The sequence below is a fragment of the Centroberyx affinis genome, unplaced genomic scaffold (genome assembly GCF_046629955.1).
Source record: "Centroberyx affinis isolate AG114_WGS23_722 - 3 ecotype Tasmania unplaced genomic scaffold, CSIRO-AGI_Caff_v1 ptg003672l_1, whole genome shotgun sequence".
NCBI classification, from domain to species: domain Eukaryota; kingdom Metazoa; phylum Chordata; class Actinopteri; order Beryciformes; family Berycidae; genus Centroberyx; species Centroberyx affinis.
This window is the reverse complement of record NW_027281572.1, coordinates 95,702-239,880: the sequence shown is the minus strand read 5'-3', so window position 1 is coordinate 239,880 and position 144,179 is coordinate 95,702. Positions and strand designations below refer to the sequence as shown.

At 41.8% G+C, this 144,179-nt stretch overlaps 6 protein-coding genes and 1 pseudogene across 6 annotated transcripts; 4 read left to right on the top strand and 3 right to left on the bottom strand.

The window, feature by feature from the left end:
* Positions 1 to 23,526: 23,526 nt before the first annotated feature.
* LOC139661958 (tyrosine-protein kinase FRK-like) lies at positions 23,527 to 36,712 on the bottom strand. The gene is made up of 8 exons (XM_071540546.1): positions 36,092 to 36,712; positions 33,131 to 33,252; positions 30,845 to 31,008; positions 30,035 to 30,203; positions 29,403 to 29,558; positions 27,598 to 27,779; positions 26,469 to 26,634; positions 23,527 to 25,768 (listed from the first exon to the last, which is right to left on the bottom strand). The coding sequence occupies exons 1-8, from the start codon at positions 36,469 to 36,471 to the stop codon at positions 25,560 to 25,562; spliced, it is 1,548 nt and encodes a 515-aa protein (XP_071396647.1). The 5' UTR covers positions 36,472 to 36,712; the 3' UTR covers positions 23,527 to 25,559.
* A 1,308-nt stretch (positions 36,713 to 38,020) lies between these two features.
* nt5dc1 (5'-nucleotidase domain containing 1) lies at positions 38,021 to 85,293 on the top strand. Its single transcript, XM_071540548.1, has 12 exons — positions 38,021 to 38,116; positions 38,941 to 39,032; positions 39,540 to 39,611; positions 39,757 to 39,866; positions 40,057 to 40,136; positions 40,234 to 40,315; positions 66,895 to 67,069; positions 69,451 to 69,548; positions 74,372 to 74,493; positions 79,831 to 80,004; positions 82,182 to 82,350; positions 83,929 to 85,293. The coding sequence occupies exons 1-12, from the start codon at positions 38,024 to 38,026 to the stop codon at positions 84,039 to 84,041; spliced, it is 1,380 nt and encodes a 459-aa protein (XP_071396649.1). The 5' UTR covers positions 38,021 to 38,023; the 3' UTR covers positions 84,042 to 85,293.
* Positions 40,426 to 47,461, bottom strand: LOC139661954 (collagen alpha-1(X) chain-like). Its single transcript, XM_071540544.1, has 3 exons — positions 47,305 to 47,461; positions 46,579 to 46,711; positions 40,426 to 42,930 (listed from the first exon to the last, which is right to left on the bottom strand). The coding sequence occupies exons 2-3, from the start codon at positions 46,694 to 46,696 to the stop codon at positions 41,075 to 41,077; spliced, it is 1,974 nt and encodes a 657-aa protein (XP_071396645.1). The 5' UTR covers positions 46,697 to 46,711; positions 47,305 to 47,461; the 3' UTR covers positions 40,426 to 41,074.
* A 1,933-nt stretch (positions 85,294 to 87,226) lies between the features above and the next one.
* Positions 87,227 to 104,573, top strand: dse (dermatan sulfate epimerase). Its single transcript, XM_071540543.1, has 6 exons — positions 87,227 to 87,379; positions 89,284 to 89,746; positions 93,445 to 93,698; positions 99,270 to 99,509; positions 100,978 to 101,185; positions 101,663 to 104,573. Exons 2-6 carry the CDS (start codon positions 89,328 to 89,330, stop codon positions 103,407 to 103,409), a joined length of 2,868 nt encoding a protein of 955 aa, XP_071396644.1. The 5' UTR covers positions 87,227 to 87,379; positions 89,284 to 89,327; the 3' UTR covers positions 103,410 to 104,573.
* Positions 104,574 to 105,990: 1,417 nt separating this feature from the next.
* LOC139661957 (NADH dehydrogenase [ubiquinone] 1 alpha subcomplex assembly factor 4-like) lies at positions 105,991 to 110,076 on the top strand (annotated as a pseudogene).
* A 5,071-nt stretch (positions 110,077 to 115,147) lies between these two features.
* Positions 115,148 to 116,380, top strand: LOC139661960 (probable G-protein coupled receptor 63). Its single transcript, XM_071540549.1, has one exon. It carries the CDS (start codon positions 115,148 to 115,150, stop codon positions 116,378 to 116,380), a length of 1,233 nt encoding a protein of 410 aa, XP_071396650.1.
* Positions 116,381 to 125,130: 8,750 nt separating this feature from the next.
* Positions 125,131 to 133,266, bottom strand: ufl1 (UFM1-specific ligase 1). The gene is made up of 19 exons (XM_071540545.1): positions 133,079 to 133,266; positions 132,729 to 132,874; positions 131,986 to 132,014; positions 131,685 to 131,782; positions 131,457 to 131,571; positions 131,088 to 131,218; positions 130,930 to 130,988; positions 130,283 to 130,429; positions 130,022 to 130,197; positions 129,649 to 129,828; positions 129,409 to 129,535; positions 129,049 to 129,171; positions 128,711 to 128,831; positions 128,442 to 128,608; positions 128,203 to 128,333; positions 127,888 to 127,968; positions 127,675 to 127,760; positions 127,053 to 127,233; positions 125,131 to 125,652 (listed from the first exon to the last, which is right to left on the bottom strand). Exons 1-19 carry the CDS (start codon positions 133,153 to 133,155, stop codon positions 125,434 to 125,436), a joined length of 2,394 nt encoding a protein of 797 aa, XP_071396646.1. The 5' UTR covers positions 133,156 to 133,266; the 3' UTR covers positions 125,131 to 125,433.
* Positions 133,267 to 144,179: the final 10,913 nt, after the last annotated feature.

Sequence of the window (144,179 nt, the reverse complement as noted above, 5' to 3'; positions counted from 1 at the left end):
TTTGCAAGTTTGCGAGTTTGCTAGTTAGCTAACTTGCACTCTGAAAAACTGTGGTTCTTTGGCTCCGCCCATTGAGGTTTAACTCAACCAATGAGATTATTTCTGCCTCCAGAGCAGCTCTGCGTCCGAGAAATGTTTGTATAACTAAAACTCCTAAATGTGCCCAATAAAAATGTTACTAAAGGCTGGAATATTTCTATAATAGGTAGAGATTCTCTAGTGCAGGTGACTGTGGGTCAGTTGTGCTGCTGAATAAATAACCCCAAACACTAACCCTGCATCATTTCTTATATTGCAGTTGTAATGCAACAATTGGTATATGTGAATCATCTGCAGTGTTGTTAGAATATGGCTATTGTGATAGAGTGAACTATATTTTGCCTTGACCTGTTTTCTTTTCTAGATGAAGCAACCCATTGTTTGGAGTTCCCCAGTGAAGTAATGTGGATGTTGTTGTCACTGGCTCCCTGCACACCGTGACAACAGTGAAAATAGAGTCGGTTGATTCTCCACCTTGCTAAGCCTCCTATTCAACCTCAGAGAATGAGAAAAGATGTTGAGGGAAAAAAACGGTGTTGCAGCCAGATTCTCTCGTCTCTCAGAGAGGCTCCACTCGACCGAGATTCCCCCAAAATACCTTCTCGACCTCTTTCCCGCCCGCCCTCGCTCCTTCCCATCTTTTCCTCTGCCTACTTTTTCGCCATCTGTCTGCTTTGCTCCTGGCCAGCGTTCTCCACTTGACTCCTCCACCTGTTTATCAATCCTCTGCTCTCCAGATCCTGGGCTGCTGAGAGCGAGTAGCTCAAGGTGTTTACGAACCGGGAAGCTGATCTATCTGTAACACAGTGAACCCTAGAGTCTGTAGTGTCTGCACAGCCCATAGTTTATTAATGCAGACGCAGCAAACTAGAAGAATGGAGCTTTATCGTTGTAGCAGAGCTTTGCTGTTGTTGTTTTGTTGTTATTCTTCTTGACTTTTTAATAATTTGTACTTCAAAGATGTTTGAGTTTTTCTGCCAGGTTTTGATTTGCTTGATGTTAAGTAGTTGAGTTATCAGGCTTATTCCCTCACCCTGGGACTTGGGAAATGCTTACAGGAAAAACACATGCACTCACTCACGTCTTTTTGTTGTATTACAAGGTAAAAACTTGCAGAGGTCAAAAAGGTTTGCAGAAACCTCTTTTCTTTTACATGGGTTTGATTCATTGCACAATAGACAAGGACACAGTTGGGTGCAAATTAGTATTCATTCTAAACAGCTAATGTGAGAAATGTGAAAAATATCTGACGGGCTGAAGTGGTATTTGTAATAAAAAATATTTATCCTGCAGGGATATTGTATTGTAACAGAGGGAAATTTAATTTGCCTGGAATGAAATTCAATCCAAAGCCCATTCGAGGCATTTAATCTTGTCATTGTGAAATCCAGCTATATAAAATCAATTAAAGCAACGAAACAGGAATGTCAGCTGTTGCAGGTTCCAGCTTTATTATAACGATACACGTTTAGGATATGTGGATGAAGAATCACTGTTCGTTCCATCTAATGCCTCACATGAAGTAATGCAGTCTATGCGCAAGTTTTGTGTGTACCTTCAATTTGTATTCATTCAAATAGCTCATGATCCTTCAGTGTAATACTTTCCCCCCGAAACTTTCATCATGAGAGAACAAATATTTGTAACCAGCAGAGGGGGCGGTGTGGTGAGGTGATTTACTGATGTCAGGGTGCAGAGACGACACTGAATGTAATCAGAAGACAGGGGGGAATTTATCTTCTGTCTTCTATTGTTACCGTCTCCGCATGAATTGGACAAACCAGACAATCCAGACACACTCCATTTTCCACTTTTCCACTTAAAAACCGCAGGGATTTTCCAGGACCCACACGCTAGAATTCTCTGTTAATGTAATACTAAACATCGCAATCATAATCCATAAACATAAGCCGCTGACCATAAGCGACGGGTTAGTACGCCACACCACTGGAAAGCAAAGGTTTACTGTTGATTTAACACACCTGTACATCCTGTGGCATTTATTATTTATGCAGAGCACAATCATTGCTTGCCAAGAAGCAATCTCTTGAGTATTATTAAATTGGCCCCAGGTAGCATGGCATATTTATTTCCTCGCGGGGTGTGAAGGCTGTCACAGGTAGGGGCTGTTTAGGTTATGATTTAGAGGCATTCCCAGCCACTTGTCACTGACAGCGCTGCGTTGTGTGGCGTTCACTTTGACTGTCTGAAAAGCACCGGCCACTAAAGGACAAACACAATGAACCAAAGCGTTTGGCAGAGAAAACAGTCGGACTTCCCGGTCCATTTGCCGGGGATGGACACCGGCGCTAAAGCAACCTTGACCTTTTCTGTGACATACTCTAATTTGGCCTGAAAGGTAATTGGACAGATGATGGATGTCTTGCTCTTTTATTATGTTGATTCATCCACTGGATCTTAAACTGTCTGTCAAGGTATCTTTTTATAACGCTCCATCATGGGCACTTTGAATGGTAACGATCGTCTTAAATGGCTTTAATCGATGCCTGGAGGAAATAAATTATTGTGAGAGAAGCTATTGAGGTCATATTGTTGGAGACGTTTCTCTGCACTTGCACCTGTGATCAGCATCAAACGAAATTTGGCCTGTCACTGAAACGTGCCCCCATGGATCTCTAAGTCTACTCTCGCAGGAGCTCAAGTTAGTTTACACCATCAAAACAACACCTGAAAATAAAAATGTATGAATCAGGTCTTTCATTTGGTAACAGCACATCTTTAGGTGTGACTCTTTGGCCCCAACTCCGACCACAGTAATCCTGCGTACAGCTAAAAGCGTCCTGCATTCAATTTCCCATACAGTGATGGGCTCAGCAGCCTAGAGTGGTGATACAACCCCAGAAACTCAATAACAGATGACGGTGTCCAGTTTCCAGTAGTGTGGAAAATGAAGGCTGCCCATGGAAGTGAGAAAAATCCGCTGGCTGTTCCCCTGAGCGTGGGGCGAGTCGGGCCGGGAGGACGCTGCCCGCCGGCGCCTGATAGCCACCGCCGCATTAGCATAGCGACAGGTTCCACAGCGGCTCCGCCTCTCTGTCTCCCCGCTCTGTCTATCTGTCGGTTTGGTTTTTTTTCTGTCTGTCTCTGCCCCCGCCTGCCCTCTGGGAGAGAAGGTGGACGCCTCGCCAAGGTTGGACGGGAGGAGATGGAGCCGGCGGACGTGACCCCTCTACTCTCCCGGGGCGCGACGTTTCTCAACACTGGGGAGGCATCGCAGGAATTTTGAAAGGGAAAATGTCGCCGAGACGCATCGCCCTGCCAGCTGCTATGATGGAGAGTGGGAGCCATGTCTGGGCTAGCAGGCCCTGTTGCCCTCTTTGTGTAAATGAGCTGAATTTATTTCTCTCTGTGACCGACTTACATGTCATGTGGAAGATGGACAGGCATGTGACCCCCCCGGTGCATAAACTCTCCGAAGAGGAAGGAAGGGCAATGTCAGCAAAGAGGAGGGAGAGCAATGTCAAGGGCAACAGCTCTCCTTCATCTTGTCTAGCAGAGTTCAGACACATTATTCAAATTTTTATCCATGATATGCCCGGTAAGACCGAACTGCCCTTCTTGCATGGCGGGCTCAAAGACTTCAAAGAGGATAAATAGGTGGCAGTGTAAGTGTAAGTACAGTGAAACCCATTTACAACTATAGCCACACCGATGAACTCATATGGCTCTCCCTCCCTGACGTTTAACTCATCTGCACATACAGACCAAATGGACTTGGCAGATAGAAGGAATTAATTGTGCATGGAGAATCCCCATCATGGTGCAAGCATGGCCGGTTATGTTCTTTTTTGTCGGCATGGAGTACATGGGCAAAAAAAAAACTAGAATGAGACTGCTTTGTCACGTCTGGGCTGTTTCATAATCAGGCGACAATGAAGCGGACGGGGACAGTTCTCTGTTCTCCGTAGCGGTGGATACGCTCTCCACCCATCTGCCACTTCCAGTTGTCATGTAACACTGCAGTACCTCCCATTAGGTTCCCATGTGTCCATCAAACCAAAATTTGAAGGCAGGGAACCTTGCTTACACCCCCCCAGATGCCTAATTACAGGGGTTTCCATTAACATATGGCACTGTCAGGATTAATTTTTCCCACCTCCACTCTCCACATGCATTAAATTATCGTGTTTTCGCCTGCTCGCAACGGCCATGTTTCATCTTGAACACTGTTTCTGCCCGTGTTCGTGACACAGAGGAGGAGGAGAAGCACCTGTCCTCTCAGCTAGGTCTCTGAGGTCAGATATGGAGGCTGGATGGTCGGTCAGTCATCCAGTAGCTGACACTTACAAGATCTAGCTGCACTCTGGAAGAATGAAAGAACTATTACACACTCCCTACCTCCTTACTTTAGAAAGAGACTAGTACCTGCAGAGATTATATTAGATTGTATATAAAAAAATGTTGTTGTTTTTTTCAATACATGAGTTCAAAAATACATTTGTAAGGCACTGTGAAATTGAACGCAAGGGCTTGAAATTGAATGTGATAATTATTGAATTTTGCTTTTAAATGAATACTTCACCCAAAAATGAAAATTCAGTCATTATCTACTCACCCCCATACCGATGGAAAGTCGGGTGAAGTTTCCTAGTCCACAACAGTCCTGGAGCTTCACAGCAAAACAGCGTTTCAGCATTATCCTAAACAACCGAAGTTGCTGGGGACTTGTTTTAAAAACGTTAAAAAAAACAACCGAAAAAAAACATAAAATGGCTCCATACAGCTCGTCCGGCGTAATCCAAGTCTCCGGAAGCCCCTAGATCCCAAGTTGACTTGAAAAGACGTCATTTACACCCTCTTTTTTAGCCGAAATCTTCACTATAGCCGCTGAGCTCAAAGCCGCATTCATGTTAGCACGCACCCCGTCTGAAGTGGGTGCACGAGCTCGAAGGTGTGTACATGCGCTACTAGACGAGATCGACGAGAACTTGCGATTTCTGCATACCTCCGTGTTTACACTGCTACCCAGAAGCTAGAGTCACACACAACAGATAGAGCTCTGCTCACATACAGTGACTCGCTTACCGTTTACTTTTCAAACTTTCAAACAAAGAAGAAAATGTCCGATGACTTCGATATAGAAGAGGAACATCATTTCTTTGCTGAGCCTTATTTGTTTGAGCCAGAATATACAGACAAGGAACTCAGACAGATGGACGAAGCAGCCAGAACAGCAGCTCAACCAGACCCACAGCCAGCAGCGGACTACAGAGAGAGAGCATTGGGAACCTGGTGGTGTAGTTGTAGGAAATGTAAACCAATGCCAACAGAAGAAGAGAGCCTTTGCTGCATTCAATGGGATTTGTTCATGCCACCGATAGAGGATCTTGATATCTCATGGACTAGGTATTTTGCTACATTGCACCATACGTTTTTATATTATTATATAGTCTGGAAGTGGTTCAATATGGTAAATGGACTGCATTTATATAGCGCTTTTCTAGTCTACCGACCACTCAAAGCGCTTTACAACAATTCACACACACATTCATACACCGATGGCGGCAAGCTACCATGCAGGGTGCTGGCGCAACCACCGGGAGAAATTTGGGGTTCAGTATCTTGCCCAAGGACACTTCGACATGCGGACAGGAGGCCCGCTCTACCTCCTGAGCCACAGCCGCCCTCTATACTAGTGAACCCGCTATACTAGTGAACTTCGAGCTCGTGCACCCACTTCAGACGGGGTGCGCGCTAACGTGAACGCGGCTTTGAGCTCAGCGTCTACAGTGAAGATTTCGGCTAAAAAAAGGGTGTAAATGACGTCTTTTCAAGTCAACTTGGGATCTCGGGGCTTCCGGAGACTTGGATTACGCCGGACAAACTGTATGGAGCCATTTTATGTTTTTTTTTGGTTGCTTTTTTTACGTTTTAAAATGAGTCCCCAGCAACTTCGGTTGTTTAGGAGAATGCTGCAACGCTGTTTTGCTGTGAAGCTCCAGGACTGTTTGGACTAAGAAACTTTCATTTTTGGGTGAACTATTCCTTTAAATTATAATTTCAAATTCATTTTTTCTATTCAGATTGAGCTTTCAATGTGCTCTAAATGGTGCAGACCACCATATTAACATCTACTCCATGTCAAAATGGTTGCCTGCATGGCATTATGTTCAGTATACAGGTCTTCTATTCATTCAGCTGAAATATGCTGGAAACTCTACTCTCAAAAATGTTGTTAAAGACAATGAATGGAATAAAAGTTCTGCTGTAAATTCACATATTCGAACAGCTTCATTCAAAAAGGATATCCACCATTTTGAAAATAAATGTTATTGGATAACAATTGACCTTTGTTCACAAAATGGAAACCTTTTTGGGGATGTAATCGTACTTACTCTAGAACTATTGAGTAATACATTTCAGGCAAAAATCTGATTTCAAAACAGATATAAGCCTGTTGTAATGTGTTTTGGGATGAAACCCTCCATTTATTGAAGGACTTTATCTCATTTTGCACTTGGAAGACTTTTTAGTCCTTACAGAACCTGGGAAACTTTGGTACAGTAAGATTCTCGCTTCAGGAGACAAAATAGAATAGAGCAATATCACTTTGATCTATCATTTAATGCCATCGGGGCTCTGCTTTTGATCAGGCTGTTGTCCTCAGCTTGGTTAGAAATACGCTCCACTATTCCTGTCAAGAGTATTGAGCGTTGCAACAAGTGTTGTTATAATCCTGAGTGAGTAAGAGAGCGTGTGGGGAAAAGAGAAAGAGAGAGAGATAAGTTTGAATAAAATAACAAAGGGAGAGTGAGAGAAAGAAAGAAAGAAAGAAAGAAAGAAAGAAAGAAAATGTAGGCGACCTCAGATAACTTGGGGGCCCAGCGATGATCGACATGCCAGTTGTGTTTTTTGTGTTCAAATGATAAATTGAATGGGATACTTCCCTTTCTGCACTGTCAATTTTCTCTTATACTATCTTACAAAAATGTTTTAATTAACACCACTGTGAGTAACTCACTCTGCCAGCAATTTTTGAGCATATGAAAAATCCCCCTGGCATTTGCATTAGATTATGAAGAAGTGAAGTCAGCAGGCCTTATCGACCCTATAGGACTGTGCCAAATGGACCATCAGTAGCAGTGACTCTCGGAGACTCGAGCCTGCTCATTGTCCGCACAAGCTTCCTTCTAAAAAATAATGCACACCTCAGCTGGCCGACTAATGAGAGAGCACTTTGACTAGCATGGCCAGCGGAGATGAGCAGAGCAGGGCCTGGGACAGCAGGAGCGGCTAGCTGAAGGCTTCATATTAGCCTCTCTAGCCAAAGGCGGTTGTCTCGCTATTGTGATCCTGCAGCTAAGTGTCTGTGTGGGGCAAATCCCAGGCGGTGCCTCTACCTCCTGTTGCTGCACAAGGATGCAATATAGACCGGCTTCTCTCCCTCTCTCTCTCTCTCTCTCTCTCTTTCTCGCTCTCTCATTCTTTCTATATTTCTCTCAATTGAATTCAGTATGGTGTATTGGCATGAATATTGCATAAACAACACTTCCAAAGCGCCTAAATATTCTCATTTGGATCTCGTTCTCGCTCACTGTTTCCGTCTCCCTCTCTCTCTCTCTCCCTCTCTCCCTGTCCCCTCTCTCTTTCTCTCTCTCTCTCTCTCTCTCTCCCTCTCTCTCTCTCTCTCTGAGATGCCAGCCCCCCCCCAGGCTAGTGGCACTAACTGCAGGGCGGCTGGTGCCACTTGGGCAATCTCATTCCTCAGGCAATCAACACTTGACCAGATGGACGTGAGGAGTGGCACTCTGCTCCATCACTACAGATTGGATTCATAATGCTCCATGGCAAAGGGTTGAATTAAGGAAAGCATTGCCACCCTGACGTGACATTTCACTTGATTACTGCATTCATTGTATCCAGCATATCATACAGTTCCTCTACACTTTTCTGGATGTGATTTTTTGTTTTCCATGAGAAATACAATTCCGTGACAACATCTTGTGCTGTTTGTGACCATTAGTCTTACTGCCATAAAAAAAAGACAAAGGTGGAAAGAGGTTAGCTTGCCGGCACTTTCTTTGTAATTCACCGCTGTGAAATTATTGAGTAAATAAGAATACCTTGCAGGCAATCTGCATTCCACTCTTCGAGTAATGAATCATACCCTGAAAGACTGTCTTTTTTTTATTGTCAATAGCCTTTGAGATATGACTATGGGGTGTGAGAATGTTATTTATTCCTGTGGTATTGTCAGTGTTTCTCCCCTCCACCGATCTCCGGCTGAATGGGGCTTGTAAGAAAAGCTTTTTCAGGCAGAACAAAGCAGGGCATTAATCATTCAGAAACGGCTCGCGCTGTCCTCGGGGATCCACCGGGGCTCAATGCAAAATCTGTTAAAAGAAATAGTTTTGGAGACTCTGCCAAAGGTCAAGTAGATGGATTAAGTGATAAAAGTCTGATGAGATAGAAGTCAACCACACAAAGCAATATACCTGGGGTGGAAGCCTTGTCTCCTCGCGACCTTTTCCGAATCCCTCAAGAGGACTGGCACCCAAATGAGCGCAATCCGGTGTGACCTCACCAAGTATCCTGCGACTCCTGGCTTATCGGTGGCAAACTAGATAATCTCTTCGGTCAGTTGATAAGACTTTTGATTCGGCGAGTGTGTTCGAGAGTGTCTAGGAATAACAATCTTCCTCGCGGCCTCCTTCGTCCCACTTCTCTGAAGGACGGCACAGGGCCGCAGGTAGGGTGGAGGAACATTGTGCTCTGAAGATCTCGGGGTGCCTCTTAGCGCCGCGATGAAGGGCCCTTAAAACGCTCCCTCCATCAAGAGCACTCAACGCAGACTCATGGAGTCACCAATTAGAGCAAATCTTTACGTGATGGAACCTTTTTTGGTGTAAGTGGTTCGCGCTACTCCAAAATATGGCACAAAATGTTCACCGCGTTCTCAGGGGTCGAGACAAAATGTCATCCTTTTGTTCGCGCTGAGGAGACAGCACCATTAGCCCGCCAAAGACTCCGAATTTAGGAGAGTTTAGGAGTGTGAGTAACCGCGTGAGGAGAAAGAAGTATGTAAAGTCACAAAAGACATTGACCCTTTCAACAATATTGTGTCAAACCAGTTGATAAGGAAAACAAGGCTGCATCTTTTTTGGTCGTGATCCTCAGAGGGATAGGCAAATTCTCTTTCAGCTTATTATCATTCAAGTGTGTCATTGATGACAGTGGATTATCTATTCATCACCTTAAAGGTAAAAGCAACCCTTAAACACCTTAATACTGTTCAAAAAACAGCTATTGCCATTTCTGGGCCAATTTTTGTGTTTGGTTGTGTATTTTTCTTATTCTATAACTGGCCATAACTGGGATAACTGATCAAATGTAGATGATATGATGTCATGTTGAGATATTTCCGTGGAGTTTGATTGCATACATTTCTAAAAACATTAATAGTAAACATCAGGTTTTGTTGTTTTGCACCGAGAAAGGGAGAAATGGATGGAGAAATCCATCGCAGAAGGGGTAGAGAGACCAATTTCTCCACCGACAGTAGTCTCAATAGACCAGAATGCAATGCAGCCACAAGACATGTTGCGTTTTGACTAAGGGACGCATGACTCACCTTTTCCCGATTGGAAAAACTCTCACTCTGCCATCTCTCCACCTACATGCGTAACCCACAGGAAAAAAAGTAAATGACAACACTTCATCACAGTATAATACCTGGAATGCAATGAACATCATAAATTGATGATTTCCAACAATGTAAGATTATCCAAGGATGGATTTTTTTTTTTTTTTTACAGTAATGGGCACCAAGAATGGATCTAAATGTCATTACTGTATCTACAATTAGTTTTGAAGAGGATGGGAGAAGCAACTGGGGCTCGCAGTTACACAGGTAATCTCCATATAGCAAGATGGCTGACTGGTTTTATGATGTCCAAAGGGTTTTTGAGGTTGAATAATCTACAATCTGGGGTTAGACTGGGTATTTTATGCCATAACCATCTGCAATAGAAGCACAAAGATCCTAGAGAGTTCATACACAGTATAGTATAAGGATATATAGCATCGATGTGATTCAGGTCTCGTTTATAAAAGTTCCACAACCCCTGTGAATTTTACTTTTTCTGGTCCTTCTGTCTCCATCTCTGACTATAACAGCATAACAGTGATTTGAATTCTGCACAACACTCCCGGACTCATTTCAGTGTGTGTGGGTGTGCGCGTGTCTGTGTGTGTGTGTGTGTGTGTGTGTGTGTGTGTGTGTGTGTGTCTGTGTCTGTGTCTGTGTGTGTCTGTGTGTGTGTGTATGTGTGTGCGTGGGCGCAGACGTGTGCGCGTTCTCTCCCTCAGCGTCTCCGGTTCCCCGACTCTTGTCTGCTAATGAATACTGGTGGAATGAGGAACTCTAATGGAATTACACTTTAATGATGTTTGCTGTTTTTACGACGGTAATTAATTAGATCAGCGCAGTCTCCTTCTCCCCAAAATCTTCCCACACGGAAAGCATAAGCACCGAACAGCGGCGTCCATGGCCCCCCTGCACATCATAAACAGCGGTAATGGCGTACTCCCTGAACAAGCCTCTCACCCTAAATGAAGGCAAAGCAGAGCGTTTCACTGCAGACCCAACATGGTTTTACCACTTAGACTCCCACTCCTTCAGCCCTGATCAGGGATTCTCCACTGCAACAGTATGGATGTTCATAGACCAATTACCTGATGTCTATATATGCATATTAATTTGAATGTCTATTAACCGCTCCAGTACTTGAGATCTAGCCTGCTTAGTGCCTCCAAAAGCTCCTCTTGAGTATGAGGACGGCACACAAATCTGAATTCAAATGAGCTCGTGCTTATAGCTTTGTGCAACTGCAAAAACCTCATATATCCACCACCTCCCACATAAACACACATGCAAATGTGCTAAGTTTTGGGACTGCCCCCACCCACTGAAAATGTTTTATGAAATATGAAAAAAATTGCATGCATATGAATGGGAAAAGCAACCAGTTGTCTTCCAATCCCTGGGATGCTTGTTTCCGATTCCTGTTTACTTACAGTGAAGAGACAGAGAAAAAAAGAGAGAGAGAGAGAGAGAGGAAGAGAGAGACAGACAAACAGAGAAAGAGAAAGAGAGAGACAGAAAGAGAGAGAGAGACAGAGAAAGACAGAGAGAGAGAGAGAGATGGCATGGCATGGCAAGGAGATGACATGCAACACGGTTCATGAGTCGAAGTCGAACATCCACCAATGGTACAGCAGGCCTACATGCTATTGGTTCAGCACCTTAGTACATAGTATCAGCCTGGATAATCACTAATATTATAAGGCTAAAGGAGATATGAGAATGGACTTACAATAGCCTCGCTGTCATATGGGAGGCATCAACTCTTTTCACTTAGACTCCTGTTTTTATCTGTGTTAGCCTTTGTCCTCTTTCACTGCACTTTCAAAAAATGCTTTCTAGATAAATTTGACTCGACTTGATTTGATTGGTAGGCTGATCAGATATCACAGAATAAATGTGATAAAAGGATTTGAAGTCTGCCTTGAGAGCTTTATCTGCATTATTTGATATAGTGGCTTTCTTGGCACCGAAACAGATACCAACTGCAGCCGTCCATACAGCGTGAATATATATGCATATTGATTCACGGTCTCCTGTTTTCAATTTGCATTTACAATGCAGCCGTCAAGTAGATGGTCACCCCGGAAAGTGAAATATCTGGCCCTTGTTCACGCAATTGACATTGCAAGCGCTGCGCCAAGGGAAGTGGAAACAAACATTGCAAATGAGTCAGTCACATGGCAAAAACGACCTTGCTTTATGACTTAAGTGCTTCCCGCCTTCTCCTGTCTGATCTGCCAATTCGATCTATCAATCTAATGATGTGGCAAAGGGCCAGGCCAATCAAGCTCAATTACTTTTGCTCTCATTTGTGACTGACAATGAAGCGGCATCATCCCAGCTACCGCTAGTTTAGGACTGGACAAGCTCGAGTGTCAGGATGTCAGACAACTGGAGATACAACAGTTGGGAAGATAAACATTTTCATTTTCTGCATTTAGCCGACACCTTTATCCAGAGCAACTCGCTGAGCTCACTGCAGCCCTTCCTGAGCGAACAGGCAGGGGTTCAGTGTCTTGGTCAAGGACAAATCAACAGGACATATGGGTGTTGATGGACACACACTTGTGACCTCTGACCTTTCAGTTATGGACTGGTCTCTCTAACCACTACGCCACTCTGCTGCCCCAAAAGTAGTTTCATGCTACAGAAATAAACAATCTTTAAAGAGGCAATAAGTATGATTGTTACTGCCTCATAGAACAAATAACAATATTATACAGTATCTGCGGGGGGTTGATTTGGCTGTTGATCATTACCAAAGACTCAATGATTACAGCTGATTTGGAAAAAACACTTCAGAATTTCAAGACCATGCCAGTTCCTCTTGATTACTTTACTGTAACAAAATGAATTATGGCACACTCCTGAAAACCTAGATCCATCCAATGCTGTATCACGGGTTCCCCTCTATCATATCATTTCCCCATATAAATAATTGATGTTTCTTGAGGACTGCTGCCACTTGTCCACTTTCCAAATTATAAGCCATGAGGTAAGGGCTGCTGTCTAATAAAGCTGAAGCGCCTGACAGAATACCAGGGGCCGGATTCACAAAACCTTCTTAAGAAAAGAAATCTTCTCAAGTGCCACTTTTTCCTTAACTTTAGTCTTAAGAAAAAAGAAAATAGGAAAAAATGCTATTCTCAAAAACAGTTCTAATATATTTTCTTAACTTTCTTCTTGTGTGTCTTCCTAAGAAAAAACTTATGAATAAATGGTATTCTTGAAATGAAAGTTCTTAAATTTGTTCTTGATTTTTTTCTTAACTTTAAGACAGCCCTTCACCTGTCTTAAAATTCCTACAGTGAAAAGGTAAGCCTCTAATATCATATATTTAAACACATTTTAGACAAGTAGGTTATAGTTCAAAGTCTTCATAGGTTCATTTATTGTAAAGCTTTATTTGGTGTAGGGCCAGGTGTCTCATGTTTATTGAAAATAAGATAGCAAATTTTACAGTTAACAACAGCAACCAATGTTTAAATCTTTTCATATACTTCATCAGTTGTAGTTGACCTAAATAGGTTTTTACCCAATTGTTTTGTCAATGGAAGCACTTTGGGTTGCCTCCTAGCCTTCTCTCCTAGCCTCCTAGCCTTGTCTCCCAGCCTCAATGGCAGTAAGCCTAAAGTGTATTAACCATAATTAATTCAGGCCCTATTTTGAGAAGTAGGAAAATGAAAGATATATCGTAAGAAATGAGACTGTTACTAAGAAAATATTGAGGAATTGCACTTAAGAGCCTTCTTAAGAACTCCCTAAATTTTCCTCTTATGTAATTTCTTAAGATCTATCTTAAGAACACACTGGTGAATCCGGCCCCAGGTTTTCTTCTTCTATGGATTCAGTTCCATGGTGTTATTCCGTCTTTGATAACTCTTTCGGAAGACGTTTCTATATTGTGCACATTGTGAATACATTGTTTTCTTGCTTTTATTTGCAACCAAGGTTTCTGATGGATTTTTTTTTATATACAGCCACCAAAGGGCTAATCTGACTGACTGGTCACCTTGATTATTTAATGCTCTCACTCTTTATGCAACACCTAACGCTCCCTCTGATATCTTTATTCTTCTACTTTCATCCTCTTCTTCCCCTTTCTCTTTAATCATCCCCTCTCTTTTGTTCTTCTTCCGTTGTCCCTGGACGATGGCCTCATTAGTTTCTGGTGACCCTCCTAATTTGTGTTTGGCTGCTGCAGAGAGCACCCTAAGGCCCCCATCAGCTGGCCAGATCATTAGGGGGAGGCTCCTGCCTTCCTGCCTGCACACATCAAAACATCTCCGCCTCTGTCCTTGAGGAAGGCAAGACAAAGGGAGCATAAGGTTCGATAAATATTGCATTGCACTGTAGGCCTACCTTGAAACAGAGACACACTGAGTTCAGATCTCCAGTGGGGAATAACAGATCTCAGTACTTTGTAAATTGCACTTCAGAAACTGGGAACGTGAATGATTTTGGTCTAATTTGTTGAGCTGTAAAATGTTTGGCTGTATATTATGTAGGCTTCTAGTGTACTGCAATATTCAGCTTTAAAATTTAAATCCGCAAGATTCTTGTTTTCTTTCTGATTAGCACTTTCTTTCTTCTTCTAAACAAATCACTGTTGTAAATGTAAAACGCATCTGTGCGCCAGAGGATTTTTTCCCAGGAAAGACCTAGGCTACCTGACATGGTGTGTAAAACAGCAGATGTAATAAATGTAGATGTTTTCATTAACTGGCTATAGGTTAAATCAGTGGTTCTCAAAGTGGGGTCCGGGGACCCCCAGGGGTCCTTGAGGGGGTTCCAGGGGGTCCCTAGCAAAAAGGGGAATAATTTATTTTCACTATAATTCCATCCATAAGTAACACAATGACAGAATGTATGACTATTTTGGTCTTGGGTTTCATACACTTTCTGTAATAAAACATCTGAAAGCAAAAATCTTATCAGATGGGGGACCCTGGGACAAAATCTTATCAAATGGGGGTCCGTGGTCTAATTTGTGTCAGTTTAGGGGTCCTTGACGTGAAAAAGTTTGAGAACCAGTGGGGTAAATCACCATTGTGTTATATTAATCAGCAATAGACAGAAACAAAACGTAAATTTCTTTATTTGAAAATGTCACGGATCAGTCACAGACACAGAGATGTTTTGTTTTGTAGCTGGGCGATGTCTTCATTACAGTTTTGTCATGCCTCTGCCTCCCCGCCCTGCCCTGGCTGAACATCGGCCACATTTCTGGAGGGGGTCAGAAATGATTTCATGCTTCTTTTGGCTAAGCCCCTGTTCCATCAATTATTTGAAATACATCAAGCTAAGCCTCTTCCAATAGGCAAAAAAAAAAGAAACCCTGTTGAAATGTTTAAGCGGTTGTAACAAAAATAAATGAACTTCATTAAAAATGGAAATCTTGCAGAGGATTAGTAAGGGAGGGCTGGTTGACGCCTGTGGGACTTCTCTATGAAAACGCTGCTCAGGATCAACACACAAAATGGTGTCAATGCTGTTAATTGCCCCCAAGTCCCTGTCCCACAGCGTGGCTCTCAGTCGCCTCTCAGCTCCGTCCCACTAATCTGCACACAGTGTTAATCAATGCCACTGTGATTTGCGATTTCTATAACAAGGCAAACTCCGTAACTATGTTTGCAAAGAGGATTTAACATTCCCTCCGTTGCTTAATTCACTGGGTGGAGGTCTGGCGATGCATATTTACTTTAGCTTTAGAGTAGCAGTTCTTAAATCTTGTCAGCAATGGACCTAAATTAAGTGAATCAAGTGTTGTTTTGGGACAAAGGTGAATGAAAATATACTCTTGTCAAGTTGGGACCCAGGAGAAACAGACCTGTAGCCCACTTTAGGTCCCATAATTTGAGATTTCCCTCAGAAAATATCTATCTATCTATCTATCTATCTATCTATCTATCCCTTTTTTCTCTGTCACATAAGCTCTCATACACACACACACACACACACACACAAACAGAATTTAATCTAACAATTCCTTTCAAGGCGATGTAATTTATCAATCGATGTAGGGGATTTCCAATGAACTCTGTTTTGCACACAGCCTCTCCGGGGCCGTAACATTTTCCCAGCATTCTCCCGGTCGTTTCGAAAAATAACTGCCCCGGCACCACGAGTTTCGGGCTCTCATCATGTGCTCCTGCTAAGTAATGCGGGCCAAAGGAGAACAGATGTGCGTGTCACCACATTATCAGGCTGGAGAAAAGGCATGACGAGGCCACTTGTCTGAAAGGAAACCGCTGCAATTTTCAGAAAGTCAAATGATTCATCTGAGCCGGGCGAGCCATTTGTCTGTGTCAGAGTTTATGCGATGCTCCCAAACACTTTGCCTAGCCCCCCAACTTTCCTGTCTCCCATCCTTGAAAGCCAAATCAATCAAGCTTCCCCATGCAGGAAAGTGCCGAAATAAAGAGACAATGAAGTGGAATGAGGAAAAGCAGGATTGATAGCATTAAGAGGATTTAGGACAGGTTGTGAGGAATTTTTCCGGGCTGCAGTTTTGGGGTGGAGTGCACACTCCAGTCCACAATGCTGAATAGGAGGTATGCAGATAAATGAAGTCAAAGCAATGTAATGTATATTCAGGCCCTGGGAAGCAGTAGCTACCGCTGATCTGATGGATGATTGCCTATCTTCATTTCTAAGAGCTAGAGAGACAAAGGTCCACTGCATAATGTAATCGATCATTTAGTTTCTCTGCTTCCAGGACGAGGCAGGATCTCAGAGGTGAAGCAAAAAGCCCTGACAAACACAGAATAGAGATTGCTGAATGATTTTTTTTATTTTTTATATATATATATATATATATAATCGTGAAGATTACTTGAACTGTCTTGTCCAATCTATTCATATGTGGACGGAGACATACAAGATGGGTTGTTGTCATAAACAGGCTTTCATCTTGGCATATATCTTACTCAGAAGGAACAAGGCTGCAATATTTGATTTGATTTCATCTTTGATCAGGACCTCCACTGGTATCCCTGCATGATACAAAAAAAAAAAAATCCACTGCTTATGACAAACAGACTGTGTTGGTTTATTAAAATTTACAATAGCAGATGATCTGAAAAAAAAAAAAATAACAGGTCTTTTTTAAAGCGGCTGGGCAGGCATCCACTCCCGCCTCTGACAATGTCATGTTCTGCTCATTCAAGCAAAGGAAAAATGAGAGGACATCCAAGTTGAAGGGCACTCTCCTTTTATTCAAAGTGAGAAAGGCCTGTAGCAGATTAGAAAATCCGAGTGCTTTCTTGGCCAGCTTTGCCAATGGTCATGGCAGTCCTTGAACACCATTTGATAGACTTGGACATCTGGGCCAATGTCAGAGAGTACTTGGCAAGGCGGATATTTTATTGTCCAGAGGTGAAAAGGGACATTTCTGGCTGTTGTTCAGGCATTTAATTTCTAGGAGAAACACAAGCATCTGTTGTCAAGTTCATTTTTCAAATTGGTAGAAGCTGATTAGCACTTTATAGAGTTCTAGTGCAGTTAAACCTCTCAGGGATGCTCTGTCGGAGTTTGAGATTCTGCCCAAGAGGTTCTTCAGTGTTTTGTTTCATCAGTCTGATCAATTGCTTTGATGCCTATCGGGAAGGAGTGGGAAATTGGACTTTGAAGTACTAGGGAGCGGGTAAGAAACAGAATTATTTCACATCCATGTCTGAACTTTGGAAAATTTGGGGTTTTAACAACACAAACCTCGGCTACAGTACGTTTGTCTCTATCTTTGTACTAATGGACCTTTATCTGCAGGACTTTTGCCTTTGATCTCATCCAGTTAGCAGCAGACTGCTCCTCAACATGAGTCTCTGACAAAATGGGTGAACCATATGGTGACACAGTGGGATTCTGGGTAATTTAGCCCCCTTCACAACTACTGCTCTGTGTGCAAATGAAGCCTGACAGGAGAGGTGAAGAAACTGGGCTGCGCTCAAACTCTTGTTGTTACTCTAATACGCCCATCAGTGACGAACACTATGGCCCCCAACAAAGCAAACGGAGCCCTGCGGCACTCTGGACATCTGTAAACACATTAAGCATGCCTCTCATTACCGCATGCTACAAGTGAATCACATTAAAGGTTAAATGTGTAATATTTCTGCTTTACTGAAGCATAATATGACTAGTAAATATCAGCAGAGGTTACCGAACAGTAGTGAGTGAAACAAAGTGAACAGACGGTGCACGTGCTGCGGAGATTTCTGCATTCAAAAACACAGGAGCGGGCCGAGGCTGGTGTTTTTGTTGTTGTTTGAAGGCCTTCCTACCACACCAAGGTCCATTCAAAATTTGTTTTTGCCTTACTTATTGGCAAAATATATATAAAATAATATAATTTGACACTTTATTACTAATCGGTAGGGTGTTCTGGTAAATTCGGCATGTATATAATCCTCCAAACAGCTTGAATTTTAACGGACCGGCCGTTTATGCGCCAGGGAAGTTGTGTTACTTCACACTCAAAATAGCGACTCCTTACCTTCGATATGTTCCAAAAATCCACAGACGACAGGAATCACGGTAATGTCAGGATCCTGATCACAACACGTGTCCATCGAACAAAAAAATGCACTAATTCGGTAAAACATGAACGTTAATTGTTGTTGATTATGACAGAAGTCCAACCTGCCCGCCATGCTGATGATGGACTCACTCTGCGGAGGGAAGAGTGTTGTTGTCATGACAACGCTGAACGATAAGAGGCCAGCATTGGACCAGAAATTACAGACAGACCGTTTAAGATCAAAACTTTTCCATTCCACACATGGTATTGTTTGGCGATTAATGCTCACAACTACTCATTAGTGTCCCAACAATGGAGAACAAGCAAAGCAATGAGTAGAGACAAGACAGATGACCTCTCAGGAGACTTTGATCCTCCAAGCCCCCGGTCTGTTGGGGTACGGCAGCCTGTGGATGGAGCAGGTGGCCATTGTCACACACTGAGGTAACAGCTTAACTCGGGCCCGGGCGAGTGTCACCGGGTCTGGACAAATTACACTCCGCAGCTCAACCCCAATGTCACCGGCCCCATTTAACCAGAATGTCATCCGGAGACATTTTCCCCAAGATGAATCCTATTTTCAAATTCTATTTTCATAAATCTTTAATGACGCGAAGTATTAAATGGGGTAATATAGTTCCAATTAACATGCATAGATTTTAATCTTTAATTGGGGATGTGAGTGAAAGGAACGGATGCTCTAAATGTTTAAATAGAGCGGGATTCTGGGAGGGGTAGGAATTGTGAAAAATCAAATTAGACTTTGGGCTTATTACTTCTATATCTACATTTGTCAATCAAAGCATGACTCTTTAAGAACTTTGCTGAGCGTGGCAGCTCCATTGTGTTCTGTGTGTCACTGCCACTAAGATGGCACAAGGGGACTGTGTAATGCAGTGTTAATCAAAGTATGATTGAGACATACATGCAGTACATCTTCCATTTAACGGAGGCTCCAGACAGGCTCCAGTCCTCAACTTCAAAACACAGATGCATAGCAGGGACCCGGTTTTTCATTTGCACCCTTTGATCATATTGCCTGTTCTCCTGTGTGCATCCTTGATTTAATTCCAGATGCTCATTTACCCTATGTGAGTAAAGATGATTTAAGAAGGTGTGACTGTCCTTGCCAGTCACCAGGCTGCCCCGCGTCGCTGTAGCACGCTACAGGCCCTGTCCTGTTCTGTGGTGATGACTTTGCCTTAACAAAAAGCAACACCTGCTCTGGCCAATTCTGGCCCCCTACAGAGTCGAGATAATTAAATGTAGAGCCTCTAATGTCAGGTCAGGGCCACTGTGGCTTTGCTAATGAAGGCCAGGATTCTACTAGCAAGGGTCCTCTCCCTTTTCCACGATCATCTAGCAGCCACCGCGGCGAGGCATTTATCGCCGCCGCCGATCGATGCGTGATGAAGACGTGATGGTTCAGGCCTGGAAAAAAAAGGGGCTCAGGACTCCAGGTAAGGGTCATCCGTCTCTGGGAGGATGCTCCCACACTGGCCCCTCTCCCCGGGCCATTAGGGTTGGAGGGATCAATGCGAGCAGCCTGGGAGGAGTCCATCCATCATGTCACCCACACAGCCGCGCGTTCCTACCCCACCGGAGCTGGCTTCCTGAACCCGGCCTGACCCCGCACCGCAAATATAATTACAGTCTGCCTCTGCCTCCTTACGCTAAATCGACTCTAAGGACATCCTCATCTCCCACCCAGCAGGGTTCCTCACATGTTCACAGGTTGCCTACACAAGGAGAAGTCTAACCGGTGAAGGAGAATTGAACCTTGAAATGTTCTGCATAGTTTGAGGTTCTTCGTCTTCAACACTCAATATGTAATACGCCAATTATTCTTCCTAGAGATGATGTAAATAACTTTTTTGCAAACTTTTTCCTTCAAATTGATAGAAATAATGCAATTTAAATGATCTAACAGCTTTGTTTGCTTTGATTAATTGTCCTCAAGCCTGTTATGAGAGAGTCGGCGGTATAAGCCGCTCAGAGTCATCTCCAGCTCGATCAAATAAGCCATACTGTATCTGCTCAAGTAAACCAGATTAGGTATCGACCCACACATTTGCTGAGTACACATTCGGCGGGAGGGCTGCTGATGGTGAAGCATGATTGGTTCATCATATCCACTGTATGTCAACACCGCCTCTGACTTGTACCGGAATGGATAAGATGAGATGAGACAGGATAAGAGAACGCAAGATGGACATCTATATCAGACTGCAGTTTCAAGAAGGAAAGCTTTAACAATACATACATATTATCGATATATGCACACACCCTTTCTGTCTGTTACTGGACTGTCACTTTTCTGAAAGTGCATTAGAGGCAAGAGCTTCTGTAGATGCTTATTACTTTACAAAAGACTCGTCCACTTCCATCGCTTTTAAGATACAACACTTGTTCTCAAACGCACATTTTGCTCTCTGACTGGGCCCGACACATTTATGTCTCTAAGAAATAGCCTTCCCCCTGCCTTTTTCTCGCTGATAAGGAAAGGCCAGGCTTTTGATTGTTTCTCTTCCCTAGGCGCTTGCCTCTGACGCACAGTGGCATTCACACATAAGATTTTAAGTGACTGATTGATCTCCAGAAAAAAAACAAAAAAAAAAACAGCCAGAGTGTGATTTCAAAGACGATCATGTGGGCTGACTACAGCGCTTGAAGCAGTCAAACAAATAGTCTGCTAGCAAAGGTTTGGTTCAGGACTCAGCGATTGCGATCTTTACATGCCAATCATATTCTGTTTGAGAGTGAAGCAGCATAGGTCTAATTGGGCTGGTAGATAATTTGAATTCAAACAGTGACATCAGGGCGAGGGACACTGCTAAATATCAACCAACTAACCTGCAACTGCTTGATTTAGTCAATGGATGTTCCCATCAGACCAAAATTTACCAGTCATTAGCCACATCTAAGAGACATTTCACTGTTGATCATTATTATTTATTTTATTCTATTTTATTTTTATTATTATTATTATTTTATTGTTATTGTTATTGCTTGTATTATCTTTTATTGTTTATCTTTCATTATCTTAACTACCCATCTTTTATTGTTATCTTATTCAATTAACTTTTGGGGGGTTTTTTTGGTTGTTTTGGTGTGCATTAGTCTCTAAATCCATTTTTAACATCCTATGTTTTGTCAATCACTTGTAAAGCACTTTGAATTGCATTTGATTTGTTTGAAAGGTGCTATATAAAGTTTGATTGATTGATTGATTGAATACATGATAACAAGAGAGGCATTGGGAATTAGCTCTTCACTGTATGTAAATTTCATAGCAATTTTCATTTATACTGTTTGTACTATTGTTCCTTTCAAAAGCCACCCGACAAAACAATTGATTTGCCATGTCGATAACCCCGAATCACCATGAAAGAGGATCTCAACTTCAATACAGTTTTATTGTCTCTCAAATGGCTTTTGTGATAGAGAGGCGTCATAACGCTGACGCAGGACGTGTAAGTCATGCAGTTTGAATTAAAATGTGTATTGAACAGTGCTCCAAATGTGCTCCGCATTCTCTCTGTACCGGGATTTTGTCACAGTCAATCATAGATGCCTGCTAGACAGGAGAGAGAGGAGGAGAAGCACATCCTCAGTCTCCGCGTGTCTCTATGAATGAGGGAATTAACTCTGCACACATAAATATGTTGGCTGGAAAAGGAATTACCCATCCCATTCTAGGCAGCCCATCTTTTTTTTTTTTTTCCAAATCCCCTTTCTCTATGCAAACAAGAGCAATTCATTTGAATAATTCTCACTAAACCTGTCTCATTCACTTGTTTTCCCTTTGAGAAGCAATCACCCGTTGTCTGCTTGTAATTTATGACCACAGGCAAATCTGCTGTGGTTTTACAGGGATGCATTAGAAAACACTCTTGTTATTGTGAAGCATTATGGTAAATGGGGAAAAATACACTTTTTAATGGAAAAAGACAGGTGCTTTCCAAGGTGGATCCTCAGCCTTATGCTTTTCTGAGACACTAAAAAAGAAGATTGATTATTTTGCAGTGCCACTTATGCGTGATGATTCATTATCCAAATTATGCAAATAGTTTATCAGTGGGAAATGTTTTTAAAAAGCTTGTGAATATTCAAGTGGAGTGTCTCCTTTGAATTAAGATACATCAAGAAATGTTCTCATGCTTGTAGTGCTGAAGCCCTCTAAATAACTCTTGATCATTAAGTTATCGAGTCTACTGTATTGGATTTGGTTGGCCTTGCGAGGGCAGATGCATTAGTGGAGCATAATAAATATGGGTGAAAAATACCTCAAATTGCAGCACAGTTCTGTTTTGCATCCCAGCGAGGAATGATTTTAAAAGGCTTTTAGAACAATATCCTGCATTTTCACATTAGAAAACGTTGCTCTGTGCAGTATGCATCATTGGCCCCCCTCTCCTCAACCAGAAAACTTCCAGAAATACAAATTGGATGAGTCTGGACATGACATGCTTGAGTGCTATTGGACAAACACTTGAGCCCACAGGATGCTTGCGGAGGAACAAGAAAACAGACTTACTTTCTCTTCCACACAGGCCCTTTTTACTGGAAGACGGGAAGATAAGTAACACCCCATATGGACGGTTCTTAATGTAACTCAAGTCGTGTGTCTGGAGGGGATTGCGGCAATTCTCTGCAGAACATACAGTCTTAATTTAGCCAACTAAACTGTGAAGCATATCCCCTCGAATATGCATCTAGCAGGGAACGGATCTCAGGGATAAAGGAGAAGAACGGCACAAAAAGTTTCAGACTCAACACAGTATGAACGCCTATAGCGCTTTTCTCCTTGTTCATTATTTAATGAACTGCTTCCCCTTCTACTCTTAATCAAATAAAAAACACTCTGATTCTACAAAATGCTACTTATTCCTATTGAATGTTTAGCTGATGAAGACTGTGATATACGGTTGGTTTGACTACTGTTGACAAAATGCACTTATTGTAAATCGCTTTGGACAAAAGCGTCTGCAAAATGACAATCTAATGTAATGTAATGTATGTAAAGGCTCACATACAGTATTGAGACTGGATTCACATATTTTATCTGCATCTGAAGAACACAGTATATGCCCGGCATGCCCCAAAACAGACCTATAATCTCCTCCAATTTAATAAAAACTCAAGACACAGGGACAGAAGTGTCGACTGTAAGACAGCGGGTGATTGTCTGTTTACAGACTGAGCTCTAACTGAAAGATATTGGCCGAGATATTCATGAGAAATATCCGTGAGGTCACTTGGGTCATTGTGGCAATAACAGCTTCCTGCCACCCGCTCTCATTTCATTCTGCTCACACCCATCCGTGACAGAGATGATTAAAGGAATACATATGAGCGGGGATTTGAGCGCGGACACTAGAAGCAGCCGTTCAACAATTACAATTACGCTGGCACAAAAGGTTGAGGGTAAAACCGTCATAGATGGCTGGCTTGAGTTTAGGTAAGATTAACTGAATTTTCTGCCTTCCAACTGATTTCAGGAGGAGGGAGGGAGGACATAGGCGGATGAGTGTAAGCAGGAGAGTGTCAGCACCACTGTGTGGCCGGTTTGGGAAGTTACATTTAGGGTCGCCTTGCTAAAATAAAAAAAATAGAGTCCAATGAGTAATACAGGGTAATGTTTTGGTCAGAAATATATACACTACCAGTCAAAAGTTTGGTTTTACCATTTTCCACATTTTAGAATAATTGTAAAGACATCAAAACTATCAAATAACACAAATGGAATTATGAAAGTGACAAATCAAAACTATCTTATATTTTAGATTCTTTAAAGGAGCCGCCCTCTGCCTTGATGGAAAGGCAAAGGCTTTGGAAAGAAATTCATACATGGGCATCAACTTCACTATTTATATTTGTCTAAGAAACAAATTTTAAGCATGTAAGCATAAGCCTTTAGATCAGAATGGCTTCAAGAGAAAGAAAAACATGGCACATTCAAGCGGGTGTGTCCAAACTTTTGACTGGTAGTGTCAATTCAGCTCAAAATCAATAATTACAACAAAACCATACTAAATAGAATACATTTAATCATCTATGTGCATAAAGGATAATATTCAATTCATGTTAAAAATATGATTATATGAACACATCCAGATTCCAAATAATGGAGGTTACAATGTACACTTCATAAGATTTTGTTCATGACACTAAAAACATTACACAAAACGATCAGAGCTGATAAGCCACCGGGTTCAACCGACTCGGGTTACTGTTGCTGCATTCATGTAGCATCTCAGATTAGGTGTGATGTCTTCTTTTAACGTCATAATTACCGATGAAGGCCAACAGGATCTCAGACCAGCACTGCGGCTTTAAGAGGCCCAAAAAAAATGGAGGGATCTGGGTCAAAACATCATTCAGTCATCGAGCCGTCACAGGTGGCACAGGAGTAGGGCGATCAAACAAAATGCGCTCAATCCATCACTCAACCCACATAAGGCCACTGCGGTTTGTTAAAGCTTCCTTTTCGGATGGATGATTCCACTTCCTGTTGCACCATGTCTGCACCCCACTGTGACAGCAGGTAGAGGTGAATGCACAGTAGATTCAGGTGTAGCGTTACAGTGCAGAAACATCTACTGTATGCTCCAATTTCGTTGGAAAGCGTAATCAGGAATGTGCTGAGGTGGTAGCGCCCACCACTCACTCTCCCCTGTTTCTCTCTCTCTCTCTCTCTCTCTCTCTCGCTCTCTCACACACACACACGGTCAGAGTTTCTCAGACAGCGGATAAGCCAAACAGATTGAGCTTGTAAGTGAACATGACTCATGCTCATCCTCCGCAGGTAACTCCCGATAAAAGCTCGACGTCTAACCAGTGGAAAGAATGTCTGCTATGCGGAGTGCGTGCAGAACCGGTTCATCTGGACGGACAGATAGCAGCTTTCCGGCTCATCAGAGAGCAAGCTGTCCTCCGCGGGGGCCTCCTGCCTAGTCAAGTGCGCTTAACGAGTTCGGCTGGAGAGACGGAGTCGCGTCGCTGTCCGCGTCGCCCGCATGAAAGTGCATTCGCTTGGCAAACAAAGCGACAACACGGAGTGTCACAACCAACTGTTTGTTGCTGTAGTAAAACCTTCCCTGCTGCATGTTTGCCTCTCTAAAAACAACAAAGCAACAGTTACACACACAGTGATAATATTCTCCTATCACAAAGTAGATGAAATTCTAACAAATAGATCCTTCACTTGACCACAATTTGATCAGCAAGTTCAAATTAAGTTAAAATCAGCTACTTTATGCTGCATAAACACAGAACTCATATTCATTCAACTTGTATTCATCTTTCACATCAACTGATTTTGTTTCGGTGCTGTAATTGTAGCATAGAGAGTTTTTTTTTTCCTAAATGTCATGCCATGGTCAGTGTGCTGCGTTAATAACGGTTGGCGTCGTCGTAGGAGGTCACATCCAGGTCAAAGAAGTCCTCTAGCTTCCACTGCAGGGTCTCAAACGTGGGCCTTTCCTGCTCGTTCTCCTTCCAGCAGTCCATCATGATCTCATACATGACTTTGGGGCAGTGGGGGGGGCAGGACATCCTGTAGCCCGCGGGAACTCTCTGGACCACCTGCATGTTAGTCATGGCTGGAAGAAACAAAGCAACATGATGTGATACGGATCCGAGAAGAAACACTTTTTTTTTTGTATTTAAACATTTGCCTAGTAGGCTCTGAAACCTCCATTTGACAGGAAGTATTTTAGTCTTAAACATAAACTAGAATATGATGTGATTATGTTATGTACACAATCCCTGCATCGCCTTCCTGCTATGCAAACTCAAGCAGTTCAATATGCAAACCACTTCTATTTGGTAGCCAAATCACAGTTTTTGATTGTAGTTTGAATCCCCTTCCTACTGAAAACCTTCCTCACTTGTATGGTAACAAAACAGAGCTTTCTCTCCTCTTTTGTTAAATCATGAATACATCATTCCACTTTCATTACGCCTCAATAATAACAATAATACACTTTATTTGTATAGCACCTTTCTTAACAGTGTTACAAAGTGCTTCACAAAGCAAGTACAAAATACAGCAGTAAAACAGAATAAAATAACACAAAAAAGGATCAGAGAACACGATAAAAGTAAAATATAAGGAAAAAGATATAAAAGAGGACATAAAATCAACAGTAAAACCTTCAGGCTTTGACAAAGGCTTTGTTATATGAAAGAAGGTTTTAAGAATACATTTAAAAGACGCCACAGAATTTGCTTGCCTCAAGGTTGCGAGTTTCATTTTCAAATGATTTAGCACAAAGTTGATGAACTGTAAAAAGGTCTTACCTGGGTACGGCATCTGGCCAAAGGTCATGATCTCATACAGCAGAATGCCGAAGGACCAAACGTCAGATTTGATGGTGAACTTGTTGTTGTCGATGGCCTCGGGAGCCGTCCATTTCACAGGGAATTTGGTTCCCTCTTTGGCTTCGTACACATTCTCACTCTCCATCTAAAACCAAGCCAGGCAGAGAATATGGATTTCTACTTGGACGGGATCCCAGTAACACTCTGCTCCAACACTCAGTTCAGTGGCAATCAGCTTTAGTGTAAAGATCTGTACTCTCCCAACATGGCTATAAGCAGGAGAACATTGTGTGTGTGTGCACGTGTGTGTGTGTGTGTGTGTGTGTGTGTGTGTGATGGGGGGAGGGTAGGGGGGTTACAGCATCACTATAGCCAACACAAAACATGTAATATGTCCTTTTTAATCAACTTACTCCAAGGAGTACTGGTAGGAGTTTCACCTGTGTGTTCCAGTATTTATTCAGTTTGTATGGTGCATGCTAATGTCTGAGCACACTGTGTATAATTAATTTAGTGGATGATACAAGCTAGCTTTGCATCATCTCAAAAAGCACCTTGGGGTACTAAACACTTGTGTGTGTTGAGTGTCAACTTACCATCATGTTGTTGCACGATGGTAAGTTGATTAAAAAGCTCATTTGCCAAAAAGTGTGTATTCTTTTAATGATTCATTTTAGTGAACCGTGACGGAGACATCCTCTCCATCCCTCTTGGTACACTACCAGTCAAAAGTTTGGACACACCTGATTGAATGTTCTATGTTTTTCATTCTCTTAAAGCAATTTTGATCTAAAGGCTTATGCTTAAATGTTTGAAATTTGTTTCTCAGACAAATATAAATAGTGAAGTTGATGCCTATGTATGAATTTCTTTCCAAAGCCTTTTGCCTTTCCATCAAGGCAAAGGGCGGCTACTTTAAAGAATCTAAAATATAAGATAGTTCTGATTTGTTTAACACTTTTTTGGTCACTGCATAATTCCATTTGTGTTCTTTCATAGTTTTGAAGTCTTTACTATTATTCAAAAATGTGAAAGAAGAATGCGTGTGTCCAAACTGTTGACTGGTAGTGTATATTTGTGCACTGGCCGTTAAGAGTGAGAAACCCACCATGAAGACCCTGGCAAGGCCGAAGTCCGCCACCTTGCAGATGTTGTTCTCCCCCACCAGCACGTTTCTGGCTGCCAGGTCTCTGTGGATGTAGTTCTGTAGCTCCAGGAAGGCCATGCCTGACGCCACCTGGGCCGCCATCTCAATCTGGTCGGAGATACGCAGCTCGGCGCCCTTGTCCTCTGTAATAAAGCGGAGAGCAACACAATAAGTCAAGGTCCGAGATATGGTAAATGGCAGGGTAAGAAGTTCATTTTCATTTCAGAGGGGTGTTTTTTTGCCCTTTTGATCTGGTTTTTAGGGTAATTTTGGTGCTTTTCGGGGGCAATTTTATTGATCTATGAAATAATAAATTTGCATTGTGTATAGGCAAGTAATTTGTGCCACTAAGATTTGTTTTAACTTCTTTCCCACTGCTGGAAACTGACGACAGGCCTTACAGAGGAGGATAGTGCAGTTTTTCCCTCTTTGACCCCAACCAGTCCATCTCCCACCCATAGATTGTTGAGTTTTTTTTACGATATTGCATGTTGGGGACAGTAGTCACATTCACGCATGAAAATTTGACTCAATGAATAAGGATAGAAATGCAAAAAAGGTAGTCCTTATTTATCAGGGACATTTTTTTTGCCCCCTCATTTTTAATTTCACAGGCATTTTATGAACTTTCAAAAGGAATTTTTGCCCCGGGCTCCCTGTCAATTTCTGACCCTGGCATATGCTGCATTTTCCTTCTGTGCAGTAACAACGAATAAGCCTGAGCGAGAGAGAAAGTGAGGGAGAAATAGCCAGGCAACTGTGTGACTTTGAGCCTAGACTTTTGTCCTGGCCATGAGATGTTATGCTACAGTAGGAGGGCATGTGGTGAATTATGGGGAGATACTGTCTCAGACATCAATTCCACATGACCGCTCCTCAGAGTGACCATCAGTCTGACTGGAAATGACACTGCATCTTTCCCACTACGGCACAGCATCTCTCTCTCTAGGAGGTGAACTCGAGAGACGTTACAGCAATAAACAAGGTCAGATATTGAGAAAATTGAATATCTGGAGTCAAAACATTATCGCCAGTGTTTCTACTATGGAGAATGTCAGCCCGGGGCATTGAGGCATTCCTGTGCTCTTTATGGTTTTACAAACATTGAAAAATCATATTACCGCACCTTACTGGTTTTCTTCTGTCAACCATTACGTTCATGGGGCTTGAATGTGAATACATACACTCCATACCACAACTGCAAACAGATTTCCTCATAAGTTTCCAAACCACACATGCGGGAACACACACACACACACACACACCAACACAGGATGACTCAGATGGCTAATCTGTTGTGAATGAAAGCAATTGCGATTGTTCTCTTCCTCAATGTGGTTTCAACCTTTCATGCCATGCTAGCTGGAGGCGAAGAGATAAAAGTAGCTTAATGAGAGCAAATCTCCTCCTCTCTTTACGTCAGCGGAGAACGAGCAAATTCTCGACCCTGGCAGATCAGTAAGATCTCTATCTGTCTCAGACTTTCATCTCCTATGCTTCTTTAAACATTTATTAAAGCAGAATTATTAAACTAAACGTCTGAAAGAAAGCAAGACCGTAGAGCCCCACTTTGTCCGTGATCCCGTCTAACCATTACGGCACCAAAGTGTAAAAAGTTAAAGATAAACTTGAGCACTTTATCTCGACCCATGCCACAGTTGGTGAGAGTGTTTTCAAAGAACAATGGCAGCAAACGGACTCTGATCCCGTCATAAAGCAGCAGGGACTAACAGGCACTTCTGCAGATCAAAGCGGGTTGCTCTTACTCTGGAGATACTCCAGCAGGCTGCCGTTCATCAGCTCTGTGATGATGTAGATGGGCTCCTCCATGGTGCAGACGGCGTACAGCTGGATCAGCTTCGGGTGCCGCAGCTTCTTCATCATCTGGGCCTCCCTGAGGAAGTCCTGAGGATCCATGGTACCTGGGGAGAGAGGCAGTAAGAGTTAGAATCAGGAGTGTGACTTCAAGTGATAATCTGCGAGATTCTTGTTTTTATTTTTTTATTTTGGTGACATCTTTGGTGCTAAACGCTCATTGTTGTGGTGTTTCTGCACTGCACTTCCCAGATTATCACCTGTCAAACAAACAATGGCCACAATACTGTGACGTCTTTTATCTTGGATTTTCTGTTGATGCAGTTTGAGTTTCTGTAGGTGGCGCTCTTTTCTATGGTTGGGGTTCAAAAGCATTTTATCAAATCTGAATCCACTATCGAATCCAAATCATTTCAAATCCCTTCATCCAACATTTCTACATAATTTGTTGGGGGAAAAAAATGACAAAGAAATTTTCACAAAAACACAACGCTTGTTAACTTTTACATGATGCTGCGTTGATAAATGCTCATTCATCACACCTGTGTTGACAGGACCGTGCCACACACATATTGCATCTCACCAGGTTTGAGGGTCTTCACTGCCACTGAGGTGGTTTCGTTCCACAGGCCCTCGTACACTTCTCCAAACTGACCGGCCCCCAGCTTCTTCAGCAGCCGGATGGAGTTCCGGTCGATCTCCCAGTGGTCGGCCGTGTTGTAGGACAGACCGTGAGTCTGAGGGGCCTCGATCTGAAGAGCCGGGAACATCATCCATTAGTGAACAACGCAAAACATCCTCTCTATATGCATTCAAAAACTACTGAAGTGACAGAATAACATTATATAATTAAGTAATAGTGATCATCAAAACTATATCCATTTTGTTCATGTAGATTTATCTCTGACATTTCTTTGAAACTGTGATTGATGTATATTTTGGGTAACACTTTAGATTAGGGAACACATATTAGCTATTAACTATGGGCTTTCCTCAATAGTTTAATAATTTCTCTCAATAATAAGTGCTACTAGCACCTTATAAGCCCCATACTGAGCAAAGCAGACTAAAAGCCTAATTCATGTGCAACAGCTTCCTTACTGTCTGCTATAAACACTAATTAGGATGCCATTGAGGGAAAACCCAGTTTATGGGCTATACTTGCAGAATATAATAGTGCAGAATAAGGTGCTAATAAGTGGTTTGTAATGACTAATAATGAACCAAAACACGACTAATATGCATGTTAATAAGCAACTTATTAATCGTTAATATGTGTTCCCTAATCTAAAGTGTTACCCTATTTTGCTACAGACAATGGGAAAAGGCAACAATGAAACAAAAAATAATAATCACAGGATCAAACAAATTAAACATAAACATCATATATTACCTTTTTGCATGGTTCACCCAGACGTACACACAGGCCGTCCTCCTGTCTGGAATAATGCTCCACTAGCTCCCCCAGTGTTTCAAAGGTTTTGGTCCTCGACACAAAATAGTGGCCATTGTCCAGTTTTTTCAGTTTGTAATGCTTCACCTTCCCCCTGTCCAGCACTGAAAGATAAGGAAACATCCAGAGTTACACTTGAGACTGAAGAATCCTAGAATGATAACATACAGTAAGTTGAGATGATCCATTTCCTCACAGGACAGTAATGTTATCAATCACAGCCTATATGGCATGGTCTTGCATGTCCAGCAAAATGAAAATGGACACAGACACACACAGTCTTGAAATCCTAAATCTGCAAGAACTACAGTAGAGAAAACCCACAATCTCCCAGGTCTTTTGTATCAAGCAGCAGTATCGAGTTTTCTTCCTTTCATCCCTGTAGTCCAGGCATTTTACCCAAAAATGTGGGTCAAACTCTCACAAATTGCAACAAAAACAAACTCAATGGATTTTGTGTCCTCAATATGTTCTGAATGAGAGAAAGTCCTAAGGAATTGTATGAAGGGAAGGTTTTGAAAATCACCTAAATATGATCCTACCAAACCAAACCATGCCCATTTTGAACTCTAACTACTCTTTCATACTTTAAGCTAGAAACTCCATTCAAACTTTAAACGGGTCACCACTTTTAGTACTTTATTACTCTTCATTCAGCTTTTTGATACCTTTTGTACTTTTTGAGAAATCGCATGTCAGTGACCGTACAAGCCTACATTGTTGTGCATGCTAGATTTGACCATGCTGTTATTTTTCTCCTCTCATAGACTTACATTGTAAAAAAAAGGCTAAAAAGGCGTTTTGGTAGGATCATATTTAGGTGATTTTCAAAACTTTCCCTTCATACAATTCCTTAGGACTTTCTTTCTCTCATTCAGAACATATTGAGGACACAAAATCCATTGAGTGTGTTTTTGTTGCAATTTGTGGGAGGTCAAGTTACATTATTACTGGACTACTGAGCCTTAAGAGTAATTCATAATTAATATGCTCTGGTCTATAAATACTTACATCATATAAACAGTGAATCAGGTATACATGTATGGTTGATACATACATACATACAGTACTATGTAAAAGTCTTAGGCATATGTCAAAGAAATCCATAAAGCAAAGATGCTTTCAAAACTAATGAAATGAAAAGTTTCTGAATATCAAAAATTTACAATAAACAGCAGTCTACTGACACACTAATGCAGAAAACAAATAAACATCTAAGACTTCTAAGAAATTTATATAAAAAAATCTAGGGTGCCTAAGACTTTTGCACAGTACTGTACCTGATACTGTACACACACTCAGTGATTGAACCTGGGTATGAAATAGGGCAGAGCGATAATTCAATATCCGTAATAGATTGTCTTTCAGTGGAATAATATCGTGATGATATGGTGATTTTGGGATATTAGTGACACACAATTCTGCTGTCTAAACTGATGATAACAAGCACATTTTATTTAAAAACTCTGACAAAATGAGGTATGGTAGGAATATTATTTGAAAATGTCAGTTTTGTTTGACATTACACCTAAAATTACCATTCGGTTCAATGGGCTGAACATTAATTTGATTATTTAACATGTGATATATATCAATATCAAAATAATTCTTATGATTGTTGTGATATTGATTTCAACCATATCGCCTAGCCCTAGTGTGAAATCAACCGGTTTTAATGAATGAAGTTGAACATGAAAAAAATGCTGATGGAAAGAGCGAGGGCAAAATGACAGGATAGATTAAAGAGATAAAAGTTATCACATTGTTTTTTTTATGGGAGCAGAGGTCATTGTTTGTTTAACTTGATGGCCTTGAACCATCAATCACTTCAGTCGACTGAGTGGAAAGAGTGACTCGCTCTGAGCTAAGCAGGGATTGTGCAGGAATGAGGAAATGTGTGTTTTGTGTATCCAGTTCCAGCTCCATATCAGGAACTTGGCACAGAAATACATGGATGACAGGATGCTTAGTAACAGGAGTATACTGTGGAAACAATATTGATCAAGCGGCATAATGCTGTAGTAGCGCTGTAATTTGTTGGCAGTCTGATATGGTTCTTGAATTATCGCCTTATCGAGTGGTGGGCATTAATGGAGCAAACGGTGCAAGTCATTCCCTGATTGTAGTTGTATGTCGTTATTATTCTGCTATATGAAAGGTATAAAGTCCACTTGACTGAGTGCATTGGTTTCAGAGGAGAACATTTTAAAGATCCAGCAAGTTTACCTGAGAGGGAGAGCTCTCCTTTCTGACTTTCACAGTTCCTGATGAGGAAGGCGCCATGCTTGTTCCCTCCAGCCAACAAGAGCTTCTCTGCATCAAGTCTCTTGGTGTCGGCAAAGTACCATCTGGAAATCACAATGGAAGAAAAAGACGCATAGCTGGTCAGCCATATGGTCATCTCAGACTATTACAGGTGCCTGATGAAGAGGTTCAGGATTTGCAAACAGTTTCCCTCCACTGTTTAGGTTTCTGAGAAATTATCCTCCTGTTAGCAGTTCGCTGTTTCCGTGTGAAAACAATTAAACTAAATTTTTTGGTGATTTTCATATTTTCACTTCAATTGAAGGATTATTTGCTCTTCTATGGGATGAGAAAATTCTACAACCCCTTGGGCTCATGAAAACCTCTCAGACCCAATGGGATAAACTCAAAAATGCACAAAAACAAGGCTGTTTTGTGAATCGTTAGTGAAAAAATTCTAGTTCATGTCAACAGGATATGAAACCGAACTCGCAACAGTTAAGAGTACAGTTTACAGGACATAAATGAGATGGGTTGCGTGTAATAAGAGGCTGGTGCCAATTCTTTAAAAAAAACAAAAAACAAAAAAAAACACCAGTATGTAAACTTTGTGATTGTGCTCAGATAGGGTGTGATTGGTGATCAATAGGGTAGGATTCTACAAGTCCTGAATCTTTCCTTTAAACATGTATTCATACAGTTAGGCCATTTAAAAAAAATATATATACAAAAAGCATCTTAACAGAGTCAGATGCCGCTTAACACCAAAGACTATACTGTCTATAGATTCAGTGATCAATAACTTGTTGTTCAAGTACCCAGTGAGCCATGACGGAGCACAAATGTTGCTTTCTATTTGAAACACTGTAGAAACCTTTACAACATATCTAAGTATTTATTTTTAGGCTTTTAAAATGGTGAAAGGTGTAAGCAGAGATTTAATATTTTCCTGGCTAGCACACTGGTGTTTCCTCATCTCACTGAATCTCAAGAAAGGTGTCTGACAATCTCTTGAGGAATGCGATCATACATTATGTTATCAATCAGATCCTTCTTAATCCAGTCCCAGATCATGTCCATCAAGTTTATGCATGAGTGAAACTGTGGAACGAGTGGCGTTTACACCTGCAGGGACACCGAGACTGTCTGCAACTCTGCAACCATGTGAGGAGAACTGGAAAAACCAGATTACAGCTGAGCAGAAACGGGTTTCATTGGGATGCCAGTAGGCTGTAAATGCATCTCAAACATGGGTTGGACTTGTCGCTGACATGACTTTTCTTTGAAACTGTGATTGATAAAACGAGTAAATCGAGGTTTTTAAAAATAGAAAGCAACATTATGGCAATAGAAAAAATGTCCACGTCCATCATGAGTAGCGAGTGAATAGTTTTCCATCATAGTTTCTAAAAATGTCAATGCCCTTCACAAATTATTAGTCTGGTTGTTGGAAAACCAATAATGTTAAACAATGTCAAGCACTGTGTACAGGTGCAATTGACCTGAAAAACCAGTTTGTTTTCATATCTAACAATTACATGTAGGCTAGTCATAGTATTTTGACACTACATGCAGGTGTGCATGAAATGCCAGATACAGCATATTAATTGCAGCATTGTTGATGTTTTTGAGGCTTTTTCTGTTCCCATCGTGGGAATTATTAACCCATGCCTATACTTCCTGGTCACAGACAATTATTAACTAGTTTAACCCAAGACTTTACCCTGAACTCATTATTCAGCACCAGCAGTGAGACAGAAAAACTCTCACAGTTTTTAAGTATCATGTAATCCTGTGAATCGAAAGCATGACACACTGGTGGTTCACTGCTCAGTCTTTGTCAGACTTCAGACTTGACTACAACCTGTAGCAAAGAGGCATTTCAAAAGTATTTCTAGTCTTAGATTTAAATGGCACTTTAAAAAAAAATCACAAATTAAAAAGCACTAAATTGGGGAAATACTTTTTTAACACAAATGGTCAAAAATGATTTATGGCCATTGAATAGTATCATCAGTAGCCTATACTATCAGTATAGGAGCCTATTAGTAAAGACCTATTAGCAAGCAAGAATATGGCCTAAAGAGCCTATAGTAGGCTAAGTTACAAGGGTCTACACTTGGCTAATAATTATCATTACTCCAGCTTCATGAACAATGATCCATTAGCCTAGATTTATGAAAAAGAACTACAATGATCCTATAATACATTTTGGAGGAATAGGCTACTATACAAATATAACAGCAGGGTTCCTACACATTTTCAATTAAAAAAAAAAAATTCCATACTTTTTCCAGACCTTGATTTGTTTTGAAGATTTTGTCTGGTGTTCAGTATGATTTACGCATAGACATCTTGCCCCTGCTAACTAGGTCATATCACTGTATAGATGAAGATTGTTCTTCACAGCGACAAATATCAGAATATGTGAGATGATTGGCAGGGTTCCTACACGGTTTCCATTTTAAAACTCCACATTTTTCCCAGACCCTATGTTCTTAACTGGATTTGATTTTGGTCGGTATTTGATATAATGCATGCTGACAGCGGCTGGGTAATAAGAGCATCCCTCTATCTGAACATTATTCTTCACATCAACAAAAACTGTGGACTCAAAGTGGGTCTACAACAACATAAAAGCTAGAATTATGTGTGTATCGGACCTGAACCACAATATTTCCCATACTTTTCCATACATTTTTTTCAAATTCCCAAACTATTCAAGACCTGGAAATGATCAAATTCATTTTGAATACTTTTCCATACTTTCCAGACCTGCGTATGAACCCTGTCACAGGAAAACGTCCCTATAGGAATATTATAGGAATGCCATAGGAGATGAAAATAACACAAAGCACCTGTAACCTCGCTACTACACATCACTATAGGAATATATTACAGGGATTTTTCATTAGGGTAAGGAGCATCAGCAGGTATACTTACGGCTCTGCAGCAATACTCTCCACAGGTGCCACATAATTGGCAGGGATGTAGCCCTCCTTGGAGGCTGAGACCCCAGTGAGTGCCTTTGCGTACCACCATTCCCCAGCACTTTTATCCAAAGCCTCCAGAGTATCCCCGGCGTTGAAGCTCAGGTCCTCCTCGGTGCGAGCGGCGTAGTCATACAGGGCGATGTAAACATAATTGGGTCTCCCCGCCGGGATCAGAGGTATGGATCTCTTTCTCGGCTCAACAGCACCAGGATTTACAATCACACGAATATCTTTCTCCACATGCCTGGTCCCACTGTCAGGCTGGTCCGGCTTTTTAAAACATGCCAAAACACTCTGGCAACACAAATGGCACTTTTTTCGAATATCCATGGTAGGATTTTCAATCACATTAAATCATTTTGTGAAAACAAAATCTGTCCGTAAATGCCTTGCTCTCGCTCATGATCCACAGTCCACGGAGTGAACTTTTATTTTAATTATCCCGATCGGTCCCGACAGCCAAGTCAGCCGCAGTGGTCTTTGACCTGAGTAGAAATAAAAGGAAAGAAGCACACCCAGCTAATAAAAAAAAATAGCCTCGGTAGATTTATTGCCCCACCAACTCACAGTTTCCTGGACGAGGCTGGGAGTTTAGAGTTCAGCGCCCCGGTGTTGTGCCAATCAGCTGCACCTGCTGAAGAATGTGGAGCAGCGCACGCTCACCGCCTAGGGAGACGGCAGGTGACGGTAACGTGCCCTCTGGCGGCCATATTGGAAGTCCGCAGCTAAGGGCTAGGAACAGCTGATTGTATTCATAAACTTAGTGTGGTTGGGGAGCCAAAAATCGACAGTTTGTTAAGACTGATACTCCTCAAGCTACAACTCAGCGCTTTGCAGTGGGCAACGGCTACAACTGTAACCTACATTTGTAATCATTCACTTTTAGCTAGCTAGAGCATTAGCCTACTTTACTGTCATCTACCCAGGACTAGCACTGTCGTTTCTTTTTGTTTTTTTAAATATATATTTTCTAGCTCGGTTGTTACATATAGGCTAGCCATTATTTGTGCATGACCTCCAGTGGACTGTAGTTGCCAGCAGTGTCTTTGGGTTGCTAGACTTCTGGTGCAACTGCAAAACTTCCACAGGCAACCTACAGTATGACACAGAGCCTGGAAAGAACAAGGTAGCCTATAATTTAAGTGATAAGGTTTATTGCTTTCATAAAAGATAGCACACCATTCTATTAATATAACCTACTTAAGTTTTACTGTCGGCAACTGTGGCTGCTAAGCAACACTTAACTATGAGGTGAATTTCGGTTAGTAGCCGACATTAATATTTAAATTCGTATTTGTCAACGGCTTTGAACGTGACTCGGCCAATCAGAGCTGAGGAACAGAGCTGTCAGTTTTCTAAAAGGGCATCACACGGGGTGACATTTTATTTTTTTTCTTGCTGATAATACTGAAGTGACGAGATCAACCTTTAAATGTTAAAAACTCTTCCCAACATTAGGCTACTAACAGTAATTGTGTGAGAATGAGCTGTTCACCAGTTTCTCTCTGCGCATATGCAGTGTCCGTTACGGTTTCGTTCCATACCCGGAAGCACTGACTGCACGCTCTTGCTCGCAGTCGCCTCTCTGACGCCTTCTCCTGGCATAGCTTAGTTTAACTTCTGCCTCCATATGGGCAACTTATTGACATATTCCATTCAGTGAACTCAGGCGATAGATTCGGGCTTGGGGAAACCTTTTTTTTTGTGGAGAACCTTTTCGTAACAGCGACCCACGGGGCTGAACGGAAAGGCAAACAGTTTGGAGGCTGCAGATCCCCGTCGTCATTGACATTGACAGATCAGTTGTGTTGTGCAGGCGTGCGCACGTTGGTGTGTATACAGTCGGCTCCATACAGATTTTTATCTAGTTTCCCCAGCTACAATGAGTGAATACTTCAGCCTTTCGGATTGCGATGTTATTGGCTTCGATTTGGACCACACACTCTGCCGATACCATTTGAAGGAGACCTCCAGGGTGAGTTTGTAGCTCGTCCAGCTAGCTAGAGCTGTTATCACAGGTAATAGATGATTATACTGTCGCCGTAACGATTCGATCGGAAATACATTTGTATGAAATGTAGCACGGGACTGCCGAACAGTTCAGTAGCCAATCATCAATTCTCTCCATAGTCGTGAGGATTGGTACTGTCGTTAGCGGTTGAATGTGGAGATGCATGTGTGCAAGGTGATGCGATGCTCCTGATGCTGCAGTCGCTCTGCGTGACTCACAGGTTTAACGTCGGCGATGATGCCCATACATCTTTGATTCGCATCTAAGGCCTGTTGTTGGCAATGGATAGCTTCTCGTGCTATAATGCATTTGATATCATTAAGACCTACACGCACCACAGACCCACCTTGATACAAATTACCTGTTTTATGTGACACTCAGTGGCAAAAAAAGACTGCTGCTGGATCGAGCTAATCCTTATGTCATACAGTATATGGCATAACGTAGGCCTGTTTTATCAGGCCTAGTTAATTTATGTGATGATATGGCAAGTTCCCATACATCCCTACTGTCCCTACTGTTGTCAGTGCAGTAGCCCAGGTGTAGGCAAGCATTTACCATGGAGTGCCAGGATTATGCAGATTTTCATTCCAACCAAACACTAAACCATCATATTTCAGTGATTTGCATACCAGCCACAGAAGAGTGTTTGGTTGGAATGAAAACCTTGCATACTCCTGTTCCTACATGGCACATGATTGCCTACCCCTGCAGTAGCCAGTTGCAGTGTTACTGTTGTGTTCGTCCGGACTCCAGTGGCTGACCATTTTTCTTCTTTGTTTTTGCAGTTGATCTATGAGAGCTTCGCCAGGTATCTGGTGGAGCATAAAGGCTATGACAAAGATCTCCTGAACTTAACCCCCGCTACCTGGGATTTCTGGTGAGTCATCAGCAGCAGCTCCCGCTCCCCCAGCTGGAGGAAAAACTAGTGATGTAGTCAAGGGGTAAACACAGGTATACTGAATTCCCATTTCTATTTTTAGGGGTATTCAGAGTTTACTCATTTAAATTATAGCTAAAATATATACAGTACTGGCATGTCACTCCACCAGAACTGCCATTGAAACCATTCTTGAAATCGATCTTGAACCTGGCAGTCAGTAAATAATTAAATACGGTGAACAAACACTTTACAACTCATTACCTAGTGAAACATTTAGCTACAACTCTCTTTGAGGTGGAATGCAATACTGGCACACTGCTTGATCTGGTCTGTTATTAACATTTTATGTGAGCTATAATTTAGCTGCAGTGATTCAGCAAGCAAATGTTGATGTCCAGTGGAATGACTGGTATTGATTTTGCTATGCTGAGAATGGGACAGCAGTCATGATGTGGGTGCCGTAGGGTCGTACTGGCTTTATAACACATGTACTTTTGCATCCAGTTTTAAAGGGCTAGTAGTGGATCTTGAGGATGGAAACCTAGTGAAGTTGGCTGAAGATGGAACTGTCTTAAGGTAGGCTCAGCAGATGATTGCTGCTTTACACATATTTGATTTGCTTCCCAAAATATCTATTTAGAGCTTTTTTCATAGTTGTCATTTTTTCACAGATAGACTTTTAAAGTGGGATAATAGAACAGTTTTATTTTTGCTTGATTAGAGCAACGCATGGAACCAATGACCTCAGCACAGAAGAGATCATCAAACATTATGGTCCAAAAAGGGAGTGGAAGCACTTCAATAGCCTCAATACCTCCTTCACAAGATCTGGTATCCTGTTCTTGTCCAGCTTTATTACTTGACAGCTGTATGCTGGTGGATGTTATATAGGCTAATGCACATTGCCAGGGATTTCATCATGATATAAAAAAAAATATTTATGATGGCAGTTCTTTTCAGTGTCACTGTTATTGGATTTTTTTAAATTTATTTACTTGTGTACTTGTTTTGGTCTTTACAGCAAAATACTATTTCTATGACAACTATTTTGATCTACCTGGGGCTCTTCTCTGTGGAAGAGTTGTGGACATGTTGCACAAGGTAAAATCTAATAATAAATGGTTTCATCAATAACCAGTTTAAATTGTCATGTGAAAAAAAACAACATTTTGAAATGTGTCCTTATGCTTTTGTGCAGCGTGGAAATGAGGTGAATTCGGACTTTTGGAAAGACATGGTTGCTGCTATCGACCACAATTACAACACATCTGCATTCAAAGGTATGCATTTATTCCAAACTAGCACATTTTTGTGATAATTGGGTGAGTTTTTCATGATTGATGTCTACTGTGATTTTTTTTTCAGTCACAGAAAGGGAAATACACACACTCACAGAAAAACAACAATGTTTTAAATTTTTTGAACTAGAACTTTATTCTTGTTTTGGTCAATAAGTGGTACATTGCTTAACACATCCAATGGGACATTGTTGTTTTGACAAAATGCATTTAGAATTTCTCATCCTGTGTTGTCTTGCTAATCACAGTGCTTTTGAGAATATGCTGATCTTTAATAACATATTTCAATACAACAAGTTTGATTTCTTTTGCATGTATATTACAGGAAAAACTTTTTCAACGACAGACATTAATAAACACAAACACAAATAAAAGATTTGCTGTAAATGTTACAGGCAGTTGTAGAGCACCACATAAGATATCTTCCAATATTGTTTCATGTTTCTTAAAATAGCACTGACACACATGCTGTACTGGGAAAAGGGAACAATTTGAACCATACATTTCTAAATTTCATTCATCCCTTGTATTAATGCCTCTCTCAGTGGACTTCTTTGGCAAATTTTTGTTCTTGCCGTTAATGTAAAAATATGACTGAGGCAGATAGGCTTGTAAAAATTGCAACAAAATTTTCTTTATTCTACAATGACGACAATCTCAATGGCATTTTGTAAACTGGACTATTTCTCTGAGTAGTTCATATGTTTTGTAAGGTTTTGAGGTTTAACTGGATTTGTGAAATCACGTGGAGGCAATCAAGAACCCAGAGAAAGAGCAGTGAACATTGTCTGCTGCAAATATACCATTACTCTCCTCATCAGGCACCTGGACGTAGACTCTGTCATGGGCATGCAGCATAAGGACAGCACTGCCAGACATCTGATCTAGGAAGCCCTTGTTGTACTCATCATAGGAGAACACGACAGGCTCCTCATTTCTGTAGAGGGCCACCAATGCATTGGCACCATTGACATGCATATGGTAGACAAAATAGTAGAGGCCTGGGATCTGGCAGGTAAACACGCCACTGTGGGGGTCATAATGGTTCTCCCCATTGTACAGAACCTGGTTGAATGGAATAGGGGTTCCAGCTGAGGGGTAGGCAGTGGTCAGCACAGCGCTGAAGGCAGACATAGGGGCCTTCATCATCTCATGAGGCATCACAACCTCATGGGACTTGATGGGCATGCTCTTCTCATGGTGGTAGATCATCTCTCCTGGGGGGCCAGGTGGACCAGGAGGACCAGAAGCGCCTGGGAGACCATCCTGACCTCTGGCACCTGGAATTCCAGGTGGACCTTGGGGACCAGAAATTCCTTTAGCTGTCATTCCAGCTGGGCCAGGTGGGCCTGGGTGACCTGTGTGGCCCTTGAGTCCTGGGGGACCGGCTGGACCGGGAGGCCCAACTTGTCCCCTGGCCCCTGGAATTCCATTCTCACCACTTTTTCCTGGTGCTCCATGGGGTCCTGTGTGTCCCTTTGGTCCTGCAAGGCCCATAGCACCTGGGATACCTGGGGCACCAGTGTGGCCCTGTACACCCTTTGCACCTTGAGGACCAGTATGGCCTGTAGCTCCTGAAGGACCTGCTGCCCCAGGGATACCTGGTTTTCCTGAGAAACCCTGAGCTCCCTGGTCACCTTTGGTTCCCTTAGGCCCTGGTACACCTACCATACCAGTGTCGCCTTTAGGTCCCTGTTGGCCTGTCTCACCCTGGAATCCTCTTGCACCTTGTGGACCAGCTGGGCCAATAGGACCAGAAGCACCAGGCTGACCAGTAAAACCAGTGGGGCCTGGCTCTCCCTTCTGACCAGTGGTTCCTGATGTACCTGGGGCTCCTCTGTCACCTGGCATTCCAGGGACACCTGGTTTACCAACACCTGGCATGCCAGGGGAACCAGGCTGACCAGCTGGACCCTGAGGACCTTTAACACCCATAGGTCCAGGCATACCTGGGGTACCATTCTGACCTGGTTTTCCTTGTGCTCCTTGGCCGGGGGCCCCGGGGTGGCCCTTTGGCCCTGGCATACCCGTTGATCCAGGAGCACCATCTCTACCTGGGTTGCCAGACTTACCAGGCTCTCCAGGGTAGCCAGGGGCACCAGACTTACCAACTCCAGGTGTGCCAGGCACACCGGATGGACCCATTGGGCCAACTGGGCCTGATGGTCCTTGAGCCCCAGGAACACCATGTCCTCTCTCTCCCTTCGTGCCAGGAAGACCAGGGATACCAGGATGTCCCTTCAGACCTTGCTCTCCTCTTGGTCCCATTGCTCCAGGGATGCCGTGTGGTCCAGGTTTGCCAGCAGAAGAAATTCCAGCAGGTCCAGGGCTTCCATGAGAACCAGGTGCACCTCTGGGACCCATTGGTCCAGTTGCGCCAGTTGCACCTCTCTCACCAGGAATACCATTGCTACCTGGTTTTCCAGGGCCACCTGGGGTACCAGGTTTACCAACTTGAGAATGGCCAGGGGCTCCTGGAGTTCCAGGTGGGCCTTTTGGTCCAGGATGTCCAACGCCACTCTTCCCGGAAGGTCCAGGTGGACCCATTGGTCCTGGCTCACCTGGGGCACCTGGAATACCTGGCTCACCTGCAACGGCTAGGGAATACATAAATATGGTTACATATGATGCAAGCAACAACCACAGAATTAGAATTCATCATGTCACAGGTTTACATTGTCGGATGGATATTTGATGTTTATGGCTGGTTTTCTTATGTTATTAGTGAACTGTCATTCTATTGTACCAAAGCAGGTTTAATTACTGCACAGTATTCTAAATTATGCTAGAGATGGATTGTAAAAAAGCACATGGATCTAATAGATGTGCCCCATTTTGTATGAGTATTGATAAACTATTCTGTCACGCATCACTTGTTACATTATCGATCAGGTCTTCTTTTTAATCTCATTGAGCGTTGAGGGAACATACATGCATTAATATGAACATTTCTGCTCTATGCAATTACCAGTCTAGCAGCTGGTGCATTGAAAATAATTCTTAGTTCTCCCTAAAGAAAAGAAAAAATGACGCAACATGTTGTCAAAAAAAAAAAGCTTGATTTCACAACATTTTTCTCCACATCCTTTTACTCCTTGTGTCTTTTCACCATATGACTCTAAGATGGTTTGTCGGTCCTTGAAATAACCTCAGGGTTGGTATTCTACTCCAGAAGACCACAACCTGATTTAAAACACAGAGGATACTACTCCCTGTGATTATAGGGAGGGTTGTGGGGACAGCACTCCTTTTTCCCAGGGTAGTCTTGACTGCACCAGTGGTCTGAGGGGATGTTCTCACTGAGTTTGTTCCTCTCTGTGGGGACCCAGCAAACCAGCTCCTGTGCATTTCAGTTTAATTTGCCCACACTATACTGTACCCTTTAATTTCCTGGACTGCCCATGGCGGAAAATGTATGGTTTGTGGTCTGCAAGTTGTTGACATCACCTTGAACCATTTTCTAGCACTTAATGTAGAGTTTGTGAACAAGTGATCGGGAGGTCAAATGAGATTATGTATGTCTGCCAAACTGACTTATGATGTCAGGTTTGTTATTTAGGTGTAGGTCATTTATTAACGGCCCTAAGTTTATCCCAAAAGTCAATTTATGGGTAACCCTGTCTCATAAAATCAAAACGTGGGATTGGAGATGTTTTTCATTCTTGAACTGATTGTCAGGAATTTGATATAGTGACTGAAGAAATGTGAATGCAAAAAATAAGTTTTTAATTTAAAAGTCGATATGGGAAGCTTGCAAAATATATCTACATGTCCTACCAAGGATGTAAGTATACTCATAATTTATATTGTAGTAATTGTAATAATTAGGAAATTATTTTAAACTGGGACTATAGGGCTTTAAAATTCATGAGGCTTAAAACTTATTAGTAACTTTTGCCAGTTTGGCTCCATCAGATTCTTTGCCCCCAATGCCCTGCTACACACATATACATATATTTATACTCAGGAACTGTCTTATATTGAGAGTATAGTGATATTATCAACCGTTTCATTTCATTCTCAAATTTCCTTACTCATCCAGCGGTTTGAATTGGTGACTTTTCATTTCTAACTTCTCTAACCTCAAGGCTGCTGCTGTTCCCAAAGTTATCACTAACGTGCCAAAACTGAATCACAACAGAAATTAATGTATCCTCATATTATCTGCTCGCATAAAGCTCATGTAATTTGTGAACCATGCAGGAAGAGAATTTGTGATGCAATTACTATAAAGTGGCATCACTGTCATCACACATCAAAATTCTCGAAGCATCATCACCAAAGGCAACGAGAAGCATGAGCTGTGAAAGAAACCAAATGCAATAGTGTTTGCTTCTCTTTTGAAATGGTGCTTTGAGAATAAAGTGGATTGACAGGGCTGTCATTTGCAAGCCACATAAGACCGTGCCTGAAACCCCATGGGAGATATTTGTGCCAGAATGGGACTTTTTGGCTGCCAGAAACACCACAGACTGGAGGTGATGATACTGACCATGGTCAGTATGGCAGCCAAACCAGTAGTTGAACCATGACCGAACTGTTTACTCTGCCGGTACTATTATGCTTAGGTGCAGTGTAGTATCAATATCCATTCTCAATTCAGCTGCCTACTATAATTTTCTTTTATGTTTAAAAAATAGATCAATAATTTCATTCAGTAGGAAGCTACATTAACTGTGTTGTGCTTTGTTTGTCAAGTGATGGGAATTTACTATCAATTAAAGTGTGAGAGAATTCCTCCACTGTCTGTTGTTTTTGCTTTCAAAGTGTGTGGTGTAATTTTAACACCACAAAGTGGTTTGTTAGGGTGTGCCTGTTGCAATGTGGTAACAACATCTGTTTTGGAGATTTTTCAAATTTAAGCTTTCATTGTTGCCTGCGGAAAATGTTCTATTTTTATGTTGAAGCACATATTAAAACCACATCAAAACCTCTCAAAAACAAAACTACTGAAATTAATTTTCAACCATTGGCTCCAAAAGCAAAATCATTGTTTTGTTGGGAAATGCATTTCAAATTTGGTAAGAGTCACTGACGTATTTGTAGTGTTATATGTCAACTAAGCAATTATACCATGACCACTGCTTTGGGGCTATTTTATGAGGCATGCAAAAGTGACAGTTGCCTTTTTTAACCTTTATTTATCCAGGCAAGGTTTGCTGAGCACAAATGTTCCTTTTCAGCTATGTCCATTCACATTTAGATGGAATATACAAATTCACACGTGGTGGCTGCCCAATACAACCACAATCTTCTACTCTTAGCCAATGAGCAGTTCCACTGGACCTGTTGGGGGGTGAACCTTGATGGTAGTTGGTGAGGGAGGAGTGAGCATTACCGAGTCATTTTGGCTCTCTCATTTGCAGAATGTCTCTGAGACAGTGGTCTGCTCGGTTGTGTAAGAATGACTCTTACTGAAAGGTCAGAGGAGATGATGATGATCACGACTGTAATCCAGTGTTAATTAAGGAGTTTGCCTTGTTTGTTCGATTCTATAAATGATGCAGAAGGCTGCCATATTCAGCTTGCACAAGGGTCGTAATTTTCAGATCAGTTGAAGTCATAGCCTTAATTAGATTTGACAGTGAAATTATTCAACAGAGTATTGGTGCAGTGAGTCACAGTCATTTGTTCACTCATTTAGGGGAGACTAAGTGATTTGACATCATTTTGCCATAGATGGGTATCTGTGTATAGTGGAGATATAAGCAAATGTAGGCTATTGTTTGATATTGTTGCATTTTTCATTTGTGGTATGCCTTATGTCATCTTTGATTATTGCTGCCCTGCTTTTCAGCATCACCTGTTACAACTCAAGGTCTTAAAGCATATACATAGATAAAAAACCCACAGGCAGTGTAACTTGAAGTGTCATCTACTACTATTTTGCCCACTTTAGTAAGTCTAAATTTGTTTTAATACTGTGCATCAAAATTAAGGATTATTTAATTGATATACTCTGTAAACAGTTTTACTGTGCAGGCTGCTGCAATTTGAAATATAAAACAGGCTTGACTGGATTTTCTAAACTGCGGATAAATATTTTTGCACTAAAGCATATTTTCTCTATCTATGCTCATTTCACCCAGTGTAATTGAAACCAACCACTCTTCTGTATTTGTATTCATTTTCGCATCTCTCTCATCACTAGAACATTGGGACGGTTATTGAACTACAGAAAATGCAGGTTTTGTGCAAGTTGCAAGTTGGAGAACCGTCCATGTGAGAAACAAGATGTAACTTACCATGACTCTTGACGGGGTAGGCGTGCTTGGTTACTTTTGGCACATGGTAGTATCTCTCAGGAGTTGCTTCAGCCAAAGCTAGAAGGACGAGGAGAACGCTTGTTACCCTCAGGTCCATCTTGTGAAGCTCAACCTGTAAAGACAGAATCCATTTACAACAAGAACTCCCTTCTTTATAACACCACCTCTCACTTCGGTGCCACTCTACAAGGCCTAGTGCCTCAGCTAATCTAACAGTCAGACTGAGGAGATGGTTACAAAATAAGTATCAGAATGCCAATTCTCAAAAAGGTACCATCCAACCCAGTGACTGTGAAATGTAGCCAAACTAAGGCCCATGACTAAGGCTGCGTTTACACAGAAAGAGAAAATATGATACATATTTTTTTAACTCTGTGATCCAGAGCTGATGCTTTTTGTAGTAGCTCTCATCCAGCAAAAGGACACAATCTGCGTCACAGAGGAATAAAAATCTCTTTCAATCATAAATCTGTAAAAATAAATAGAAATTCTCTCCTCATGTATACTCAGCCTTAGCACATGGCTCACAGCACTCATCTACAACCAGTTGTGAGGCTTGCTCTACCCATCTAATGTCAGCCACCAGAAGCGCTCAGCCATTCACCCTCCTCAGTGGGAGAAGAAGGGTTAGGGAAGCCTGGCTGCAGGCAGTGGGACCCATGCACTAACCTGAAAGCAGAGAAGCCAGAGGAAGGCACACCTTACCAGAAGGTTTATGCTCCAAAGAACAGTAAAGTCGGGTGGCTGCTGTCCCGATGCGGTGCTGTTATATCCTTAGGTGTGGAGTCTTGTCTGTCTGAGCGGCAGCTGCTACTTCCCAGGGCATTGGGCTCAAGGTATTTATACCAAGTGGGTCTCCAGCATCATGTAGGGTCTACCTAGTATGGAAGGCCCTCCCTGCTCTGATGTCATCTTTAATGAGGGGTGCCATGTCCTCAGGAGGCTTGTCACTTCAGGATGATAGTCCTTTCACTCAGCTCCTCCCTCTTCTCCCTCTTTCTTTCTTTCTCTGTTTCTCTCTGTCTCTGTCTAAAGCAGCAGCACCAAGGGTATCTTTTTATGAAATTCCCATTGCGTGACATTTTCCTCTTATGTGTTAGTTTCTTGGTTTGTCTTTGTTGGTTTGTGGTCGATAGTTAATCTTGTGGTGTGTTATACAGATCTGAAAAGTTCATAATTTCTACTGTTATGTCATACACTTGACATCTTAATCACTGTGTGTGCACTTTGTGACAGATGACTTGGGATGGCTAAATTGCTTGCCTTAGTTTCCTTCTTTAGCATGGTTTTGCATGTTTTAACTGCTCAAACACAGGTGTTTTTGCAGTATGTTTGTAGTTTCGTTGTCTGAAAAAATACGTTTATTGACTGAGTAGCTACTGAGAGAGTGTATTCCTGGAAAAATAAAGACTGTGTGAGTCTGACAATGTTTTCCTCCAGTCTGAAGACTCTTTACAGGTGAACTTGTGGCCAACCAATGTACATGAACCAGTCTGGTATTTTTATGGGAGGTTCAGGTTAATGCCAAATATCATCCAGGTTTTCAGCAGTTTCATGAATGCAGTTATTTTTTTTTATTTTTTATTTTTTACAGGAATACCACCTTAATTTAAGAATTCACATAGTGTTATGGTCTTATTTTTAATACCTGACATCAGGATGAAATTACAGGATGGGAAGCGGTGAAAATTATTCCGGCTTATTTCTTATTTCTGGCCATGAGAGACAACAGTTATGTTCACTAATTCTGACTCATTTCTAAGCTCACCTTTCTGAGCTTCACTTAAGTAGTGTTCCAATTTAAATTTCACATAGTAAAAACTATCATGATGGCACTGAAGTAACTAAAAAGATCAATATGTTAATCTTTTGTAAACTCACAAACATATGTAGGTTTCTCTCTTCAATTTCTCTCTGTGATTAGTGTGAACTGTCAAGCAGTGTGCTGCAGGGAGCCGCAGTGCAACACTAAAACACCAGGGGGCAGAAGTGAGGTTTTGCTCTTTGCTACCTGTTGCATTTGCTGTTACTGGCTCCATCTTCTGGGTAGCCTAATGGTTAGAGAAACAAGCCTGTGGTCAGAAGGTTGCAGGTTCAAATTCCATGACTTGCTGAGCAAAGTCCCAAAGACCAAACCTAAGCAACGCCCAGCTGCACCAGTGGAGACACTCAGCAGCCAAACGTGGATAACTGTAGTTGTACTGGACAGCTCCCAGTTGTGTATGTGTGTGTATATGTAATCCCTTCCCATTTGATTGCCTAGATAAGTGTTTAAAAATCTCTCACAGGTATTTAACACTGAAGCAGTTAATAGTGATATAATCTACACCAGCGGTTCCCAAAGAGGGTTCCAGGGACCCCCAGGGGTCCTTGAGGGAATTCCCAAGGGTCCCCAGAAAAATGACCAACAGTTTGATTTCACTATTATTTCTCTCCCTGGAAGTTGGCACTATGAAAGTATGTATATGGATGGCTCTTTTGCTTATATCTTTGACTCTTCCCCCTAATCTACAGTGAATACAGTTATGTAATTCTGTACCGTGTCATATCTAACAACAAAAAACTTCTCAGATAGGGTTCCATTGGACAAAATCTTAAATCGTATTAAATGTGGTTCATGGTCTAATGTAGATCTGTTTGTGGGGTCCTTGACATGAAAAGGTTTGGGAACCCTTGATCTACACGATGTTGTGCTGTTACTTTTACGAGGTACAGCAACTTTGTTCTTTAGCATTCAGAAATCAGTCACTGAAATCTCACTTGTCTTTTGAGATAAACACTCGATTGAGGATGTTGCCTGCACCCATAGTTGCTACACACAAGATATCATGTGGGACAGTCACAGCTACTAATATTGGAGCTGGATTACTCACATTCAGTCAAACATACATTGGAATGAATGCCCTCATATTCATCAACCCTATTATTTATATAGTAAAGGTGCAGGCTGCTCAAGTCACAATGTAATGGATCTATGATTTTGGAAAAGCTGTTGTTTTTTGTATCCTTTGGCATAGCATTTAAACTGTCAACGTTGCAACAGGCCACAGAAGAAAACTCACTGAGCCACGGGCATCTTTGGTAAACTCTTTTAGTTAAATGACAGAGTTGTGGGGGGGGGGGGTGGAGTCAACACTTAACAACTTTGCAAGCTCCAGATACGGCATTGCACCTCACCATGAAAGTGGCTGTGACCGCAGTGTGGCATTGCTAGGCTTTTATTTCACTTGGATCTAGGGTTTTTCTTTTGGTGCGTCAGGATTAATTCCTCCCTATCTAAATTTGGCCACCGTGTCATTTAATGTAAATGGCTACCTACATTTACATCCTGCATCCCGGAAAGTCTCTGTGGTGTATGGCAGAAGACAATCATAGTGCACAGATTTAGAGTATATTGATGCATCAGTATACAGGTATATGATATGGAGTTGCCTGAATTTGCTTTTCAGACCCTTCACGATGTCAGGGTGAGTGGTATTTCTGCGAAGAGTCTGATGGAGCTATTGTTTTGCCGCTCAAATCATCGGCCCCACTCCAGACGTGACTTAATGCTCCTTCAATGGATTTAATTACTCTGGTGATGACAGTGGCTGTCGCACAACATGGGGACCGGGGCATCTGTTTTCCACATTATCTTGATTTAAGGTGCAGGCAGAGGTCAAATTTGCATGTGTGAAATATTCTTCTAAAACTTGTCGTCTAAAGTTTTATTTTACACCCTGCTCACTCTGTGAGTGGCTTTGTAGAAAGGGGCCTGTTTCTGGTTTACACAGCATACATGTTTTACATTCATATGGTGTTATTTTGTGCTTTAGTTTTTCTCCATTTTCCTCTTGCTTGTGAATTGACAATACTAGTCATTTTGTTCTGATGTCTTTCCAGTAGGGTCTAGTCACATACTGAATGCATAATCTTTTAGCTGTTGTGCAATACATCATTTTTCCCTGTGAAACTGTTACAATGCAAAATTGATGCAATCGTTACCATAAAGATAATAAGTTTTTACATTAAATGATCTTGCATATTAACATATGAAGGGGAAGAATATACATTTTTCCTATTGTATCCCATTGTATGTTGGAATAATAAAGGTATTTACTACCTACTACCTACGGTATGTATTTACTACTACTACTAAGTTGTAGTGATCACACCTGGGAAGAATATACACTTAATGATAGAAACTTTACTTTGTTTTTATTTGATTTTATGTGATTGCCTACTTAATTTTTAAAAGGTATCAGTCAGAAAGATAGCATGCACACTTTTTTTTTTCTATTTTTGGAGCCTCTTGTCTCCATTTAGTCCCGGTGATTTAAGGATGCTGCCTTAGAGAAAGGAGAAAATAATTGCAGGTTGATGTGACTAAGCCAGCGGGAAGAGTGGAAAACAGGAGCTAAAGATAGAGCATTTCAGCTGGGAAGTGACTGACGCTCAGATTTAACGTTTTAATAAACCGAATATGCCACTAAGAGGCACTTACAGCTTTATGAATGGAAGGATTGAAGTTGGACCTCCAGGCTGAGTGTGGGTGCAATTATAGGGACCCAACACAAAAATCATGGTTGGAAGCTTGACCAACCTGAAGCTAACTATAATCCAGAATAGTAACCAAAACCCTAAACTGCATCCCTCTTGATTTTTTTTGTCATCTTGACAAAAAAAATCTAGCCCAAGTCATTAAGAAATTACTGAAATGTGGCTCTCATGAGAAAGAGGAATTAAGGCCAGAGATGTTGAATTTCTTTCTTTTTTTTTTACCTTTTTAAAATGTTTCCAAATCAGATTTCGCTCTCATTTTAGGCTTTATTTTAGGACTACGTAATGGGTTACTTTGAAGCCAATTATCTTAATCAAAGCTGAGTAAGTGCTGTAATGACCAGTACTTTTCATTTTTACTACGCCTTCCACACCTTCACATAACCAATAGCTTTCACGGGGGTGGTGTTGCAATCTGTCTATTCAAAGCAGAGATTTAGTGCTCTTACACACAAGACAAGACAAGTCTTAATCTTTGTTAATTTGTTGCACATACTCTGTCTTTTATTCTGTTTTGGGTGTATACCACATTTGCTTGTATCTTCCAAGTTTGCAAGCTTATCAGTGGTGTGTTCCTTTAGTGTTATTTTTGCCATTTTACAATGAGAAGTGACACGCTCTCAGACTGAAGGGCCAGTGACCGCTCGTATCCTGTTTGGTCAGTCTGGGATCCAGAACAAGCCTATGTTACACTGTGCATTCGACATGCTTGATGGTAAACATCCCAAACCTTCAGTTAATGGTCACAATAAATCCTTTTTCATCTGCTTCTATGGTTTCTACACTTCTGGTAATGTATCCAAAGTGTATGATGGCATCAGTCTATCACAATGGAATAAGAAGAGTTTAATTTTTACCAGTGCAGAGATTCAGCCGTTATCAGATTCTGGTTTATTTCTATTGTTTGCATCAGAAGTTTGTAGTGTAGTCATAGTGTGTCCCGCCTCTCATTCCTTCCCCTTGTCTCCCAGTGGTTTTGGGTAGAGCAGACGCCTCAGGCCTGCTGCTGACTGACTGTCAGCCTCTTCTTTCTGTAGAGGTGGTGTTGGAGTTAGTGGTGAGCAAGGTGTTGGAAGCCAAACCCAACGTCTTAAACAGCTACGACGATATTATGTTTATGTTTTTCTGAAAGGAGCGTCGGTGTTTACCAAATTACGATGCTCTCAAAATAATTATGGTTGACAGAAACAAAAAAGGAAAGAGCAACGCTGGCATTGAAAATCACAGTCATTCTGGTCCTGCAGATTGGTAAACATCCTAGGCTGACATATTTAAGAGTCATTTGTAAACTTTTTGTTTTTAGTTTAGGCGATTTTGCGGCTTTCAAAAACCAAACCCTCAGAATTGATCCAAATTAAAGCATGACAGAGATTGGTGAGGCTCATGCTGCAGCAGTAGTTATTTTTTGTCCACTCCCTTTTGTATTCTTTTTTTCATTTTGAGACATTTGGAGGTTTAAAGTGAGACACAGGAGAGAAAAAATTGGTGGGAATAGATCCTAGATTTAACAAATAGGCCATTTACGAGTATATCATCACTTTATTTTTAAATGTGTCACAATAGAATTGTTTTAACAGTGCTCATAGCAAAGTTGTGTTCAATGCAGCAAATTGCTGCAAATTCTAATTCTGTTCAAATTTATATTGAGTTTGATATTTCCTGCAGAATCAGGATTTGAATTGGATTCACAGAGGTAAAATTCATTTCACTGAAATTCAAGCAATTCACGTTTACATTTTCCATCATTTTATTCTTCATCTCCAGAGTGTTGTTTAGGTGAATATGTTAATATTTCTAGGTGAAGCTGAGAGGTAGAAGGGTTTACTTCCATTCTCAAACTCCGAATTGGCCCAGACTCATGTATTGTACCCTTAAAGGATAATTGCAGCTATGGTGAAGGTTAAGCCTATTTTCCAGAGTGCCCTCTCTCTATTGTGAAATTCCTGTATTTTTTTAATTTTTTTATTTCTCTTTTTTTGTGGTAACCTGTAGCTAGAGGGATTTCATAGCTGTCCTACAGTTGGATTAGAAACAAACTTTTTTTCATTAGGTCTGACTGATTTTTGCATCCACGCAAGAATAAAACTTGCTTACTTGGCACCTTATTCTAATCCATAGGAACCACTTTCAGGCAGAAAAACTCTTCCTCAGCTGAGTGGCTTGAAATGAGATGGGATGTAACCACAGAGGATGCTAGTGATTGGTGAGAAGTGCTGTTTAAGGCGGGGCTTCCAGTATGCACTGTGAGCAAAACTATAAGATTGTGGTGAGAGTTTTGGGTGAAACTGGTCAAGCTAGTCATGCTAGCATTTGGAAAGGTCATTTTTATATATTTTTTTTTACATTATATTGTTCCAATAACACTGCTGTGCTGTTACTTCCTACTTCTTTTTTCCAATTTTTCCATTTTTGCCTAACATCATAGATACGACTACTCTTACCCCATTCATCCAAATAGGGCTTTCTGAATGCATGTGTTAGTTCAAAAACATTCAAACGTACTTGGATACAAACTACTTTTCATTCACAAAATGATGGTTTATTAATGTTTTATTAAGAGAGGCCTCGCACAAAGTTTGCTGACACACACATCTCTGTGGTTTTGATATCATTTGGAGTTGAATGGAAGGAAATGGCGTCTAGAGGTAGGGAATTAAGTCACATAATAACTGTTTCTCTGATAATAGCATGTAAAAATCCACAGGAATTTTTGGAAGGCAGAGCAGGCCCGCTGGAAAATGGACTGAACTTTCACTGTGGCCGGAAGTATCCTTTCAACACTGAACTTTCTCATGGCCATAAATAGTTTTCTGGTTATCCAACCTCTTCACCTGTTTATGACTCTTATATTCATTTTCAATTAGCATACTGCCAATGAACCCAAGTCCCAGCATCTGTACAGGAGCTGCAAGATGTCTTTATGGTACTTCTGAAACCAGTGCTTATCAGCCCCGGTGGCCTTCAGCCTAAATATACTGGAATGTGGATTTCCCTCGCTGGGCTGCTCTCCTAGCTCAGGTCTGTTGTTGTTTTTGTCGGTTTTGATTTTATTTTAGGTGTTGGGCTGGGAAAGATCCATGAGCACCATTCTTAGTACGGTGGGAAGAATGCTTAGGGAAGTTCAGAAGCACCCGGCTCTTTTTTTCCCAAAGAAACCCAGTACCCTCAGTGGAAATGAATAAGGAGCGAGTCACGAATAGCATTTATCTTATGAGTGGTATAACTATCTCTGGTTTGATTCTTACCACGGCTCATGTATAGATGGTTGAAATGCGCATACTTATGCATGTAGTAAAAGCTATTATTATAGCTATTACAGTGCCTTAAATGAGATTTCATATCTTGGTGCAAATGAACTGAATAATGTTTTTTCACTTTTTATTTTAGTCACAAAAATGGCAACATCTGGTCTTGGTCATTAAACATCAGATTTTTATCTATTTTAGTAGCGTTGTTGTTGAATATCTGTAGTGGGTCCATATTTCCTATGTAGCTCTTGGCTAAAGTCACTTAAACTGTTCATATAATGAAAGAACTTCAAAGTTTGTGTTGTTTACAGTAGGTGCTTGAGAGGGAACAGAGTGAGCTTGTGGGGAGATAATGCAAACCTCAGCCACTGCAGGCTTTCAGCAGTGTGAGCATGAAGTACTGGGAGATCTAACGATAGCCTGAAGGTTCCTGCTCTTCCCAAAATAGGCGCTTCATGTGCCCAACAGTCATTGCTGGACAGTTTTGGGGCCTTGAACCTTACGGTGTTGACACTAACACTGAGCAGTATAATTATTGTGCATAGTGTATAAATCTACTTTAGCTAGAGTTATAGCGGAACCGGTACAGTGATGAAACTGCCTTCTCAATTAATCCACCGTTCGAGGTGAACTTCTGAACTGTGGTCATTTTTCTGGCTGTAGGGCTGAGTTAATGATTTGGGTCATGTGGACTACGACAAATGAGTTGCCAAACTTGGACACTTTCTTCAGTCGATGTGCAGGTCATTAAGTCAACCACCTCTAATTGAGAAGGCCTGAATTATTCCTCCATAATTTGACAAGTAGCTGGTCATTCCCATGGAGGAATACGGCATGACTCAGTGCAGAGTGTTCTGCAGGGGGCTGCCGAACAGAGCTGCAGTGACCACTGGCGAGGCGGCGTTAACCGCCCCTCCTCCACACTGTAATTACTGGGAGAACTTTAAAGCCACATTGTCTTAGTCACAGACATTTGGAAAAGAAAATCAAAATGAATTGCTGGGACTTTGTCTGTGTGGACGACACACATTTGATATGCTGCACACTTTAAGACAGTATCTCAAAACATGGCGTGATCTCTGATCAACCTGAGCAACACATAGTGATGAGGAAAAGATCGAAGAATTGAATTCTTGTGTAATTGAACTTAGCTAGTAGATTTAAAGCTACTGAAGTTGGTTTTGTTGCCAGAAATGCTAACCACAGAAACAAGTATAAGATTATTTTACTGCCAACAAGCAATATGCACATGTGCAGCTTGGCTGTTACAGTTTGAAGTTACTGAATGTGTCATTTTATCTCAGTTTTACTGCCTGGATGGGAGGGGCAACAGAAGAAAAGTAATGCTTAATTTCGACCGTAAAACAGGGGACAGTCTTGGTAACGGGACATGTGCATTGGTTTTGATGGTAATCCTGCAAATCTAAAATAAGACAGGTTTTAAGTCAGCAGTTTCATTTCAAACATGGTATTAAGATGCAAAAATACCAGAATGCAGTCATCAAACCCACCACGTCCGTGACCGCTCATTTACCTCAGTGTCCACTGCTAAATTGACTGCAAAATTTGTTTTCAACTCCACGTAGAATAATTCTTCTTCGCTTCCTATGTCTGATAGGCTCGCCACTTTTTGGATGCGATGCAATGTCTCCTTCAGTGGTGGGGAAACCACAGAGCTGTGGTTAACTTGGCTTTGTGTTTTGCTTCTCCTCCTGCCCTCTTCTCAACAGTAAAATCCCTTTGCAATCTCCCAAATAGAGTATGTGGAGGGACAAGTTTTTCTGAGATGAGCCAAATCCAATCCTGCTGGGCTTCAAGTCACGACTGCCAAACTGCAATCCTATAGTGGAGTTTTGTCAAATCCCTGTCTTACCCCTCTTTTTTTCCCTCTTTTTTTAGACAACTTATCAGTCAGCAGTCTGCCATACTCTTATATTGCTCTTACAATCTGCACTTCTATCATCCAACTCATTGTTAAATTACTTTGAAACTTGCATCTCCATGATGACTTTATTTCTATGATGGTAGATTTTTTTTATACATGTTGACACGCACTAATGGTTTAAATGTAGTTGTCATGAAGTGAGCATGTACATGTGCTACTTGTATGTTGACATAGCAACTGTATCCGTGTTTTTACAGCTTCATAAAGATTCAAGTTAGACTATGAAGTCATCGGTGCCACAAGCCGTTGTTCTAAATTAGTCTGGAAAGTCGAGTTAATTTGATGTCTATGTTTACATTTAAAATGTGCCTACACCACTGGCTTTGAAAAAACTCTCTATTGAAGAGAAATGTGTGTAGAGGGAAGGATGGAGGATGATCGACATATATTCGTGACAGTATAAAAAATACCACCGGATATCATTTTTAGGCATAAATGATGTTCTAGCTGCTCGGTGCTGCATTCCCTTCTATACGGTACTTTTCATTGTCATCACTCATCGCCAGTCGCCGAGTGAGTCAAGCATCAGGACCAATTTCTTTTTCCATCAAATCGATTGACCAGGGGAATCCAGCTGTGATTCTTCATTGATTATGTATTAAATCAATCTATGTCAGCCATGAAGGAGCAATGTAGAGGAAAGCAGATTGATTAAGCTTTTAAGAAGGATTTTTAAGCTGTGAGACATGGATTATCCCAAAAGTAGTACATCTCAATATTAGGAGGGCTTTGTACACTATGCGTCTATGTGAAGACTCGGGAGAGGACTAGCTGGTTGTCTTGCTGGTTGGTGATTCGGTGCTGCTGTCAACGTGCCTCATGTTGTGTTCAGGAAAGGCACAGTTTACCTTCACCCCGCCTGTCTCTTCTTCCTGTCTCTGAGGAAGTGTCAACAACAGAAACACGATGATCAGCACCAATCTATTTCCATAGCGAAGATAAGTTATTTGGAATTTCAGTTAGCCTTTAGCCCTTAGTCAGCCTCTTACTGCATCACGAGAAATGTATGCTTACGTATATAAGACGTCATCCTTCAGGGTGGGAATGTACACTGTTATGTCTGACGTTCTAAATTATGTCCGAGCTGTGTTTGTGCTTTGATCTGTGTTGTGTTTGCTGTCAGATAAGCTAAGCTTCTGTTTTGCATGCAACAATAACAGTCCAAGTACATACTGCACCATACCAAATAAACGAGAAAACTGTTTAAGAGGTGGCCTTACCCCTAATGGTTTGGTAGGTTGAGTAAGTTCAGGCTTATTCTTGAGGGATGGGGCAGTCTTTGATCAAAAACTGTAGACATCGCAACGATTGACTGGCATGCAACCATAATAAATCGCTGGGGTGCAACATTTCAAAGTTAGAATTTCGGTCTTCAGAGTTAGGAACGTCATGGGTTCCTGCGCTTGAAAGAAACAATTTCTCCCCATTTCTGTCACATGTGGAAGTGCTGTCATCACTAGTAAAGTTTGATGCCTGGCATGCACAAGTCTGTACACTCTGGTTAGCTGTGGCTGCTCTCACAGCACCTGGTTTGATGATAAGTGAGTCAGTTACTCTTCTGATGTCACATAAATTACGAAATATATAAATAGTATTTTTTGTTGGTCCTTCTTCTCCCCCGTGTGATGAAATGGTGGGTGGGTGATGTGATATCTCAGACACCACTGGTCTGATTTTGATGATACTTGGAGGGATGAAGCATCTTTGCATTGTGTTTCAGAGTTTGAAAAAAAAAATACACTTATTAGCCTAAGGGGGGCGCTATAACAAAAGGTCAACATTTTGAATTCAAATCCTGACATCTCAGACACCACTAATCTGACTTTGATGAAACTTAGAGGAATGATGCATGTTGGCACTGTGTTCTGGTGTTTAAAAAAAATACATTGATTGGCCTGATGGGAACACTAAAAGGAAAACTTGAACTCCTACCTACACCATACATCCGATTGATATGAAACTTGCCACACAAATCAAGCTATCCTTACAAATTACACTAATTGGTCTGATGGGGGCGCTATAGTCGAAAATAGAAATTCAGACTAAGGCCATATCTACTACATCATCGCTCTAATTTTGCTGAAACTTGGAGGGATGATGCATCACGTTATTGAATGGCTGAAGGAGTGCATCATTCGTGGAGGACGACATGTTTACTTGTTTGAAAGTGCCTTCCAGTGCCATGACTGCATGCATCTTCAGTATGGGTGGCCCCAGTAGCAAATGATCCCCCATCACTGGCAGTGGTTGTACCATGTTCAACCTATTGAGCTACACAGAACCACAAAAAAAATCATTTCTTTCAGACTGAAATACAACAGAAGTAATCTTCTCTCCCTGTTGCGAAGTCATAAAAAGTATAATCATGATCTGTAAGACCCAGCTGTGCACAGATGTTGGTAACACTTGGAGTCTGATGAAAGCTGTTGTCAACAAAGACTGTATTTAATGTGCTTGTATTCTGACCAGCTGCGGTTGCTATTCCTACTTAATAAGCCTTTAATAGCCCACTCCTACAATTATTGTGGGTGTAAACAATGCAATGAATTTGTGAGGTGGTTGCCATGTTGAGCAATAGCATGGCAACATATAAAAACATCGCTTTCTACTGTATATAAGGATACATGCCAACTCTGCTATCCATACAAAGACCTGGACTCATGCAGTTATTAGGCTGTGTGAATTATTATGTTTATTCCCATTGTCCTTGATTCAGAAGGGGACAACGTGCATTTCATCATCCCCTCTGTTCCTGTTTTAGTTAAAATGGCGTCCTTTATGTCTGGAAATTGACCTTTCAGGTTGTGAAGTATGGAAGATAAATTCCTTATATCCCACATGCATTGTCTGCCAAGACTCCTGTGTAGATAAAGATAACTCGCAGTCTCCTTTGAGCCCAGCATGCTCCCGGTGGCAGATGGTAAGCTATTGTTTATGGAGATTGCACCTTGAGACAGGAGGATCATTCATCATTGTAAGTGCCATAAGCCCCCTATGATTAAAAAGAACCTGGCTGGACTTGCTAGGGTTTTACACTTTTAGCTTTCGGTGCTTTCACCATTGTTCCTCTGTGAGTCAGCAGAATTCAGCCAAGTTGGTAACAATTTAAGGAGTTGCAGTCAAATGCATTTAAGAGGAAGGGCAATTTAACTTTGATGCCTGAAATGTAATGCTGTATTAAACCTCTTTAAAACTTCATGCTAGGGCAATTCTTATCAGCTTTTTCATATTTTGGACAGTGCTGTGCACCTAATGTGGTTTGATACTGGAGATAGGAGGTAGCATTCTTTTACCCTGTGTGTGGAATTCAAGATGAGATCCTCCTGAGATCAGACCTTGAAATACGGATACACCCAATTCTTATTCTCTTAAGATATCTCAGCTAAATATAGCCGTGGTTTTATGTAATGACAGATTGCAATGTCCCTCACGTTTGCTCTAGGGGGAGAGTGACTATGCAACTGGCGTCAGTGTCCCCCACAGAGATCTGCACATGGGTGTCCCAAAACCACTGGTCCTTTCTCCTGAACTGCTATTGTTCTTTCTCTTTCCCCTTCAGTATCATATTTGTGCATAGTAGGAAAGTAGGTGGATGTTTTTACCTTTTTGGAAATAGAAATCATTCAGACAGAACCCATTATTAGTGAATTAATGAGAAGTTTAGGGTCCCAATCATGTCAGTCTCTCCTAATAATATCTTGGTCAAGCTAAGACAGCAATACAGTACAGCAGTTCAAAAAGAAATCAAGTGTGTCCATCTTAATGAGCGAAGGCTTATATTGTTTCCTTGCAACGTTTTTGATTTGAATCTGGCTCAAAACCTTTTTCACATGCCGTACCCCATCCTCTTGCATATTTGCTGTCACTTTCCACTATGTGCTATCACAGACAATAGGAAAAAAAATGAAATTATATGTATATGAAAATGTCATAGTTTATACATAAAAATGTCATCGTTTATATGATTATATATACTGTACATTATTTAGATGCTATAGGACAATGCTATGAAAAGATTTAATTGGGCTCGGGGTTTTATTGAACCATAACATTATTGTTATAGTGGGTCACAAATTAAGATTCTCCTTGTCTGTCACTGACCAAAGAGATGGGGGAAAAAAAAGCGCCATAAGGGACACGATGCAGCAATTTGAGGTCAGGCTGCTAAAAATGGCAAGTCCACAGACGACATGGCTGAGGTTGCTGTTTTTCACAGGGTTCAAACAGGTGCAGCAAAAAATAGCCCAAACTGAGCCGAGTTTGTCTGGATGCCTTTTTAAGAGAAAACACTTCAGATTATAGCTTTCCTTTAAAGATCCTCTCCATGCGCTTTATACACATAAAGGGATGCTGTTGTCATTTTGCTCATTAACTGCAATCAGGAAATGGATAAATGCATAGCTTTGTGTATTTTTGTTTTGATAGCTATATATCTTCCCTGCTGATTAACTGGGCGATAAAGAAAATGAACGTGCATCTAAATCCTTTTCCCCCATCACTTTTGGTGCGGCTGTTTGTGAAACGGTCCCGTGCTCTGCCCTAATTTGCACTGCAACTGTTGATTTGTGTATCCTGTCGGGCCGCTTTGATGTGTGAGGCAGATTGGGCTGCTGGTCGTGGTTCTCTCTGATGCCGGGCAGCTCTCCAGCCATCCAGGCCCAGCCTCCATACTGCCGTGCCCAGGGAGTCCTAAGGGCAGTTCAATCCCCTATTCACAGCCAAAGCCTGCAGAGACACACACACTCACACGGTAGTGAGTTGGCATTGGCAAATGTCAGAGCAGGGATTAAAATATCCTCTCCTCTGTGGGACTTGTGGATTGATCACGCATTCCCATGTCCCAAAATGCACCACAGTGTCAGCCTGGCCACTGTGCAGCCGGCCCTGCTGCCAGACAGAGGGCATAAGAGACACCGGATTACAGGACAGCATTCATGCCAATAGGGATGTTGTCTTTGAGAGGTTACAGTGGGTTCCTCTCAGGGTTGCAGTCACTGTTGAGTCGCTCCAGCAAAATAAACTAAAAACTGTTTACACAGTTAAAGGAAAAATCCACCCTAAAAAACACTAAAGACAAACATAGACAGCATGATGTCACATTGAGATATTTCCAACACAGCTACAATGGAGTTTGATAGCAAAAAAAAAAGTTCAACAACCATACAGGGAGAAATCCATCATAGAAGAGGCAGAGAGACCAATTTCTCCACTGACAGTACCTTCAATAGACCACAATGCAATGCAGCCAGAATGCAATGCAGCCAGAAGATATGTTGTGTTTTGAGTAAGAGGCGCAATTTTTTCTCAACTGGAAAAAAACTCACTGTCTTGCTCCAACTAAGATATCACTATTGCTCCCTCCACCTACATGTATACCCCGCAGCTGAAAGCAACACGTTCAAGACTGTTGTTTTTGGATTGTCGAAAGGCATTGTGGGAGATGTAGGAAATCACTAATAGAAGTAGAGGAGGAAGGTTGAGGGGAACTGGGTTCACCAATGAAGTAAATTACAACACTTCATCACAAAATAACTCCTAGAATACAGTGAACATCACAGATTGATGATATCTAACAGTGTATCTGAGGATGGATTTTTCCTTTAAGATGCAACCTTCATTCTCAGTGTGTTTACCGATTCAATATTTTGTGAAAGTGAATAGACCCCAACCCGGGCCTCTGTTTCAGCTGTAAGCTTGTGACATGTCGGGAGAATAATTTTCAGGCAACACAGCTGAATAAATCGTCTTCCGCTGCTACGTATCTCTGCAGTGGGTGGTTCGTTCGAATTTAACACGAAGGATGGCGGCGAGGTCAATTATCGTTTTTCCTCTCGCACACATAGCCGACATGGGGGAGGCATTTGTTAATTTGTACTAGCAGGGGAGTTGCCTTCCTCCTCCTCCCCTCCCTCAGTTGACCCCCCTGAATGTGTGTAATGAGGCAGGCCTGCGTTTCTGCTGATGGGTCCCAGAGGAGGAACGGCCCAGAAATAAAGGGCCAGAAGTTGACTGTCGTGCCCGACCTTGCTTTTCTGTTTAACTGAAGGTGAAATGGTCTGTGGGAAATAAAAAACAGCAACACTTCCACGGAAATGGTTGAAAATCAGAACCAGATGTTTCCAAAATAATACCTCCGGTCCTCCCATTCTTTGGACGTTTCCAAAGGTGTGACTTTTGGAATAATTAGCATTCTTGTTAGTTTGCTATTCCTCCGTAATTCTAAACTGGATCCTGTTCTCCATGCTTGTGGTTGTTTTTCTTTGCATTTGTCGTCACCTTCTGGTTAGAAAGCCATACTGTCTTCTTGCAGTGGTTGTACATGAGGAAGCTTTTTCCTACCTCAAGCTAGTCCAGTGTTGTACCACAGGAGGGCAGCATGCTCAAACCTTTCACAGACTCAACACAGGACTTTCATAACTTAATTGTGTGCAGTAGGTTGAGTTCTATCTTTTAGCACAGTTAAAGAAGAACACTTTGAGTTCATCATCCATATTACTTAGGGTCATGCACAAGAAATGCCTCGATGTACCTATATATATACTCTTGTAGTACTGTGTATTTTGTTGTTATTTAGCATTCAACCTAGACTAGACTCTGTGCCTGTAATTCTTAACCTCAGATGAGGTGATCTCCAGCTCCAGACAGAAGGCAAGGAGAGGAGACCACCCGTCTCTCTGTAGCCTGTCTGTCCCTCTGGCTGTGTTCACACTGCAGGTCTTCATGCTCAATTCCAAATTGCTGCTCATATCTGACTTATTTAGATGACTGTTCACACCTATTCTAGGATGTAACCCATATCTGATACCAATATGAACCGACAGCCTTGTTGATAAGACGCGGGTGCGCTTAGTAATAACAAAAGATGTCACGTCTGTTTCTATGCTTGTCCGATTGTTTCAAACACATTTTTATTACAGTATGTGCCTTCGAGTTGTGGTTTTTCTTTTTTCTAGGAGTTTTAGCCTTAATTTTGCAGCTAACAGTGGAGAGAGACAGGACCGTTTGGGAGAGAGAGGGGATGACATGCAACAAAGATCCTTTGCTGAATTTAAACCCAAGACGTTGTGGTTACATGGTGTGCGTCTTAGCCAGCCGAGCCACCAAGACGCTCTGTGCCTTCGAGTTTTGACTGAATCGAGGCGTCTCCCCAAATACCGATCAAGTCTTGTTGTCCTCCGTGTTAAAGCTTGCTCAGCCAAGGTGAATGATGTAGGATTTTCTTATTGTCATGGCAACACTGACAAATTTCAGTGCATGTGTGTGAGTCGCATGTAGGTTGCAGCCTGGAGATCCAATTTTGTTGCATATATCCACGTGGTCCAGATTTGGAATTGAAAAAATGCAACTCCATGCTGCTTTTTGCTGTTCACACTGGTTAGATAACATCAGATCTGTGTCACATGTGAAGGGAAATTCATCACAATTGGGACCCTTTCAGCGGCAGTGTGAACGTAGCTGACTCTGACTCTCTGTCGCTCTGTGGGCACAGTGATGCTCCTGAGAGGCCGGTGGTCTCTGCCAGGGTAAACACCTCGGCTCATGAATACACGCCACTCATCTGCACCCTGCCCTGTTTTCCTAAGCCCTCTTTTCTCCTGCTTGTGAAAGAAGCAACGCCACTTCTCACATATTGGGCACATTCTTCAGCTCGAGCGCAAATAAGATGTACAGGTAGCCCCATTTTTCTGCTTTGATAAGCTTGCACGTATCTCAGGGTTTCATTTGAATCTCGGTCCACGCTCCTCATCATTAGCCTGCCAGTCATAAAGTAATCATATAGCAGAAGAGAAGGTAATGCTTTTCTTTCCATCTCACCAGGCGTACAAAAAATTGGTCTTATTTCCTGTAATTACAAACTCTCAAGATACCATTTTATCACAGCATTTCCTCATAATTACCAGGAAAAATTCTTGGCTAAATTACACATTTCTTCACACAGTATCACATGGAAGTACCATTCTAATGTCGCCAATCAGCATCAAGTGCCTTTATTCCTTACAAGTTATGTTTTATTCATGTTTTTTTTGTATTCATGAGGCCTTACTGAGAACATTAGGTCAAGAGTTACATGCTATGACGGACTTGGATTGTGTAACAGAGATGTGAGCGTCGCCATATTTAGCTCCATACAGTCTGATTCACTGTTTAAGCGCTGTGTGAGGCTCGGGCTGACAGGATGTATCGAAGAGCAGCTGGGGGGCCTTTGAAGAGAAGGCAGCCCAACCACAGTGACTCTGAAGTGGGGAACATGACCCTGAGGTCCCCCTTACCCCCTATAGATGCCACTGGTGAGGTTAAGCGGTACGAAATAAAAACTTGGAAAAAACACATCAGCAGGGCAAATACTGGTCCCTGGCTCATATAGGCCCATCCAAACCATGATTTTTTTAATGAATTTTTAGATGGTCTCTGAACCAATTTTGAACATTACTGCTGTATTTTTCTTAGCGTGCGATGATGTTGGGATGTAAACCTCTAAACCTCCTTTATTTGGCTTTTTCCTCTGTCAGCAGAACGTTAAAGAATCAACATCTTGGTAATGCTGATAAGCATAAAGCATCTGCAATGAGCGTCTCCTTCTCTGTGAAGACAATAACGGAAATATACACTAGTCCATATAAAGAAATTATCCAACCACACACTGTGAGACTTTGCTGACAATATACTTGCATCTTTAGGTTCGCTTATAAAAGGTTCGCTCAGGTTCGCTTTAGGATGCAACCCAAAGCCTACATAGGCATCAACTTCACTATTTATAATTGTCTAAAAAACAAATTTCAAGCACTTGAGCAGAGTTGAGGCATGCAATATATTGATGTTTGAAAAAAAAAAAATCAAATGTATGTCACCATGCACCATACAGCCCAGAGAATAGATGATATATCTAAGTTGCACTGATACCCCTTTTCGACCAAGGCAGTTCGAGGGCCGGTTCGGAGCCGGTGCCTAATCTCGAACCAGTTCTTCGCGTTTCGACAGCCAACGAACCGGCTCTCGGCCAGGAAAACTGGTTCCAGAGTGGCACCAACACTTTGCTGGTCTAGAATAAAGAACCGCTTACGTCAGGGGCTGGGGTCGAGATTATCGTGACCAACCAAAACCAACAAGACCAAGAGGACCGCCATTGTTAAAAAACCAGAGCTTCATGGACATGGACGTGAAATCGAAGCAGCAGTGGTCCGTGGAGAAGACAAACTGTCTCCTTGCATTGTGGTCCTCGACAGAGATTCAGAATAAACTTGAGGGAGCTTCAAGAATGAAACCGGTGTTTGAACAAATACAGCACGAGATGGCTGCAGCGGGGTACGACAGAAGCATCGAGCAAATAAACAACAAACTAAAGAAACTGAAAAAGCATTACAGGCCCCAAAAGAAGGACCTCGGGCGAAGCGGCAATGGTCGGCAATGGTAAAGAGACGTAGTCCGCCATTTTGGTTGTTGTGCTTGAAGTTGGCGCTAGTGTTGCTGGGAAAGCGGAGACGTATACAGACGTATACAGTGACGAATGACGTGGCTCTCTAGCCAGCTCTAGCCTGTGGAAAAGCATACCGGTTCTTAGAAGATTGAACCAAGTTGAACCAACTGTGAACCAGCACCAGCACCAGCCCAGCACCAGCACTAGGTTCCAGTTGGTGGAAAGGGCACCGTGTGCAGTGTGAGTGAGCAGACCAAATAGTGCAGCATGGTTTTAATGAAAACCATTTAATGGCGTTCTGTGTTTTTTGATGCTGCCAGCATGAAACACAGTCTATTCATCCACCTACGCCTGTCCACCATATGAACCGCTGCTCATGGAAAAGTCTTACGGCTGGTCATTGATCACCCTTGGCTCACTCCCTATACATTTTGTTTTCAAAAAGAGAGAAATGGAAGCATGTGTCCTTTGATGTCTTCTAACCTAACCCATTGCTTATTATTCTTTGGAGGAAGGAAGGTTTTATGGGATTCTGTGAGGAAGCTAATCTGATGCTATTGGGCTTTTTTCACTAGATCCATCTGAAGCTCTGGACTGTGTTAAAGCCCCAACCTGAAATTTCAGAATGGGACTTGATGATGAAACACTGCCACCACATCACATTATTTCATTTGTGTGTTGTGATTTGTCTTCTGTTGAATACATTTATTGATATTTCACAGATAAACACGTCTTAAATGTTTCATGAAGGTGTAAAAAGATAATTTTCTTGGGTGTTTGCAATCAATAATGGTGTGTGAGAGTTGAAAATAAGCTTATTTTCCACATACGTCAAATTCCTCAGGAATCCATGTGCATATTCCTAAAATTGAGGATGGAGGATTCATTGTCTATCTTTCATGTAACCCTGATGAAGTCTTTCTGCAGAAAAAATGTGTTTTTAGACTATCCATTGGCCTCTAAGAATAGCTGACCTTGTTCTTCCTTTCTGCCTTTTTCTGGTTCATGCACTTTGGTTGTAAGACAAGGTAGCGACAGTTTTGTTTTCCATGGAAATATGTTATGAATTGGGGCTTTAAGATTCAAGGAAGCCCTACATGACATCTTTGTGTGTGTGTGTGTGTGTGGTGGTTTGTGTCTCTCCACAGAGGACGCAGGGACATACTTCCCGAGTCTGAAGAGGGACCCGGGCCAGTACCTGCAGCCCTGCTCCGACTCCGTCAAGACCTGGCTGCGCAGCATGAAGAACGCCGGGAAGGTTCTCCTCCTCATCACCAGCTCCCACAGCGACTACTGCAGGCTTATCTGCGACCACATCCTGGGGTGAGCCTGACCAGACCAGACCAGACCACAGACCACCCCACCCCTACCATCCCTCTCCAGACCAGGTCCCAGTTTGCAGATCTTACCATAACAGTCCCCAAAGGATTTATAACCTGGCAGTCGGGGGAAAGTTTTTGCTCAAGACAGCTCAGGCAGCGGTTACTGTCCAGTCCAGCCCAGCCCGGCATTTTTGGTTTTCCCCCAACTCCCAACATTCCTTACAGCTCTCACATGCCATCAGTCATTCCTTGAGCCAACTCTGGTTCACATGTCCGCCTTGAGTTACCATCACCATCGCACACATACGCTACACACCACTCATACCCTCAGCACCCACTCTGCACAGTTAGTTGTTATTTCCTACCAGCCCAGCATAAACACTAAGCACTTCATTTTCTAGGTTTAAGTGTGCGGAAGTGATTTTTGTCTTTGCATGCTTTCTATAGTTTCGCAGTGGCCAGCTCTTTGGCTTTGTGCTGACCCAGAAGAAAGGGCTTTCTGCATAACTGCCCTCCCCCTCTTTGCAGTGTACACTCTGTGGTTTAGGCTTATTATTCTAGCGTAAGCCCTGTTATACACTCGATCAAGCAGTAGGAGTACCTTGGAAAAATGTTTCAGTGCAGGATTACTGTGCTATAACAACACACACACACACACACACACAAGCATGAACATTCACACACACACAAACACTCCCCGTTCTCACTGAAGTCTGTTATCTTACACTGCACGTATTCATATCACCCGTTCAGGCGGTCTGCTTTTCTCACTGCTCACGCTAAGGGCGGCCTGTTCTCGGTCGTAGAGCAGAAACAGAAGGGGGCTAGTAGTGAGCCGTTTGCTCTGGATGCCAGTTCGTCTCGTGGGACCTCTGCGGCGCAGGCTTTCCCCCCTTCACCATTTCCTGTTACACAGCGAGCAGCCTGGTCACTCTGTTGTTCCGCCCCCCTTTCCCCTGCTCCCCTACTGTTTCACTGGCCTCCCCTCCCCTCCTCTCTCTGTGACCTCTAACACCGCAGCATGTGCCACCTCCCAAGGAGACAAGTCATAACCCAGCTGTGTGTGTGTGTATATGTGTGTGTGTGTGTGTGTGTGTGTGTGTGTGTGTGTACACCATGTTCAAATCACTGTTTTACAAGGTCAGAGGATGCAGATTTATGTTGTGATAGCTACAAGAGGAAATCAGGCAGGCTTCATCTTGCCGCCAGGTGGTTTGGGGATAAGTGTACTTTGTTCTCGGAAAGGGATTGGCCTCCTCCTGATGGGCTGTTTTTTAAAAGTCTATCATAACGCCAAAAGGTTTTGTGTTTATCTCTTTTACATCCGCCCTCAGGCAAACGCTCATTATTCAATCCATGCAGCACCGCACAGAAATCATGTCTCATCACTTCACTGTTGCAAAGGCACATTGTTGTGAAACACCACTCCTGTTTACCCTCGCCTGAGTCACTTGGTGCCTCCTTTCCAGAGAAGCTCATTCTTCCTCTCTCATGACGTGGTCCCCCCCCCAGCTGTTAGGCTGGACTTGTTCCCCTTCTTCTCAGATCAGAGCCCGTGCTTCTCTCAGGCGCTGTCAGTTAGCTGAGCGGGCTGGAGGCCAGTGACAGTCAGCTGTCAGAAGTAACACAACAAGGCCAGAGCCGTCTGACGGGCCGCTGCCAGCCAACACCCACCGGCTCCTCCAGGGACGCCGCTGTTATAACTTGGCAGGCTCAGACACGGGCGTTCATTATCGGGAGTGCTGCATAATTTATCGATTTATTACTTGCCGTTAAGTCCCTTGCTGTGTTGGCTTGTCTGAAGTGATCTTGTCTGAAGCATCTCCAAAGCTGCTGGGATTAGCTTGGATCTACAGTAAAGCAAAGGGATGATATCATGATGTGTTTCTAGGCAGTAAAGCTCTTACCCAATATGGACATACACTCTTTCAAACTGTCAAATCGTCATTTTGATTAGTTTGCATGTTTAAAGTTTCCAGTAAGGGATTCTTCCTGTTTCATGGGACTAACTTTTGCTTCTCACCAAGTATGGTAGTAGCATACAGATTCTCCCTACACAGGACAGCAGTGCAAGGTCTCCCTGCAGACATGACCCAGCTATAGATATGTTCGGTCGCCTACATGATGTTAGAGAACACGCCGCCTCCCTAGCTAGCCTTCTGTGGGTGTACTGCCCTCTCAAAGTGTTTACGTTATTAGGCTGAGCATTTCCCTTCATAGCGTTGTATGTGCACACTGTTTATGGTCCATGTTTTCCATCAGTATTACAGGCTTCACTGAGGTATTTTTGGTTGTGTAACACCAGTCCATTTGGATGCTGTCCAAGCGTTGTCCTTAACACACAGCCTGAGCACCTAACACACAGATTTATGGTCATTACAGGAAGGACTTTGAGGAGCTTTTTGACGTCATCATCACAAATGCCCTGAAGCCGGGTTTCTTCTCCTTGGTGCCCCAGCAGCGGCCCTTCAGGACCCTTGGTGAGTGTTTTTCCTGCCCTCCTCCTCCTCCTGTCCCACTGCCTAGTCAAGCATCAACAGCAGCACCACACTGCACAGTAGTACACTTCACTCAGCCCACATCAAAGAAATAATTTTAGAGCCTGAGGGTTACCACCCCAGTAGAACGATTAGTGTAAACCACATGATGGAGATTATCAACTCTTGTATTGCCTGTATTGCTTTTAAGGATGGAGGATTGGAGGAAATCGGAGGTCAGTTTCCCCAAATCCTGCATTTCACATCTCCTATAAAACTACTGTGAAGATTTCTAGCAGCTGTTGGAGTTGTTGTCAGTGAGGTGAAAGTCAGTTTGCCAGTATTCTATTTGCTCAGATCCACGTGATTGCCAATCCACACAAATCCCTGTTCCCCTCCCAGTCTGTTTTGCCCTTATATTAGCACAGGCGTCTGATATTGGATCCTAATGATGAAGGTGTGCACTGGCAGTAGCAGCCTGCAGGAATGCTCCCCTCATCTGGACTGTCTTCCCTCCAGCAATAACACTGGTGGGATGCATTATGTGTGAAGACACGATGATCCACTCACTAAAATATTCTCTTCTTCTTTCTTTCTCTCTCTCGCTCCTTCTGAGTTTCGCCACGCTGGCAGAAATAGCATCAGCATCTGCTCTTCCCCTGGCCCCTGCAGAGATATTGGCCACTCCTTTTTTGTTTTTGGAGACAATACTTGTTTTTCACACTTCTAAATTCTTCTGAGTGATATGACACTGTAAGCTGATAAAGTTCACTCATTAGGCTTTGACACTTTGATTTAAGACTGCTGATTAAACACTTTCTAGGCACACTCAGCTTGTAATTTTGTTGTCGCTTTGGTACTTTGTATTAGGTATTAAATATTGGAACTACATCAAGTACAGATCCTGTACAGTGCCATGGTGCATTTGTATTGATGACATATAAACCTAATTAATTGTCAGGTTATTTGAGCATAATCTCAGCCTGAACCATTAGTAAACGTCGCTTATAACATATTATATTACAACAATTTGATTTATTATGAAATGTAAGTAAGTGGTGTCTTACAATCATTTCTCACAAAGATTTAGCTATGTGTATATCACCATACATCACGGTATTGCAGCAGTCCATACAGACATCATTAATACTCATTCCCATGCAAGAAGAAGGTTATGGAAGTTATGTGAGAAATTGCAGAAGATGTAAACATTTATAATCTAGGATACATTTTCACACTAATAGAACTTTTACTTCCTTTTATTAATTAGGTGCTAATCAATAAAGAACAGACATGATTTGTTGAAAATGATACTTCCCACACTGTGACCAAGTTTGATATCATACAGGTATAGAGGAGTGAAGCGTCACACCCTGCCTGACCTGATTTTGCCTCCTGAAGCCCAGCGAGCCGTGGTAAAAACAGTATTAAGATGTGCTGTGCTTGCCAAGTATCAGAGGAAAGTGTTCTATGAATCAATCCTTAGCTTCGGGCTCCAGACGGTACAGCGTCATTTGTTCAGATGATGCCAGGGCTCTTTAAATATTTACCTCATCAATACAGCCTCACTTTGATTACAGTGAAAACGACCATAGGACATCTTCAAAGGTGCCTGGTCATCTTAGTAGCACAGTTTGCAGTTTTGTGAGCTTACTTAGACCACATACCTCCCATTCCTCTTTCTCTCCAAGTCCAGTGTCCTCACAGCTGTTACCATATGTATGTGTGTGTGTGTGTGTGTGTGTGTGTGTGTGTGTGCACTCACACGTGTGCAGATGCTCAGCCCTGTTCTTTCACTCCCTTCTGTCACAATATTTATAGCATATTTAACCTTACTGTGAACCTGCAGTGGCCTATACTCTGTAAAGCGCCGGCGTTTTCACAAATGAGAGTGGAGGCTTTCTTTTCCCCCGCTGCTGGTCTTAAGCACCGTTCAGTTCAGCCTAAAGACCACTCTCAACTCTTCCTGTCCACAAGAAAATTACCCACTTCAGAGAGCGTGGGCTGTTGATCCCTTAGATAATAGCCAGGCACAAGATGGCATCATGTATGAATGCCATTCAGTAGTCCAACAAAAATACAAAAAAATCGTACATGTATGCATTTATGAGGGAAGTCATACTTAGCAGCAATGAAGTTAACTAAAGCCTTCAAGTGATGGCACTCTAAACTGTTTTTGCAACTGATGCTGTAGCTATTTTGCAACATTTTTCTATTCAGTGGAATGTTTTTGGGGCTTTCCTGATGTTATTGTATGAGTAATGGTGTTGTGAAATTAAAGCACAGATTCCGGCGACTCTGTGTCTTATCTAGATGCTCGACATGCCCCCTGAAATATGCTGTTAGTTAGTATTGAAAAGCAGCACTATCAAGCAGACAGTCCCATTTCAAAAAGAAAGACCAAATACAGACACACACACACACAGACACACACACTTCTCCCGTCTTTCTCCAGCGAGCTCAAAAAATAAAATCATACAAGTTCCTGGGTGCTATCGTCTCCAAGGATCTCAAGTGGGAAGAAAACGATTCCTCTATCACTGAAACATCTTAGGAGAGGATGTTCTGGCAGCTTAAGAAATTCAACCAGCCATAGACAGTTATGGTTCTGCACAGCCATCAGTGAATTCAGCCTCTACTGTATAACTCTCCCCTGGCTGAGAACAGCATTAATCCAGGCCAACTGAAGTGCCTCATCCGGTCAGTGGAGAGGATCATCGACTGCATCCTGTCGAACATCTAGAACATTTGTTATTTAAGGGCAAGTCGACAGGCAGGGAAGACCAGCTCTACTTTTTCTACCTTCTGACAGCTGTGGCTGATCAAATCAACACACCAGAAAGAAAGTTTCTTCCCCTGACTGATGCCCCTCAACAGAAAACCTCTCCTTTCACACTAAATCTGTGGCCTACTCTGCATATGCAATGCCTTCAGAAAGTATTCAACCCTCTTGACTTGTTTTGCATTTTTGTGGTGTTGCAGCCTGAATTCGAAATAAATTAAAATTAGATTTTTTTTGTTAACAATCTACACTAAGTACCCTATAAATTAATGTAATAATAAATGTTTTTGCTAATATATTGAAGATGAAATGGAGAATGGGTTTGACTGATAATGGGTTTTTGAAGTCCGATACCAGTATTTTTGTGTTGAAACTGCTGAAAGCCAATATTGTGCGATATTCAGTATTTTTAAATTTGACTATTTTCAAGCCAAAACATTTTCAAGGATTCAGTGTTTCCTCCGGAATTGTATCCTTGTCAGGGTGGAAAAGCCTCTGAAAAAGCATTTAGACCATCATGGGACAATAAAACTCTCCACTGAAACCCAGACTAATGAAATTCTTTTAGTGTTAGCAGCTCTTTAATCCAGGGTGAAGCACCACACCTATTCAATGACTTTATTTTACAATGGCCTTATTCCAGTGTATTAACCTGTAAATTAACCTATGGAAAAGTACAAAATATTACTGTTTAGGTATAAATCTCCCTAATGCGTAATGTACTTACAACAGTGTGACAGCATTGATTTAATGAAGCCATTTGAATAGTGTGTTACCCTGTTGCAGAATATTTTTATGTAGCTGTGGTCAGAGAGGAATGTCCATCATATCGCAAATAGATGACACTGACTGACTGATATCTGATATTTAATAAAAGGCCGATATTGGTCTTACCATAATACTTTTTAAATACATTAGCAAAACTTTCCACTTTGTCATTATGGGGTAGTATGTGTAGATTGTTGACACAAAAATCTCAGATTAATCCATTTTGAATCAGGCTGTAAGACCACAAAGTGTGGAAAAAGTTGAATACTTTGCAAAAAAATAATATATGTATATGAAAAGAATGTATTTACATATACAGTATATGTTGTAGTGCAACAAATATAAATCTGAATACATGTATGTATGTATATTAATATTTGTATATTTTAGATAGAGAATACTGTCTGCACTAGCCAGAAGGTTAAATTGCTCATATGGCAGCTCCTGAATAAACTGCACTCTGATTCTCATTCTGACTGCAGGTTTAAACACTCAGTTTGTTTGTTTGTTTTGGTTTTTTTTCCCTGAGCAAACATAAAACACGTACCTAATGACTGGAAAAACCTTGGTCATTATTCATGAACTGTGATTGCCTCCATGAGGTAATTGTCACTCCCTTTTTTTTTTTTTTTTTTTTTTTTACACGGCTGAGTGGGACTGTTACACTTGTACCAGACAAGGTTCAGACATTTTAGGAGTGAAAATGCATGGGGGCTTTGGAGGAGTTCCTGGCTGACACGTGGTCTGTAGTGCGGTAGGACTGAGACCAGAGGGGCAAGGCTGAATCTAAACGGGCCGGTCGCCACTTCTCTGGTTTCACTCAGAGCCTGGTTTTCCCCTCTATGGCTGCGCTGATGTAATGGCTGCTGTAATATGTATCAGCAACAGAGCTTTGTGGGGGGAAAAAAATAAAATAAATAAATCTATGTCCGGAGACCACATGCTGAAACACAAATAAACACACTGAGCGGAAGTAGCTCTGATTAGGCCCTTTTCCCATTTCACTGTGACTTTTCCCCTACATAAGAATGCGGTCTATCATAAACTCATTATTCACATTATTAAAGCCCAGCTTCTCCTGTCATGTTTTCTTGTGGCTCTGCTGGTGAGTGCTGTGGTGGTGAGGTTGAGCCGGGGACGGTTTTGTGCTGGAGAGTGTGCGGTCATGTCTGCTCTTGTCTTCTATAGCAGCAGCTGGCTGTTTTGGTAGAGCTGCGGTGACCCGTGTGGTTTGATTCTCTTCTTCTTCTTCTTCTTCTTCTTCTTCTTCCTGCAGTGAACGATGTGGAGGAGAGCGAGGGCCTGCCGTCGCTGGACAAGCCCGGCTGGTACTCCCAGGGCAACTGGCCGCACCTCCATGAGCTGCTCAAGACCATGACCGGGAAACCAGATCCCAAGGTACGGCAACAAGGTCGTATATTACAGGGCTGAGCGTTCGTCAAACGTCTGCCTCTGGAAGATTTTAGGCTCGCTTTGAGGTTGACTCAAGCTCCCGTCTTTGGCAGACGTATAAAGGAATGAGAGCTTCATGATAAATCATCTGAGGGAGATTCACACCGGTGTGATGGAGGGGGGGGAGCGTGGCCCTTGGCACGGCTGTGGACAGGGCTGCTGTGTGCCAGCGTGCTGAGTTCACTGATAAACAAGTCAAACAGTGCAGCCACTGCCCTCATACCATCTTATCAAGTACAATGCAGCCCATTCTTAGAGCCATTTTCTGCACAAATGAAAGACTTTTTTTTTTTTTCTCTCCGGTTTGGTAGAAAACTTTCCTCTCTAAAATAAAGGTTGGGTTTTCTCTTGTTTTCTCTGTGAGTAACAGTAGATACACGCAGAATTCAGATACTTCATACCTTGGTAAGAATAACCTGGATAATCTCGTACTCCAATTATGAGAAACCTGGTTAAGATGGCTGGCTAACTCCTGTTTTCAAACGGTTTACTATGGAAATCTCTTACTAACATCTTTCACTTTTGGTTACTCCATGCATGTAAACATTGTCACTGCGATTTTGACCTGAATCTCCCCACATGAAAAGTTTAGAAATGTGTTCACCCCCTTTTTCAGAGGCTGGGTTCTAAAAGTAAATTTCCCATTAATTTCCCCCATAGATATTTCATAAAATCCTGATATTAAAGAGTTTTAAGCTTTGAACCAAATCAAATATGTACCAGTTGAACCATGAGCTTATAACAATAGATTCAGAAAAAATATATGAAACATGAAAAAAGGAACTGCATCAAAGAAAAACAGGGTTATAAAGCCTTTATTCCATTGACCTGTTCAAAGAACAGATTAAAAACAACACATTTCCAACACATTTCAGCATTGGCCTTCCTCAGGAAGCACAAAGTTTGTTGGTTGTTGCTTTGTGCTTCCTGAGGAAGGCCAACCAATCACTCTCTACAATAAAGGAATAAAGGCTTTTAACCTTTTCTATGAAGAGTGCTTTGGAAGAGGGAATTCGCTATTCATCCTATATAGCATTGCAAATTATGTTATCTATTCCTTTCCCTCGTTTTCAACAGTGATACTAAATAATATAATAGTGATTACTGTTTTGTAATGGTTTTCACCCCTGTGAGCACTCTTCTCGTCCCTAAAAGAAGACATCATGTCTGACAGTAAAACCATGGTTGAGGGACATTAATCACTGATAAAGTGATTACTTCCCTCTGGTCTTGCCTAACTTTGGAGCGGGTAATGTCTGGTAACAGCTACATCTCCAAGAACTCGCTAAAGCATGCAGGCAGTGTACTATTTCACAAGGAACTAAGGAATAAAGGAAGGAAACATTTATCAGTAAGCATGCTCAGGCACGGGAAGAGCAGCTTCAGCCCACCCCGGGTCCACCCAGGGCTGCTCGTCATCGTCCACGTCCTCAGCTCCTCTCTCTCTCCCTCCACCCGCCCGTCCCGCTCCGACTCGGGGCTCAATGCCCCCTCTGTTCCCCGGCCACGTGGAGAAAGCTCTCGCGGAATGCAGTGTCAACCTGCACTTACGGCCGCTTTAAGCGCTCCTCCGGGTGACCTGAGGCACTCTGTGTTTTGAGTTCTCTCCACTTTCACCTGACAGGACTTAATGCAGGTGGCTGAATGGAGGCTTTCAGGGAAGGTTACAATCCCCTCTCAGCACGGTGCTGGAACAGCTGGGGTCACGGCTGGGGTGACGGGACATGATCATACACATTCAGTGGCTCAAATATGGCTGGTCGGGAAAATACTTGTGCCATGTTTCATTAGTATGACGGGAGGTGGAATTCAGTGTGTTATCACAGTTCGTGACCGAAATGTGAAATTCTTTTAGTAAGCCAATGTAAAGCAACCGAGGATATTGAACTTCCTCTGAGAGTCACAGTCATTTTGATAGAGTAAGTTCTTTCCACTCTGCCTTTTCTGTCCTCCCTGTTGCACTGGTTTATATTGGCTGACATTACAGAGAGAGAGAGAGAGAGAGAGAGTGAAATGAGTTGCTCTCAAAAGGTTATTCTCAAAAGTTCCTTCGGAGGCTTTTGTGCTAGAATCTTACTTTTCTTAAAACAAGTACAAAATCTGCCAAGGGTGTGATATAATTTCACTTGTTTCCAATGCAAATCACTTTGTTGCAAGAATTTTCTTGATACTAGTAGGGTTATCTGGCTCATTCTGCCTTGTTTCAAGATTGACATCTGTCTCTAGAAAATGCCTGAAAACATGTGAAACTGCATCGATAACAAGTGGAATTATTTCATCCTATTGGTAGAATTTTAACTTGTTTTAAGATAAATTCGATTTTAAGACTGAAAATGAGGCTAAATGATAGACATTTTTGCAGTGTTATCTGGCTGGCCTTTCTCTTCAGATGTGTGATCAGCCCCCTCCTCTCTGTGTGCCCCAGGCCCCACACAGTGTGGAGCACAATGGATTCATTAAGGTCCCCCTGCATGCCTGCAGCTCTGTTTACCTGGGGCTGGCTTTAGCCTAAACTGCTGCTCTGAGTGATGGAGTGATGAACAGGCGGTGATCCCCAGGAACACGCTGCAAAAAATGTCCATCTTAACATGGTATTTAATTTAATATTGAGTCTATATTTCTTAAAACAAGTGAGACACTATGCCAGTGAAATCAGGAAAGATGCCAATGTGGTAATGAGATAAATACACTTTATTATAATGCAAATTAACTTGTTTTAAGATTTGGAGTGAAAGTGGAGTGAACCTCATTCAAGATATTGGCATTTGTTCCAATCAAATTCTCGAGACTAGTAAAACTGCTTTGGAAACAAGTGAAATTATCTCACCCCATTTGCAATTTTTCTTAATTGCTTAAAAGAAGAGCTTATCAGATTCAATGACTTGATGTTTTTGGCAGTGCAGGGACTATTATATCATGCAAGAAGTTCAACTGTCTGGGCAGAGCATGACTGGTGGATAGAGCCACAAAAAGTCGAGGTTTTACCAAAATCCACATTTCAGCTGCACTAGTTTTTTTGGAATATACAATAACTTGTTTTACTTTGACATGATTTCTGGTGTACTTAAGATACCACATAATAAGAGATGCATAGTCGCTGCTAGGATTATTCAAGGAGCTTATCAAGCAGTCAAAGGAAGCGAGAATCACACTTATCTGTCAACACATCAATAATTCTTACAATTACCAAACCAGTTGTCAATAGCAGGAAAGTCAGTAAAGTTTTAGTTTGAGAAGTTAAGTTCACGAATGCAGAAATATCTGGAATAGAACATCTATTGCTAAATACATTGGTTCTACAGTGTATTATATCAAAGCATTATGATTATAGTGTAGTTGATTTTTTTTTATTTAGTTAACAGCGTTGCTAGACAGCCATAACTTCTGCATTGTCTTTGCGTTGGCCAACACTGGCAGGAGCTGTGAGGCTGAACAAGAAGCTTCTGATCACATGAAAGGCTTGTTGTACAAAGCCAACACAAGCTGCACAGTGGCACAGTGCAATGTCTTGTTTAGGCAACAAGAAAACACATGCATTTAGAAACAATGAGCAGTGTCATCTTGTGTGCATTTGCTTTGAGGAGACAGAGCACGATCACATAATGACTTGTTGGAGAAGGGATGAGAAGAGCAGAGAAGTGTCTGCCCAACAATGCCAGGCCCGGCTAATTTGACTGCAGCCTGTAATCTTACTCGCTTCATTGTGCTTTGCCACATGCAGAGCTCAGTCTGGTCCAGGCTAATGAAACTGTGTCTATCCCCATGAAAGCTCCTCTGTAATATGTAGCCTCTGTGCTGGAATTCTTGGCCCCTGTAAATATTTATCATACTGATCCCCTGACTCTGGCAGCAGAGGCCGCTGAACAATGATAGGTGCAGTGCGCAGCAGTGCTTTTTGGGTACGAGTACAGCTGTGGCCAGTTCTGGGAAAGTGGTGGAAATGCGATGCCTGAAGCCCTTCCCCACAGGCCCACCTCGCAGCCCCGACTGCCCAGGCTGTTTGTTTATGTGTGGAGGGCCTGGCCATAGACACAGCAAAAGGTCTGTTAGGGGGAGGGACTGAAGTGACCTAGCCAACTGCAGGAATGCCTTACAGCACCTCCTCTTTATGGCCGTCTGCCTCATGTGGAGAAGTGTGATGTAGTTACACCTCAGCACACACAATGTCTTCATGCCCATTTGCAATGTATAGAAAGGTATCTTGGAGATATACATAGTTCAAGACCCTTTTTTTTTGGAAAATGCCAACAGTAGTCAACAGTAGTCAAACCAACTGTATATCACAGTCTTCATCTGCTAAGCTTTTAATAATAAAAATAAGCAGCATTTATAGAATCAGAATCTTTGTATAACCATGCTGTTAATGTTGCTAGACACCTTCTGATCATCTTCAGCCCACCTATGCACAAGTTACATAATTAGGAGAGAGAGGCGAGAGAGGTTTATGTGTTTTAAGCTGCATTTTTTTTTTCATGTCCAGACACCGGAAAAGTAGTAGTAATGGCAATGACAATGCATTTCAATAGATGATTATTTTACACCTTGATGCATTTCTGTTTCTAAAATCTGCATTTCTGCATCTAAAATCTCAATTTCTGCATCTTAAAATCTCAAGTTCTGCATCTAAAAACTGCATTTTTGCATCTAAAAACTCAATTTCTGCATCTAAAAACTGCATCTAAACCCCTAAAACTGCATTTTAAGTTGTGCAATATATCTTGTGACTTGTCCTCTGGTCTTTTACTTTTGCAGCCTCTTAAGGCTGGAAAGCCTTTTTCCTGTGTTCACTGTGTCAGCGGACTTCTGTGTTTTGTCATTTTAATCTCTGACATTTCCCATTCTTCAATCCATTTTCTCTCTCATTTGAAGGGAACAGAAACAAATGGTTGTTGAAATGGGATTTAAAGCTTGGAGCAGCCGTTGGTTTTGGAATGGTTTTGGAATGCTGCTCAGTAAAGCCTGTCTCAACTTGCTTTTCTTTCCAGACGTGGAGGACAAAAGAGATGTGATGGTCAAAGACGCTGTGATGAGTTTTGCAGACTCATCGTGTCTGGTCTAGTTCACCCTCGAGGGCCATAAGACATATGCCAGCTTTACTGAGTTTGACAACTGCAGAGTGCTCTGTAGGGAAGGATTCAGCTAAATGGCAACTTTATCACACCACTTACACTAACTGCACAAATAAAACAGTCCGTCACTCCAACAGATAATCCTCATTCATGGTGTGGCTGTTCAGATTACGCACGCCGCTCTCTGACTCATGTCTTACTCATACCCCTCCAGGTAGTGTATTTCGGGGATAGCATGCGGTCGGACATGTTCCCTGCTACGAGCTTTGGGAAGTGGGAGACCGTGATGATTGTGGAGGAAATGGAGGGAGAGGGCGTCCAGAGGAGCGATGCAGCAAAGTCCAACGAGGCCCAAGTGGAGCCGCTGGAGAAAAAGGGAAAGTTTGAGGTAAGTTCACTGGAGCAGCTGTTTCCGTTTAGCAACTCGCCCACCATCCCCCCCAACTCTACGAGCCTCTCTCCCCATCCCTTGGCCTGCTGCCACCATATACCCTTTGCTGAATGTATGTGTGTGCGATTCTTCGCATGTGTATACATGAGCCTGTGCGTCACTATGTGTGCGCGCGTGTATGCGTTGGCTCCCGGAAAGCATTGTGGGAAGGCTTTTGGCAATTACAACCTCGTAAGTACACTGTGGTAGTTTCATATCATTACACTTTCACTTCTAATGGAGAAACCTGTAAAATTAGGCATGTAGAGACAGGTTTATGTTAGACATGTGTTGAAAGCCAGTGTGTGCAACACGTCAGGGCATGTGACCTATAGACAGGAAGGAAACGATAAGGAAATGCTCTCAGCAAGGATATAATATTGCCCAGCGCTGCCCAGATCTGGCTCCGTTGAAAGCTCTGGGTTTTGCACAGTTGCCCCTCTGTGAGGATATCAAGCAGGATGTTGTGCTCCAGACAGACAAAAAGAGATGAGTCAGCACATCTGTTGGCAAGATAGATCGAGACCATGACTATTCCTCCTTTTTTTCCACAAAGGAGAGTTGGCAGTCCAAGTGTGTTGTAGTTTTTTTTTTCTTTGGATAGTTACAGCGAAGAGAGGCGGGAATGTGGGTGGCAACAGAATAGCATGATCCCCGATGTGAAACTAAGCAATCACATGTAGACGGTATGTAAATTAGAAGATTGAGAACAACACTATTGACCTAGATGAAACCTAGATGGTAATAAGATGGATGAAAGTTTCATTACGCTCTTCCTCTTCCTCTGGCTCTTCCTTTTTGTTTATTTTATTATCTCAAGTTTATATCCTCTTTCCATGCTGAAAATACCTAATATGACTTGTGGTTCAGTATGAAACTAATGCTGCCAGGCTTCAGTTCCCATATACAGTACTGTGCAAAAGTCTTAGGCACCCTAGATTTTTTATATACATTTCTTATAAGTCTTAGATGTTTATTTGTTTTCTGCATTAGTGTGTAAGTAGACTGCTGATTATTGTAATTTTTTGATATTCAGAAACTTTTCATGTCATTAGTTTTGAAAGCATCTTCGCTTTATGGATATCTTTGACATATGCCTAAGACAGTTGCACAGTACTGTATGTACTCAAAATACTGCAGAGTGCTTTGGATTTCTACCAAAATGTATGTAATATGTATGTAACATGAATGGTGTGAAGGTAGGCAGAGAGATATTTCAGGATGCTTATCTTAACGCATCTTCAGTATCTGTCAGTTTCCTGACAACAAGGTTAATCTCTGTCATCTGTGGTGAAAGAAGTCACAGTGCAGAGTACATTTTCTCCCCTCCTTCACAAATACTTTAGGCAATATTACTTTGTTCAGGTTTTCAAATACCTTTTGGAACATGATGTTCTGCGATATTCTGTACAAATCTCCATAGAAATATGATGCCTAATTCAAGATTTCATTTATTGTCATTGTACAAGTACAACGGAATTGCGATCGCAGCTCCCTGAGTTTGATGCATAACAAACTAAACCATAATCGAGTATATAAAGTAAAATAAAATAAATAAAAACTGAGTGCAAAGAAAAATGTGCAAAATGTGTTGTCGAAAAACTCCCAAAGAGTAGTCAGTTACAAACTTAAGAGCAGTTAAGTAAGAACCTTCACATCACCTTTTCATCAGCTTTTAAATATACTGTATTTATTCATTAAGTTTATTTTTTATTTTAACATTTTACGGTGATATTGGCAGGCATTGCACAATAAATGCATTTATCTTTCAGCTCTCGCTTGTTTTGTAGCTTATCACATCCTTTGTTTTAAAACACCACATCCTGTTTTCAAGATGTTATCAGCTCATTACTTTCTATCTATAAAATATATCGACGTAGCAGTAATGATGTTGTGTAATGATGTTGAGTAATGGGGTCAGGGATTTCTTGGAAATATCATTGATTGCACTTCTGAAAATAACCCTCAAAGCTTTTTGGGTTAAAGCCAGTTGGACGTCGCCCCATACTTCCCCTGTGAGTTGTGTTCATGGTAGAATTCCCACCTCCTCTTATCAGGTCTGCACTTGCCTGAAAATGAATCTCTAACCCATAGTTATTACACAGTCTGTTTTTGTGTGTCGACTCCTCCAACAGGACCAGGGCATGAAGACACCCTCTGCTGTGTCCAAGCAGTGGGGCTCCTACTTTGTTGACGTACACAAAAGTGGAGGAGGGGACGAGGAGAGCCAGAAGCTGACCTGGTGTTGCCACAGCATTCACAAATACAGCACCATGGCCATCCCTAGTGTTGAGCACATAGCAGGTACGTGGGAAAGGACATTGGGCACACATGCAAGTTGGACAAAATTGCAGACACTGTAATGGATCTGCAAAGGTTGGACAGAGATGGGGGGAAAAAACGTCTCGAGTGACTCCAAAGGCAAAGTTCAAATGGTTTCCAGTCTATGATTTTAATATTTGTAGTGGATAACAGCCAACTAGTGTTTCCCTTACATTCATTCAGCAGTGGTGGGCCAACACAGCAAGGAAATTACCACTACTGCTTGAGAAAATATTAAATACACTTTCTACTTACTTAATATTAGCATTGTGACAGTATAGCAGAAAGGTCTGGGTGAAGTCATAGTCAAAGTGCGAGAAATGGTGGAAACAAAAAAACAAAAACAAAAAAACATAAAGCACATTTGTATTTCTTCAACCAGTCACAGTCCATGGTGGCACCCAGTGTATTGGTTCCCACATGGCACACAGAATGTGACTAATCAAGTACAGGGAAAAACAGGATCAGGATCGAATCAAGATGCGGGAACCAATCGGAACTTGACTATTCACCAGTGAAAAATCTCTCTTCCCACATGAAGCGTCCTTGGTGCCAGACTATTTTAACAGAAACATGCATTAGCACCAAAACAGGGACTGGACCAGAGACAGATGTGGAACCAAAGTCAAAAAACCCCAGACCACCACTGCTACAAAACACTTACAGGGAAAATGGTGCCAATCTCATGCGCCATTTAACTGAAAAGTGCTGTTTCTTCTTCCTTATTAAAACAATTTGTTTCTTTGTACTCCATTTCTTCTTTTTTGGAAGGTTTGGTTTGGCAGAGATGTAAAAAAAAAAAGTGAGAGGGATGGTTGTCACTCGGGACGTGGCATTGCAATCCCTACTCAGAATTAAAGGTGCTATGTGTGGCATTTTTAAACATCAATATATCATTGTGAAATTAATTGTGATACCTTAAGTAATTACCGTAAACAAATGAGACCATGGTCGAGATGACTGGCAGCATCTATCTCACGCCAGTGGTGTTGTTAGTGCTAGTGTTTCTCAAAATTAAGACCTTATTACCCATAAAACCCTTTGCAAAAAGGATGATTCTACTTGTACCCCCTCTGCATGCGTTTGTTTTCTTTACTGAAGAGGATAAAAATGTTGGAAGTGATTTTTTTTTCAACCGGCACGTAACCACAAGTTGGCAGCTCCAAATGGCAGCAAGAGATAGCTGTTTGTAAAAATTTAAGGACTTAAATACCTAGAAATTGTGTAACGTGATGTCAGTAAACTGCACACATCACACTCATGTTTACCAACCTGGCCGGTCTGTGATGCTTTATACCAAAAGATACCATAGGGACGAGAGAGGAGAAAGATCTAATGTTGGTAAGAGTGCTCACTCCCTGCTGTTTAGAAGAAAGTTTGTATTTCAGTCTTCAACTGAATAATGAATAATTGCATTCGTAAATTTGCTGTATACACGAATACATTCAAAACGGTTTTGCAGTTTTTGTTCAGCAGTGCATTAAACTTAGAGGCGGTCTGCACATGCACCGGATAACTTGCAGCTGACTTTCCTGATTGATTCCACTCTCCCCTCTGCAGATCTCCCTCTGGACTACAAGTTCCCCAGGTTTTCTCCCGACAAGCCTTGCACCACGGGCTACTACCCCAGGCCCCCGGATTCTCTGCTGAAGAGGTGCCAGAGTCTGTCGTAAGAAGTCCTCCCTTACCCTCTGCCTCAGGAGAGGAATGTGCCTCCATTTTGCCTGTAGTTCCCCACCTGACCCGTCCCATCTGTGGAGCACAGGAACCATACACTCCCATTCAGAGAAACCATGTGAATGTAAGCCACAGTATCTCTCTGTAATACGCCTACATTTGAACGTCGTTTCGTGGTTTATTGTACTGTACACGTGGAAATATGACTCGCCAAAATAAGTGTGCGTGTGAGTGTCAGCATACAGTAATAATAAGAGATGTAGTGTTCATATTGTTTCATGTGAAATCCCACCCCTAACCCCCTTATTTTGTACTATAGAGATCTAACCAGTTGAAGCCAGTTGAATTTAAAAACATAAGTCCATTGTGCAGCATAGGTTTCTTGTTTGAAGATCATAACTATGAATACTAGGGAACTTTTCCCAATAAAGTGAACACTTTACTGTCTCTTTATCCCTGAAGTGATTACCTCAAGAACGTGATCTAACTGGAACCTGACTTGTCACAGGAGTGTTTGTCCCTGTAGAACAAAAATCCCTTGGATTCAGTGTGTCAGTATTTGTAAACACTTACGTATTATTACACTGTTATTGTGCATTATCAGGTTTTTTTTGTTTTGTTTTTTTAGTTTTACTGTATGCATTTTAGTAACTTGAACATGACGTGTACGGTCTAATGTTTCCCCTGTGTCAATTTTGTGGAAGGTGTTTTTCAGGTTATTGTTGCTGAAGAAATGGCACAATCCTATCCTTTGTGTTGGCAATTAATCCTAAAATTTGGGAAACACTTAATAATGGATGATGAAGACTATGCTAGATGTTCTCTGTATTATTTTGGTGCAACAGTGACATGTGCTCTTTGAGTGATTGTGTAAAAATGTGGAATACTTATGCTTCATATGCAGTACCAGTTTGAGATATGCTTTAACCGACTTCTGAATGGTTAATTAGTCGGTGTGCATAGACAAGTTGTGCCATAATATTAAGAAGTCCAATGTCTTACAAATGAAAAGCTAATATTTTGACATTAAGCATCGAAGAGCGGATAACATGGATGTGAGACCTTGGTCGTCCAAAGTGAATTATTACTTTTGCTGTGTGTGCAGGTGTTTTATGCACACAGCTGTAGTGATTGTACTCCTCTTTTCTCATCTGACTGACCCAGAAAATTTGACATGCACATTTGCCTTATGTTGAATTCATTTGTGGTCTTAAGTTCTTGAAAACACAGGGAAAGATCAATTATGTGTGTTGAAGTACTGTGAATGAAATAAAATGTTCTACAATTTTGTTACATAAGGTATCTTTGATTTTTCTTTCTGCAACTCACAGTGGACTATATGCAGACAAACTGAACATCCAAGTGACAGCTTGTCATTACAGTGTTTGGTTGGTGACACTGTTTAGACACTCTGCCCTCACTCAGCATCAGGGGTGCAGTCAAGACCACCATAGTCGAGTCCAAGTCAAATACAAGACCTTAAGTTCAAGTTAAAACCAGGACTGAAGTAGGTAAAGACCCAGTCCAGACTGAGACCATAACAAATCAAGTCATATTCAAGACCAAGACCAAAATAAGCAATAAACACTGCACATCTTTCCACATATAAAAAAAATATATGATTAAGGAAGTTCTATAGCATGAACAGAGATGTAGATCTATCTGCAAATCCACGCTACCTGTCCACTTAGAGCATCCACCAAATTGGTTTCTCTAGGATTCACTGTTTCTGAGGTACAGATCATTTTAGGGCAGAAAAAGAAGAAGAATCCTAACAGAAACAGTAGGGTTTCAGCTCCATTGGCTTGCAAACTTAGTTACAATAATTTTAGGTAGGTGGGAAAAAGTCAAGTCAACCTCCAAATCCTTTAGTTGCTTTCACTCAACGCTAACGCATCCAGTAGAAGCTGAAGATTGTGGCTACTATAGTCTCATGTTAACATTAATACTTCTTTGCTAAGACTAAGCTTTTAGAAAGACAAGACAGTTTACTGTGTCACTGTAACCTAAATTTAGAAACAAATTAGCTTTTCAGACCATTCACCTCTACTTCTACCATTACTGAATTGACCTATACCCACACCACAGCTACATATTTTCAAGTATCTCTCTTTGTCTAGCCTGGTTGTCCAGTTGCTCCAGTTCTGGACCATCCATGATGGTGCCAGACTTGGTTGCTAGGAGATTTGTGACGCAATTTCAAAGCCTGGGGCCAGTTGCATAAAGATAGACCTACTTAAATGTGACCTTAAGTCAAACTTGCTATAGACACTTATATTTACCCGTTCCTACAACTTATTGATTGTTGTAGATCTCTAATGTGTTGTTTCTGTCTCATTCTCTTCTTCAGGTCTTTCCAAAAAACAGAGATTTGCCGTCTTTTATTAAACAGCTTCAGTATTTAAACTTCCTACTCACAGTTAGGCCGACTCGTTGCCATAACAACAAAGTTCTTAACTGAAGGGGCCAGTTGCATAAAGCTAGTTTAAGACAAGACTAAGCCTAGACTGGTCTTAGATTATCAGGTTGGAAAGACTGTCTGTTACTTAAATATTACAACTGACTTATTTTGAGATAGGAATGTTAGCCACCTTGCCCCCGGCTAATCTTGAGTTAAGAATTTTGTTGTTATGGCAACGAGTCGGCCTAACTGTTAGAGTGAAGATGCCAAATCTTTGGTTTTTGGAAAGAGTCTGAAGAAGAGAGCGAGTCTTAGAAACAACCCATTAGAGATCTACAACAACCCAGAAGTAGTAGGAACAGGTAAATATAAATGTCTTTAAGTCACATTTAAATCTAAGACCAGGTCTATCTTTATGCAACTGGCCCGTCGTAATATTTAACGTTAAGTAGCCTAACAGACAGTCTTAATTAGCCTAGTCCAATCTGAGAATCTAAGACCAGTCTAAGGCTTAGACTAGTCTTGAACTAGCTTTATGTAACTGGTCCCTGGACCAATACCAGTCCATGTCAAATTAGGCAGCAGGCAACAACAAAAAAAGTGGTCTCCGTACCGAGATCGCACTCGAGCAGATCATCCCTGCTCCGCATTGTGTTTTGCAGCCTGTACCTGGAGGTTTGTGGGAGGAGGGCAGACACTTAATTCATTAGTTCTCCTTTAAGCCACTTTCTTTCCCCTGCTGCCCCTCCTCATTCTCCAGCATGACGCTCCCTCCTCACTCACAGATCCTTTCTCTGCGCAGTGTAACTTTGCTTCGCTCCTAAAACAACTTTACAGCCATCGATTAATATTCCGAAAATTACTGTTGTTTGCAGGCAAGAAATGACTCGCGAGACGACTGGAATACGCTTTCGTGATTACCGCTTCTGACAGGTAAAGTAAACCGCTTTTGCCTTCATTGCTCCAAGTCTTTCGTGCTCGACTGGAACAAGGCTACTTTTGTGCGCATGATTTTGGGTTATCGATACCATCGATCATTGATAGTGCTGTAAAAGCAGTTTTACTAATTGGGGGGGATTGTAAAACTTTCACAACCATATTCTGTGATGCGTAGTTTTTCATCAGCCTACATGGCCTGATGAAGGAATGTTAGAATAAACTTTGAAATTGTAAATCTAGTCAGATATCCAAGATACTGCGCCTGGAGCAGATGAGTAAGGCATCAGCAGCAGTAGGTGCACTGGAGCCAGGAATGACTTTTGTGGGTATAACCATAACATTTGACACCCCCTGCTATTTTAGTTATCCATTACCTTCTTCTTACAACCATGGATCAGTGTTGAATAGCAGTCATATATTTAATTCAATAGCACTTTGCTTTATGAACTAGGTAGGCCCTCGGTAGGTAATAACTGCTGTTAATCTGGGGCTCCAGGGAGGGTAGAAGTGCCGATTTAGGTTTACATTGTTTCTGGCTTATTACTATTTCTACAATGAGATCAAAATCGCAGATGGCTGACTTGTTCATGCTCCCACAACCCTAACGAAAAGTAATGCTATAGGCCTACACATATCACAGCAAAACTACAAGGCCCTTTAGGAATATTACAATGATACCATATAGGAGATAAAAAATATCCTTAAGGTCACTATAAAGTCACCATTGAGTGCCACAGACACAATATAAATCTCTAAGGGGAAATTTAGGGAAATAAAGCAAATTAGTTATGGAGCACTCTACTTCTGGTTATAGACTTCCTCTATAAAAATGGGTCTGAGGCTACTGACAGTCACAGCTTCCCTGTGATGAATTAGCCCTTGGTTGTCTTGACCTCTTCTTGGCCACATGCTCCACCGTCCTCATGTGCACCGCAGAGGAATGTGACGCCTCATAAGGTCAAATGTCAGGATTAACCTGGCCCATCAGGAGAAATGTTTTTATGTTTTCTAATGGGAGGACACAGCACATTGAGCTCGTGTTTGTTTATTTAACGTGGAAAAAGGGCAACAAAATACATGTACACTCAGGACAGCTCACGCCATAAGAATGGCCTGCAGTCTAGACGTCTTTTAAATCACTACCAAATGGTTTTCCACCAGGCCATTGCCAAGAGCTCCACTAAGGTCATGGAATTTACTCTCATGTTCAGAGGGGAGATGATGGCCAACTCTGTCTTTCTGTAAAGCGCAGCACTTTGGTTTAAAGCTTGTGTCTAACAGCCCAGTAGACCAGAGTAATGTTACTTCAGTAACGGGCCATTTATGACCTCCAGGGCGCTGAGGCCTGCTTGTCTGGACATCTGGGTGTGCATGGCTGGACTTGTCTGACACTACCAATTTGGGAAAAAAAGCATGTACATTGAATAGTCGGAAACACAGTGGCCAGAGTTGTGATACAACCTCCAGATTAGACCGTTAAGTGGATAAGTGCATACATAAGAATATACAGTAAGTGAGGATTTAAGGGCGAAAGGGTATAATATTTTAAATGCACATTACTTGGTGACTAGGGATTTTAGAAGAAATGTGAACTATAAAGAAGAATTTACCTGCCGACCTTTCCTGCTGAGTTAAATCTGTATAAATCAGCCTGGCAATAGCTTGTATGTATATTTAGACAACAAAGGCCTCCCTGCGTGTGGGGGCAGTTTTGAGATTGGTAATAGTTCCTAGTTGTGCTGCTCAATATCTGCCTAGAACAGTAGGGAAAGCCAGAATGATCAGGAATACAGCTGTATCTAATTATTCGAGGAATGCGGGGCCTTTGTAAGAAAACGCTGCGCAGAATATGGGCAGGCTTTCTCAAAGTCTTTTCTTCCCCCCGCTCTCCTTTTCAGCTGAGCTCCTTCGGCGATGCCACGGACCCCTCTCTGATGTGACGATGAGAACCTACACCCGCGGGGCCCCCACAGTCTTCTTCATAAGTCTGCTGTGGCCCCTGCTGGCCCCGGCGGCGGGCGAAGCGGACCCCAGTGGAGGAATCCCCTTCATGGGAGGGAACTACGATGGCCATCCCATGCTGTACTTCAGCCAGGGGGATGTGGAGGAGCTGCAGGCCGCCGCCACCGGGACTCACCGGGACATGGCCCGGCGGATCCGCGAGGCCGGGGAGACCATGCTGGAGCACCCCGAGGAGTACCTGCCCCCCTGGAGCCCCGCCGAGTTCAGCGCCCGCTGGAACGAGGTGTACGGAAACAACCTGGGCGTGCTGTCCATGTTCTGCCTGCTGTACCCCCACAGGGCCGGGGCGCTGGACCTGGCCAGAGACTACATGGAGAGGATGGCGGCTCAGCCTAGTTGGTAGATTTTCTGTCTTTGTTCCTCTCATTATTTATACATCCGTCCCCTGTTGCATATAGGTTTCATAGAAGATTCTGTTGACTGTGAAAATCCATGAGAAAAGAATCAGTTTTACTGCTCACACTCTACTTTAGAAAACTGAACCAGCCCCCTCTTAGGATTTCCTTTCTTTTTGTTTCTGTTTTTCTCATTACAGGGAATAACAGAAAACTGTTTAGAGAGATGGTGCCTGATATCTGTGATCCTCCATGTGTATCCACTGGATATTAATACTAATTCCTCCCCCTCAGAGGATTATAGTCAATCCCTCCCTCCAGTGTATTCTCATTTTTCTCTGTGGGCAGAGCTGGGGTGCAGATGCATTGTGGTCCGATAAGTCTGTGGTCCAGGAAATATGTTTAGCAGCTGTTTGAATTCATTGCTGAACATGCCCCCGTTCAAAGGAAATGAAATGTTCAGATGTGAGCTGAACGGCCCGCTGCAGCGTGATGGAGCGCGTTGGGTTGAGACTGCAGCTCAGCTGAGCGGGGAGGGATCCCAGACGACTCCCACAGCTCGTCTCAGTTCAGTCCCACACTATCCTGCCTCCTAGTCTCGCAGCAGGGCCCAGTGTTTAAGTTATGTAACAGAGAAGCTTTGCGTGTCCCGTTGCCATCAGCGATGCATTGCTGTGACGCTCTACCTGCTACACACACAGCATGCCAACTCCATAGCGTTCTGATTATCCATTGCCCTAATTTCATCAGCTATTCTCAACCCATTAAGCATAAACAATATGCGTTCGTAATATAAATATAATCTGGCAGGTTATTTAACATTTAGCTAGGTACCATAAAACTGAAAATACTAGATGTATATTGCACTTGGCTATTAAATGGGTGGACATCAAATTTATTTTACATTAACCAAAAATCACTAGAAACAGTCTATTTGAATTTAAGCATTTCTTGGTATTTACATGTAGGATATATGCTAAATAATTGTATAGTATGCCACTAGAAACAACACACCTGCTGCACCTATCATTATATTGCATTTTAAATGTGTGTACAGATTCACATTCGTACCGTCTCGACTTCCTCGATCACAGTCTAAAACTGCACTCTGTTTCTCAAGCTGAGTGTGAGTGTGAGAGGAGGTCGCTGACACAAGGAGCAAAACAATGAATTGTTGCTGCTAATTTTGTGGTTGTGGCGCTCTGTGCTTTGAGGCTTTTCTCTCAGTTTAGCTCAAGGATAAAGGTCACATCTCATTCATTTATGATTTCACAACAAGAAATATAGATTTCCTTTCCAAATTTCAAACGGAATAGGGTGTAAAGAGAAGGGAATAGAGTACTGTTTGACTGGATTTGTGGTATCCTCAAACACTACTGCTTAATTGCAATGCGAGAAGAAATGCAGTGCTGCTCAAAACAAACGCTCCAATTCTACAGATTTTTTTTAACCTATAGCTTTCTATGCTGACCACCAATGAAGTGTTTAGAAATTGTCCAACAAAGAATGCCAGATTTTAGATTAGAAAAAGCAGGATTCTGTAGGCACCAGTAGCAAAATAAAACCTAACAGCTTTACAATGCGTTCACACTGCGAGCAACACCATCAACACCAGTCACCAGAAGTCCATTCATTTCCTGTTGATTCCTATTCATTTCCTATGTGATCAACAGGCTTGTCGGCCGGGAAAAGTTGGCCACGGCTGAACTTTTCACAGTTATCAGCCATCAACAGCGTGCTCAATTCTTTCTCTACCGATGTGATTTCGATCTATGAACAAAACGCCTGGCAAGTGCAACATGGATGACAAGTTGATTACAGCCAATGAAGGCTTCCCAGTTCTCTTCTTTTATTCAAAAATGCTGGGGTCGATGCTAACCATAACAGTCATTTTATTATGTTTTTTCTGTTTATTTTCAATTAATCCAACCTAATTATCACTTGCCAGCATGCTATAATAACCTCTTAAAATTATGTAACTTCAGGGCAGGCAGTGCCAGAGCAGTGATTTGCCTGTTCAAAACTTTGTAGCTGCCCAGACCCACTACACAGATGCAGTCAAGCCTCTTGCACCGCTCACAGTTGGTCCTAGTTTTCTCAATTCTCAGTTGGCAAGTCATAAGACAGAATTGTCTGTGTCCTAATCTTGGACTGAACATAATAACCACACGTGGACAGGAGATTGTGTTAATCTTTGATGAACTGAATCTCCAGGTACCAAATTATTGCTGTTTTTGGCAGAACGGTGAGACAATCCCCTCTCTTGCAGGTACACCCAACACCCCTTCCCCCATGTGGAGAGGGAGGGGAGTCCAGCAGGTTAATCCTTTTCATTTTGCTCCACGGCTGCTGTGCTCCCTTCAGCCATTGAACAGGGGAAAGGGGATTTTCCACAGGCTCCTTTTCTAGGGTTTTTAGACGGTGCGGTATTAGCGCAATTCGCAGGACGTTTTTTCACAATATCGGTGCCCGTGCCGCAGCTGAGAAACGACAAGCCACCAAGCATGTGTTTTCACATCTCAAGAACACGCTGCGAGTTTTCTCTTTGGCCGCACTTTTATTATGGTCGCCGAACCTCACACACAGTGGCTCCAGGAACCAGTCAGCTGTGGTATCCATGACCTTCAATTATGTCTCCGACAACTCGTGGAAGCGAACCATATTCTGACGGGGAAACTCCAGCTTGTGGCATACTGGTCCCTGGTTTTTTACACAGTCCGTGTGTAAACATACAGAAGTGAGACTCTGTGTGCTTTGGCATAATTCAATAAACAGTGCAGCAGTGACATGGAATTATTCCTGTTACCGTCTTCCTTTTGCAGCACTTAACTAGATTGAACCAAAAATGTGTACAGTTTACCTTTTTTTAATAGACACATTGCAAGATATGGATTCCCTTTCATCCCTTTGGTCGTTTCATAACCATGTTTAAAGGGAATTAATTTCAAATGAAGCTCAGCAGCCTCTTGACACATGGAAATGATGCATTAGCAACATCAAATGGAAGAACCTGCCCCAAGGGATAGCAGTGTGTCTTTGATATATCATGTGTGTAATTAAGTGTTTTAAGAGTTTTCAAGGGCAGCTGTTAGTTGGAGGGGATGTTAAGGTCTATGTGGAAGTGTAGCTTATTGATTTCAGTAGATTTGTGTGTATATCACAGCATGATCTACTGAGTGAGATCACAGCAGTTTATAACACGAGTTTGGGTTCATCACCACATCTGAGGTCCATTTTTTCTGTAATTAGAGTGTGTGGAATAATTAAAGAACACCTTTAACTGTTTTACAACAATAAAGATTTGCGCTCTTAAAAATGCACGGAAGTCAGCATTCTCAGATGCTAGCTACTGTTAAAGAGGAGGGAATTTGCACATGCTACACTTTTATTTGGCTCTTTACACGGTAGTGTAGACGTAGATGTAATTGCTGTGTAAAATGCTACTTAGCAGCTTTGTTTTTGCTTTCAAAGTGAATAGACATTTTAAGGCTAATTAAGAGGCTTGGCAAAGGAAAAGACTTGCTGTTCATGACATTTTCCTGGATTTCATTTAAAGGGTGAAACTTTTCACAGCTCTATTTTGCCACGTTGTTCAAAGCATATTTTCCTCTCAGTTATTAAAATCTCACTATTTACCAAATTCCCTAAACTCATTTGTCTGCTCGTCTTGCCTTCAGCCGTTTGTTGCTGTCTGTTTTGCAGGTTGGTCAAAGACGCCCCCTGGGATGAAGTTCCTTTGGCGCACTCTCTGGTCGGGTTCGCCACCGCTTACGACTTCCTGTACGAGTACTTGAGCAAGGGGCAGCAGGAGCGCTTCCTCCAGGCGATCGGCAACGCCTCGCGGCTGATGTACGAGAAGTCCTACGTGCGCGGCTGGGGCTTCCAGTACCTGCACAACCACCAGCCCACCAACTGTGTGGCTCTGCTGACAGGCAGCCTGGTGTACATGACCCAAGGTGATTATCACTGATGCATGTGGTTATAATCTATGTCTCCTGAGTTTATGTAAACAGCAATACATTAATAGATCAATACTATGGCCATGGTTTCACTGAGGTCTTACATCTAGGATTAGACCGATAAATTGGTTGACGATATTAGCCCAAAAATCAGATATCTGCCCGTTTGTCATCCACCTCTGATATGATGGAGGTATCTCTCTCACCTCACCCAATGAGATAAATTATTCCAGTGTGGTGTAGGAGTATTTTATGCAACCTGGAAAGAAATCTGCCTCACTCTGCATTAAGGAGCTGCAACACAACTAAAATAATTTCATTCGTAGGGTTTTCACTGGAGAGTTTGAGTGTCATATGGTCCAGAAACACTGAATACTTGTGATTTTTCTGAAGGTTTTTGGCATGAAAATGCTCACATTTAAAGATACTGAATATAAGCTCAAAACACTGGCTATGGGCAGCTTCAATCCAAACATATTTATCATTATTGGCCTTGAAAAACCCATGTTGGTCAAATCCTGCTTAGAATTGTGAGACTGATTTCCAGGTTAGGGTTAGGACAATATTTACTTTTGGTCTAGTTTGAGAGTTTTGAGAGTAGTGCCCCTTTGATGATGAGAGTCACGTAATTTAAATATAAATATAAAATGCCATTTTTTGTTAAAATACGTGGGTTTAAGTTTAATTATTCCACAAAATCAGCTCTTAAACCCTGTGTATTATTAGCTTACTGGCAGCTATAACTTGCTTCATACTGTAGAAGTATTAGTTGTTACTTATTAGTTTGTTTTGAGTGAATGGATAATTCACAAAAGTAATTTTTTTGTTCCCATGGTGAGACTTAGCAGGCTTTATTCGTTTATGCGAAACTTTATTGACTGGAATTTCAGTTCAGCCAGCCTGAGGTTAGGTACCATAGCTGCACTGCATCCTTTGTAATTGTTTTTCCAGCTGAGAAGCTCCACATGATTCTGTAGCATTCTGAAGTTTAGGTATTTGACTGCCATACTGTAGGCAACAATGATTATTTCCTGCGTATTCACTCCGATTCTTTCTGTTCAGCCTCAATATCCTGGACTAAATATTTTGTGTTGTGGAGAAAGGCCACTGGAAGGTGAATGCCTATTGTTCCCAGCAGGCCTACAGTGCAGCTTGGTTTGCTTACAGGGATTTGATTCCTGGTACAAAAGATCCAGTCCTGATGTGAACTAAATGACAGCTGGCTTACAGAGATCACTGTGGTCACGGTGGTTTTAGTTTGAGGCTTTTTTTGTAGAGGGTAACCAGGGGTGCGAAGAGGAGGGGCTGTGCAGACTCAGGAGTTACAGCACACCCTCTCTTTTGGTTCACTTCAACTTGTTTGTTTCAAGCCAAGGAAAAGAGTTTTTTTCTCCAGCTTGGCTTATTAACACGTCTGTTACCTGGGAGAAGGAGTTTTGCTTGGCCACCGCTTGTGTTTTTTTTCACAGATTATATTTGTTAAAAGTGTGCTTTTTACAGCAGACATCATGCAGGAGTGATCGTTTTATACTTAGCACTTAATTAGGGTGACAAAAATCGCTTCTTAATAGATTTCTAACATGATTTATGTGCAATGATAAAAAAAAGCTCATTCCTGCTGGTCCAGTTAGCAGCCTTACTCAGGCATGTCTCCTAACATTGTGCAGAGGCCGGACTGCATTCCATTTTCCTATATTTATCATTCATTTCCTGTGCAAAAGTATGACATTACATGCAAATATTATTCTGTCAAGATGGCTGTGAATAGATGGACATTTGCCAGCAATGCGCTGCCAGAAATGAAGAACAAACTCTGGCTCCATTTCAGAACTATCTCTTCTTCAGCAGTTATCTTCCGCAGGATTTACATTGCTGACAATTAAGACTCAGCACCATAACCCTAACCCTAACCCTCTCATATTAGTTAGTAGTGTTGTGTTTTCTCAGAGGAGGTTTTGGCAGATTTTTTTGTGCTTTAAAATAACACTCTCATGCTCTTAAAGTCACAAACCATCAAGAAGTGTTGAGTTTGGTCCATAGGGGAAGCGCTATACGGAGATAGTGGGTTAGATCGCTGGATAAGAGGACAGCAAGCAGCTTAGAGGATATGTGCATTCCAGATGCAGGTGTCTGCATGTTGGTGCCTGGAAGCTCAACGCTTAATTGGACAGAATTGTGTGCAGTTTACCCAGAGTTCATCTGTAGTTAACCCCGACTCTCCTATCTGTCGCGTCCTCCCCGCCTGCCACCAACACTGTAGCAATGTCTGCCAAACCGATGCATGCAGTGTATTGTTGTTTCATACTCGTATGGATTCTACCGAATATAGAATCATACTGTTGACTTGTGTATTTGTCCTGAAAACAGCTTGGGCATTTACTACACAAGAGGCAGATTAGGTTGGAATCACTGGAGATGCTGTTAAGACACTTGTAAAGTTAATTTATGATAATGGAAGGCTCACTTATTCCACAATTACAGTGCAGTCGGACAGTAAAAAAAAAAAAATACAAATTTGACACAGCTTGTGCTCTTACTGTGGTGAGACTTGCCTCACCTGACCTGATATATTGGTCAGATTGTTGGATTTGGTTTCACCGCAACAAAATAAATATTGTAAATAGAGAGAAGACCATTGCCCCAGCTCCCTATTTCTCACAGTATTAGTAGTCTTTATATTATTGCTTCTAATTTAAAGGGGCATTAAGTAACTTATGACTTTTATCGACCTCTTTTGGTGACCAAGGATTTTGGTGCAACAATATCAACAGGTCTTTGACACAGTGTATGGTGGCCTGTAAATGACAGAAACCACAACGTCCTGGGTCCAAATCTGGCCAGGGACCTTTGTTGCACGTCATCTCCGCCGACTTACTGTATGAAATAATAGAACCCCCCCCCCCCCTCTCTCTGTCTCTCTCTCTCCAGTCTTTCCTGGCTCTATGAACTATCTAAAGGCAAAAAAGGCCAAAAAAGCATATTTGAGAAATAAGAGAAACTTTGTTCCAAAACAGAGAATACAAGCCAGAAAGTGACTTCTGCAAGCCAGAAATTGCAGCACTTGGTGAAGTAATCGTTGCATCACTGGTATTGATCAATAACTCTATCAACTGTCCCGCAGATATATGGTGTGGTTACAGTCTAATCACACTGTAATTACCATAAAGACAGAGTTTTTAACATGGGGAAATTGGGTTGCTGCAGCAGCAAAAGTAATTAGCATTCAGCAGGGAGGAAAAGGACAATAGAATATAAGCAATATAATTTTAAGGTTTATTGTGACAACTAAGAACTTTCCTAATAGTGTCATTTCTGGTCCATTGGAATTTAGTAATCCACATCATATCAAAATGACCATTGTAACAACTAAGAAAGTAGCTTGGAAAATGTTGGTATCCATTTTAACCCCATCCACTCAACAAATGTTTTTGGAGATAGTGGCCAGCATTTGATAATACTTATGGAGATTAAACATTCATTAAATATTGTTGAGTAATATATGAAAATTACTAGAAATAATTAGGGACGGTTTAGTAATTTATTTACATGACCATTGCGATTCAACAGTGGTGTTATATATTTTGATCTGCGAACAAACCAATGGGGCAGAAGGCGAGTCAAACAGTGCCTTGACCTTTCACATTCCTCTGGACTGCAGGCTCACGGTGCTCTGAAGAGTTAACTGGCAGGCTCAGTTCGCAGCACTCAAAGTGTGGGAGACTAATGTGTGCTGATGGGGCTCTGGGTCTCCAGACTCAGCACCCGGGCTAACAGCATGGGAGACAGCCGGCCTAAGCCCTCAGCACGACAGCAGCATTATCCCCTCTGCTAGTCATTAGGCAAACTAGCCACATTATTAGAACAGAGGAAATTAGACCTGAGACTGTAGTGTTATTGTGCTGTACATGTTTGTGATGTAGGTTGTCTGGTATGTGCTCTCCTTTTAATGTGGGCTAAAGTTGTAATCTTTGAGATCCTCGTTTTTTGGGGGGATTTGGGACATCCTTGGTGCTAAGCGCTCATCGCTGTGGTGTTTTTGCACTGGAGTTTGTTTGAGTTTCTGTAGGTTGGCGCTCTTTGTCTGTTCAGCCATGGTGACTATCGCTGCTCATGCTAACCACCCAGTTCTTCTTCTACTGAGTCCAAACAAACTCCTGCTGCATTTGTCCAATAAATTGGTATAGCTGTAGCAAGGATCTAACTTCATTTGTTTAATTGCTCGTATAGTAGTATTACTTGTGAGGAAAGTGACTGAACAGTGCGCTGCTCAGACGTGTGGAAGTGGAGCGCGAGCGCCGGTGAAGCGCAGTTTGGGTAAATGTGGTCTTTGTGTGCCAGGAGTTCCTGTTTGATGGTAAATACCTGCTCTGTGTAGGCCACCGGTCCCCAAGCCCAAACCAAACAGCGGCGTGGACAGCTCCGATAGGCGGACCCAGCCGACTGGGCGGGTGCCAGGCAGCCACCACCGATGGCCCCGGGATTCCTCAATGAACTGTGGCTGGAGTGTTTATGTGGTCACTTGTTCTCATAGTAAACTCTATGTGTGTGATCCAGTGAGAGAGCGAGAGAGAGAGAGAGAGAGAGAGAGAGAGGGAGCATACATGGTGTTAGTGCGCTACAGTGTCATATTTTCCATACCCGCAACTAAATGTTGTGTGTGGAAAGAGTTGCTAAAGGTTTCTTTAGGTAACGGACCAAGAACACGTTGTGTGCTGTTATGCTGTTTTTCATTAATTATATGAAGAATAAACATGAGTGACATAACACATACACATAAAGATAGATCAGCTGAGGCAGGTTGGGTCGTAATGCAAGGTTTCTTTCACTCTTAGTCCTGGTGTGAGCATATTCTAAATAAGCTAAGCACTTACAAGGCCCCTGCTTGCAAAGAGGATTACGGCTAGCCCTCCCTATTCATGCAAAGCGATAAAAATCTATTTTTGCTTTGGCATGTTGTTGTAGGTTATTTGTCTGCAACTTTTGTGTTTGTCATGACTGCTTTCTTGGCCAGGTCTCTTTTGAAAAACAGGATTTTCATGTCAATGGGGACTACCTGGCTAAAGTTAAAGCTAAAGCTGCATTACGCAAGATTTTTATGTAAAACTACCCTTGTAATGAGCCTAAATCACAAAACAGGCCTGCAGTAGAGAAGTGTGTCAAATCTACCCAAATTGAGACCTCATAGATTTCCCCAAACTCAATTCTGGTGTTGAGTAAGGACATTTCTCAGCCCACAGAAAGTGATAAATCAAAACTTATAGCCAAATCCAGTGTCTCACCTAAACAGCAACAAGCGAGTGCTCTGTCCAGAGAAAGGTGGACTCATGAACATTAGATCTTTTGCCTTTCTCGTCCCATTGGTATAAAGTGATCATATGGACCGGCCAGTTTGGTAAACATGAGCGTGCTGTGTGCAGTTTACTGCCATCACATTACAGGATTTCTGGGTATCAAAGAGCTGCCAATGTGCAAAGTTGCCTGCTGTAGCTTCAAAATAAACTGTGGTGAGACCGGGGATCTCGGACTGCATTTAGCATCTGAAACCAAACCAACCCTCCTCTGTTCCAGGTTACCTTCAGGAGGCCTACCTGTGGACCAAGCAGGTCCTTGCCATCATGGAGAAGTCCATGGTCCTTCTGCAGGACGTGACAGACGGCTCGCTGTATGAAGGAGTGGCCTACGGGACTTACACCACCCGCTCTCTGTTCCAGTACATGTTCCTGGTGCAGCGCCACTTCGCCATCGGCCACTTCGACCACCCATGGCTCCTGAAACACTTCGCCTTCCTGTACAGGACTATCCTGCCTGGTAAGTGTCATCTGCCGTGACCAAACACTCTCATTTCCCTTCCAGAAGCTGTGAAATTTATATGTTACAAAGTGATACATTTTTGATTGAAATGGATATATTTTGGCAGCCAAATACAGACTGAGTCAACAATCTGTGAGCAAGTGTTTACTTAGCTATGAATGGCTGACACATCTGGCTAGCCCCTAGCATGTTCTATGCCAAAGTTACCCAATGGATGTATTAGATTAGGCATGAAAATATCCTCGGGTACCACACTGGAGAGTAGCTTCTCCTGTGACCTGATGTGGGGTATGCATGCGTGCAGTTATTACCTTCCTGGATGCCTTTCAAAGCTGCGCTGAGACCAGCAGGGATCCGAGCCTTTCCTCTCCTGGCTGTCCTGGAAGGCTTGTCTGAAGGTCAGGGGGAGGGCAGCGGTGGAGGAGGGGCCCCTCAGGTCAGGCTCGGACATTTCACAGCCCCCTGCCAACAGTTTCTGTATTGTGGCTGGGCGGCACTGCTGCATTCAGAAAGCACCTCTAATTACATCGGCCAGGAGAGCCTCGGATCCGGAGCCACAATGGCAGCTTTCTCCCCCTGGACAGGAAGACAAGGCCAGATTATCCTAAACCGCCCCCTTTGCAGCCCGGATGGTTGCTCTCCTCTCACTGCCTGTGTGTGTGTGTGTGTATGTGTGTGTACAGTTGACGGGAAGTGTATGGCAATAAAAATGCAACTGCAACTAACAAAATAGCTCTGGGCCTGTTCTGAATATTAGTAACACTGATAATATCAACTAGGTCATTGCCAATAACCTAGTTTAACCTAAAATAATATTATCTCAAACCCTGAAATAATTGCCTTGGAGCAATTATTTGCTCAATGTTTAGTCATGCTCACAGCTACGGTGGTGTAATGAGACACTCCTTACAACAAGAAACCACAAGCATGTGGAGTTGCAGCATGTGGAGTTGCAGCATGTGGAGTTGCAGCATGTGGAGTTGCAGCATGTACGCGTGTTCTGATTTTGGTTATCACTGTTATTTTGAGTTCCTGTGGTTAGATATTTACTATAGCTCATTTTTAACACCCATCTCCCCACCAAACTGCAAGTTTGTATTTTAGATATTTACAGTTAACAAAATGAATGTCAACAGTTTGTGTTTAGGATGGGACTGAGCGCTGTGAGCTGCTGCTTTCAGACAGTTAATGTTGGGGGCATGATTCACTTATTTCACTTTTGTGTAGGATTTTACACAGAATCCAAGCATTATTTAAAGTAATAAACTATAAATAAACCAAACTATTCAAACCCCAATCAGTACCTCAACATGTCAGCTGTCAAGTCATATTTACCCAACATTTATGATAATAATGTCAAGTACTTATGCATGAAATCCATATGAATGGCCACTATTGAAGTTGTGCTCTCTCTGTGTTTGAACTGTAAAATAATCTACATGTCTCTCTGACCCTCCCCTACCAGGGTTTCAGAGGACTGTGGCCATTGCTGATTCCAACTACAACTGGTTCTACGGTCCGGAGAGCCAGCTGGTCTTCCTGGACCGCTATGTGATGCGTAACGGCAGCGGAAACTGGCTGGCAGATCTGATTCATCAAAACAGGGTGACAGACGGGCCAGGACAGGCTGGCAAAGGACAGCGATGGTGCACACTCCACACAGAGTTCATCTGGTGAGTCGCTGAATGTGGCCTCATGCCAGAAATATCTGCAGTCTTTTTGTACTGAGTGCAGGTTATTATTGAAAGGAAAAATCCACAAAACACTTTAACACTGTTAAAAACAGCTATTGGTCATGCACCTTGGATTTTGTTGTTTGGTGATGTATATTTTTTATTCCCATGGATAACTGGGAAAACGTAGACGATGTGTCCTCTCTGGGGGTTTCAAAAGGCATTCTGGGAAATGTAGGAAATCACTAACTCAAGTAGATGGAGATAAGGCAGGTTGAGGAAATGTGGGTACACCAAAAAAGTAAATTACAACACTTCATCACAAAATAACTCCTGAAATGCATTTAAAAATTGACGATACATAGCAGTGTAATGTATCTCAGGGTGGATTTTTCTTTAAGTTTTAATTCTATTTCAATGTATTTGTGATCTGATTAACTGTATTTTTGATCTCTATCCTATTATCATGTTCTGCAGGTTTGACCCGGGCCTGATCCCCAAGCCTCCCTCAGATTTTGGAACATCCCAACTCCACCACTTTGAGGACTGGGGAGTGGTCACCTACGGCAGTGCTTTACCCGCAGGCACCAACCGCACCTTCCTCTCCTTCAAGTCGGGGAAGTTGGGAGGACGCGCCATTTTCGATATCGTCCACAGGAACAAGTACAAAGACTGGATCAAAGGGTGGAGGAACTTTAACGCCGGGCACGAGCACCCTGACCAGAACACTTTCACCTTTGCGCCCAATGGTGTCCCCTTCATCACCGAGGCACTGTATGGACCCAAATACACTTTCTTGAACAATGCGGTGTTGTTTGGCCCGGCTGTCTCAGGGAGCTGCTTTAAGCCATGGGCTGGCCAGGTCACAGAAGCCTGTGACTCCAAGTGGTTGAAGTACAAGGCGGGACTGGCAGCTGATACCCAGGGAAGGGTAGAGGCCGCCATGGAGAGGCAGGGGATGGTGTTCATCCGTGGGGAGGGACAGTCCGCTTACAACCCCGACCTGAAGATCAGGAGCTTCCAGAGGAACCTGCTCCTGCTTCATCCCCAGCTCCTGGTCCTGGTGGATCACATACACCTGGATCCAGACAGCCCGACCAGGGCAATGAGTGCTTTCTTCCACAACACGGACCTGCCGTTCCAGGACACAAAGGTAGACGGTGTGCATGGAGCGTTTGTGTTGCGTGGTGAGAACATGTATAAGATGTTCTGGATGGACGACACAGGCTTCAGTGACAAAGGGGTGGTGGGGTACTGGAATTACCCTCGTGGGTATCCATATAATGGCTCTAACTATGTGAATGTGACAATGCCACTAAGGTACCCTCACACCAGGGTGGCCTACATTTTCTATGGACCAGGGGTGGATGTGCAGAGTTTCAGCCTGCGTGGCGATGACCAGAGAGTGGATATTTACTTGGCCACCAAGGAACACACCTACACCATCTACCTGCTGACTGGAGAGGTCACCAGCAAGCCCCTGTTTGCCATGGTGCTGTTGGACCACAAGAAGATCGTATTCGAGAAGGTGGCGGCTGCTGTGGACAGCTCGCCGGAGGAGGTAGAGGAGTACGTCAACGTGGTGGAGGACAACCTCCAGCACGCCAAGCCCGTCTTCCAGCAGATGGAGAGACACATCCTGGGACGGGTTCTCAACACTGCCAGCTTCCGCAAGACTGCAGAGCGCCTCCTCCAGTTCTCCGACAAGAAGAAGACGGAGGAGATCATTGAGAAAATGTTTGCTATGTCTAAGAAACAGGGCAAGGGGAAAGGGGGGAAGAAGATGAACCTTGGGGAGAAGCTCTCTGAGAGCCTGCCTGACATTTTTGCACAGATTGAGGTGAGTGACAAGAAGGAGAGGCAGAGGACTTCGAAGCGTATACTTGAGGACAGTCCAGAGGAGGGAGAGGGGGACTCGCGGGCCTTTATGGATTATGCAGACGGCCGCAAAAACAGAAAGGGGGGCTTTGTTAAGGGCCGCAAATTCAAGGAGGTTCACATGGTGGCCACCGCTGGGAGCGAGGGTCAGTCCAGCACGGCCTCCTACATAAGACTCTTTCTCATCCTGAACATAGCCACCTTCTTCTTGCTCCTGGCTGTGTTACTGACTCGCTTCCAGAGGGGGCGAAGCCTGCACACCCAGAGGTGTTTCTATGCCATCCTTCTCATCGACAGTTTCATCTTACTGTACCTCTACTCGTCCTGCTCTCACACACAGTGTTAACATCATCGGTGTGTGTGAGGGAGGGATCGTCCGTCGACAGATCTACTGACCTGTTGTTCACGATGGATGAAACGCACCCCACACACCTCAGTCTGAGCCAAATCTACCTAATGGGTGTTCAGGAAAAGAATTGATTCCAAATAGGAATTGATAAATCGCCAAGATTTAAACCAGACCACCTCTGACGTAATAAGCTTCTGTGGAGCTGTAGATTTGAGTCTGTGTGAAGTTTGTCCTGTACAGTATTGAGAAGTCCGGCCTTGTATCGAAGATCTCAAGGTTAGCCACTAAAAATGCAGTCATCACCGTCTGTACTTGAGATTTGTCATGTCTACATAGTTCTTAGGAATACATATACATGTATATATGTGAAAACAAGATATATTTTTGTGGTCTTATTTTTTACCAATTTGTAATTAAACTTACTACACGCATAGCTGTGCATTGTCATTGTGTGTTTGTGTCTAGTGACTGTGGGAACTGACATTTAGGTCAGATGTGTTGCCCATAAAGGTATGCAATAGGTTTATGTCTGTCAACAGTCATTCAGTAGTCATACTGGGATACATGTTTGTCAAAGACATTGTATTTTGTATGTTTATCATCGGCGACATGCGCTGTACCTTGTTTTAGTGAACACCAGTGCTAGAATAACATTGGAAAGGAATTACTATTGGAATCGGGGCTGCGTTCAGAAAAATTGTGCGAAAATCTGTTATCACATGATTGGGTACATTGAAAATATCCATCCATTCCCTTACCTTGGCAGCAGGGATGCGGCTATTTCCACCTTCCTGTTCAGTCTTTCACTTACAGGTAATAACAGCAGCTGTAACAGAGATACATTTCTGAACACTGAAGGGTTTTACTTAGTCATTCACAATATTAGTGAGTCCATAAACCATGATTCAGAGTTTCATAGTACGCATCTGCTGAAAAGTCAACACAGTCTAGACACACATGACTCCTCGCCCTCCAAGTCTCACATGCATCAACACGCCTCTCGGCTGTCTTATAAACGAGTGTTGCTAAATCCACCGGGTCCCCATCGAGATAAGTGAACATCTGATGGAAGTGATAACCAATACATCAAAACATTCCCATGGGAAAGAATGAGTCAGAGACCATTACTGTATTTTGTCGAATAAACTCATTTTCACAGCAGTTTGGTGTTTGATTTTCATATCTTGAAAAGAAAAAGTTGAATCTTTTCTACCTCATTTATTTTCCCAGCCCCTCACCTTTACCATGATCATCTATTGTCAGGGCACTGTGGTTTTGATCCTTGCACTTTTTATTTGCTTGTAATATCAGTGATGTAGGTATTGATGTTTACAGAAGACTAACTTCTGCTAAACATCTATCTGCTAAATATAAACAGAAATTCAGGGTTCCCACGGGCCTTGAAAATTCTTGAAAGTGTGTGAATTTGAGAAAAATAAGGCCTTACAAGTTTTTTTTGTTTGTTTTTAATGAATGGCTGGCCTTGAATGTTGTTGATTTATTCTTAGGAAAACCCCATGAGGGATATTTGCTTTGATATAGCAGCAGTTTAAAAATGAATGATTTCACCATGATTTCTTGACTTGAGTAAAAGCAAAAAGACTCTATGGTGTCTAATTTTCCCCGATATCATGCCTTTCCCCCAAAACATGCCAATTCTGAATCCTTGAATTACTGAAAAGTGCTTGAATTTGAAAACCCTGCAATATGCTTAACTCTCTTGTGTAACTGAGAAGCATCAAAACAGAACTTTTGTTCACACAGTTAAGTAACCTATGGGTGAAGTGACTGTCTTTCCATTTCTCTCTTCAGAAAAAACGCTGTGGGTTATTTTGTCCTGATTGAGCAGATAATCACTACCAGATGTGCTCCATAGTGTTCACTTATATAAACAGTGACTTGGCTGAAGATGTCTAGCTACTATAGACAGATTTACTTGCATGGAAGGAACTAATCAGCCTGTTTTCTTCATCTTTGTAACAAATGCAGTCTCACCGAGCCAAACACCGAGTCTCCATTTGTGTTTAGTCATGTTAAATTTAAGCCAGACTGATGATAACTAGCTACAACACGAGGCTCATAGAAACTGACCAAAGACCTTCCATGTTAAGGCTACTTCTTTCCCCTACTACTAACGTTAACCTACTACTACTACTAGCCTACTATTAGCCTACTACTACTACTACTACTACTACTACTACTCTACTACAACTACTACTTCTTCTTCTTCGTCTTCTTCTTCTCTGTGTTTATTGGCAAACCAATTTCAAGGATGCATATCGCCACCCACTAAACCGGAGTGTGTAGATTCTAACACTTTTCTGTGAGTCTATCTTTACAAAACGAACAAACAAAACTTAAAAAGTAAGTGTTAAGGCCTCCCTAAGGATAACAGCATATGAAATGCTGCCATCTGCTGGCCGCACAGCTGCTCTTCATCTACTTTGATGCGTTACATCATCTTCCAACCACGTAGTGTCGCTGTTAGTTTCCATGGTTGCATTTCCGTTCGTCGGTGAACCTTCTCGCTCGCCGTCGAAATTTTGAATAACCTTTATTGCTCGCCGACTTTTGTAACATGTCAAACATGGGGGCACGAGTTGCGCGTATGTTCAGGAATTTTACCTGGAAAACCGGGCACTCCGGGAAATCTCCAAGGAGAAGCCGACAGTAGCCCCTCGACACACGGGCAGCACCCCGGCGTCCGTCCGCAGCTCTGAACCTGAAGGTGAGTCTGAAACTGCCTCATCTTCTTCAACTTGTGTAACAGTCATGTCGGGGTCATCCCAGGTTGGTTCACAGACTTGGACGCACAGGTTTAGCTTGTCAACAAATCCTCAAGAGTGTCTTTTTTTTTTTTTTTTTTTGTCTTTCAGCAGCAGATTCAACGGATTCAATCCATCAGAGAAACGACCCGCTCCTGACGCTGCTGCTGAGTCGGTGTTGTGGAGTCGAAAGATCCAGCAGCATCAGAGGTCAGACTCAGATAATGGCTTGGTTTTCTATTGTTTTCTTTCTTTATAGGTTTGATATGGATGGGTCATGCACAGGAGGACAAACCTGAACTCAGTCAGATAGAACAGCTATCAAACTATCCAACAGTGATACCAAATGCAGTGAAGCTTCGTGCACACGCCCTATAGGACGTGATGTAACCGGGGATGTTTGCCATTATACAAGATCTAGTGTGAGACGAATCGAGGATAAACACCTTACATGACCATCTCTAATGCCAGAAGTCCTTGATGCTGATGACTGACCCAGATGACTGAGGAATAGTCACATTTTATATTGTTATTGTATTGTATTCCTCTGTTCACTCCCTTCCCCATGATGTATACTAATTAAGTTTGACTGCCTGGACATGACAAATCAATATAAGTCAATCAATGGGTTTGTGCAGACCTGTACTTCCCAATTAGGCCAGACTATGAGCTTTATGTCTAGTTCAGTGACTCTCAACCTTTTTCATATCAAGGACCCTAATTTAGTCCACATTAGAGCCACAGACCCCCATTTGATGAGATTTTGTCTCTCAAACCCAAATCTAAGAATATTTTTATTGTCAGATATGATTTTGTCCAGAATTCCATGACTGACTGTATTGTAGGTAGAGAGATAACAGAAAAACTATGATCAAAACAGTCATTCTTCTACATTCTCTAATTGTGTTAACTTCTTGTAAATGAAATAATGATGAAGTTTAACAATTCATCAGTTTTCTGGGGACCCCCTGGAACCCCCTAAAGGACCCCTGGTGGTCCCCGGACCCCACGTTGAGAATCACTGGTCTAGCTCACCTGTACTGAATGTGTATGATTCCTTATCAAGTCATCAAGCACACTCCATAAACATTTCTTTTTAGAATGAATTGCTTTTTCTAGAGCAAAGGTTGTTTTTTTTTTTGTTTTTTTTTAAACATGTCCCTTTCTTTCCCAATACACTTATAAATGTTGCTAACTTTCAAACTGTTTGAAACTGACTCTTCACTGCTTGATAGAAAAACAAGAGTTATACTTTGTTGTAGATATAGTTAGGCTGTGGAGTGTTACAGGTTAATGTAGCATATTGTAAGTTTTTCCTGATAGTTTATTATTATTAAGAAACCGCATGCTCACTTGTGCATGCTAAAGTCAAACTGATTGTTCAACTTTCCAAACAATATTAACTTCTGACAGCCTTGGTGTGTTTGTGACTGCATATGTGGGAGGAAATTGAAAAGTTGAGTGGCAGTGTGTCTAAGGTTCTTTATTAATGTGGTAATCTGGGAGATATTTTTTTTGTTTTTAATTTTATTTTGGCAACATCTTTGGTGCTAAGCAGTTATTGCTGTGGTGTTTCTGCACTGCACTTTCCATAGATCACCTGTCAATCAAACAGTGTGGGCGGGACTGTGACGTCTTTTTCCTTTGATTTTCTGTTGATGCAGTTTGAGTTTCTGTAGGTGGCGCTTTGTTCTTTGTCTGTTCAGCCATGTTGGCTATCACTGCTCATGCTAACTACCTATAACTACCTAGTTCTAATATTTATTCCAAACAAACTACTGATGCTGCTGTCGGAAACATAAACTATTACTTTAATAGTCTGTGACATTTTCACACTAATAAAAATAGGTATCATATCAACTAGACCTGGTAGACAGGAGAGGGAACATGCTAGGGCTGGGCAATATATCGATATTATATCGATATCGTGATATGAGACTAGATATCGTCTTAGATTTTGGATATCGTAATATCGTGATATGGCATAAGTGTCTTTTCCTGGTTTTAAAGGCTGCATTACAGTAAAGTGATGTAACTTTCTGAACTTACCAGACTGTTCTAGCTGTTCTATTATTTGCCTTTACCCACTTAGTCATTATATCCACATTACTGATGATTATTTATCAGAAATCTCATTGTGTAAATATTTTGTGAAAGCACCAATAGTCATCCCTACAATATTGTCGCAATATCGATATTGAGGTATTTGGTCAAAAATATTGTGATATTTGATTTTGTCCATATCACCCAGCCCTAGAACATGCTCCTCAAATGTAGCTTGTGTTATCTTGCCAAATACTCTCTCTCCAATTAAGTATTTATGTACCAAAGTAGTTTCTTAAATATTGTAGACTCATTTCTCATGTTTGATCTTCACACAGACACCAAAGCCGGTGGAGAAAGAAGAGGAGCGCAGGCCGCTGAAGTTCAGCCTGCCCGGCGACCCGTACGGCCTGGTGGAGATCACAGACGTCCCCAAAGGAAAGCTCTCCCTGGTCGAGGCTCTGAAGGCCCTCAACAGCCACAAGCGTGAACCTCAGACCTGGACGCCCGAGAAGATCTCACAGGAGTATTCTCTGGACTTGAAAGACACTAAAGCTCTAGTCGACTTCTTCGTCCCCTTTGACGTTAAAATCATTCCGCCCAAGACTGGCGGCGCGAAGCAGATAAAGGCTTCTTAGGACGATGCTCTGGGCTAACGGCAGACATCAGCCAAATATCATCAGATTTATTTATTTATGTGAATAGATTTCAATGGGAGTGTGATTCAAGGTTCCATTTTGAAACAGCTCAGGCATAAAAGGAAATAGGCTATCGTATCTGTATTTGTCTAAATGAAGGTGTAGACAATATTTCAAACTATACGTAGCCATTTTTGTTCAACATGATCAGAGAAGCAGTATTGATGTGAAGCTGTTAACCTCAGTATGTTGTTAATTTAATCATTAATGTAGCTGGGCAATCTCTGTATGTGTTATTTGTTATGGTTGTATGTCAGATCTCTGTTGCAATCCATTTTGATTTGGATATTTGCCGTTTGTGTGACAGTTTGTATCTGCCAGCCTGACAGCATACAGGGCCTCTTGGGAAACACAATGCCTGCTGGTTGAAATGACAGAAAATGTCATATAACAGAGGGGGGAAAATGTTCCAGGGTGGAGTCTTTGTGATTTATGTCCTCTAGTCCATCCAATTATTATACAAGGACATGTTTGCTTCCTGCACAAAGCAGAAGCTAGGACTTTACTGAATGCAAAATGGGACTGAAAAAAGCTGAAGTGGTGACACAAGCCAACTTGATGTCAGTTGCTCGGTGTTTATTCTCGAGGTTACTGATCCTCCTCAAAGCTGTTTTTTTTTTTTTGTTTAGGACACCTTTTTTCAAATGCATCATCTTACAGATACGAATGCAGATGTTGCTCTAATTTTAAATAATCTGACCAATTCTAATTTCCCCAAAGATTGATTTACTGCTAAGAAGGATATCACATACCAATGAGAAGATATACAGTATACTGAGTTCCTCTATCATTTCACTGGGTGTCATCAGTCGTCACATTGGGCAACAATATAGGCGTGCTGTTATAATGCAATTATTGTGGAATGAAAAATACATGAACAGTGGTGTAATACTTCATTCATTAATGATTAATTCAGAGCTGTGGGTCAGAAAGAAACACCCAATGCACTAATTGTAAATGATTTCACAAGGCTGAAATGCCTGGAGCCTTCACATTCTGACAGCACCACAAACTTAAAGGAGCAAATCTAAATAACAAGAAGTGAACTTTTTTTTTTGGATGGTAAGAAATATGTTATGGCAGTTATGGCACTTGCACCAGTTCGCTGCATATACGCACAATTTTCTTTTTTAAATAAAATACTTTATTTTGACTTTATTGAGTGTTTCACATTATTTCAGTTGTTTGTGCGTTCCTATATGTCCTGAAGGATGTGATGTGTCAGAGTGAGAGGTTGTGCTGTTTTCAATGTTTTGCAGTTCTTGTGATGGTGAGTAAACATGTAGATTGAGATGAATCCTTCACATGCATCTCATTTTAGTCAACCAAGATTCCTAAATGCTGCATTTGTGTTGCTGAACTGTAACAGGTTTAGTATTACCTAAACACATGAAAGACACTTTTTGCTATTTAGACTTAATTATTACAGTGAAGGAGACTGAAGAAGCACAATAAATATCGGCTAACAATAGATTAACATCATGTATCATTATATGCTTCTTGTTTCCCATACAGAAAAATGGATTTTACATATAGATATGTTTCAAAAAGTGTATTTGTACATGTAAATTACCTTCAGTGGAAATTATTTGGGGTGGCCAAAATAAATTTTGGGTATACTTGAAGATATACAGTATGTTGTTAACAGTGCATTGGGAGAACAATAAATCAAAATATATTTCCAATGCATGTCATTTTACATGTATAAATACATTTTAGCCTGCCCTGGTATAATTTGAAACCTATCTCTGAACGTATTCTCGTTTGGATGTTTATTGAATTGTTTGTTTATTTATTTATTCTTCTTTCTAGTATGGGTTTAGTTGACCAGGATTCCATTAATTGAATTGATATTGCCTAAACATACATGAAACACAGTAATTAACCTTTTACCACCGAGGTTACAGTTTTACAGTGACTTTGTATTAACTGGCTACATTTTAACCTTTTGATTTTTCTCCCCCCCGCACGTGCCCAAATAGAACGCTTCCTCCAAATAAACCACGCCCCCTTTACCCAGGTAGCTGTTTCCATTGGACAACGCTGTAAATGGGAGTACCCCTAAAAAAAAGTCCACTTTTGACCATGCTACTGGCTTTTGTGGGTGTCAGTTAACATCGACTACAGAGCTGCGTCAAGCTAGCTAGAGAGAGGCTGAATCATACCGGAAGCTGTGCTATTTTGCCTTAAAAATAAAAGCATAAAATTAGTCACTTTTGAAAAAGAAAACATAGGGCGTATGGAAAGACAGAAATCTTATCAAAATAGTCACTGGAAACATTGCATTAGACACAGAGTGAAGCTTAGCTGTAAAAACTAAATAAATACATGTATTTTGTTGCATGGCGTTTCATGATGAGAGAGTGCCTCGGAAAGAATGGCTGAGTAAAATGAAAATGTTTGGTGGACAAATATGAAACTTAGAAGGTTGCCTATCGTTTAAAATACGTCTATTTAACACATAACGATAGCAAAATTGTTCCTAAAGACTATAGAAATTGACCTCCAGTGTCAAGTCAGCCAAAATGTCACTTCTGTACCTTGTATTAATCAGAGGCATTTTATTTTGAAAGTCCTAACAGGAAGTTGTATTTGTTCACCGTGGCTGCCTTGACGCTGGTACCCGACAGCGAGTGTAGTTTGTAACAGTGTAGTAATAATTGGGCTACATAGATTGCCTGGTACATTTCGCACTGGAGGATGGGCTCAGGCTGCCCACATCTCACAGCTGTAGGAAGGAAAGAGTGAAAAAGTGGCCTGGCGAAACGACAGACTTCATTAATCTACATAAAACCGCCGAATCGGTGCTATTTTTTCCTCGCTCCCCTGGAAACAAAGCGAGAGTGATCCGAGACTGAACCAAATGCGGATTTCACTTTACGGTTTTCAGTTGTGTAGGAGGAGGAGGAGGAGGGGGCATCGCCGGTTGTCGCACTGTTGTTGAAATACATACATGTTTTAAATTTTGATCAAGCAGCACCGGGCCTACTCTTCTTTTTTTCCTGGTAGGATTAACGTATGATTTTAGCTACATGTCTTGACTACAAAGAGGAGAAAGCGTTTTGGGCGGCGAGATGCACCATTTGGAGGACTGAGCTACACCACTTCAACCGCTCCTGGGCTTCAACATGGGAGAATGAAGCAGGTAATATCAAAGGGAAACCATTTGAAACCAACGAGGGGCGGTCGACAGTAGAAATTAAATGCTTAAATGCACAAATATCATATTTATTTCCTAAAACGCGAATTTTACACGTATTTGTGGCTCCTAGCTTAAAAACACCCACTGTTGTCGTCGTCCACAGAGATGTAAACTCTCCATGGACTCTCTCTCCATTGAAGCCCACTGGTTGTCGTCTCAACCATTTTGTTGGCAAAACAACACAATTGTCAAGGCTCTACATGTTATTGAAAATGTCATACGAAAAGGGACAGTGAGCTGCTGGAGTTGGCCTAAATTGCACTTCACTTGAGGTTAATGAAGTAAAGGCCTGCTTGAATGAGGTGTAATTTTATTTGGCATTGATTTTCTCAACATTTGGGCCAGATTTCAGCACACTGCACACACTTAGGTTTGGGTTATAAAGTTGTATAGATGCTCGGATGTGTTTTATGTCTTCCTTTGATTGAAGATTAATCTGAATTTCTATTCCAGAGACAACATAGCATCCACATCTGTCTATGGTCACTTCTTGTAGGTTACAAGAAAATATTGTATTGATTTAAAAGGTGAAGGTGGATGCTTTGAATATCTGCTAGATTACATTTCTATTTACGAGGTCACCATATTAAACAGGTCAAATTTCAGCAAAAAGTGCACAAAAAACCCTCATCTGAATATTTCAACACAAATATAGGCTTGGTGTCACAGAAACAATACCAAGTCTCAGATTAAGACATTTATTTCATCGAAGATCTTAACTGAAATGAAGTTTGTCGTCTACCCATGTCTGCAAATCTGGCCAGATTTCAGTTTAGATGTATTATATTGTAGTAATATATCTTTCCCTACAGATTTCCTTATATTTGTCCATCTATTTGCAGGATCTGACGTAACTATCCATCAGATACTGTGTTAGTAAATAAACAAAAATGATAGGCAATATAAAGAGATAAAGGAACAGATGTTGACATTTTTGCCCACATATTGACCATCACCATCCATCACAGACACATTATCACAGTTTAACCAAGTTTGAAATACCACTGAAATAGATCAGGTACATTTGGACAGGTTGTTTTTGCCATAAACCAGTAAACCGGGTTGTAACCAACAACACTGACTTACAGACTAGGCTGCCACTGAGCCTCTTTAGTGCCAAGTGCCAGTTTCAGGGATACAAGATGCGGATAAAAGGCTCCCAACCTATTTCTCTCTGAAATTTTCCATCACATGATTGTGTTGCCACATATTTGAACACTTCCCAGTCTTTAAGAACCCTAAGTGCCCGATCATCCGTTTTACTGCAGGTTGATTGCTCGGAGGTTGAAGAGGCTATTTTAACGTTTCTAGGTCACTCTGCCCGAGAGAAATGGAAACAGATGTGTCTTTACCTTCCTCGTCGAGGTAGACTGCCCCACAATGCATATTTGGTGTACAGGTCCATGCCCTTGAGACGGCATCCTCTACAAAATGTGACATGTAGGGATATAAAGGGAACGGAGCAGCAGGAAGTAGACCAAGATTAAGACGCTTTCTTATTTGCTCTCATTCACTAGGTCTTCATTGTTATGAAGCTGTGGGTAATTGCAGCAGACAATGCGCTTGTCATCACCATATGAATAAACCACAGTCTTCCCAGTTTCACTGCCTGTTTATCTCCTTAATACAGCCCTTTCTTTCCTCACTGTCTCGGTGACAATAATATGTTTATTTCTCTGCTATCTGTTTAATGACTACTTATCCATGTATCTGAATAGCAGCCAACCTGTGTTTTAATTAGCATGGCTACATGAAAGGTCGACCTGGGCTACATTTTAATGCCTGCGCAGGGCTTATAATTGTCTGTAATTGTATTTGCTTAATTTTCACGCCCACATATGACTAAAAATAGAAATGAAAATGCTTCATTTGTGTGGAAATGTACTTTGGAGAGATCATTTTCTACAGAATGGTCAGCACATTTGTTATTTGCCATTTGCCGCTCAGCCATTGTAAATGATACCGGCCAGTCTGAAATAACAGTGCCCAATGTTTATACAAGTGATAAGGGTTTTTATTGCGATATTGACTTGTACCCAGTTGAACGCTGGCTGCTGCTTACTGGCAAGGTTCAAGAGAAACCACTTTAACGTGATTTGTTATCACATCATGGGCAGAGAGCTGGGTTCAGTTTTGTTTTTGTGCATTTGAATTGACATTTAGCCACAGTGACTTAGACGTAGAACATTTATTCCAACATACAGTGTATTGCTGTGTCTTTGGACAAGTCTTGGAATAAATTGCTTTAGGTTTTAACCTTAATCACAACACCATAATTATACCAGTCATGCTTTGATACACGTAAAATTAACATACCGGGGACTAAATTGAATAAATGGTGATTAGTGTGGGCAGCAGCTTGTATGTTTGTCGGAAATAGCTACAATGCAAATTCAAACACTTTGAAACACTTTTATCCTCCAAGCACTGTTCTCTCTCATGTCACTACTAATCATTGTTCAGAGAGAATTACATCATTATATGCATCACCCATTCTGCTTGAACCATCTGCGAGGTAAAAACTGAAGTGACGTTTAACTTTTCAGAAGGGGGCCTCTTTTTATGTTGGAGAGAGAGAGAGATTGCGGCAATGTGGATTTAATTGGGGAAGTGAAGGCACAGACATTTCTGCCGTTCCCTCCCATCTAACCCTGAGTGGATTACAGGCTCGCTGTCTCCTTCATTACAACTCTGAGGGGAATTTGATGGAAAGGATATTGTCTTAATCGCTTTTGATCTCCTTTCAAAAACGCCCATCCATAGAGGCAGTGATTTGTCAGCTTTTGTTTGGGCGGCGACAGGAAATATAATTAAAACCATTGGAGCAATATCATGTGATAATGAGAATAAACCCACCATTTGACGTACATTTTGCTTTACTTGCATTCATTAAGTTTGTGTGTATTTCTTAGGGTCTCGCAACCGCGGAGATGTCGGCGTGTTCGGTCGAGCTGGGAGTATCCGCATCCACGGCATCATGTTCAGCGTGAGATCACCAGCGACGATGCCCGCTCACCCTGGGGAAGAATGGTTCGCTCCACTGTTGCTCCCCGTTCAGAGGCAGGGGACACTAACGCCAGCCTCTGCTGCCTCGTTACGGGGCTGCTGAAGCTTTCCGAGAGGCCGGCGATGGAGAACATCTCCATGGCGAACGCCTCCCACGGCTCCCGGGTGCCTCCAGAGCCAGCCGCGCCGACAGCGGAGGCCCGGGAGAGTGCGCAGGGCGTCGGCCTGCCTCTCCAGGTCTTCTTCTGCGTCGTCATGATCGCCATCCTGCTGGTGGCGCTCCTGGGCAACGTGGTGGTGTGCCTGATGGTCTACCAGAGATCCGCCATGCGCTCCGCCATCAACATCCTGCTGGCCAGCCTGGCGTTCGCGGACATGATGCTGGCCATCCTGAACATGCCCTTCGCCCTGGTTACCGTGGTTACCACCCACTGGATCTTCGGCGACGTCTTCTGTCGAGCGTCGGCCATGCTCTTCTGGTTCTTTGTGATCGAGGGTGTGGCTATACTGCTTATAATAAGCATAGATCGTTTTCTTATCATTGTCCAGAAACAAGACAAGCTGAGCCCTCGCAGAGCCAAAGTGCTCATCGTGGTCACTTGGGGACTCTCGTTTATTTTCTCTTTCCCGCTGGCCGTCGGTTACCCTTCCCTCCAGATCCCCTCCAGAGCCCCTCAGTGTGTATTCGGCTACAGCAGCGAGCCGGGCTACCACGCCTACGTACTGATCATAATGCTAGTCTTCTTCTTCATCCCCTTCATGGTCATGCTGTACACGTTCATGGGGATCCTCAACACCATCCGCCACAACGCCATCCGCATCCACAGCCACCCGGACAGCATCTGTCTGAGCCAGGCCAGCAAGCTGGGCCTGATGAGCCTGCAGCGGCCCTTCCAAATGAACATAGACATGAGCTTCAAGACCCGTGCCTTCACCACCATCCTCATCCTCTTCTCTGTGTTTACGGTGTGCTGGGCGCCCTTCACTGCCTACAGTCTGGTGACTACCTTCAGCAGTGGGTTCTATCATAAAGACAACTTTTTTCAAATCAGCACCTGGCTCCTTTGGTTGTGCTACCTCAAGTCGGCCCTCAACCCTCTCATTTACTACTGGCGGATCAAGAAGTTCCGCGACGCCTGCCTCGATCTGATGCCCAAGTACTTCAAGTTTCTTCCTCAACTGCCAGGCCACACGAAGAGGCGGATACAGCCGAGCGCTGTGTACGTGTGTGGAGAGCACCGCTCTGTGGTTTAAAGGAAAAATCCACCCTAAAACACTTTGACACTGTTAAAAAAAAAAAAAGCAGCTATTGGCAATGTACCTCGCATTTCTGAGCCCATTTTGTTGTTTGGTGTTATACTTTTCTTATTTCCATGGATAATTGACCAAATATAGACAACAATATTTCCAGTGCAGCTACAAAAGAAGTTGATAACAGAATTTATCTAAAACATCAACGGTAAACATCAAGTTTTGGTGTCAGTCCCTCAGAATCAAAGAGCGAGGGCTTTCTTTCTAGAGCTGCCATTTTGCACCGACATGCAACAATCACACAAGGAGAAACCCACTGTAGAAGAGGCAGAGAGACCAATTTCTCCACCAACAGTAGCCCCGATAGACCAGAATGCAATGCAACTGCAAGACATTTGCATTTTGAGTAAGGAGTGTAACTCTCACTTTTTCTCGACTGGAAAAACTCACCCTCTTGCTCTTACTATTGCTGTTGCTCTCTCCACCTACACATGTAACCCACAGCTGAATGGAAGTAGTTCACTGCCATTCTCTACTTCTGGGAACTGTAGAAAATCACTAGCTGAAGTAGAAGTAGGCGACGGTGGGTACACCAAAAAAGTCAATTGCAACACTTCATCACAAAATAATACCTGGGATGCATTTAATTGATGAATCATAACAGTGTAAGAGGACCCAAGGGTGGATTTTTCCTTTAATCCTGGACTGAGAGGACAGATACCTTCTTCACTGCCACTGGGTTTTGTTTGACCATAATTCCAGTCTTCTCTTGCCACTGAAATCATAAGTCGTGGGAAACGACAGTGTGTTTTTAGCCGCGTAGAATTTGTTTTACAAGGCATGTAAATTAACAGCTTAAATGGAATTTGAATATGGTCAGAAAATGGCCGCAACACATTTGAACGTGTATTTCTATTTAAATGTTTTGGATGTGCCTATTGATTAGTCTATTTGCCAGTCAGAATGCTGCTATATCTGGTGAAAATGTGCAATTTCAGTGTACTGTACTTCTGTTGAATGTAATAAAAAATTAGACATTTCTTACGTTGTTAACACTGTCTTAAGTGTTCTTTGTTTTGTTTTTTGTTGTGGCTCGATCCTTCATTTTTTCTATCAGCTCATGATGTTAAGAGACGTACCTGCTTTTAACAATTGACTGACGATTGGTGCAGTAATTGTGTCGGCTAGTTAAGTGGATGATATATACTGAACACAAATATAAACCCAACACTTTTGTTTTTGCTCCCATTTTTCATGAGTTGAAATAAAAGATCTGAAGACATTTTCTATGCACACAAAAGGCTTATTTCTCTCAAATTTTGTTCACAAATTTGTTCAAATCCGTGTTAGTGAGCACTTCTCCTTTGCCAAGATAATCCATCCAGCTGACAGGTGTGGCATATCAAGATGCTGATTATTGCACAGGTGTGCCTTGGGCTGGTCACAATAAAAAGCCACTCTAAAATGTGCAGTTTTATCACACAACATAATGCCACAGATGTCACAAGTTTTGAGTGCAGGAATGTCCACCAGAGCTCATGTTGCAGCATGATAATGCTCGGCCCCATGTTGCAAGGATCTGTACACAATTCCTGGAAGCTGAAAACATCCCAGTTCTTCATGGCCTGCATACTCACCAGACATGTCACCCATTGAGCATGTTTGGGACGCTCTGGATCAGCGTGTACAACAGCGTGTTCCACTTCCTTTCGATATCCAGCAACTTCACACAGCCATTGAAGTGGACCAACATCCCACAGGCCACAATCAACAACCTGATCAACTCTATGTGAAGTAGATGTGTCGCACTGCATGAGGCAAATGGTGGTCACACCAGATACTGACTGGTTTTCAAAAAATGCATATCTGTAGCCCTAGTCATGTGAGATCCATAGTTCAGTGCCTAATAAATGTCTTTTTTCAAGATAAAACTGCACATTTCAGAGTGGCCTTTTATTGTGACCAGCCCAAGGCACACCTGTGCAATAATCATGCTGTTTAATCAGCATCTTGATATGCCACACCTGTCAGGTGGATGGATTATCTTGGCAAAGGAGAAGTGCTCACTAACACGGATTTAAACAAATTTGTGAACAAAATTTGAGAGAAATAAGCCTTTTGTGTGCATAGAAAATGTCTTTAGATCTTTTATTTCAACTCATGAAAAATGGGAGTGGAAACAAAAGTGTTGCATTTATATTTTTGTTCAGTGGTAGCTTTGAAATATAGGTCTCAAGGTCAGGGTGCAGAAATGTCCACTTGTGCCATGGCCTGTAATATACACCACAGAACAGACAAAAGGTTTTCATTGTGTTCAACAATACTCCCAAGGCTTTATTTCTCTCAGTGAATACAGTCTGTTTACCTTCTTGCATTGATGAGCATCTCCCATGAGCCTGAATCGCTTCCATACAACACACTCTAAGGACCCCGTATACAATATCTGGGATAAGTTAATGCTAATATTACCAGGACACTGACGCATGTAAACACTTCATCCTGTTTATGGTTTTCTGTTTCAACTGTAATCCTATAAATATTCTGTTTATTCTGTATACAGGAACAAAAAAAAAGATGCACATTAACAGCTTATCCCAAATATGGTTTTGACGGACCAATATGTGATTGCAGTGTGACGTTCCCTCGCAGTTGCCCCACCATCAGCTTTGTTTACCTAATGATTTATTGGATTTAAGACACATTTTTTCATTCTGAAATGTATTGTCTGAGCTTTTGATAGAAACAGTGGCAATATGTGACACTTACACGCAGGTTTAACATGTAGTTTTAGGCTCTAAAATATTTACTTTTGGAGTCAAATATCCCTCCATTTCAAAATGTATCTACAAGTAAAACCTTACAGAGCAGATGTAGGTGTATCCAGTTCAATGTGTCAAATACAGTAAATTCATCACTGTATTTTTATCTGGGATGTGCGCTAGTGTGCAGACTGCTCCATGCATGATTTCACGTGTAAAGAGTCACGTTTGCGCGGCGGTGTTTGTTCAGGCAAGCTCGGCGTTAATTAGCCTCATCCTATGCATCACCAGTGTCTCATCTTTCCACTCAGGGACTCAACTTCCTGCCGTCGTCTCCGCTGAGTGCTTCCACGAGGGTGAAGGGCCCCCGCTGTGCATTCATGTATTACTTCTCCATAAGATTATCCCCCCACCCCCTCCCCGCCCCGCCCCCAAGCCTGCCTTGACCTTGTTTTGGGGCCCGGCGATCCCACACTTCACCATCACCTGTTGTGAAATACAGCTGAATATGGAGACAGGGGCTTCTATTAGCCGCCGTGGCCCGACTACCGGCCACAATCCTGTTTATAGTCCCACAGCTCTCTGTTTGTTGTGCAGAAAGCATTAGGCTGGAATGCTGCCCGGGATGCTGCCTGTAGTCGGAACATAATTATAAATCAACATTTAATTTGAAATATTTCAAAGCCGCACACCTTTAATGTCAGCCTAAAAGACACATCAAAGAGACGTTAATCTTTGTGGACTCGTGAGGGACATGAAAGCAGAGCAAATGAGGCTGCAGGCGGGTTGAAACATCATCTCAGAAAAGGTCAGCAGGTTGTTTTTTCTCGGAGAATGGATCCCACGCTCCCCGCTGACTCCTGCGCCCCCCCCCCCCCCCCCCCCCCCCCCTCTGCCACGTTCACATAAAGATGCGCGCGGAGGAGCGGCGGGTTGAGTCGGGGCGATTCTCTCCAGCCTCGCGAATATAAAGGATGGCGTTCTTAATCAGCTTCCTCCCTGGGATTCATTATTCAGCTAGCAGTGACTAATGAGCGTGCCCAGAGCTTTGAAGCTCACTTTAATCATAGCACTGAAGACTATTACTAAGCAACAGGAACTTGCGGATGTCTCAGGAGAATGCATGGTGACGGTGGATGGAGTGATATTCAGTTGAAGTGGCTTTTATTCTTTTAAAGATAATTGTGCTAAAGAGGTATTGTAGGCCGTCGTGTTGCGTGTCACTCTAGCGTTTAATTTATTTTTTTAAAGGGAAATATCACTGAGTTTCACAATTCACGCATGTTGTTCATGTGGTTTAGATCCCTCCGAAAGCCAGAAACAATAGAACAAAAGACTCAAACCAGTGATCATCAGTCACACAGGTCTCAAATCTGGAGCTGCTACACACACAGTGAATCTGAGACTGATTTAATGAATGCTTGTCTGAGTGTTTGTACCCAAAAAGAAAAAAACTTGGTACTCCCACAGTTACAATTCATTCTCCATGGAACAATATAATGTTTTTGATCACCACAGGTTCAAGTTTTAATTATCTGGCTTCTGGCTTTGGAAGAAAGTTAATGTTCAGAGATATTAATTGGACTTCTAGGCCGTCGATAAGACATAGGGGAATTCTTAAATCGTTGCATAATTTTCATTCAGCTTCCATTCCACGGTGATAAAACAACATCACTTCAAGGGAACGGGATATTGTGCCATCAATATTGCTGGCTTATACCTCAAAGGGCAATCAACTGTCGTGACATGAAATGTTAATTACAGCCACAAGAGGAAGCTAAGTACACATCTTATTATGTAAATTTTCTGTAACAAAAATGACAGTGAGGTATTCAAAATGAAGTGAGTGATGAATTGATCTTGGCACCAGATGAGAATTGGAGACCTAATGCCATATATATTTTTTTTTTATGCTTCACCTGACAGCCAAAGTAACCACTTTAACATGAGACATAACTGGTGTCTTTTGAGGCCATGATGGTTCACAGACAGCAGCTGATTGTCTGTAGAACCACAAACTCTAGGAATCCTTTCAGAGAATCCCTAAAAATCTCTATGTGTATGTCTTTACCTCATGAATTTTGAGATAATATCTGTTTAGATGCATCAGAATTAGGGATGAGACGATATACTGCAATGCAAAAATGTGACAATAGTATTGTGGGGCAGAAAAATTAATCACAATATTACCTACATTTTACTCTGCTGTAATAATCACAAATGAAACTGCTTGCCCATCACTATTTCACAAACTCTCCATCCAAATTATTATTTGATTTAATTATTATTTTTATATATATATTATTATTTGCACTTTGTAATGACAGCATTTTAAAATTGTTGTTTACATTCTAGCGAGCCAATGTCATTGCTAGAAAGATCTGTGGCACAGAAATGAACATAATTCTGCACAGTCACACTTGGTTGACGTTGAACTTTTATTTATTACACTGTATCGTGGTTGTATTGGATCGTGAACCACATATAGCGTATATCATAAGCGTATCATCTCATCCCTACTCTGAATATATTTTGAGTTTATAGAGGGACCAACCTGCTATTTCCTTTAGTGAAATTCAATGTGCAAGGCTTGAACAATCTATTAACACTCTACACTCAGCTCCTAAATCAATACAGGTCATGTCATTGCCCAACCCAATACTGCCTGCCACTGCATTTCAGTCATGGTTGAATGCATAATATCGATGTTGCAATGCATTGCCAAGGGAACCTGAGTCTCCCAATGATGCTATAGTCATTATCGCATGACATAAAGAGGTCAATTTTAAATGGGCTTTCAGGGTTTTACACAAACAACACAAATAATAATAATAGGCTTTATGAGGCACTTATGTTGTCCTGTTTGTTTTAATGGGGGGACACCGACACAGCCGGGATTAAGGTTTGATTCCCACTGGGGCCGCCCATGAAGAAAATGTCCCCATTTATGTTGTTCTGAGACGTTTTCAATAGAAGCGTTCACCTAATGCATGTTACAGTATGTTATAGGGCTGCAACTAACGATTATTTCCATTGTCGATTATTTTCTCAATTAATCGATTAGTTGTTTGGTCTATAAAATGTCAGAAAAATGTGATGAAAAAATATGACGTCCTCAAATGTCTTGTTTTGTCCACAACCCAAAGATATTCAGTTTACTGTCATAGAGGAGTAAAGAAACCAGAAAATATTCACATTTAAGAAGCTGGAATCAGAGAATTTTGACTGCTGTGGGACTATACTCAAACCGATTAATCGATTATCAAAATAGTTGGCGATTAATTTAATAGTTGACAACTAATCGATTAATCGATTAATTGTTGCAGCACTAGTATGTTACGAGGAAAAAAATCTCAAAATGTCAGAACAAAAGCTCAGTGAAAAAAAACACGTTTTCATCAGATCTTGTACCAAAAGCTTAAGATTTATTTTTTTTTGCATAGCGGTGTTGCATGGATGGAGCTTTTGTTCTGACAAAAACAAAACAGCAGCACAGAAAGTAAATTGATTTCAGCAGTGGAAATCAAACAAGAGGATAAGAACATGATGTTTATTTCCAAAACATAGATGTCATGTCTTGAATTCAGTATTTTCTACGGTGCAGAGGATCTTGTCTGTTTGTTATCTTTTGTCAACCAAGGACTTAAGCTATCCTTTAAAAAAATACCCCAAGTTGTTTCAATTCTGCACTATGAATCATTTTGTAAGAGTGGGTGGCACTGTGTTTTTTTTTTCACGATATCTCATTTTAGAATGAATTTCTTCAGTTGACATCTTCTATTACTGCCAAACCCAGAGGCCTCAGTGGAATACAAAAAGAAAAAAAGAAAAAAAGAAATAAGAATCTGGCCTCAAGTAGGAGATGCTTGTTTCCATGGTAATCTGGAGCATGTGCTTGTGTGTATGATGACCTCACGCATGCATCCCTCCTCAGACAGTCTGCCTCCACACGGCACATGGTGCAGTCACATGTCAGGCCTCTGTCTATAGGGCGATACTGCATTTTACAAACGTGATATTATACTGTATATCCAAATTCATAACAATCACTGGCTGGAGTTCAACATTCAGCATCTCTATAACACTTAGAGGATCCAGGCTGTAAAAAGCATGATAATTTTTACTAAAGACTCCGGTTCCCACTGGTCATTGAATTTTTGGAATATTATGGAATATTTTAAGAGGCATATTCCAGATGGAGAAAGTCATGGGATTTGATAAATTCTCTAAGAAAGTCAGGAAATATACCAGAATGTATTTTACAACTTGTTCCACACATTGATTAGCATTTGATGGTGTTTTTCAGTTGTTTTTATGCATTGTAGAGTCTCTTCTCTACAGCAAGCCCAGTTTTATTGGAAACTACGAACACTGTTTACCCATTCCAGACTTTCCTCAGCTGAAAAACAACATTAACAAACCATCAAGGTCAAAGAAGCGCACCAAACTCATGAAATTTTACGTTACGGCCATGTTTGGAGCCCGGTAATAAGACCCTTTATATATTTTGTGCTCTCAATCATTTTTAAGAGTAGGAGCCGCCTTTTCCAAATAATAGATATCTCATTTTGGAACAAACTCTTGATATGTCATCTCTGTCTTTTATTTAAGCATAATACATACATAATACTTTACACTGCTTATAAATAAGGTAAAAATCTTTTTCTAATCTGTTTTTTTTCTTGTTGTCAGAATGTAGATTCATGTCAGACGCCCATCTTTTCTGTCCTTATACAATTACATAAATAGTATTCAGTGGGTTACTGGAGTCACATGTATGTTGGGTGTTGGTTCCCCCCAGTGTTGCAGAGCAGGATTACACACAATGTGAGGAACACCTCCTGTTTTTACAGTCCTTTGCAGTTCCATGTGTGGCCACCAGAGGGTGCCAGTCAACCTGTGCCCCTGTCCTGACAGTACATTCAGATGCGGTGGCTATAATGGGATTTTTTCCCCCTCAAATTTCCATATTTTTTTCCTTCTTGAGTAGATTTGGAGATTTTGGCAGATGTTCAGCATGACTTATGCAAATAGTAGTTAAGCAATATGGGTAAACTAGGCTTTATCATTCATCATATGCTTTTTTTAACTATGCTCCTAAACTGTGGAACACCCTCCCAAAGAATATTAGAGAGGCGGGCTCTGTAAGCATTTTTAAAAGACTGCTAAAAACGTATCTTTTCAGCTTAGCTTTAAATAGCCTTCATTTTAATTGTTTCTGTTCAGGACCCCAACAGAGCTGACACACGCAAGTACAAATTTTCATTGGTCTTGTCCGGGTAAAGCTTACTTGCACGAGTGAACACTATATGTGGGGGGGACAGAGCTTTACCCTGTATGATTCTCATCCATCCGTGGATGGTGAGGTTTTTGACCAAGAGGAGAATCTATGATTCTCGTCTGCATTGGGCAGTGAGATCTGATGTAAATATCAGATCAAGAGTAGAATCAGGAAGGACAGGGGAAAAGAAAATTACAGAAAAACATATGGATTCACTCACAATGTGCATCTAAAAGTGGGAGTATTTGTTGTGTTCTTTTATCTTTCTATTTTACTGTTTCCTTTAATGCATTTTGCTTGTTCTTTTATATGAATTTTATCTTTTTATCTGTCTTTTATCTGCCTTGTATCTGCCGTCTTTTATCTGCCTTCTATTGATGTAAAGCACTTTGAGCTGCATGTTGTGTATGAAAGGTGCTATACAACTAAAGGTTATTATTATTATTATTATCATTCTATAGCTAACGATTCCTCTTCACAACTATCATATGTGAAAAAACAGACTACATAAAATGTGCCTAGTTGTGTGTATCAGGACTGGAAAACAGTTTGCCATACTTCCTTTAGTTTTACTTTATGACAGAAATGATCAAATTCTTTTCCATACTTTTCAAGACCTGTGCAGGAACCGTTATGGTTAGATGTGGTTACAGAGTGTCAGTAGGACAGATTGACTGACAAATACAACAAATAACTTCAGCACATAAGCAAAGAAGGGGGTGAGCTTTTAATTAATTCATGAAAGTGATAACCTCATTGAGGATATTCATGTTAATTAGGTTATTCGGGAGACATCCCACACAGGAATTTCCATTAAATAATTTAGAATAACGGCCACATGTGAGCATTTCACATAGACACAGTATTAACACTTGATCTGTCATTGTTAACAGTATTTATCTAAACATGTAAGACCATTGATAAATCACATTAAAAAAAAGACTTTTTTGGTTGGCCTGCTGATCTATTCCAACATTCATTTATCAATTCATATTTCTCCCCACTGTCTGAGCCGTTCAGTCCTCCGTCACTGAAGTCTTCCTCTGGGACAGGACCAGCTCCTTCACCTCGGGCGTCAGGGACAGCAGCTCGGAGCGGATGGCCTCGGCCTCTTCGTCCCTCTCCACCGCTCCGTCGCCCTCGCCCTCCGCCTCGCCCTGCTTCCTCCCCTGACTCTGGCTCACCAGCTGCTTCACCACCAGGCTCTGGTAGCGAGACAGCAGCTGCTGCTGCTCCTGAAACACATGGGCAGACACAAATATTTCAGCATTTTAACTCACCAAACAAACACAGTATTACACTGTGATGACTTCCACGGCAGATGGAGATTACCGACAGCTGCTGTGTCTGAAAACTGTATGTAAACAATCCCAAGATTAAGTAGTATCTCGCCAACATTTGCTGTATACTGAAGCATTTAAACTATGGTGAAACGCAAATATCAACATGTCTCAATTTATTAAAGCTGCATTAGGCAACATTTTTATGCAAAAATCCACCCGTCTTATCTGTCTAAATCAAAAATTCAGGCTGCAACAGAGAAGAGCGTCCCATCCCCATGAACTGAGATGCTGTAGATTTGCCCAAATTAATTTCAGGTGCTGGTATGGACACTGGTGGGAAATCTTCTCTGCGTGATGAATCAAAAACTTACAAGCAAAATCAAAACTCTTAAAAAGTAGCGAGTGAGTCCTCCGACAAAGACTCCCAACAATAGCTGAACCTGTTGAAATTAGTCTGAGGAGTGTGTAGTTTACTGACGTCATGTTAGATGAATTCTGGGTAATGAAGTCCTTCAAACATTTAACATACAGTTATCTCTCAGTGACACTTTGGGCCAACAAGGTACAAAGTTGCCTTTAATGTTTTTCATGATTTGTTAATTTAAAAGATTTTTACTGTCCCATAGCACAAATGACCAGAATATATCTGAGAAATTTCTGGCTTTCTGGCCCATCTGTTTGGGAACAGATTCCCACCGTAATGCAAACACATATGGGGATCAATCCCCTAACCTACTGTTAACCCCGTTAACCCACTGTTAGTACTGTGCTCTACCCATTGAGCTACAGTGGACCACCAGTATTTTCTGATGCCAACTAAATCCAGGGTTGCCACACCTTTTCACTGCTCAAAGTCCAAAAGTTTTCCATGACCCCTTTTTAAATTCCCATGACCAAATTTTAATGAGACTGAATTAAAAAGTGACCATCAACTACACTAACTTTAAGCTTTTAATCCTGCATTATAATAGTATTTTAACTCAAAAACAAAAATTTCAACAACCAACAATATTTTCCCCCCAACAGGAAGGTCTAGACTGTTTCAGGCTCAGCTTTGTGTGGCATCTGACAGTATTAAACAAAACAAACCAATAACATTTCATGATTTTTCCAAAACTTTTCTCCCTTTTATCATTTTTCATAACTTCTCCAGGCCTGGAAAAAAAAACTATTTTAAAATTCCATGACTTTTCCAGGTTTTCTACAGTGTGGGTAAATCAAGCTCACAAGGTGAAGGTGGTAAAATCTGCCTTCTAAGCCATGTTAAACCCAGTATACGGAAACAGCGTACTGATCAGCAGGTACACACAATTTTTCGACACTCATATTAAGCCGGTAAGTCCCAGCAGTACCGTGGGTATGCGTCCCATCAGGGTGCCGATGATCTGGGGCACGCAGCGCCCCGGGGCGTGCAGCATGCAGTGGGTGCTGGCCTGAAACAGCAGGGAGCTGGTCAGGTGGAGGACCAGCGCCGGCTCCTCCGTCTCCTTCAGCTGCTCCGTCAGAGCCTGGCGGTGCAGGAACAGGGCCTGTCTGGAAAGAACACAAACACACACACACACACACACACACACACTGAGGTTAGACATCTGGAGGTGATGCTACACATTCAGATAGCTCAAATCTCCAATCCACTATTTAAAGAAATACGTGGATTTTTTTTATTTTCCAGATCTTGACTTCTGATTTGCAGATTCTGGTTGGCATTCAGTGTGATGTATGCCAATAGTGGTGGAGCAAAATTGAGGAAAAAAGCATAACTAAAAAAATAAAAGAGTAGACTGACAAGCCGATAAACTCCTTTATCAGCTTACAGTTGTGTGACAACAAGATTGGTAGCAGTTTAGTCCAGTATTTGGTCTGCTTTGGTGCATATGCTAATGCTTTTGAAATTGCAAGCTAAAAAGGTCTGTGTGCAGTCTGTCCTTTAAAGGAAAAATCAATTAATCAATAAAAAATCAGGCTTGTTGTTACCTCTCTTTTTTCTTATCGCCCTTCTTCAGCATGAATCCACACACCTCAGCAGAAGTTTCGATGTTGCTGAAAAAATCTTCAATGGTCTGTAAAAAAAAAAAAAAAAAAAAAAAAAGGACACAAGATGAAGAACTTTCTACACAAGCTGCTATGCGTACGCACTGCATTTCATCCTCATTGCAAAACTGACCAGCTGATGATGTAATGACCTACTTTTCCATTCAGGCAGTTGTGCAGCTTCATTAGAGGTCCTTTGGTCTCATCTGGTAGCTTTCCCAAAATCTTCACTCTGACCTGCGGGGACAGATCCGCTGGGTTAAAGGGAAATCGTTTAATGTATGCATATCCCGGGGCCATCGGCAAGATTAACAAATCCAGATTACTAATTATGAGTTTATCTGAATGCGATCTCATCTCTCCGGCTCTCGAGTTCATCAGCTGCCTTCATCTCTTCTATGGAGAATACACTAACGGCGTTAATAACTGAAACACAGCTTATTATCTGAAGCACACAAGAGCTCTGCTGACCTCATTGGTGATGGAGCTGGGATTCTCCACTGACATCATCAGGTCAGCCGCCAGGAAGTTGACCAGGATGTTGGTGACGTCGGTGCACACGGTCTTCAGGACGTGCTTGGAGATATGGACCTGGGTTTCATCTGCAGGATCAAAGTATCTCCATTAAGCTCAGCTGGCATTCATTTGCGGTGATTGCGTTCCATTTCAGTTGCGGGCCGAATCAAACCGTTTTGTTTTGTTTTTTTTACCTGAGAAGAACTTAATCCCTTTCTCAAAGAGTCGGATGTTGTTGTAAAGGTTGGTTATCTCCTCCTGCAGATCTTTCATACTTCTCTTCTTGTTGGCCCCTGACGGAGAGCTGGTGGAGGACATGAACACCGCCCGCACCACCTCCTGGTAGGTTTTAGTCAAAGGTCTGCGGAGAAAGATTTAAGCTTATTGTTTCACATTTCTTTGCGAGATTAGGAAAAGTGAAAGTGGAGAAAACTTAACTTTTTGACAAAAACCTCCTTATTACCTTACTAAATGCTCCGCCAGCTCAGAGAGAATTTCTTCCGGGCAGTCACTCACTCGCTCCTCTAAAACGGCTTCAATCTCCTCCTGGGCCATAAAGGGGACTTCAGTCTGTTTGCTACGATCTTGGCAAAGGTAAAACAAAACCTAATTAGTCTCACAGGGGTACTACAGTTACCTTTGTCTTACATGAAAAAACCTTAACAACCCAAGGGAGAGATTTTTACCCAACCAGCCATTAAGCTCTTGTTACAGCAGAATGCCTCACTGAACAAGCTTAATGCACATGCAGAGACATTATGTCCCCATGAAGATAAAAAAGCACTGTGGCCATAAGTATACTTTGCTGGGGAGGTCCGGTTTCCTCATCGCTGTCCTCATCTCTCCTCCCCTTCTTCTTGGTTTTGCGAATCCTGATCTCCCTGGCATTGCCTCCTCCGCCTCCTTTCACGCTGCCGGTGCCCTCTGGGAAATAAAAAGGAGAAGTTAGTCCATGGATGATGGAAATTATGAATAAAAGACATATAATCGTAATGCCTCTAAGTAGAAGTACCTTAACAGAAAACCTTCCACGATCTATCGAATATCACAAAAGTGTGTCTGAGACTAAGTAGCTCCCTGCTGTGCCGCTTTATTGTAATACTAGTTTTACTGTGTTTTGGTTGTTAAATCTCAGCGTGAGGCGGCGAGGTTTTAACCAACCTGAAGCCTTCTTCCTCCGCTCTGCCTCTCTCTTTTCCTTTTTAGAGGGACCGGTGCTTTCCGTCACCATAGATGCCTGCTTCAGATCCTCTTCAGTTATCAGAAACACTGGATTGTTCTTGACTTCCTGAAACGGAACATCCACATCACAAACAAATAACAAAGACACTGTGTATTTAAAGATAGCGATATGCCGCTATAACCAAACACAATCCAGGTCTATGACAAAGGAAAATGTACCTTCTGAGCTTTATTCTGCATGGCTTCGTCAAACAGAGAAAGGCAGTTGCTGATGAATTTCTCGCTGACAACGACCGTGCCTCCCAGCACTCTGGCAGAAGACTGCACATTAGTGTTCCTCATAGCCTGGTTGATCAGCATCCCCACGTCCTCCATCGACAGACAGCTGGGCAAAATTGGCTAAATCAACCAGAGGGAGAATGTTTTTAATGGGTTAGATTTCCAAATTCCAAAATACGTGATTTCTGTTCACACTGGCTGACTTCTCAGTTGTCTGCTAAATTATCCTATTCATATAAATGGCACGTTTGCTATAAAACAATCATGAATGTAATGACTGTACAGACCGAGCTGAAAGACTCTTTGTTAGCACCTGTATGTCGGTCCATGTGGCAGAGCTGACAGCTTCCTCCACCGAAGCCTCCACCTGGTCGACCAGAGCCTGGCCCACACAGGCCGCTCTGAGGAACAGCAGCTTGCTGGATTTGAACCGCTTCTTGATGTAGTTGATGGGGTCGGGGATCCCCAGCCTGACCAACGCATCAAACTCTGCATGGAGAAACAAACAAGGACGACTCAGTAAAATGTTTTCATGTCATTATGATTTCAGAGTGCAAGGTTTTGGAAAGCGTACCTAAATATCCGTTCTGCTGGAGGAAAGAGTCCACCCAGGTGTTCTGTGTTCTGGAGTAAATGTCAGGGATGTACACAGCCTTGTCCTGCCGGCCTCCAACCACTGTGCCTTTAAGACGTCCGCTATTCACCAGCTCCTCCAAGACAGCTGCCAAACCACAAAACACATTACTGAGTAGGGCTGCAACTAACGATTATTTTCACTGTCGATTAATCTGTCGATTATTTTCTCGATTAATCGATTAGTTGTTTGGTCTATAAAATGTCAGAAAATGGTGAAAAATGTGGATCAGTGTTTCCCAAAGCCCAAGATGACGTCCTCAAATGTCTTGTTTTGTTCACAACCCAAAGATATTCAGTTTACTGTCATAGAGGAGTAAAGAAACCAGAAAATAATCACATTTAAGAAGCTGGAATCGGAGAATTTTGACTTATTTTTCTTAAAAAATTACTCAAACCGATTAAATTGATTATCAAAATAGTTGGCGATTAATTTAATAGTTGACATCTAATTGATTAATCGTTGCAGCTCTATTACTAAGCCAACTGTATAGCTATTATATGGCTACAATACATTGTGATGGGCATACTGACTTAAACCGCTGGTCAAATCAACAACAATCAAACACCAAAGCAGTAACTCCTTACAATAGAGAAGATGTTCCTGAAATCCAAACGCTCCGATCATGTTGCTGACAGGTGTCGGCCTACAGAATAAAGAAGAACAGGTAGGAATTAAGTGAACACAAAATAATATAATTAAGAAAGCATTTGTTTCAGTGTACTGAGAAACTGCTTCAACATACCGAGTGATTGCACTGAAAAGCCCTCTGATTCGGGCTTTGTGGCGAGCAACAAAAGCTGGAGTAAATATGGCACCTCTGTTGTACTGGTCCATTTCCCCCTGGACGAGCTTCCCAAGGCGCTTTGACAACTCCTAAGATAGATATATATATGTATAAAAATATAGCTGTATTATATCTTAATTATGTGAGCAAGAAAAGACATGAGAAAGCTGAAGTCTATTTGAGGGTGCCAAGAAGCATCAAACATCAAACAGTGACTATAATTTCTTGCATGATCCTTGAAGGAATATTAAGCCGAAGCGAACTTGTAAGAGATTTATGACAAGATAAAAAGAAATGCGAGTAAAGACTAGTTGCAGTCCGACTCACCTCAGTCAGGAAATCCCCTGGAAGGTCATAGTTTTTACAGAGTTCTGCAATACTGATCAAACCAGCTTCTTGCAGTTTGTCATTCACTTCCTCCGCTAAACGATCCAGGTAATTTCTACAGCCGACACAAGATGATCAAGATTTTTTTTAGAAAGGCAGAAAAATGTTCACAACTTACAATTTTTAGTCTCACCATTCAAACGAAACAACGTGTGATTTCATACTTACTCATCGATGAGTTGTCCCAGTACAAACTGAACACCTTTATCAGATTTCGCTATGTCACTCGCTCTACTTTCAACATGGACCAGATCCACATTGATAAGCTGAAAGGAACAAGATCATGGCAACATTTATAGGGTGTTTGAATAAAGGCTTACCGCACAGGAATTCTGTATTTTAGCTTTTGCTACTGACATATGGTACAGAAAATATGAAAACAGCTGTTCATCGACTCTTACATAACTTACACAGTTCTCAAAGCAACATTTACACTAACCTAGAGTTAAATGAATCTACTAATACACACCTGCTGGAGGTCCACAATGTTGATTCGCCCTGTGAAAGAAAAAGCCAAGTCTTATTCACTGCCACCATGCCACACTTATAGTTAGTGGTGGAAAGTAACTAAGTACATTTACTCAAGTACTGTACTTAAGTACAATTCTGAGGTACTTGTACTTTACTTGAGTATTTCCATTTTATGCTACTTTGTACTTATACTCCACTACATTTTAGACGGAAATATTGTACTTTTTACTCCATTACATTTATTTCACAGCTAGTTACAAGTTACTTTTCAGATCAATATTTTATATTTAAAACATTTGATCATCTTTATAAAATAACTATAAAATAGCACTGTTATAGATTAGGCTACCCAAAAGTAGAGCTAAATTGTTAAGATTAGCTTCACGTTGACAACTTTAAAATGCTGCTTACATGTACATGTATGTCAAGAAATCAGCATTAATATTCCAATAATTTATGAAAAATATAACTCTCTAAATGGGGACAGTTTGCATAATGAGTATGTTTACTTTAATACTCTAAGTACATTTTTGCTGCCAATACTTTTACTTAAGTAAGATTTTGAATGCAGGACTTTTACTTGTAATGGAGTATCTTTACATTGTTGTATTGCTGCTTTTACTTAAGTAAAAGATCTCAGTACTTCTTCCACCACTGCTTATAGTATATTAATTCTATAAAAGCTAATGCATTCTGATGATACTGCAGATGACTTTATTTGCCTGGTTGTGTTAAACTGACCTCCATGGACGTAGAGTTCATCCCTGATCTCCCTGCTGATCTGAGCCGGGGTGACATACTCCTTTCCATCCAAAGTGTGCACCACATCCAGCTTCTTCTCCTGAACCAGCTTTGCAATGATTTCAATGCAATTCCTCTCCGATAGCCTGCAGGAAGTGTCAAAATAATTGGCGTTACCATATAACATTCATTGAAGATGTACCGCACGTTGTTTTTCTGCTCACAACAGCTGTTATGCTTGTCAACAAAAAGCATATGGGAGAAAATTCACAACTTGCACTGTACTTTAACGTTAGCTAACATTAGCTTCGCAGCTAGCAGCAGCAGTATTGGGTGACGTTTTGCATTACCTTTGCACTGTGTCAGCAAACTGTGCTCTCTGGAAATCGGCAGCCAGCCGTCGGATTTCTTCCCAGTCGGCTGCCATTATTGAAAGTTTATTTATTTGCTAAATTCAGTCAAGTGTCTCTGCGTCAGTCAACCATTCAGGATGGAGTAGTACTTGGGTAGCTAGCTGGCTAAAGAGGCAGCAGCTCTACTGTGTTAGCCACACGTCAACATACAGTGACGTACAACGGAGACTCGAAAGGACCAAACTTCCCTTCCTGCCTTTCGCGCAGCTAATTTGCCCCCGAAGTACAGGCTTCTAACCCAAAAAAAATGCGGTCCTTGGACTTCCAGGGGTTGAATGTTTCCATGACGTCCCCGTCGATTACATTTAGGTCAGCTGCACTCTATTTTAATTCATTACAAGGTAGCATACTGGGGGAATTTGTAAGGACAATCATAGTATTCCCATGATGTCACATGCGTTTCCTCTGATTTCCTATCAATATGGTGCTTTACCATATTCATAGTATTATTGTTGCATCACCAAACGGCCATACTGGTAGGAAAATGACAGGTGATTGTTAACAGGTGACTATAATAAAATGGCAGCCACAGCCAATGAGCCGTGCATATGGTAAAGCACCATATTGGTAAGAAATGCACATGACAGCATGGGAATAGTATGAATACACAGCCCATTGGCTGTGGGTGACGTTTGATTACAATCACCTGTTTATTTATTACATTCACATAACATTTTCCTACCAAGATGGCCGTGTGGTGATGTAACAGCATACTCAGAGGGTTGCTACTCTCCACTGTTACCTCTCCACTAACAGCATAGACAGTGATGCAATTCTGTACCAACTCAGATCTAACAACAACAAAAAAACTTGTCAAAGATTAAATGTTTTCAAAACGGTGTCTAATGCAGATCTTTTTGATGGCCCCATGACATGAAACAGTTTGGGAGCCCCCGTCCTGCACCGTCCATCCTGTCTGTCCTATGCAGTGACATGTGATAGAAGAAAAGTGACACAAACACCACAGGTTCCTCGTGCGCAGATAGAGAAGTCACAAGCTGTAGTGCAGAAGAGTAAACTCTAGGGAGCAGTAGACTACAAGCCATTAATTTCCTCTCGGGGAGGTCAACAGATGGTGGTGTAGTGTATGAAGCACTCCATCATGCCAACAAAGACAGGTTAGGAGTGAAATACTGTAATTATATGTCATATGCATATTCACTGCAGGCCTATATGTAATTAATTGCAATTTAATTTTTAAAAAAGCACAATCTCGGAGGTTCAATGAGAAAACTGTCCCTCTGTGTCTTGTAATTTTGTACTGTCTCTCACAGCCATTACAAAGCATTGCGCTCTCTAATAGCCCGCTGTGATGAAGAACTTTTTTTTTGGGTACATTTTCGCACTTCAAATCCCCTCTCCATCTTCCGGCTTCCATATCAGCATAGTGTGACCGTAGCAGCTGAACAAGAAGCACAATCTGCCAGAAGAAATACATACTTTATATCAGGAGCAAGAGAAGAGACTAATCAGTGCCCCCGAGCCAAGTTTTATAATCAGGAGAAAGTTGTAAGTAGATTTGTTTAAATTTTAGGATATATTATATGATTCGTTCCAATATCCTCTCTGCCTTAAAGCTCTGATTTAAGTCACCACTCCAGGTAAAGGATAATACTACTGAATTACAGAATTTGAATATGTTACGGATGGGTTTTGGCTGGTTTCAGAGGAGCGTGGGTGGGTGGGATACACCTATAGGAAAAGTAAAATGTATTGAATCTGTGGTTTAAAATCTCCCACAGTTGGGGCCCCTTAATGACATTTCCCACATAGACTCAAGTGTGTCGGACCTGGTGTGGGCAGCTAATTATCAACCCTCCCTTCAGTCCCGCAGCACAGGGAGAACATATACAAGTCTGGCTGAACAAAAGTCGAGTTTACTGTAGGGAGGGGATGTATACTAACTGAGGAGCTTACACGATTAATGAATTCAGTTAATCATCATAGTGCCAGGTGTGGTGTTTTTTTTTTTTCTGGGGTGTCACATGTGTGTGTGTGTGTATGTGTGTGTGTGTGTGTGTGAGAGAGAGAAAGAGAGAGAGTGTGATTTTGTTTAAGTACAGTGCAGGAGGATGTGGGAGGGCTCTATCTTTTAATAAAGTAAAAACGAAAACTGGTGAAATTTGCATCATAAAATGCACAGCCCAAACACCTCCTACAGTAACTGTGTGAACACCAGATGATTTTTTTTTTTTTTTTTTTACCTTCCTTAAAGCGCTGCAGCCAAGTATCTTACACTTTGGTTTTGATTTCTAGTTTTCCTTGCTTGAAGTTGGCTACACAGTCCACACACAGGACGAGCGTGATTGCTGAATCCACTGATTGCATAGATAATATGTGCAAGTGTTTGGCAATATGACATTTTTTCATCTTCCTTTTCATCATATAATCTGCCATCTGAACCCTAAATCTCTCTCTCTCTCTCTTGCTGGTTTGTTCCAGTGTAACCAGAGTGCTATCTTTAAACAGATTGCAGTCAGATTGGATTTACGCACACACCCAACAACCAGATGCTCCACGGTTTATGTTGCACTGCGAGATGGGTCGGGAATCCTGAATGATGTCATTCACGGGGCCGTAATGCTTTATAAACACGCTCCATTGCTGAGATATGGGTCTGTGTTTCCTGACATAGTGGCTAAAAACAAGCTACAACAGCCTGTTTATATCACAGAGCTAGCACTTTCTCTTCTATGACCTTCTGTCAAATTAAAAGCAGCCCTGTGTCAAGACCAGAGATGTCGCTAATTGATCAAATACATCAGGACTGCTCAAAGGCTTTGATTTTAAGAATTAAGCGAAAAACAGCAACAACAACAAAACGTGTTTGATAAGCCGTCTTCCACTAAAGGAGGAATAAAAGTTCCTCAGTCTAATTTGAAACTTCAAAGCATAGCTTCCTTAACAAAATTTAGGTCATATTTCCACAGTGAATAAGCATTGTGAGACCGCCTCTTTGAATTGTAATCAAGTTGAGGTCCGTAAGTAAACACTTTTGTCTCAGTAGCAACGAGCGGTTCTCTCTCGTGACTTCAAACAATTGAACTTGAGATATTGTTACTGTTGATTTTTTTGAATTTTGCTTTGAAGATGTCACTGAACAAGCAACGTAATGTTTGTTCATATTAATCCTTTTTGTTTTCTTAAATGCATTTGAGAAGTCTTCCATTTTCTTGCTACATAAATAAAGTTGTTTATTCAACTGCCAGCCCCCGTTGTTTCTGTTATACATGTTCAATCCGAGAATCCCATCTTTTCCATCTAAAAATACAGCACATACAGCAGCTAAGCTAGTATGAGGACTGATACCGACACCAGGCTGCTAGCGGTGGTTTCTCTGTCTGACTCTCCTGCTTTCCCCTGGTGTTCCCCTGGTGTTGACACCTTCGTTCTCATCTCTCTCTGGTTCCTTCAGGTGGAAGTGGGTGGTGGTAGCTCTGACAGTGATTGTGATGGTTGGCGGTGGCACGTAGGTGGAACTTATTTATTCAGGTCAAACAGTCATTCCATTGTAGAACAAACACGCATGCAGAAACAGCACTCATTTCTGTCAAAGATTTGCAGAAAACAAACTGTTTATGCAGATGCAGAAAGATGCTTTTTGGAATGTTCCTTTCAAAGCAATTTTCATGAAAGACTGAGCTTTAACCCAAGTTAAATTTGGCACTCTTCAGTTCCTACTTCAAAATGCACTAGTGCAAATGTTTGCTAGCCCAGGGCTAAGAGCCCCAGTTAGGTCAGAGTTAAAAAGGGCTTTGGAGTGCGTTAAGCCCTGGGCTGAACACTCTCTAAATGATTGCAGTGTGAAAAGGTGTGTTGAGGTCACATCATATACAATTACTGACATTTTCCTGTATACCTCGCTGATTTAACAGTGTTTCAATCTGGGTAGCATATCTGCCGGATCAGACAGAGTGGCGGCGGTAGTTGGCCAGAGAAAGAGCAAGTGGGAGAGAGGCAGACAAACTGGGAAAGGGGAATAGGGAGAATGCATCAGCTGTCCAAGTCCTGCCATAGTTGGAGAGGTTATGGGTGTGTACTGCTGCCAAGTGTAATGAGGGTGCAGCAGAATGACCACCAATCCACACAGCCGCCAATAATTTCACTCAACTTCCTCTTGTTTGGGAACGCTCAGTGACCTTATAAGTAACGCACAAAAACAGAAGTGCTTTTTAAAAGATCATATTGTACAACCGACTAAAAATACCCATTCATTTGAAGATGCCGTTTAAAAAAAACCTGTTTATATTCATCTCAGCTATGTTAATTGCTACTAGCTAAGTCCTGATCACATTTCACAGCCTATAAACAAGTTGTGGAGTCAAGATAACCTACATGTCTGTGGGAGATTTAGGAGCTTCACGGTGCATTTTTTTTGAAGGTCAACCTAGATACCAAACTTTGAAGACACTTTATGGGTTGGAATTTCATTTACTTTTCACGTACTTGGAATTTCACATACATACATACTTTTTTTTTTTTTTTACCTTCCTCAATTCCTGACAACATTTGAGAGATATCTTGGTTTTTACAGTCTTACACATTGAATCTTTAATCTTTTGTTTTCGCATTCCTTCGCATTCCTTCATCACACCTCTATCTTACATTATCCACAGATTGTTTTTATTTTGTTTTTTTTATTGCTTGTTGTTATAAATTGTAGTCCCTTTCTTTTGTGCTCTGTGCTGCTGACATCAGAAGTTGCAAGAAAACAAACAAACCGGGAAAACAATAGGAAAGGAAAGGGAAGGAAGGGAAAGGAAATATTTGATTTTCGCTGAAAAATGGAGCTGGCCCATTCAGTCCAAGTTCATGAGAGGATGAGTCCATCATCCTCCTTTGGCAAGGTCCATGCCCTGTGTCCTTGGGCTCCAGATTGCTTGGATCTGTCATACTGGGCAAGAGACAAATTCCATCAGCAGATGTCATGGTACTGTTGTGGGTAAGGGACCTTGGATGATGGGTACATATTATTCTGGAGCACATACGGGCCACTAGAAGGCAAGCCAAAATCACAGTAAAACATTTGCTCCAAGAAAGCCAAAATAACAGCAAACTGTGAATGTCCAAACAATCTACTGCAAATCAATAGAGATAAAGTACCCGACCAAACAAACAATAAGGGGCATGCCCTGTACCGACCACCAGGCTGGAATATCAGATTACATCCAATACCAATACCTATAAGTGTCTAAATGGAGAGGGCAATTCAGCTGGGGGAATGAGCTAAATGGGAGCTGATCGACAATCCTAAAGGTATAGAAATAAATAGGGGTGTTATTTATTGGTAAATAAAGGTGGTATTGACATTTCACTCTCTCAAATCCCCTAAGGATTCCTGCTGGTCCTGTTCAGCCCCCCTCTACACCAGGGGCGTTTCCAGGATTTTTTTAATGGGGGGGGGGGGGGGGGGGTCCAGGGGGTGACAAAGAACTAGTCAGTGGGGGCTCATGGAAAGTCCAAAAATTCTATCAGAAATAAATACAGCGTATTTATAAGTCTATAAATTCATAAGTATTTGTAAGACTTATTTATGAGTCAAATTTGATATAAGAAATGACTGATTCTTGTATGTGCCTCTACCACCACATACATTTCATACAAGTTTCATGTTGAAAATATAAGAATCTTGTAAAATTCTACAACCAGTATATCTTATTCAATATGGGAGGTACCTTGTGAAAAGAAAAAAAAAACACACATGAAAGGTGTAACAGACTCTTGCTCTGACTTTCACCTGTTGCTGCAGGTCCCTGGTTGCTGGTGTGGCCCTGACTGGTTGCAGGTTGGCTCAGACCTGCACTATCTATTTCATTATTTATTTTTTCACTAAATTCTCCCTAAAAAAAACAGAAATACAAACCATTAAGTCAGTAGCCACTAATATTTACACATTGCTGGGGGATGTTTTTATTCTTGTATTCTCTTATAGTGTCAATATATAGGCTATTATCAATAAAGGATCCCATTACCTGGATGACTGAAAAATGATCTAATGTACATTTTATTTAGTTCCATTTGTCAAACAAATAACTAACCTGTATATATCTAAAGTGCTCCATTTCAAGTACTTTTTGTCAAAGATAACATAATTTAAAAATATAAACAGTGCTACACTGTTCTGTTTGTTGTTTGCTTTTGTCTACAAGGTACAGAAGAATAGAAATGAGGCCCCTTTTACAGAGAAATCTGCTTTTCTGCCCCTCTGCCCTGCTACAGCTCTCTGTGCTGTCAGTCTCACCTGTATGTTTACATCATTAAATTACAGCCTTTAACATTGTTACAGTATCTACTCTGTTTTACTGTTAAGCAGCTCCTCTGGTCCAGACTGTCCTGCTCCTCCTCAGGATGAGTCCATTTCCTTCTTTGAAAATATTTTTGAATATTAATCTGGATTGAGGGAGCAAACCGCGTGTGTAATGGGAAGTGCACAGATGGGTCCGTTGAGAGAGCGAGAGAAAGAGAGAGAGAGACCGAGTGACAGAGAGGGAGAGAGAGAGAGAGAGAGAGACCAAGTGACAGGGAGAGAGAGAGAGCAAGTGACAGAGAGAGAGAGACAGAGTGACAGAGAGGGAGAGAGAGAGAGAGAGAGAGAGACCGAGTGACAGAGAGGGAGAGAGAGAGAGAGAGAGACCGAGTGACAGGGAGAGAGAGAGAGAGAGAGCAAGTGACAGAGAGAGAGAGACAGAGTGACAGAGAGAGAGAGACAGAGTGACAGAGAGAGAGCGTGAGAGAGACCAAGTGACAGAGAGAGAGAGAGAGAGAGAGAGAGAGAGAGAGAGAGAGACACAGTGACAGGGAGAGAGAGAGAGAGAGAGCAAGTGACAGAGAGAGACCGAGTAACAGAGAGAGACAGAGAGAGAGCGAGAGAGAGAGCGAGTGACAGAGAGAGAGAGAGAGACAGAGTGACAGAGAGAGAGCGAGAGAGAGACCAAGTGACAGACACAGACACAGATAACTGATGCACACATACAGGTTCCAGCCATAGGTTCAGCCGCACGTTTGACACAGTGACTTACAGCAGTGCAAGGAACAACAAAATAAGAGCTGAGCAAATTGTTGTTTTGTTTGTTTTAAAGGTGGCAAGATAAGAGCAATATAAGGTTCAAGAAGAGAGGGGAGGTCTGGGAAACAAGAAAGGCAGAGGAAGTGAAGTGTATCCTGAGGAGGTTTCCAGACTGACTCTTGAGTCCTGACTGGGAAGAGAAGGTGGGGAGTCAGGGGAGAGAAGGGACCATGGAAGTATTATATGATATAAAAGGGACTTTCAGGTGATGTAATACCCTCAGGCGGCCATAGTGGAGCTCAGCTGGGCAACAAGACCTGTGTCTGTACAACTCAACAGAAGTGAATAGACAATTTCTGTGCTGTTTTTCACTGGGAACTGATCATTTTACCACTTGATTTTGTGTTTTTAGATAATGTTAGCCTGTGATAGCTTGCTAACCGTACCTGGTTAGCTAACTATCACTGTAAACACATTTGATTTGTGCATGTATAGTAGAAACTAAGCGTTATAGTGGCTAATACTTGAATGTTAACATCAGTTATGTCTCTATATTAGCCTGCTGGCAAATTAACTAGCTAACAATGGAGTCGAGACAAAGAATGGGACTAAAGACTGTCAGTTTCTTGTTTCCAGTGTCTCAATAACCTACATTTGGAAAGAAATCTACCTTACCAGGCTATTCATTTTTACTTGTAACATCACTGAATTGAGCTGCACCTACAACAACAACAATCTTTTTCAGTTATCTCTCTTTTTCATGCCCGGTTATATTTAGCCATTCTTTGCACACAGCCAATTCTCTCATGGACCTCCAGATGTGGTTGCTAGGAGATTTATGACACAGCTGCAAAGCATATAGTCCTCTCAAGTGTTGTCTTCATTTCGGTGCTTTCAGATTATATCCAGATCCATTTTTGTGGAAGGTGCAGAAGCTGCATTATCACAAAGCCAAGGAAATCTGGAGTGCTAAGCTAAGTATGGCTAGTGATTTTTTATTTTTTCTTCATTGCAGAAATACATAATAGAGGAACCTGTGAAAATGTATTTGGGCTGAAAAATTGGGGCATGCTTGAGGTCAATTGGTTAAATAATCTCCACTCTTTAGAAGTTTATAAGGACTGGGACCAACACAGAGACCAACACACTCAAGATTCAAGGTTTTCCTCCCAGTGAAAGGTGTGGTTAGGTTTTCAACACCAAACTACCATCGTTTCAGACAAGCAGAACATGATTAATTTAATAGTGAGTATACGTTAAGGGCCTTTCAACCTCCTCCAAGTGCATCCTGGTGGCATTCTCCTCCAGGGACACCAGCAAAGTCAACACATCCAGAAGACATTTCATTCATTCATTCCATCATTTGTCCGCTAAACTGTACATTAATTTATTTGTTATCTCTAGGGTGAGCTGTCTTTCTGCCATGGGGGGAAAAAGTGGAGCATGAACTCACACTGGGATTGTATTGCCCACACAGCAGGGACTCTGAGCTGCTAGTTATCCTTTCATGGGGCTGACAGGAGAGGAAAAACCCCACGGTCTGAGGTTTCACCCCCTCACAAGCCCCTAACTCTCTGGAGGACGGCTCGTCTGATAGTGAGGCACTGTGACACCCACTTATTTTTTTTTTTATAGGTACACAATTAACTTTGCTGGAAATGAATATATGAACACAGAGGCCTCATCAATCACGCATTCCTGAGGACAGCACGGCCTCTCGCGTCCTTCTGTAAATCCCCCAGGTTGTTTTTATTTATTCAGTTTACGTAACCTTTATTTAACCAGGTATTCCCGCAGAGACTAAGAATCTATTTTTTAAAGATACCTTGACATGAAATCACCAGTGGTGGAAAGTAACTAAGTACATTTACTCAAGTACTGTAGCCTACTTAAGTACAATTTTGAGGTACTTGTACTTTACTTGAGTATTTCCATTTTATATGCTACTTTGTACTTATACTCCACTACATTTTAGAGGGAAATACTGTACTTTTTACTCCATTACATTTATTTCTCAGCTATAGTTACTAGTTACTTTTCAGATCAATATTTTATATTTAAAACATTTGATCATCTTTATAAAATAACTATAAAATAGCATTGTTATAGATTAGACTACCCAAAAGTATAGCTAAATTGTTAAGATTAGCTTCACGTTGACAACTTTAAAATGCTGCTTACATGTATGTCAATAAATCAGTATTAATATTCCAATAATTTATGAAAAATATAACTCTCTAAATGGGGACAGTTTGCATAATGAGTACATTTACTTTGATACTCTAAGTACATTTTGCTGCCAATACTTATGTACTTTTACTTAAGTAAGATTTTGAATGCAGGACTTTTACTTGTAATGGAATATCTTTACATTGTTGTATTGCTACTTTTACTTAAGTAAAAGATCTCAGTACTTCTACTTCCACCACTGGAAATCACGACCATGACAAACATAAATATTGCAAACGGATAACATGCAACAGTGTACACAAGCGAACATACAGTGAAAAATCATATTATAGCTAAGGAAAAGGTCAGAATTCACAAGACAAGTCCAACCTGATCAAGACCCAAGCCTATTATATTGACTTATTGGCTATTGATATAGGAGTTAATGGGCTGAAGGATTCAGTCTTCCACAGCTTTTTATCTGCTGTCAGACTAGATATGCACCATGCACCTCCTCAGCCATAGGAATCCAGTTTCTGTGGCAATTTCCTGAGAACAGGACCTTTCAGATGTTCCTCTGACATCCCCAGTGACGGCACTATTGCCTCTTTCCCAGCATGTCATTGCCATTCCTCAGGTACCTGGTGAAGGATTCTCTTGACTGGCCATCTGGATACCTGGAAACATTCTGTCCACATCCACTCGTTTGACAGACATCCCTATCTTTTCTCGCCTGTTAAGGTGGCAGTACACACCCTTAGTTTAAACAATGACGATTTCTGTTTTTTTTCCCACGTGCGAGTCACATGGCTCCCCGGGCTTGAGAGTCGTTTCAGTGGGCCGGGTGAAAAGTGGGATGTGTGATTTGGCTCTCTTCTCCCCCGGCCGTGAGAGAGAAACGACAAAAATTAGCCTTTTGCTCATGCTAAATGAATGCTGCATGAATCATTTACATTCTGGAATCAAGAAGCTGCTGAAAAAGAAAACACCGAAAGAGAATTCGTGGAAAAACCCGCACCGTCTGCATGGGTCACGTTTTCTTCCTGTAACGGGACCATGTGAATCAATACCTGTAATTACTCTCGCCATGCTGCTTTTTGACTCTTAGTTAGCCCCGAAGCTATGAGGAGCCAGTTCTGGAAGCCTTTCTAGCTTCTACATCTTTGAAGAGGCTGTCCCCCCCCCCGCTACCTCACGGGATTTGTAATGAAATACAGAAAGGGAATGTATAACATTTCAAGTGCCCACAATAAATGGAGGTCACATTCTTAATTTCAGGCACCGTGGAATTCATCACGGATTGTTTTAAAAAGGCTGGAATAATTCTCTTTTTTTTTTTTTTTTAGTTTCCTGTGAAGTTGTCCAACAGATTACTGACATATGAACTTATTCACTTACATAAATGCATATATAAAGTTATAAAATTCAATATGAGAGGGAGAGGGGCTGATCTTCGTGGACCCCTCCAACCAGTAAGAAAAAGACTACATTTACATCAGCGAGCTTTGCCCATACCAACCTATATGTTTGACATTTGGAGCTGCAGGCGAACTATTAGACATGGGAGGGTCAGCACTCAGAAGCAGACTTTGTTTCTCCACCGCTTTTGTAACAATAGGTAAAAATGTGGCAACGCTTTCAGGCTTCATGTTTATGCATGGCTGGGCCTTAGCTAAGATCTTTTTGCATGGCGAGAAAAGCTTGTGGTTCAAATGTCTGTAAATAGATTCCTGGCTGTCTTGTGTGGGAGGATTGGTGCAAGTCAGTGAACCCAAAAGGAATGTTGAGCTAAACGAACGTCTTGAAGTACACCTGATTCACATTAAACCCATTATCTTTGGTCGTCCACTCTGCCTCTATCTA

What these genes read in the sequence shown, in the direction of transcription:
- LOC139661958 (XM_071540546.1), bottom strand. Translation starts at nt 36,471, where the DNA reads ATGGATATTCGAAAAAAGTGCCATTTGTGTTGCCAGAGTGTTTTGGCA. An exon ending in TGGGTGAACCATGCAAAAAG is followed by an intron (nt 30,204 to 30,844) that starts GTAATATATGAT and finishes CCGGCTCTTCAG; the next exon opens with ATCGAGGCCCCTCAGACTCA. An exon ending in GCCTTGCCAGGGTCTTCATG is followed by an intron (nt 26,635 to 27,597) that starts GTGGGTTTCTCA and finishes GCTTGGTTTTAG; the next exon opens with ATGGAGAGTGAGAATGTGTA.
- nt5dc1 (XM_071540548.1), top strand. Translation starts at nt 38,024, where the DNA reads ATGAGTGAATACTTCAGCCTTTCGGATTGCGATGTTATTGGCTTCGAT. An exon ending in ATTTGAAGGAGACCTCCAGG is followed by an intron (nt 38,117 to 38,940) that starts GTGAGTTTGTAG and finishes TTGTTTTTGCAG; the next exon opens with TTGATCTATGAGAGCTTCGC. An exon ending in TTGTGGACATGTTGCACAAG is followed by an intron (nt 40,137 to 40,233) that starts GTAAAATCTAAT and finishes GCTTTTGTGCAG; the next exon opens with CGTGGAAATGAGGTGAATTC.
- LOC139661954 (XM_071540544.1), bottom strand. Translation starts at nt 46,696, where the DNA reads ATGGACCTGAGGGTAACAAGCGTTCTCCTCGTCCTTCTAGCTTTGGCT. An exon ending in CTACCCCGTCAAGAGTCATG is followed by an intron (nt 42,931 to 46,578) that starts GTAAGTTACATC and finishes TGTATTCCCTAG; the next exon opens with CCGTTGCAGGTGAGCCAGGT.
- dse (XM_071540543.1), top strand. Translation starts at nt 89,328, where the DNA reads ATGAGAACCTACACCCGCGGGGCCCCCACAGTCTTCTTCATAAGTCTG. An exon ending in CCTGGTGTACATGACCCAAG is followed by an intron (nt 93,699 to 99,269) that starts GTGATTATCACT and finishes CCTCTGTTCCAG; the next exon opens with GTTACCTTCAGGAGGCCTAC. An exon ending in GTACAGGACTATCCTGCCTG is followed by an intron (nt 99,510 to 100,977) that starts GTAAGTGTCATC and finishes CTCCCCTACCAG; the next exon opens with GGTTTCAGAGGACTGTGGCC.
- LOC139661960 (XM_071540549.1), top strand. Translation starts at nt 115,148, where the DNA reads ATGGTTCGCTCCACTGTTGCTCCCCGTTCAGAGGCAGGGGACACTAAC.
- ufl1 (XM_071540545.1), bottom strand. Translation starts at nt 133,155, where the DNA reads ATGGCAGCCGACTGGGAAGAAATCCGACGGCTGGCTGCCGATTTCCAG. An exon ending in TTTGCTGACACAGTGCAAAG is followed by an intron (nt 132,875 to 133,078) that starts GTAATGCAAAAC and finishes CACTTCCTGCAG; the next exon opens with GCTATCGGAGAGGAATTGCA. An exon ending in GCGGAGGAAGAAGGCTTCAG is followed by an intron (nt 129,172 to 129,408) that starts GTTGGTTAAAAC and finishes TTTATTTCCCAG; the next exon opens with AGGGCACCGGCAGCGTGAAA.